General features: G+C 49.1%; 1 protein-coding gene and 1 long non-coding RNA gene across 18 annotated transcripts; one reads left to right on the top strand and one right to left on the bottom strand.

Moving 5' to 3' along the window:
- Positions 1–5,566: 5,566 nt before the first annotated feature.
- Positions 5,567–11,720, bottom strand: LOC140900202 (uncharacterized). Its single transcript, XR_012155593.1, has 3 exons — positions 11,473–11,720; positions 6,723–6,836; positions 5,567–6,010 (listed from the first exon to the last, which is right to left on the bottom strand). It is a non-coding gene; the product is annotated as an uncharacterized LOC140900202 (long non-coding RNA).
- Positions 11,721–22,129: 10,409 nt separating this feature from the next.
- Positions 22,130–104,604, top strand: HP1BP3 (heterochromatin protein 1 binding protein 3). Of its 17 annotated transcripts, XM_073316974.2 has the most exons (16): positions 22,255–22,563; positions 23,617–23,723; positions 31,928–32,034; positions 32,636–32,715; positions 43,560–43,758; positions 44,248–44,350; positions 65,058–65,205; positions 67,297–67,456; positions 70,859–71,002; positions 72,053–72,133; positions 87,566–87,720; positions 88,407–88,497; positions 89,311–89,470; positions 98,158–98,269; positions 100,607–100,741; positions 102,779–104,604. In XM_073316974.2, the coding sequence occupies exons 5-16, from the start codon at positions 43,663–43,665 to the stop codon at positions 103,062–103,064; spliced, it is 1,671 nt and encodes a 556-aa protein (XP_073173075.1). In that variant the 5' UTR covers positions 22,255–22,563; positions 23,617–23,723; positions 31,928–32,034; positions 32,636–32,715; positions 43,560–43,662; the 3' UTR covers positions 103,065–104,604. The 17 variants fall into 17 exon arrangements, 16 of the variants coding, with proteins under 16 accessions (XP_073173088.1, XP_073173076.1, XP_073173079.1 ...); XM_073316975.2 differs by lacking the exons at positions 22,255–22,563; positions 23,617–23,723 and adding an exon at positions 22,138–22,221; XM_073316980.2 differs by lacking the exon at positions 23,617–23,723 and having other exon boundaries at positions 44,251–44,350.
- Positions 104,605–124,193: the final 19,589 nt, after the last annotated feature.

Below are 124,193 nucleotides of genomic sequence, written 5' to 3'. Positions count from 1 at the left end.
TGGAACCCCCTTTCAGGTAGTTGAAAGCAGCTATTAAATCCCCCCTCTTCTCTTCTGCAGACTAAACAATCCCAGTTCCCTCAGCCTCTCCTCATAAGCCATGTATTCCAGTCCCCTAATCATTTTTGTTGCCCTCTGCTGGATGCTTTCCAGTTTTTCCACATTCTCCTTGTAGCATGGGGCCCAAAACTGGACACAGTACTCCAGATGAGGCCTCACCAATGTCGAATAGAGGGGAACGATCACGTCCCTCGATCTACTGGCAATGCCCCTACTTATAAGGCCCAAAATGTCATTAGCCTTGGCAACAAGGGCACACTGTTGACTCATATCCAGCTTCTCACCCACTGTCACCCCTAGGTCCTTTTCTGCAGAACTGCTGCCGAGCCATTCGGTCCCTAGTTTGTAGCGGAGCATGGGATTCTTCCGTCCTAAGTGCAGGACTCTGCACTTGTCCTTGTTGAACCTCATCAGATTTCTTTTGGCCCAATCCTCCAATTTGTCTAGGTCCCTCTGTATCCTATCCCTACCCTCCAGCATATCTACCTCTCCTCCCAGTTTAATGTCATCTGCAAACTTGCTGAGGACGCAATCCACGCCATCCTCCAGATCATTATTGAAGATATTGAACAAAACTGGCCCCAAGACCGACCCCTGGGGCACTCTGCTTGATACCGGCTGCCAAGTAGACATGGAGCCATTGATCACTACCCGTTGAGCCCAATGGTCTAGCCAGCTTTCTATCCACGTTATAGTCCATTCATCCAGCCCATACTTCTTTAACTTGCTGGCATGAATACTGTGGGAGACCGTATCAAAGCTTTGCTAAAGTCAAGGAATAACACGTCCATTGCTTTCCCCTCATCCACAGAGCCAGTTATCTCGTCATAGAAGGCAATTAGATTAGTCAGGCATGACTTGCCCTTGGTGAATCCATGCTGACTGTTCCTGATCACTTTCCTCTACTCTAAGTGCTTCAGAATTGATTCCTTGAGGACTTGCTCCATGATTTTTCCAGGGATTGAGGTGAGGCTGACTGGCCTGTAGTTCCCCGGATCCTCCTCCTTCACTTTTTTAAAGATGGGCACTACATTAGCCTTTTTCCCGTCTTCCGGAACCTCCCCTGATCGCCATGAGTTTTCAAAGATAAAGTATGCCTGTTGGTGTTGAAAAACTGCCAAATTTAGGCCAAGTTATCCTCCTCTGAAAAAAAATCTGAGTTCACATATGCTCAGTAAAGGCTTGTTAGCGTTTGGGTGTTAAATTCTTCAATGACACCATTTGTGGTGTGCATGCTCCAACTCAGGACTGCAGGGGCTGACCAGGACTTTTCCTGCAATTGTTGCTCCCAGCTGCTGCAGACCGCCGTAGCTCTGGGCATGGGACCTCAGAGCAAGGACGCTCTGCCCCATTTTCTCAGTGCGCCCCTGATGGTGCCCAGGCAGCATGGAGGAAGTGCTTGACTCAAGCAGAAGTGACAGCATCCAGACCACGGGGTTTGGTGTGGGGTACAGAGGGAGTAAATTGGGACATCATATGATGATCTGTGAGGGGAAACTGGAACTATCTAGGTGAGGAGGCTAGGACTGAGAGAAGAAACCAGGATAGGGAAACAGAATGGGATCAGGTTAGGGAGAATAAGGGCATAAGGGTCTGTGACCACCAGAACACATACTCGCCTCCTGAGTCTGGAATACAACTCAGGATTTCTGAGTCTCAGGCTTTGGCTACATGACAGCTTACAGTGGCACCAGTGCATTCTGGAGCTGACACAAGTGCTCTGAAGTGCCATTTCAAAAGATCAGTGTGTGGTTATAATTTGACTTTTGCACTTACAGGGATTTTTTGAGACTGGGGGGAAGTGGGGGAGCAAGAAAATTGTATATTTCATAAGGGAGTTAAAGCAAGTTTTGCTCATTTTCAGAGTACTGAGACACCCACCACCCTGCTGCCCTGTGAGTCCAGCCTGACTGAACAGTGTCTCTAGCCAAAAAGGATCTGCAAATGCATGAATTCTTCACCACCCAGATTATTCCTATAAAGTGTTAACCTAGCAGCCTAGTTGGGAGAGCAAATGCTGACACTGAATAGGAGTAATCTAAGGCCTTCTCTATACAGATAGAACTGGTTGGAAATTGTTCCATGCTAAGAGTTTGCCTGGTCAGTGTGGATGGGACATTTCAGAGCTGGGGAGTAGAAGGCTTGATGTCAGAGTTTAACTTCTGTCCTGCTGTGCTGCCAGATGTAACTGCTGAGACTCCTAGTCCTGCTTATCTACCTCATGTCATTTTCATGAGACCACAGTGACTTGGTTTAGGCATAGTTTATAACTAGTTAGTGTGAATGTGACTAGGACAGTTTGCTTACAGAAGTTTTATTAAATCCCTGCAACTTTCTGGGAAAATTCGCTGCCATTTTCTACATTTTCTCCCACATCCCCCCAGGGCTGTAGTTACCATCTGTGCTAACAATAACATCATAGCAGTTTGTTGAAATAACTTCCTCATGGTTATTCTCTGCTGCAGAGGTGCCCAGGCTATGATCCATGGAAATCTGCTGGTGATACCATGTTGGCTACTCTTTCTTGTTTCCAGCTGCTAAATTGCATTTTAAAAAAAGCTAACACTACTACATTCAATAAAATCAGTACTTTCCTAATGGAACTTTTCCATGTAAGCAATTGCTGTAGCTGCTGCTGTGGGGTGTTATATAATTGCAAGCTCCACAAACAGTGTGGTTTGCACACAACTTGGCTGTCTCACCCTACTGCTCAGCAACGGTGTAATGGTAGAGTCTGTAATTAAATCTCATGTTACTAAGATTTATGCACTACAGAATATTAACTAGTATATAACTGAATGTTAAAAAGTACTACACTAACCTTGTCAAAGTGGGTGACTATGTTTAGGGCTTTCTACAGAGGGAAATTGACTACTATTCCTTTGTGGACACTATTCCAGAATAAAGGTAGCAATTATTGTGGAATAAAGTGATTTTTATTCTGGAATAGAGTATCCCTACTGAGAGCTTTTCTGGAATAGTAATGGTGGAATAGTTTCTTCTGCAATAGCTATTACAGTCAATTTCTCCTGTAGACAAGTCTGGAGTGATACATTATTGTTTACTCTGTTTGCTTATTCCTTGCCTTGCAGATTTTAGCATTTGCAATGGGTCTCTGTAGTGTGTTGGCAGTTATCCCTCCCAGTCTGGCTCAGCGGGAGGCCACTCTGCTTCACTAGTCACAGCAATCAAAGTTAAGCAGCAAGAGAATTAGCAAATCAACAGTCTCTGGCCCTGGCCCTTGTGGCAGGGCAGAGTAATAAGCAGTTTAAAGGCTCTAGCTGGCCGGGCAGGACAGAGCAATAAGCAGTCTAATGGCTCTGGCCTTCTGGCATGGCAAAGCAATAAGCCATTTTAAGGCTCTGGCTCTCAGGTAAGGCAGAACAATAAGCAAACACAGGCCGTCCAGCCTAAGGTAGGGAGGTTGCCATCCCCTGGGGTGGGGCTGGCAGCAGCGGGTAGGGGGACCCAGGCCCAACCTGTTCCTCTGGTCCCTGTCCAGGGCCCTGACAGTAGCGGAGGGCTCCACCACTGGGTCAGCAGGGATCCCACCAAAACACACTGGCTCATGGTCTGACAGCAAAACCTGACTAAAGTCTGGTTCTTCTTAGAGTACTTGCTCATGTTGCTTCCATTCTAGATGTGTGCATGCCCATTTGCACTGGTGTCAAAAGTTTTTGCCTGAGTGGTCTCAGGCAAGTATCCATAGGACTGGCTCTGGTACCCTTTGGAGTCCCATGTTCACATGCCAGTATATGAGGTGCTGCCAGCCCTACACCCTCTTAGTTTCTTCTTACCCATGACGGTTGGTCTGAGCACCTTCCTCTTGCTTTGCAACTGTGATAGCAGTTCTATTTGCCTACTGGCTATTTCTCTTTGTATATAGTTGATAGTGTTAGATGTTAGGTTAGAGTCCCAACAGGGACTTTGCCCTGGGTCAGGGCATGCCCCATTCCTCAAGCTTCAAACCCTGCTCAGCTTGTTGTAAGCCTATGCTGGTTAGTGACCCTCACAGCAGTTGCTTAGTGTCTGTGGGAGTTGCACGTGAAAGAAAAGTGAAGACACTGGAATAATTTCAGGCCAAGGACCCAGAAGGAAAGTGACATTCCCCTAAGAGCCCTTCTCATGCAGGGCCCTTCACACCTCCCATGGCGTCAGAGCTGTGCTGCTCCGACTCAGCCCCAAGCACGTCTGCATCGTTGTGGAGTACCCCTCTGGCACCGAGCTCTTCTCGATGCCATTTCCCCCTCACTGGTGGCAGCAAAGTATCAGAATTGGGGTAGTCCCCCAATGTTGAGTAAAGAGGGGAAAAGAGTGGCTTGCAAAGGATCATGTTTGAGCCATCTGCCCACCCCGGAACATCAAGGGGAGGTCTCACCATCAAGACTGTTTAGCCCTCTTAGGCATCCACCTCTGACTGCATGGAGTGGTAGGGGACCCCAGCACCTAACAGTGCCTTCAGCATCCCAGGTCAGCCAGTCTGCTAGGCACCTTATGGCCCTACCACCTCTGCTTGTGCCACGGCCAACGGGAGAGACCATGAAGGCTCTCGCACCCAGTGGCAAGTCAGCCAGAGATCCGCCTGTAGCGGATGGAGTAGTGGTGGAGCGTCGCGGGTCCCCGGGGGAGACACTTAGATCCATCCATTGCAGCCGCAGTCTCTGGCTAGGCGATCCAGGTCTCTGGCACCATGTTCATGGCCCCACCGTGGTCCCCAGGAGCTGATTCCTCTGGGGATTTGGGATGGGAATTTAGCCCCTCCCCATGTGAACAGCAGTCGCCGTGGATGCCAGATGCTACTGCAGAGCCCTCCACAAGTGCCTGGGCTCCCGATGATGCTAGTGCTGTACTCGCACTATTCATTTGCAGCTGCTTCAGAGAAATGACTGACAATGCTGGCACCAGGTTCAGACACTGGTGCGGGCTCCATAGTGGGGGCCGAGGAACAAGCACTGACACCACAGGGAACCTCCCCAGTAGGCGAGTCTGACCCAGTCCCAGTCCGCTGTGGTGCCTTTATTGTCCTAATCTCTGGATGAAGCTGTGGGGGGGGGGGTCATCTCATTCTGCCCCTCCTGATGACTTTAGAGCACATCAGGATCTATTAAAGAGAGTGGCTGCTAACTTGGGCCTGCAGGCGGAGGAGCTTGCAGAGCCCAGGGACACATTATTTAATGTTTCGGCCAGAGCAGCCCTGGGTAAAGTGGCACTTTCAGTGCATGAGAGGGTCTTGAAAATAGCCAAGGTCTTTTGGCAAACCCCATCTTCCATACCGCCGACATCCAAAAGGGCAGAAAGGAAATATTTTGTCCCTACCAAGGGTTTTGAATATACACCTACCCTAATCTATACACCTACCTACCCACCCGCCCTGGATCATTAGTAGTGTCCACAGCTAATGAAAGGAACAGGCAGAGTCAGGCAAGTACCACGCCTAAAAATAAGGATGAAACGAAACAGGATCTGTTCAGAAGAAAAATTTATTTGACAGCCAGTCTCCAACTGCAGGTGTCAAACCACCAGGCCCTCTTGCGCAGATATAATTTTAATTTGTGGGACTCCCTTAATAAATTTAAGGTCTCCTTCCCTCAGGACCTCGGTTCTGAGTTCGTGGCTAGCTAGGAGGAGGGCAAGGTGGTGTCAAGGGGCTCCCTCCAGATGGCTTGGGATGCAGCGGACATAGCAGCCAGGGTCATAGCCTCTGCGGTGGTCATGAGGCGCAGTTCATGGCTGCAGTCCTCGGAGTTCTCTCAAGAGATGCAACTGTCCATCCAGGACCTCCTGTTTGAGGAAAATGCTCTCTTCTCAGAGCAGACCGATGTAAGTTGCATGGACTAAAGGACAGATGGGCCATGCTACACTTGCTAGGCCTTTACACCCGGCAAGCTGCTAGGAAGCAGTTCTGGCTGCCCCTGCTGCCCAGGTCCTGGGGACTATCATGGCAGAGTGCCTATAGAAATAAGAATCAGGGCAGAGGTTTTAAACACCATCACGCTGCCTCCTCCCCCTCTCCATTTCAGTTGGGCCCTGCACGACATCTAGGGGGCCCTTGGCAGCCATTTTGAGGGTGTGCTCCAGGACAGCGCCCCAGTCAAACTGTTGGATCCATCCCCCCGTTTGTTCTCAAACCATTTATGTCCCTTCCTAGTTGTATCAAACCACTGGGTGCTGAACACTGTAGCACTGGGCAATACCCTGCAGTTCTCCAGCATCCCCCCCCCCCACCCCTTTCCTGTCCTTCTTCAGGGACCCTTCTCTCGAGCAATTCCTCGTGCAGGAGGTGGGAACCCTCTTGCGCCGGGGGGGGGGGGGGGAGTGGTAGAGGAGGTCCCTCAAGACATGAGGGGGAAAGGGTTCTATTCTTGATATTTCCTAATCCCAAAGGCAAAAGGGGGCCTAAGAACCATTCTTGACCTGTGTCACCTCAACAAGTATCTTAAGAAACTGAAATTTTGCATGGTGTCTCTAGCCACCATCATTCTCTATTTAGATCCAGGACACTGGTACATCACCCTCGACTTTCATATTTCCATTTTCCAGAGCACAGACGTTGTCTCCGCTTTGTGGTGGGCCAGCACCATTTCCAATTCATGGTGTTACCCTTCGGCTTCTCATCTGCCCCGAGAGTATTCACAAACTGCATGGCACCTGTGGCCACTTACCTGAGGCATTGAGGTGTACAGGTTTATCCATATCTTGATGCCTGGCTCATCAGAGGAAGGTCTTAAGCCCAGGTGCAAAGCAGCCTCAATCTGGTGCACTCCACCTGTCATAATCTGCGTTATTAATAAATGAAAATAAATCAACTCTGACCCCTGGGCAGCATATAGAGTTCATAGGAGTAATACTCTACTCTACGCAGGTCAGAGTCTTTCTCCCAAAGGCCCATTTCCAATCTATGTCCTACCTGATCTCTCACGTGAGGGCCTACCCTCTTACTACCAACTGCATGTGCCTCAAGTTATTAGGCCACATAGCAGCTTGTACTCATGTGGTACAGCACATACGGCTTCATCTCAGATCCCTGCAAACATGCCTGACATCGGTCTACATCCCCAACAGACATGATCTGGTCCGGGTAGTCACGGTATCAGATCACATCCGGTCATCCCTGGAGTGGTGGTCGGAATGATGGGAGTTCCCTTCGCAGCCTCGTCCCCATCAGTGAATCTGGTCTCCATCTCTTTGGATCTGGGTTCTGGAGCTCGACGATCTCAGCACGTAGGGTCTCTGGTCACAAGATGATCGCGCTCACCACATAAATGTCAGAGACTTCAGAGCAATGTGCTTGGCATGCCAGGCATTCCTGCCTCACCTGAGAGGCAAGGTGGTCCAAATCCTGATGGACCATACTGCCGCAATATTTTATATCAGCAAGCAAGGTGGATCCCACTTGTCAGCCCTTTGCCAATAAGCTCTTTGGTTGTGGGACTTTTGTGTGTAGCATGCCATTCATCTCGTAGCCTTGCACCTTCCAAGGGCTAGGACTGTGTTAGCAGATTGCCTCAGAAGGACCTTCTCATCTTGCCACAAGTGGTTGCTCCATCCAGAAGTAGTCAGCATGATCTTCCAGAGGGGTGGGACTCCACAGGTGGACTTATTTGCATCCAGGCAAAACAGGAAGCGCCATGTTTTCTGCTCGATTCACAGGATTGATGGAGGCTCCCTGTTCGATACCTTCTTGTTCCAATGGTCAGGAGCTCTGCTGTAGGCCTTTATGCCAGTACCATTAATTCACAGTGTCCTCATGAAGATCAAGCAGGACAAGGCGAAGGTGATCCTGATAGCTCCGGCTTGGCCTCGCCAGCACTGGTTTGGCGTGCTGCTGGAGCTCTCAGTAGTGGCTCCACTACAGCTACTGCTCTGGCCAGACTTGCCTTCCCAGAATCACGGCCAGCTATTGAACCTGAATCTAGCAGGTCTGCACCTGATGGCTTGGGTGCTGAATGGTTGAATGTGGAAGAGCAGGCATGCTCGGCCTGCGTTCAACAGATCCTGATGGTTAGCAGGAAGCCCTCCACCAGGGTGACCTACCTAGCCAGGTGGAAGTGGTTCGCATGTTGGACCTCGGACCAAAATCTTCAACCCAAACAGGCCTCATTCCAGTTGATTACTGCATTACCTTTCAGAGTAACAGCCGTGTTAGTCTGCATTCGCAAAAAGAAAACCAGTACTTGTGGCACCTTAGAGACTAACCAATTTATTTGAGCATAAGCTTTCGTGAGCTACAGCTCACTTCATCAGATGCATCCGATGAAGTGAGCTGTAGCTCACGAAAGCTCATGCTCAAATAAATTGGTTAGTCTCTAAGGTGCCACAAGTACTGCATTACCTTCTGCACCTCAAGCTTCAGGGCCTGTCTCTTTTGACAAACTACGCTTGGCAGCTATTTCAGCCTTCCACCCTTCAGTTCAGGGCAGATCAGTCTTTGCTCATAACATGACAGTCTGGTTTCTAAAAGGTCTGGAGCGGCTCTATCCTCAAGTCCTTGACCCTGTCCCACCTTGCAACCTGAACCTCATGCTGTCCAGGCTCACAGGTCCCCTCTTTGAGCCGTTAGCTTCTTGCTCCCTTCTGCTGCTCTCGTGGAAGGTCTCCTTTCTGGTGGCGATAACATTAGTGCATAGGATCTCTGAAATTAGAGCACTAACCTTGGAGCCGCCCTACACAGTGTTCTATGTGGACAAGATTCAACAGCGGCCACATCTGGCTTTTCTGCCCAAGGTAGTTTTGCAGTTTCACGCTAACCAGGACATATTCTTACCGGTCTTCTTTCCAAAACCCCATAAGTCAGACTAGGAGCATAGACTATACTCTCTGGATGTCAGGAGAGTGCTAGCCTTTTTATATTGAAAGGACTAAGCCGTACCATAAGTAGATGCAGTTCTTCGTCGTGGTGGTGGACAGAATGAATGGCCTTCCTGTGCCTGCTCAGAGAATCCGTGGATCACCACCAGCATCAGGTTTTGCTATGAACAGGCAAAGGTGCCACCACCGGTGATTGTAATTGCCCATTCAACCAAAGCGCAAGCCTCGTCAGCAGCCTTCCTGGCCCAGGTGCCAATTCAAGATATCTGCAGGGCTTCTACCTGGTCATTCATCCATCCATATGTTCATATCCATTACGTGATCACCACGCAGGCCCCGGACAATGCTGGCTTCGGTAAAGCAATATTGCAAACCGCACAACCGTGAACTCTGAGCCCATCTCCAGGGATACTGCTTGTGAGTCACCTAAAATGGAATCAACATGAATGAGCACTTGAAGAATAAAAAATGTGTTGCTCATGTCCATTCCATTACCCCTTCTCCTACCCCTCGGTGGGATTTACCAGCAAGAAGGAACTTAGAGGACATAGGGCCGGTTGCACCTCATATATTGGCATGTGAGCACAGAGGTACCGAGGGTGCCAGAGCTGGCTCTATGGCTAAAAAAATTCCAGTAACAGTGAACATGGGCGCGCACACAGCTAGAATGGAATGGACATCTCAAAGAACAATAGTTACAAAAGGTAGGTAAGTGTTTTTGTTTTCCCCTGAGCTACTTCCTACCACAGTCTGGTTGGGCTTGGTAGTCAAAGATTCCTCTATCTCGCAGGGGTACTCAGAAGCCAGCAATCCTAACAGCTCCTCAGGATACTTGTCTGATGGCAGTCCCAGCAACTCCTCAGGGTCCTCCTCCAGGGGAATGGATTGACGTCACTCAGTCCCTGGGCCAGGGGCCAGTGGCAAGGCAGAGGTGACTGACTCCTCTGGCTCTGCCCCACCTGAGCTAGAGGCCCTGCCTCTTATACTTCCTGTCCTGCCTCTCAGCTTACGGCACGAGGGGTGGGCTTGGCCTGACTATACCCCACAAAGGGCAGAGAGTGGTCCCTCTCTGGCTCAGAGGGAGGTCATTCCACCTCACTAGTCTCGCTGCCATCACAATGAATTCATGAGGTTCCACTAGACTGAGTTTAAGCCAGCCACACCATTGGCTTGGATGGTGGTAGCGTGTGTATTTTCAACAGTGTGTTCTTATGGAGTGGGAGGTTGAAGGACAAACTGCTGAATTACAGTTGTGTTATCTTACTTGGCAGAGTTTTACCTTTCAGAGATGGCTTCCTTGTTTACCTTTGTTGGCACCATCACATGCTGGCAATAATGCACTCTACAGGCTGTCACGCTGCCCAGACTCCCAGTGAGACAATCCAAGCTAATTCCAATAGAGGTAGCCCTAGGGCAGCCACCTCCGGACTGGATGTGTAGCAAAACCTCCCAGGCATGATTATTCAGGGAAGAGGAAGGAAAAAGTGTGACAGCCCTGCTATCCCTGCGTTAAACATTTGAAGATACCCAGTGTCAGCCTCCCAACTGCCATCCTGTCACTATGTGAAACACTCCCCTTGGCTTGGTCCTCTGTGTTCATGCTTCTCAGCACTGCATCCTACTCATACAAAGCAGCAGCAATTGTGCACGAGGCACAGAGTTTTCAACTCCTCCTGTCCTCTTGTCCTTCGTCATCTGTGATTGATACCAGTCATGTCCAGATCAAATTGTGATATCACAAAGAGTTATGAGGGCAAGCTCAGAGCAAATCACTTATGCAGTAGTTCGTCATTGGGAGCTGCTGAAATCTCCCTTCAAACTATGCACCTGCTGAACGCTTGTGCTGTCTCGGCTGATCCCTGGTATACCTCCTAATCCACAAATAATAAACTCTTCCCATTATGCTTTTCCTCTGTAGATGACACACAAACCTTCCATTCAAGAAGTCAAAGCACGAAGGAAGAAGGATCTGATGGTACCAATTCAGGCTCCATTCCACAAGCCAAAAGACTGGCACTTGCAGTTCCCATATGGGAGCTCCATTCTGGACCCCCAGTTGATGGTTGTTACATACTCCTTGTGGAATCCTCTGCATACTATACCATCAGACACCCTGGATCCACCAGTCTCCACCAGTAACTCCTCAGTAACTCAGGAAGGACCAAACGCTTTACCCTGCCAGAGGATATTTTCACTCTGTATTATCCACAGTCTCCTCTTTTGCCAGGCCTGGCTCTCCTTAGAGACATCCTTACACCCAAAGAAACCACCTTGAGAGGAAGAGAATGCTCTCCTACTGCATCGACAACTGAGAACATCCTCACACTGGTACTGACAGCGCTGCCGCTAGAGCAGGAACCTATTATTTCATGGAGAGAATCAGATGATCCAGATGTACTTACCCCTTGAGGGAAACAAGCCCAGACAGAACCACAGGAGGCAGTGGAACTGTCCACCTCCTTCAGAATATGGTTACCCAGTGGACCATTGGTACCCTATGTCTTGGGGCCCTCTCCCACCAGCCAATCCTTACTGGGCCCCATCAGATTGTACAGCAGACATCCCAGATCTGTACAAGAAGCACCTCTCCCAGTCAATACCAACCAGATTCATTGGCGTTTGAGGAGGAAGTAGTTGACCTTGACACAGTTCCACTGGTTCTGACAGCTGTATCATCCTCTTCACCAGATGAGGTGGTTGCTCCATCATCCCCCTCCCCAGCCGATGACCACAAGCAGTACCAGGAGCTATTACAGAAGGCAGCAACCGAGTGTCAGTTACAGAACACACAACACAGTTTATTGGACATCCTCCAGCCCTCTGGCTCTTCTAGGGTAGCTCTTATAGTCAATCATTTTGGAACCTGCCAGATCTGTGTGGCATACCCCCTGCCTTTTGTGCCCCTCCCTCAAAGAGAACTGAAAAACTATATTTTGTGCCAGCTAAAGGGACAGAGTTTTTGGGGCCGGTTTTGTTCATTTGGGGCCGGTTTTGTTCAATATCTTCATAAATGATCTGGAGGATGGTGTGGTTTGCACTCTCAGCAAATTTGCGGATGATACTAAACTGGGAGGAGTGGTAGATATGCTGGAGGGCAGGGACAGGATACAGAGGGACCTAGGCAAATTGGAGGATTGGGCCAAAAGAAATCTGATGAGGTTCAATAAGGATAAGTGCAGGGTCCTGCACTTAGGACGGAAGAACCCAATGCACCGCCACAGACTAGGGACCGAATGGCTAGGCAGCAGTTCTGCGGAAAAGGACCTGGGGTGACAGTGGACGAGAAGCTGGATATGAGTCAGCAGTGTGCCCTTGTTGCCAAGAAGGCCAATGGCATTTTGGGATGTATAAGTAGGGGCATAGCGAGCAGATCGAGGGACGTGATCGTCCCCCTCTATTTGACATTGGTGAGGCCTCATCTGGAGTACTGTGTCCAGTTTTGGGCCCCACACTACAAGAAGGATGTGGATAAATTGGAGAGAGTCCAGCGAAGGGCAACAAAAATTATTAGGGGTCTGGAACACATGACTTATGAGGAGAGGCTGAGGGAGCTGGGATTGTTTAGCCTGCAGAAGAGAAGAATGAGGGGGGATTTGATAGCTGCTTTCAACTACCTGAGAGGTGGTTCCAGAGAGGATGGTTCTAGACTATTCTCAGTGGTAGAAGAGGACAGGACAAGGAGTAATGGTCTCAAGTTGCAGAGGGGGAGGAGGGTGGTGAAACACTGGAATGCGCTTCCTAGGGAGGTGGTGGAATCTCCTTCCTTAGAAGTTTTTAAGGTCAGGCTTGACAAAGCCCTGGCTGGGATGATTTAATTGGGGATTGGTCCTGCTTTTGAGCAGGGGGTTGGACTAGATGACCTCGTGAGGTCCCTTCCAACCCTGATATTCTATGATTCTATGAGTTTTTATTCACTCATCCATTGCCCAATTCTTGAGTGGTGCAAGCAGTTTCAGAAAGGTCCAGGACACAGCATCTTAAGACTACTCCCACAGACATGGGTGCTAGACACCTCAACCTTTCGGGGAGGAAAATATTTTCATTGGCTAGTCTCCAATTCAGACTTGCTAACTACCGGACACTGTTAGCAAAATAAGATTCCCTGAATTTTTCTAAATTTTTACACTTTAAAGACAAACTTCCTCAGGAAGACAGGGCCCAGTTCCAACTCCTCATTGATGAAGGCAGGATGGTGGCCAAGACATCACTCCAAGAAACAGTAGAGACAGTGGAGCCTTCACCACACTGGTAATCATGAGGCATGAGTCATGGTTGCAATCTTCTGGACCACCCTGGAGAACCCTGAATACCATCAAGGACCTTCTCTTTGATGAGTCTAACCTTTTTCAAGAAAAGACCGATGAGTCTCTACGCTCCCTTAAAGACTCTAGGACAGCCTTCTTCCCCCTGGACATTTACACCCCTGCCCTGAAGAGGAGACACCATAAGCAAATCTATAGACCCAGGCCTCCCACTCAGGCATTCTATCATCAGCGCCCTGTGAACCCCAACCGCCTCTGCAAAAGCCTAAGGGTTCAAAAACCCAGATATGTGACTTCTTCTACCTCTCAGATCAATGTCTGGCCTCACCCACGGTCCGAGGCATCCTTCTGATGGTATGCTTGAGGACTGCATACCGATATTGATGCCATACCTTATTGCCCCCCCAAAAACCTTTGGTGGCTGCCTTACTCACTTTGCCATAACTGGAGGACAGTAACAACAGACAAGTGGGTACTAGACATCATGCACCAAGGCTACACCATTGAATTTCTTACCTCCCTGCCCCAAACCCCCTTCCCAGGCCCTTTCCAGTGACCAATCTCACACAAAGATTCTTCATCTAGAGGTAAGTTCTCTACTCCAGAAAGGGGCCAGAGAACTGATGTCCCCTCAGCACTAAGGGAAAGGGTTCTACTCCCCATATTTCTTAGTCCCCAAAATATCCTGTGTATGGAGAACAAGTCTCGACCAAAGCCAACTAAACATATTTACCCAAAAATTAAAATTCCACATGGTCACGTTGGCACTAAAAATTCCCTTTCTGGAAAAGTGCATATGGTTCTCAGCTCTCAATAGGAAAGACACTTTCATCTACAATCACCCATCCCACAGAAATTTCCTAATTGGGCAAGACCACTTCCAATTCAGAGCCCTTCCATTCAGACTAGCTATGGCACCTTGGGTCATCACAAAAGTCCTTTCAGTGGTGGTAGCTTGATGAGAAGAAACAGCTTTATTGTCTTTCTATATCTTGATAACTAGCAGATCCAGCAGGGAAGTCCAACTGGCAACTCAATTCCTAGTCTGTCTTCTGTCTTCCCTGGGAATTTGTCTTAACCACAAAAAGTCCACTTGGACTACCATGAGGTCCATAGATTTCATAGGAGTGACTTTGGACTCAACCACAGCAAGAATCTATCTTCCCACTGACAGATTCCACACCGTGGACAATCTGATAAAACGGGTCAACCTCAGACATGAGACTACAGTCAGGAGCTGTCTTTTCCTCCTTGTTTGCATGGCCTCATGCACCCATGTCTCACCATTCTCCAGGTTTCAGCTCCACTGCCTACAAACCTGGCTTCAGTCCATCTACTCACCAAACAAAAAGATACCATTGATACCAAAGTAACAATTCCAGCACAGGGTATGGTTTCTCTCACCTGGTGGACAAATCTGGAGAAAGTTTGTGTGGGAGTTCTTTTCCTCACACCTACACCTGAGAAGACAAAAATCACAGGTGCATCTTTCTTAGGGTGAGGAGCCCATATGTAGCACAAGTATACGTAGCAGGGTAGCCCTGGTAGCACAGGTAGTAGGGGCAGGGCTCAGCGGTGCTAAATACATATCCACCAGTTTCGGGGGGATTGTACTTGGTACTGCCACTGGTACTGCCTATGCTACTGTGACTACACTGCTATTTATACTAGCCCTAGCTCCATGAGCGGTATGGACACACATGAGTAGAGGAATCACATCCTTGCTTGTAGTGTAGACATAACAGTCTAATGTTTCATTGGCTACTGAGTGTCTAACAAATGAAATTCAAGGTCTTACTGTTAGTATTAGAAGCCTGAAATGAAGATCCAATCTACTCAAGGGACAAACATCCCATTATGGTGGTAGAGATTGGCAGGGTTGGAGCATCTGATGGTTCTACCATGTAATCTCAAAGGACACGAGCCCATGACGCAATTTAATCTAACCTATCATTTATAAAATTGGCATCAGTTTTGTATTTAAACACTAAACAAAATTATGACAACATGTGGGAGTCCAGAATAGGGGGTACTTTTTCTCTGTTCCCCAGATTATGGGCATATGTAAATTATATGCTCAGGGAGAGTGAGAAACTGTGACACAGAGGCACAGATGCACAAGGATGTTTAAAGAAAAGGAGTACTTGTGGCACCTTAGAGACTAACCAATTTATTTGAGCATAAGCTTTCGTGAGCTGTATGCAGACTAACACGGCTGTTACTCTGAAACCTGTCAAGGATGTTTAGGCACTTAATTCCCATTGATTTCTATGGAATTTAGGAGTCTTAAATACCGAGAGCCACTAGAGGACCTGGGCGTCCGCCTGGCCCTGACTTCCGTCCCTCCCTTTCTTCCCAATGCCGCCCTGTTACCCGTCCTCTCCACCCTGGGGAAACCCATCTCTGTCATCAGCTCTCTCCCGTTGGGCTGCGAAGACCCCACCCTCCGTCACGTCCTCTCGTTCCGCCGGCAAGTGCAGCTTCAACTGCCACCGCCGGCGTGTGACGGAGAGGCGCTTGAGGGGTCCTTCCTGGTCCCCTACCAGGGGGCCCATTACCGGGTGCATTATTCAACGGGGGAGGCCTGGTGCTACCTCTGCCGGGTGATGGGGCACGTCTGGAGGAACTGCACCTTGGCCCAGCAAGGAGGGGCACCCGGGACCCCCGAGCCCCGGCGGGGCACCGGCGCCCCTAGCTGCCCAGCTCCCGAAGCCACCCCTCCTCCTTCCCAGTCTACCACTGCTCCCGCTTGGGCCCAAGGGGCACCTCCCCCACTATGCCCAGACGAGCGGGAGAGCTGCACCCCCGCTGCTTGCAATCTGGCGGGGCCTGTGGAGGAGGGTGCGGCAGGGACACCGCCGGACATGGGAGAGGGCCCACCCCAGGGGGAATCCTCCCTCCCTCATGCTGCCCCACCGTTGCCCCCCGTGAGTCCCTGAGCCATCGCCTCTGCCCCCTGACACGATCCCTGCTAGACAGCCCCCGGATGATGCCATGGAGGGCTGGGCCCTAGTCCAGGGGAAGCGAGGCAAGCGGACGGCTCGAACTCCACTCCTCACATCTGATGCGGAGGCCCCCTAGAAGACCAGGAAGGGGGGCACCGATGCCGAGCCTTCCGCTTTGCCCACGGGTGTATTCCATCCACCAGTGCCGGCTGGGGAAGACGTGGCAGCACCAGAAGACAGTATCTCCCCTCCACGGGAGTCCCTCCCCTCCGAGGCCCCCGAGGGAGCCCCTTCTGCCCTGGTACCATCTGAAGCCTCTATAAGCTCCGAGGCGACTGTCACGTTCGGTGCCAGCGGGGAGAACCCCAGGATGGCAGAAAATGATCTCCCCTCCATATACGAGGAGATCGAGGCCCTGGGTCTGACCCTGGTCACCCAGGGGTAGGACAACCCTTTGCCAGTGGGCCTCGATCTGGGTGACCTCACTCCAGCCTCCCTTTTCCCGTGCTCCCTCCCCGTAACCGTTGCTTCCGCTCCCACCTCCGAGGAGCCCCTGGACTCAACCCGGCCCCAGAAGGCACCCCGCTGATGACCACCGAGCCTGTTCAGGCGACAGCCTGTGCCACGCGGCCAGGACCCGAGCCACAAGGGGCACCCCTCGTTGGTGTGGAGCAATCGACTTCCTTCCCGGGTGGGGACCCTATAGAAGATGGTCCAACTCCTGATGCTGTGGCTGCCAAACCCACCATAGAGCCTGCGCCCGGCATTGCTGAGAGCCCCCTCTCCACCGCCTCAACCCTTGAGCCTGATCAGGAGGTGCTACCATCCAGCTGCTTGGCTCCCTAAGCCCAGAATCTCGCCCCTGCCCCTGATTCCAGCCCTCCCCTTGTTACTGACCCTGTCCCTATCCCATCCACCTCCCGCAACATTACTGCCGCCCCTGGGGCTGTCTCCTTCCCTTTTCCAGCAGATGACCTCCCAGGGAGCGGCATTTGTGTTTCCCTGTCCCGACCCACTAGGGGCTCCTATCGTCCCTCCGCCGCCCCCTATTGCCCCAGGATTCGAGGTGGGCCTAGTGGTGCCAGCCCATCAGGCGCCCCGTCGGGGGTCTGCACCCTGTCTGCTCTTCTCGGTGGGCCACGGGGCTGTACCAAGAGCCCCATCAGGGAATAACCAGGAGACCGTCACCCCACCCCCCCATGCGCTGTGAGAAGAGTTGTGGGAGTTTTTAGAAGACGTCCGTGGCTCCCGCAACAAGGTACAGCTTGCTCTCCAGCGATGGAGGCACTTTCATCAAATCCTCCGAGCTGCGAGGGCCCCCAGGGGGGAGGGTAAAAGGACCGGGAAGCAGGCCGCCACGGCCTACCAGCGGGTCCGCCTCTTCCGTGACTCCTTACTCACCTACAGGGTAGATCATGGACTGTTGCGCGGCCCGTTGGGAGCCGCGAGCGTCCCTGCCGGCGAGAATCCACCCCAGTCCTCCTCATGGCACCTCTTACCATTGCAACATTGAACACCCAGGGCTGTAGGATGGGTCTCTGCAGGTCCCAGGTGCTCTCCTTCCTTCGGGATGGGGGGTATTCTGTGGTTTTCCTGCAGGAGACCCATACAGATCCGACCACCGAAGACAGCTGGCGGCTGGATTAGGGGGACAGGGTCTACTTTAGCCATCTCACAGTTCGTACGGCTGGAGTGGCAACCCTGTTCTCCCCCGACCTACAGCCCGAGGTGCTGGGGGTCGCCAAGGCTGTGCCAGGCCGCCTGCTGCACCTCCGGGTCTGTATGGAAGGACTCGTGGTCAACCTCATTAATGTCTATGCCCCGACATCAAGCCCGGAGCGGCTGCCATTCTATCAGCAGGCATCTGCCTTCCTCAGCACCTTAGATCCTCATGAGTGCCTGGTCCTGGGAGGGGACTTTAACATCACCCTCGAGGAGTGGGACCGCTCGGGGACCAAGTTGAGCCCGGCCGCAGCAGACGTCCTCTGGGAGATAGTCGAACACCACTCCCTGGTGGACGTCTGGTGTGACCACCACCCGGATGACATTTCCATGTTCACCTTTGTCTGGGTGGAGGACCATCAGTCGTGCCACTCCCAGTTGGACCGTATTTATTTATCACGCTTCCATCTTTCACGAGCCCACTCCTCCAGCATCCGGCCGGCCCCATTTTCTGACCATCATTTAGCCACCGTGACGGCCTCCCTCTGCATGGAAAGGCCGGGGCCGGCCTATTGGCATTTCAACAACAGCTTGTTGGAGGAGAAGGGCTTCATGACGTCCTTCTGGGAGGTCTGGCTGGCCTGGCGAGGGCAGCGGCGTGCCTTTCCCTCGGTGCGGCGGTGGTGGGACCTGGGGAAGGTGCGCGCCCGGCTCTTCTGCCGTGACTACACCCAGGGCGCCAACAGCAGTTGCAATAGAGCAGTTGGAACGGGAGGTCTTAGAGCTGGAGAGGCGTCCAGCCGCCAGCCCCGAGGATCCGCCCCTCTGCGGAGCGTGCTGGGAGAAGTGGGAGGAGCTCCGAGCCCTCGAGGACCATCGGGCCTGGGGTGACTTTGTTCGATCCTGCATCCGTCTCCTTCGATCCTGCATCCGTCACTTCTTCTATGCCCTGGAGAAAAGGAGGGGGGCCAAGAAACACGTCACCTGCCTTCTGGCAGAAAACGGCACCCCCCTCACGGATCCGGTGGAGATGTGCGGGAGGGCGAGAGCCTTCTACGCAAGCCTTTTCTCCCCAGATCTGACCGATCCTAACACTTGCAGAGTGCTCTGGGAGGAGCTCCCTACAGTCAGCGTGGGCAACCGAGACCGGCTAGAGCTGCCTCTCACTCTGGCCGAGTTCTCGGAAGCCCTCCGTTGCATGCCCACCAATAAATCTCCGGGTATGGACGGGCTGACCGTGGAGTTCTACCGTGTGTTCTGGGACGTCCTCGGTTCAGACCTAGTCACCGTCTGGGCCGAGTCTTTGCAGAGCGGGGTCCTCCCTCTTTCGTGCAGGTGAGCCATGCTTGCCTTATTGCCGAAGAAGGGGGACCTCTGCAATTTACGAAATTGGCGTCCTGTCTCGCTCCTCAGCATGGACTACCAAGTCGTGGCAAAAGCAATCTCACTGCGGCTAGGGTCCGTGTTGGCGGACGTGGTCCACCCAGACCAGACCTACACCGTCTCAGGCCGCAGAATCTTTGACAACCTATATCTGGTCTGGGACCTTTTGGAACTCGGGTGTAGGGATGGTCTGTCATTTGCCCTCCTGTCTTTGGATCAGGAGAAGGCATTCGACAGGGTGGATCACGGGTATCTCCTGAACACTCTGCAAGCGTTTGGCTTCGGACCCCAGTTTGTGGGTTTTCTCCGGGCGCTGTACGCCTCCGCAGAGTGTCTGGTCATGCTCAACTGGACCCTGACTGAACCAGTCAGCTTCGGGCGAGGAGTACGGCGGTGTGCCCCCTCTTGGGCCAGCTGTACACTCTGGCGATCGAGCCCTTCCTCTGTCTCCTCTGAAGGAGGTTGACAGAGTTGGTGCTGCGGGAGCTGGAGCTGCGGCTGGTCCTGTTGGCGTACACTGATGACGTGCTCCTCGTGGTCCAGGACCCAGGCGATTTGGCGCGGGTGGAGGCTTGCCAGGCCATCAATTCGGCAGCCTCCTCCGCCTGGGTCAACTGGGTCAAGAGCTCTGACCTGGTGGTCGGGGACGGCTGGCAGGCGAGCTCCCTCCCACCCGCGCTTCAGGCAATCCGGTGGAAGCGCGGGTCCACTGCTCTATCTCAGCGTTTACCTTTCTGCCACGCATCCCTCTCCGCCGGAGAACTGGCAAAATTTAGAATGCGGGGTGATAGAGTAGCTCCGGAAATGGACAGGACTACTCCGGTGCCTCTCCCTTCAAGGGAGAGCGCTGGTGCTTAATCAACTAGTCCTGTCCATGCTCTGGTACCGGCTCAACACCCTGGTCCCGGCCCCGGGTTTCCTGGCCAACCTCTGGACATTGATTCTGGAGTTCTTTTGGTCAGGACTGCACTGGGTCCTTGCAGGGGTTCTCCATCTATCCCTGGAGGAGGGAGGGCAGGGCCTGAAATGTCTGCACACTCAGATCCACGTCTTCTGCCTCCAGGCTCTGCAGAGGCTCCTTTATGGGTGCAGGTAGTCCGGCGTGGAGCATTCTGGCACACGCCTTCTTGCGCCACTTCCGAGGGCTCCGATACGACTGGCAGCTTCTTTATCTCCATCCGAGAGGTCTTCCGCGAGACCTCTCCGGGCTGCCGGTCTTCTACCAAGACCTCCTCCGGACCTGGAAACTGTTTTCAAGGACCAGGTCCGGGGCAGCCACCGAGGGGACAGATCTCCTCGCAGAGCCCCTGCTACACAACCCCCAGCTCCACATGCAGGTGGCGGAGTCCCGCTCGGTGCGCCAGAGGTTGGTCCTGGCAGAAGTCACAAGAGTCGGAGACCTCCTGGACTACGACTGGGGAGACTGGCTGGATCCCCTGACGCTCGCTCAGCGCATGGGGTTCTCCAGACCTGGTACTCCCCGGCGCGTACTTCAAGAGGTGAAGGCAGCTTTGCCACCCGCTGCTCGGGTTTATCTCGACCGGGTCCTGCACGAGGGCGCGCCCCACCCACCCTCTACCGCAGGCCTGCCGGATCTTTTAATTGGACCCCTGCCCCGTGGACCCAACTGACCCCCTCAGCCCTTCACCGTGAGCTGGCTGCACGAGATGCAGCCGGTCTGCTTCCAAACCGCCCCAAGGAAACATCTATACACGTTCGTGCTCCACACCCTTCACACCCTCACCCTCGTGTCCCGCCCCGATACAAAATGGCAGGACCTCCTGCCACCTTTGGAGGGTGAGGAGCCCCGGTGGGCCAGCCTATATTCCACCTTGGTCCTGCCGCGGATATCAGTTGACGGCTCCTTCACGGAGCCGTGAGCATGGGCGTATTCTTGGCGCGGTTCACCTCCATCCCAGACACCTGCCCCTTTTGCGGCGTGAGGGAAATCCTGGCACACATATATCTGGAGTGTGCCAGGCTGCAGCCCCTATTCCGGCTCCTCACCAATATTTTATTACGTTTTTGGTTGCACTTTTCCCCTCACTTTCTTATTTATACACTCCCTATCCGTGGCTCCACAAAGTCACGGGATCTCCTGGTCAACCTCCTCCTGGCCCTAGCTAAAATGGCCAGCTATAAAACCAGAGTGAGGAGGTTGGCGGATGGAGTCTCCTGTGACTATGGGGCCTATTTCAGATCCTCGGTCCATTCACGTATCTGGGCAAAGTTCCTCTGGGCGACATCCACTGATGCCTTTGAGGAGCAGTGGGCGCTGTCTGGGGTTCTCTGCTCGGTGTCCCCGTCCGGTTCCCTTCGTTTGACCCTTTGACCGCACTCCTGTCCCTGTTATTTCATTAGTTGTCCCCCGGATTTATTTGGTATCCAGGTCCTGTGGATCCCCCTCTTAGGCTGGGGGTGGGGAAAGAAATGTTACCCCCACTTTCTAAAGCGGTAAATTAGAGGTGTTTCAAGCCTAGTAAATGCCCAATCAGTGCATGTTACACTACTTAGCTATTTGTCCCAGTTTTTGGGCTGGGAGAGTCATTCAGCATGAATCTGGAATTGCTCCACTCCACTCTAGATTGACACAGAGGTGAGAACAAGGCCCTGCCATGTGCCTTACAGCAGTTTATGACCAGTGTGCTGCTCTGGAGCCTGCTCGCTTTCCTGCCTAGTTTCAGGGCAACTGATCCCTGCCCCCCCCGTTCTGCCCCTTAAACTCTCTCTGCAAGTTGGACAGGGCCGTTTCCAGGCCACCCAGCACAGGGCTGCTGTGATGCGGGTGAGCATGGGCCTGGCTGTCACTCGACTCCGAAGTTAACCCGAGGTACTTGCTGAGCCTCGCCTCCTGCCTCTTCCCCGCTGTGGGCGGCTGGGGCCTCTCCGCCTCCTTCCTGGGGCTCGGCTGCCCCGTCACTGTCTCTTTAAAAACGGCTGCAAGGAGCGCGCGCTACAGGAGGTGTGTCCCCGCTCGGGAGCGCGCGCTACAGGAGGTGTGTCCCCGCTCGGGAGCGCGCGCGCGCGGGCGACGGCTGTGCAGGATTGTGACTGTGCTCGTGAGCGCGGCCGAAGTGTCAGGCCCCGCCAGCAGCACTGAGGTAACTGAGGCAGGGGGCGCGGCCGGCCGCCTTCCGGCCGCCACTGGGGACACCCCCCGCCCCGCACCTTCGCCTTACGCCGCGCGCTCCCGCTTCTGTTTTGTAGTGGGGGGCTGCCCTACGCTCTGATTCCCGCCTAGTTCTGCGCCTGCGCGTCGCGCGGGAGCGCTGATTGGCCCTCAACTCGGGGCCCTCCTGACTGAAGGGCCGAGCTGGCGTGCGAGAGGTGTTCGGGGGCTGCGATTGGCTGCGAGGCGGCTGTGTCCGCCCCCCTCCCCTGTCTTCCCCGGTTTCTCCGCCGCCGCCATTAGAGGGGCTGCTTTGTGTCTCCTGAGTCTGCCGGTGAGTAACCCCCCCCCCCTCCCTGCGGAGGGGTCGGGCCCGGGGTGGAGCCGAGGAAGGCCGCTGTTGGTGGAAGGGCTGCACGACCCCGCACCGACTGCGTGGGGGGAGGGGCAGGCAGCGGCCCCGATTCCTCGCGCCGCTGGCCCCGTGTCCGGAGTGGCTGGGCGGGAGCGAGGACGGGAGGGGGTGGACCTGGAGCTGAGCAGGCTCCATCTTCAGACGGCGTAGGGCGTCCTGGCTCGGGCAGCAGCGTTCAGCTGTCACCGGGGCGACCGGCCTTCCGCACCCCGGGGGCGCCGGGCATTGGAGGAGGGTGTGGATAGCGACTGGAGCGCCCTGCTGCCGCCCGAGCTGCGCGGGGCCATCCGAGACCGCACCAAGGAACACGCTTTACAGTAGAGTAGCCTGCAGTGCCCGCTAGAGCTGTGGCAGCGGCGAGAAGATGTGGTAGTCTTTTGGCTTGGTATGGCATGGAGGGCCGTTGCTACCTACATATCCAGCAGTGCTGAGGGATTTGATGTGGCTCTAAGGCTGGGCTGGACTGAGAGGGGCAGCCATGCACTCGGAAAATGAGAGAGCCCCATTCCGCTCCTCGGGATAAACTCCCTTACCGAGCAGCATTATTTCTGGTCTTGTCTTGGTTCAGTCACACCCAGAGACAAGCACAAAAGCAGCAGAGTTGAGTGAAACGAGATGTAGAGTGGAGGTTCAACTGAATGCCACCGACACTGCCGTTTGTAACCCCTCACTATCTCATCAGTAGCATTTACGTATTGGGAGGCATAAAAGACTGAACCTTATGGTATCCAGTATTTGAGAGAAAGTGATACATGACACCACCTGCTTGATAGCAGTTTTGTTGATGCTAGACACTAAAAATCATGGACTCAGTAAAGACACTGGATTTATGGCTCACTACAACAAACTGTAACCTACCAACCCTCCTTTGTCCTGCAATTACAGAGATGTTAACTGCCCACTTCACCTTGAGCAGCCTCTCAAAACATGTATCAACTCGTTAAACTGAATGCTATTCCACTTTCTCTTTAGCTGACTCTCCCAGGTCTCAGCATGAATCTGAGACTCTCAGCATGAATCTGAGACTCTGAAGAAGAGTTCTGTGTAAGCTTGAAAGCTTGTGTCCCTCACTAGTAGAGGTTGGTCCAATAATATTTCATCCACTTTCTCTCTAAGACTGATGCTATCCGATGTTGCTGACAGATCTAACAAAATCAGCAATGACTCCGTGAAAGTGTAATCGCTTGGGTTAGCACAACCACCAGAAATATCAGTAGCTTCTCTGTCATAAGTCCTGAATAGAACTGATGAGGGCTTAGGAAGTTTCTTAACACCAGCTGCTTTAACACCATTTTCACCACAATCTTTTCCAATAAAAGGAGGTTTTAAATCAGATGGTAGGTGTCTTGATTGCCACTGTTGAAATGGTTTCTTGAGCAGTGGCCCAAATCTGCACCTGGGTGGTAGGGGTCATCTAGTGCATTGTGTTTCCAAAAGAAAAGCCTTCATCCATGTCAGAATGTGTTTAGAGACTGTTAGGAGCTATGATTCAAATCCTAGAATACAAGGCACCATTCGTCTGTGTTTTGGGAAAAAAGCTTTTCTTTGGTGAGGTTTCAAAATCTAAGCCTTTATCTTCTCTCCTCTCCCACCTAAAATGTAGTGGATGGAGGCTGTAAATTCTATAGCCAGAAAAAAATGGACTGTTCCAAAGTGGAAGCATTCTGGATTTATTAGCCTGTCCACCCCTCTGGACTGTGTTCCTGGCTGAAATCTTGTGTATGCTATTGTAGAAAAGAGAACAGAATAGTGAACGCATTCTTAGCTAGTGCAAATGGGCATAGCTCCATTTAAATTAACAGAGCAATGCCAGTTTACATCAGCTGGGAATCTATTGACTGTTCTTGGCCTTCTCCACAGCTGCAGCTTGGGAACACCAAACTCTGTCACAGTTGACCCTGCTCAGAACAAATTTTCTATGTGATAACTGCCCATTGGCGACAAATCTATAAATCATGGAGACCAGCTTATCGTATAGTGAGGGAGGTGATGTTTAGATAAATGTGATGCTTTTGGTTGGGTATTATCTCTGCTCTGTGACTCTCAGCTCACTTATATCAGCATTTCACGTGCAAGTTTGTGTATTCAGGCATCTGACTTAGCTGCTAAAATTCGCTCCAGGTTAACAAGCATGTGAGTTATCGGTCATAGCAGACTTCTTAAACATACTCAATTTGTGACACTCTAGGTAGGCATCTAGTGTTTCAGTTATTTTTACTAAAAATAACTATTTTCATCATTGTTTTCCCAACAAAAAAAATCTGTTGGCAAGCAGATATATTTACTGTATGGAAAAAGATACTTACTTAAATATTGATGTTTTATATATAGGGCCCTACCAATTTCCTGGCCACGAAAAACACGTCATGGACCATGAAATCTGGTCTTTTGTGTGTTTTTTACCCTATACAATGCAGGTGTCATGAAGGAGACTAGCGTTTCTCAAATTGGGGGTCTTCAGAGCGGGGTGGCTAGGGAGTGACGGCTGAGCTCTGTGGGCAGCAGCACAGAAGTAAGGGTGGCACTACCATATCATGCCATCCTTACTTCCTCAGCTGCCCAGCTCTGAAGGCAGCGCCACTGCCAGCAGCAGTGAAGAACTAAGGGTAGCAGTACTGCAACCCCCCCACAATAACTTTGCGACACCCCCCAACCCTCCCCAACTCCTTTTTGAGTCAGGACCCCTAGGATTACAACACATGAAATTTCGGCTTTAAATAGCTGAAATCATGAAATTTACAATTTCAAAAATCCTATAACTGTGAAATTGACCAAAATGGACCGTGAATTTGGTAGCAATTGGATAGCACCATAGTGATACTGTTATTCCCTAACATCTAGGGTTTAACAATCTCTTGCTACCCAAGTTTTCCCTGTGTATGCAGGGAACCATGACTCTGAGTTGCAGTTGGGTATTGCCATCACAGCACCTATCTGATCTGTTTAACTTCTCTCCACTCACTAATGAACTGTAAAGGGAGATCCATTCATAGAATATCAGGGTTGGAAGGGACCCCAGAAGGTCATCTAGTCCAACCCCCTGCTCGAAGCAGGACCAATTCCCAGTTAAATCATCCCAGCCAGGGCTTTGTCAAGCCTGACCTTAAAAACCTCTAAGGAAGGAGATTCTACCACCTCCCTAGGTAACGCATTCCAGTGTTTCACCACCCTCTTAGTGAAAAAGTTTTTCCTAATATCCAACCTAAACCTCCCCCACTGCAACTTGAGACCATTACTCCTCGTTCTGTCATCTGCTACCATTGAGAACAGTCTAGAGCCATCCTCTTTGGAACCCCCTTTCAGGTAGTTGAAAGCAGCTATCAAATCCCCCCTCATTCTTCTCTTCTGCAGGCTAAACAATCCCAGCTCCCTCAGCCTCTCCTCATGAGTCATGTGTTCTAGACCCCTAATCATTTTTGTTGCCCTTCGCTGGACTCTCTCCAATTTATCCACATCCTTCTTGTAGTGTGGGGCCCAAAACTGGACACGGTACTCCAGATGAGGCCTCACCAATGTCGAATAGAGGGGAACGATCACGTCCCTCGATCTGCTCGCTATGCCCCTACTTATACATCCCAAAATGCCATTGGCCTTCTTGGCAACAAGGGCACACTGCTGACTCATATCCAGCTTCTCGTCCACTGTCACCCCAAGGTCCTTTTCTGCAGAACTGCTGCCTAGCCATTCGGTCCCTAGTCTGTAGCGGTGCATTGGATTCTTCCATCCTAAGTGCAGGACCCTGCACTTATCCTTATTGAACCTCATCAGATTTCTTTTGGCCCAATCCTCCAATTTGTCTAGGTCCTTCTGTATCCTATCCCTCCCCTCCAGCGTATCTACCACTCCTCCCAGTTTAGTATCATCCGCAAATTTGCTGAGAGTGCAATCCACACCATCCTCCAGATCATTGATGAAGATATTGAACAAAACCGGCCCCAGGACCGACCCTTGGGGCACTCCACTTGATACCAGCTGCCAACTAGACATGGAGCCATTGATCACTACCCATTGAGCCCGACAATCTAGCCAGCTTTCTACCCACCTTATAGTGCATTCATCCAGCCCATACTTCCTTAACTTGCTGACAAGAATACTGTGGGAGACCGTGTCAAAATCTTTGCTAAAGTCAAGAAACAATACATCCACTGCATTCCCTTCATCCACAGAACCAGTAATCTCATCATAAAAGGCAATTAGATTAGTCAGGCATGACCTTCCCTTGGTGAATCCATGCTGGCTGTTCCTGATCACTTTCTTCTCATACAAGTGCTTCAGGATTGATTCTTTGAGGACCTGCTCCATGATTTTTCCAGGGACTGAGGTGAGGCTGACTGGCCTGTAGTTCCCAGGATCCTCCTTCTTCCCTTTTTTAAAGATTGGCACTACATTAGCCTTTTTCCAGTCATCCGGGACTTCCCCAGAACATTCAGTTCTCTTCTACCAGAAGGATGGCTATTACAAGATATGGTCCAAGGGTATTGGTGAATAAAGTGGAAGGTCTCAGTAAATCAAGAATGCATAAGACATAAAACTCTTTTCCAACCGCACATTCTGTCTTTCCATGGAAAGAACCCAGTGAGAGTACACTGTAAATGTATACTCTGGCTTTTACAGTTTCTTGTAATTATTCTTAACAGTTATTCCTAAGTATAAAGAAAGAGTACTTGTGGCACCTTAGAGACTAACCGATGAAGTGAGCTGTAGCTCACGAAAGCTTATGCTCAAATAAATTGGTTAGTCTCTAAGGTGCCACAATTACTCCTTTTCTTTTGCGAATACAGACTAACACGGCTGCTACTCTGATTCTTAAGTATTTAACCACTGAGTGCAACTCAGGAAAATGCACAGTTAGTTTGTTTTGTTTTTTTTCCCACAATTTAGACAAAGGTGGGAGCTGCTTCAGTCTTTAGGGTGTCATTTTTTTCACATTTTCCTTTTTGATTAAAACTATAACATTTGGGTCTGTTGCTGATGTCTTTTATTGTCTGTTTACAAGTGACCTAAGATGTCCTCTTATAACCTTTTGAGAGAGAGAATATAAGTAAAAAAGAGTTTCTTTACATAAAAAACCAAATATGAGCGGTTAGTGGATTATGTCCAGAACACACACTTTTTTAATATTAAAAAAACCCTCTAAAAATGTTATGCAGTTAGCATGAATTTAAACAGTCATATTTATCACTTGTAAACCTCTCTCCCTGATACATAATATTAGTGATATAAACCTCCCTTCAAGTGTCAGGTTAGCGGTATATCAAAATTTTGAGTGATATCTGAATTTCAGTATCCATATTTTGCCCATAACTTCTCTAAGTGTTTTCCATAATGAATTTTCTGTTATAATAGCTTTAAGCTTCCAACCCAAACCTACAGTAAACTTCAAGTTGACACGCTGACTTTTGAACTTGGGATATTGTGCCCTCCAAAAGTCTTCTGCGGTAGCAGAAATGAGGAATCTAGGCTGTGAACCATAGCTAAAACTGTTTGAAAACAGTTTCCTAACAGGTTTCAGAGTAACAGCCGTGTTAGTCTGCATTCGCAAAAAGAAAAGGAGTACTTGTGGCACCTTAGAGACTAACCAATTTATTTGAGCATAAGCTTTCGTGAGCTACAGCTCGCTTCATCGGATGCATACTAACATGGGTTGTAGGTATCATGGTTTTGTGCTCCAATGCAGAGGACAAAAAATAACAATGCTGTTGTTTTTAAACAGCCATGCACGCAGAAACTTCTGCTCTATGCTAATCTTTTAGAGTTCTAGCACAGTTCCTCAGCATAGTTATAATATTACCTGTAACAGAATTGTATATAATGTATTGTATAAGCATGTTTGGAAATTATTTTAGTCACTGGCATTCCCTAGCATGGAAAGGGCCAAAAAGGTTAAATGCTGCAGTACCTGGCTCTGGTCATCAAATTAGAAATAATGGGTAACACCAGTTAGGTTCTGACGAGTTATCTTCTCGTCCTATAGAAGTGATCTGTAGAGCCCCACAAATCTGTGGATATCGACTTTGTATTCATGGAGATCTGCACCACAGATGCAGATATCTGTGGACCATGTTTGTGGATCAGATGTGGATACAAATTTTGTATCCATGCAGGGCTCTAGTGATCTGTTGCTGAGCTGCTTCTATAGAATTCAGAAGATTAGAGGGTGAACGGAAAGAGAGAGACTGGAGTTTATGGTGGTTGGGGGGGGAGTTAACACTGAGAGAGCTATCTTGGACTCAGTGATCCAGGGAGGTCCTTTCTAGTCCTATGTTCTTATGATGTAAAAGCTTAGTAGAGACAAGGCGTGGATAGTTTTTTAGCTTCATAAAGCTAGTTGAGGTTATCTGTGCCTTGTCTCCACTGTGACCTTACATCGAGAGAGCTTCCATGAGTTATTGATCTCCATGTCCACAAACAGCTTTTTTGCAGGAAGATGTGTAATCACAAATGTAGCATTTAACCTTTATGTCCTGATTTTAGTTATTACTGCTGTTAATGCTATTGGGAGTCAGATGTCCAATTCTGTAGTATTTTTGTATCCTCCTTCGAGTGCTTGCTCATGTCAATTCCATTCTAGGTGTGTGCGTGCGCTCAAGTGTGGCCGTCGGAGATTTTTGCCTGAGCAGTACCCGCAGGGCCAGCTGTGGCGCCCTCTGGAGTGCCGAGCTCATGCCATGGTGTGTCAGGCACCACTGGCCCTACGCCCTCTCAGTTCCTTCTTACTGACCACGGTGGTCAGTTGGAGCACCCCTCTTGCTTAGCAAGAGCTAATGGTTGTCTATCATTTTGAACTTTGGGCCTTAAGGCTGTTGTATATAGTTCACTTTGTTGGCCTTAAGTAGTTAGGGTTCCAGTGGGATTTTGCCCCAGGAGGGGCATGCCCCGGTTTCCCGGGTTCAAGCCCTGCTCTGACTGCAGCAGGCCTATGCCTGTGAGTGACCCCCACAGCTGCTGCCTTAAGTGCCTAGGGGAGTCACGCATTCAGGAGCAGTGCCAGATCTGCAAAAACTTTTGGCCCTGCACCTAGAAGGAACAGGACATCCACCTCAGGGCTCTCCTGATGGAGTCCACCCTCCGGCTTCCAAGCTGTCCGAGCAGGTCACACCAAGTGCTTCAGCCTCCATGCATAGCACACTACCAGCAGCCAAATCCTGGCCCCATTCGCCATCGCTGGTGTTGAAAAAGAAAGCCAGGAAGCGCTCCCCGTCATCGAGCAAGAAGGCCCAGGCATCATCTACCAAGAAACCCGGGCCTGCCCACTAGACTGCCCTGGAGCCACGTGATTGTGCCACCCTGCCTGGGGCACCCAGCACCCTGAAAGGTCCACCACTGACTCTTGGGAGCAGTTTGGGACCTGCATGCCTGCCTACACCTTTTTCAGCCCAGGTTCCCACGGTGCAGAGAGAACACAGGTCTCCACCAGCTCCCATGATGACCCTGGCTAAGGCTCCCTAAGAGGGTAAGCCTGCCGTTAAGACCCTTCAGGGAAGAGGGGACCAACGTCAGTCGCCAGATAGAAGGCATCTGTCTTCTCTGCCACGTCAGGAATCATGGAGCAGGTCCCAATCACGTCGCCCAGGCAAGCTTCCAGATTCCCATGGTGCTACTCTCCGCTCCCCTTACTATTCCCAGCACCGCTTGCTGAATCAACAGTCGTCCTCTAGGCGTCGGTGCCAATCACCAGCATGGTGGGAACATTTCCCATTCCAGTATCGGTCCCCCCAGCACCGGCACCACTCTCCACGCTACAGTTACCATTCAGTTATGCCTGAGCAACGGTCACCGGTAGCTATGACCAGCAAACAAACTCAGGCGTTGACAGCTCCTCCCTGGTCGCCAGATGGTGGCTCCTCTGGTATGGAGGTCCAGTTCAGCCCGTCGCCACGGTCTCGTCAACCTGGCTGGGCACCGGAGCCCGCTCCTTCGTCGGCAGCACCACAATGGGCAGCATGGCCAATGGCAAGCACAGTGGCTGTATTGGAGCGTGTGGGGTGTACCGATCGTGGCGATGCCTCCTTCATAGCACTCCTTGGTGGCCGTGATGGGGCAGCAGCCCTACCGGCACCGGACCCGGTACTGGAAGTCTGTTCTGAAGTTGGGGCAGAGGAACCTGTGCCCACCCCAAGGCCTCTTTCTCCGACGGTGATCAAGACCCCAGCACCCCCACCGGTCTTCCTTGTTGTGCCCAGATGAGGTGGTCGCGGGACCTAGAGCTAGCCCAGTGGATGATTTTCAGTAGCAGCAAGCCCTTCTCCGGTGTGGCCAAGAACTGGGGCTTGAGGTGCAAGAGGTGGTAGAGCAGGAGGACACCCTCTTCAATGTTCTCTTGGCTTCTACGCCCGCCCACGTCGCCCTGCCTGTGCGTGAGGGGGTCCTCAAGATATTCAAGGCTTTGTGGCAGATCCCCATCTCCATCTCATCCACCTCGAAACAGACAGAGAAAAAATACTTTGTGCTGGCCAAAGATTTCAAATACTTCTATACCCACCCGTCCCTGGCTTGGTAGTTGTATCTGTGGCCGACGAAAAGGACAAGTGGGTCCCCACCTCCTCGAGTCCCAAAAATAATTTATTCTACCGCCAGCCTATCATTTTGTGTGGCGAATCATCAGGCCCTGCTGACGATTTTAATCTGTGGGACGGTCTCAAAAAGTTTCAGGAATCCCTCCCTCAGGAATTGGCCCAAGAGTTTGGCACGCTGGTGGAGGAGGGCATGGCAGCTGCCAGGTGCTCTCTGCAAATGGCATGGGAAGCGGCAGATTTGGCGGCATTGGCAGTGGTCATGCAACATAGTTCTTGGCTCCAGACTTCAGGCCTCTCTCAGGAGATGCAGGCCTCTATCTAGGACCTCCCCTTTGATGGACTTGGTCTGGTTTTGGATCAAATGAACACCAGGCTGCACAGGTTGAAGGACACCAGAGCTACCCTTTGCTCGTTGGGTATGCACACGCCTCAGTCATCCAGGAAGCTCTTCAGACCTCTGCAACCACCAAGATACTGGCAGCCTCGTCTCTCCCTATGAGGAGAAGGGACGCTAGTTTTGGTCATCGTTGCCCTTCGTCTTCCTGGTCGCCAGCCCAGCCTGGGGCAGCCAAACACCCAGGGGCTGGTGGCGCCTGATATACCGTGGCATGAGTGTGGCACTCCAGAGGGCACCACAGCTGGCCCTCCGGGTGCCACACACATGGGCACCCACACACTTAGAATGGAATGGACATGAGCAACACATCTTGAAGAACAACACTTACGAAAGGCAGGTAACTTTTTTTTTTTCCTTCTTTCTCTTTCAGAATCTATACAACACATCCATCCACTCCTCCAAAAAAAGCCTGTGATGTTGTATAACTTAGGGATTAGTACTTAGAAAAATTTACTGGGACTGGAAGAATTTATATAGGTAAGACCAAAGAATTTCTAGCCTGGCAGGTTGTGAGTTATTAGATCTTCAATATTGGACCTGTTTCAGAGTAGCAGCTGTGTTAGTCTGTATCCGCAAAAAGAAAAGGAGGACTTGTGGCACCTTTTCCTCCTTTTCCTATTGGACCATTATTCTTTTTTAATTGAAACAGGAACTGCTTATGATGTGTGCAGTAGCATGGGCTTGAATAGCCTGTAACAGATTTCTGGGAGGGGGGGACCTCCCAAGGGAGTTACAGATACAGTCTAAGAAATCAGGAGCTACTTAACTAGAAAGTCTCCTTAACTAGGACACCTCCCAGGAAACCTGTGCCATTCACTATCCTTATGCTTTAAAGTCTGTTGCTTAGTTGGGACAAAATTAGCACAAAAGTTGCTTTATGGAGATGACTGTGGTGGAGGCGCCCATGATGAAGTGGTGCTTAACCAGCTGTTAAAACTAACTCAGAATTTCACTCCTATTTAATATAGAAACTACCAAATAAAGACTTGAAAGAACACACAAAGATAAAACACAGTGAATAAACTTGCGTTCTTCCTCTTTATTTAGTAAGGTATTTTAGTCTCCTAATTTTTTTTAGGCTGACTTGAATGGCTTTATTCTACTGGACCAGCTTCCTTATCAGGACAACAGGCTGTGCACCAGGTTCTCCAATTAAAGGTGAGCTGCAAAACAAAAATGAAAGTGGAGTGAAGATCAGTAATGAGTACTGTGCCTCCCAGAACCTAGTTAGAAAGGCCTATTCAGCAAAGAAGTGACTTTTAACTGTTCCCTTTATGGAATTTTTTTTTTTTTTTTTTTTTTTGATACTAAAGGTATCACAGGATGCAGCATTCTGTGATGTGGCAGATATCCTGGGTTGCAGTCAGAAGTTGCATTTTGACAGGTTTCAGAGGAACAGCCGTGTTAGTCTGTATTCGCAAAAAGAAAAGGAGTACTTGTGGCACCTTAGAGACTAACCAATTTATTTGAGCATGAGCTTTCGTGAGCTACAGCTCACTTCATCAGATGTTTACCGTGGAAACTGCAGCAGACTTTATATACACACAGAAATCATGAAACAATACCTCCTCCCACCCCACTGTCCTGCTGGTAATAGCTTATCTAAAGTGATCAACAGGTGGGCCATTTCCAGCACAAATCCAGGTTTTCTCACCCTCCACCCCCCCACACAAATTCACTCTCCTGCTGGTGCTAGCCCATCCAAAGTGACAACTCTTTACATAATCAAGTCGGGCTATTTCCTGCATAGATCAAGGTTTTCTCACATCCCCCCCACCCCCATACACACACAAACTCACTCTCCTGCTGGTAATAGCTCATCTAAACTGACCATTCTCCAGGTTTAAATCCAAGTTAAACCAGAACATCTGGGGGGGGGGGGGGGTAGGAAAAAACAAGAGGAAACAGGCTACCTTGCATAATGACTTAGCCACTCCCAGTCTCTATTTAAGCCTAAATTAATAGTATCCAATTTGCAAATGAATTCCAATTCAGCAGTTTCTCGCTGGAGTCTGGATTTGAAGTTTTTTTGTTTTAAGATAGCGACCTTCATGTCTGTGATTGCGTGACCAGAGAGATTGAAGTGTTCTCCGACTGGTTTATGAATGTTATAATTCTTGACATCTGATTTGTGTCCATTTATTCTTTTACGTAGAGACTGTCCAGTTTGACCAATGTACATGGCAGAGGGGCATTGCTGGCACATGATGGCATAGATCACATTGGTGGATGTGCAGGTGAACGAGCCTCTGATAGTGTGGCTGATGTTATTAGGCCCTGTGATGGTGTCCCCTGAATAGATATGTGGGCACAATTGGCAACGGGCTTTGTTGCAAGGATAAGTTCCTGGGTTAGTGGTTCTGTTGTGTGGTATGTGGTTGTTGGTGAGTATTTGCTTCAGGTTGCGGGGCTGTCTGTAGGCAAGGACTGGCCTGTCTCCCAAGACTTGTGAGAGTGTTGGGTCATCCTTTAGGATAGGTTGTAGATCCTTAATAATGCGTTGGAGGGGTTTTAGTTGGGGGCTGAAGGTGACGGCTAGTGGCGTTCTGTTATTTTCTTTGTTAGGCCTGTCCTGTAGCAGGTAACTTCTGGGAACTCTTCTGGCTCTATCAATCTGTTTCTTTACTTCTGCAGGTGGGTATTGTAGTTGTAAGAAAGCTTGACAGAGATCTTGTAGGTGTTTGTCTCTGTCTGAGGGGTTGGAGCAAATGCGGTTGTATCGCAGAGCTTGGCTGTAGACGATGGATCGTGTGGTGTGGTCAGGGTGAAAGCTGGAGGCATGCAGGTAGGAATAGCGGTCAGTAGGTTTACGGTATAGGGTGGTGTTTATGTGGCCATTGTTTATTAGCACTGTAGTGTCCAGGAAGTGGATCTCTTGTGTGGACTGGACCAGGCTGAGGTTGGTGGTGGGATGGAAAGTTGCCAATTGTGCCCACATATCTATTCAGGGGACACCATCACAGGGCCTAATAACATCAGCCACACTATCAGAGGCTCGTTCACCTGCACATCCACCAATGTGATCTATGCCATCATGTGCCAGCAATGCCCCTCTGCCATGTACATTGGTCAAACTGGACAGTCTCTACGTAAAAGAATAAATGGACACAAATCAGATGTCAAGAATTATAACATTCATAAACCAGTCGGAGAACACTTCAATCTCTCTGGTCACGCAATCACAGACATGAAGGTCGCTATCTTAAAACAAAAAAACTTCAAATCCAGACTCCAGCGAGAAACTGCTGAATTGGAATTCATTTGCAAATTGGATACTATTAATTTAGGCTTAAATAGAGACTGGGAGTGGCTAAGTCATTATGCAAGGTAGCCTGTTTCCTCTTGTTTTTTCCTACCCCCCCCCCCCAGATGTTCTGGTTTAACTTGGATTTAAACCTGGAGAATGGTCAGTTTAGATGAGCTATTACCAGCAGGAGAGTGAGTTTGTGTGTGTATGGGGGTGGGGGGGATGTGAGAAAACCTTGATCTATGCAGGAAATAGCCCGACTTGATTATGTAAAGAGTTGTCACTTTGGATGGGCTAGCACCAGCAGGAGAGTGAATTTGTGTGGGGGGGTGGAGGGTGAGAAAACCTGGATTTGTGCTGGAAATGGCCCACCTGTTGATCACTTTAGATAAGCTATTACCAGCAGGACAGTGGGGTGGGAGGAGGTATTGTTTCATGATTTCTGTGTGTATATAAAGTCTGCTGCAGTTTCCACGGTAAACATCTGATGAAGTGAGCTGTAGCTCACGAAAGCTCATGCTCAAATAAATTGGTTAGTCTCTAAGGTGCCACAAGTACTCCTTTTCAAGTTGCATTTTGTGACTCTTCAGTGAACCAGGCAATGCCTAGAGGATTTCAGAGGGGCAGTCGTCTGTAGAAAACTAGTTAAAACTTCTTTCTGTGCTAGTTTCAAATTACTTCGTGGATAGCATGTAGCATATTTCTGGGCTTAATTCAAATTTTCGCTTTTGCTTTGCTGCTCATCTTGTTTGGAACTCTTGAGAGATTTAAGATAGCTAACATTCAATAACCAAATATTGGGAAATGATTTTAGTAAAATTAGGTGACATCCATGGCTTGAAATCAATTCATTATGATTATCTTGCTTTTTAATGCTTCAGTTCTGATCATAAGCGCGGACTTCCTCCCTACCCGGGAGGTGCTCAACCCCCCCACCCCACCTCTTCCCTCTCTCTCCCTCCCTCCCTCCCAGCATCACCTTCATGCTGCAGAACAGCTGATCATTGTGGGAGGGAGGGGGATGAGTTGATCATCAGGGCCACTGGCTGGCAAGAGGTGCTGCGGGTGGGGGGGAGAGCTTTGCTGCAGGGGGGTGCTAAGCACCCGCTAATTTTTTTCCATGGGTGCTCCAGCGCCTATGGTTCTGATATTTTTAAACAGGCGATACCTCTTGAACTGCTTTTTAGAAATTGGTATTCTTTATATCCTCTAAAGCAGGGCTTCTAATCTTCAGATGTTATAAAACACTAGTGTCTTGCTTTATTGGTTTGAGTCCCCGAACCACTATGAAGATAGAGTGAAAGATATACTGATTAGTGAAGACTTCTACAGTCACTGGTATTGTATGTTACATGATTGTAAGTAGATGTGCCTTTCTTGGCAGGAAAAGACTGAATGCCAAGCCCCCCCCACCCCACCCTGCAGATTTTTTTTTTTCTGTTGCACATTTGTTTGCAGTATAACTTAGCCTGTGTGCTTAAAACTGCTTTTTAAAGTATTTCTTTATGGTATCAAGAGATCTCTAAGCCTGCATCGTTGCTAGCACAACCCTGAAAAGAATTAACTTGTGCTGTAGAATCTGCTGAGGGAAGGTAAATGATACTTAGCTCATCCATGTTGCCCTATTCAGTTGTTATTTGGACTCTTGTCTGAGGCAAACTGCTACCCAGGGCAGTTGCAATTGCACATATACACTAACAGTACTTTTACTGGTAGCAAGGATTCTGTTATCCCTGTTTGAGACTGGTTCTCCTTTTACGCTCCTTACCTTATTATTTTTTCATGCCTTTCTTTTCTCTTTCTCTGCCTCCCTGCAAAATCCACAAGGTCCTGATTCACAGCAGCTATCCTCAGTGGAACTTTGTTTATGGATGTTAAGGGTGGCCCTGGCTGTGGGTTTGAATAGTTTTGGGTGTAGAGGGGAAGCAAGGTGGCTCTAGACAGATTGGCTGGCTGACTAGAAATAAGACTAATGGCAAAGTGGTAGTGATTGTCTTGCCCAAAATTGTCTTCAGAATTGTCTTGCCCAAAAAATTATGTACAATAACTGAGCTTTCTCCCTTCCTTGCCGCTTCTATCTGTCATCTTGCTCACCTTTATTGGCTATCGGTTTGGAGTCACTGCTTGGAACTGAAAGTCTCTTACATGATTGATCAGTCCTTAAAGTCCTCTAATAATGCGTGCTACGTTTTCACCAGTGAAAGGTACTGTTAAACCTGGTTTGGTGAGCTTCTCATTAGGGTTTGTGTAAGAAGAGCATCCTCCATATACGTTTACCCCCTCCTTTCTTTTCTAGCAGAGATGAAAATGTTTTAGTAAGGGGAGACTGGAGATATGGAGAGACTTTACTTAAGGACAGTGAAAAGACTTGCAAACATCTTAGGTTCAAGAGGAATGGAATAAGGGGGCATGATAGATACGTAAAATAAATGGAATAGAAGTAAATTGAGTACTGTTTTACACTTATAAAACAAGCGGATATCAATGACATTGAAAGGCAAGATGTTTTTAAGATATACAATGCATAATTAACCTGTGGAACTTTGGATTCGAAACAGCTATAGGTTTATGGATGAGAACATCCACAACTAAGATACATTTTTTTATTTTTATATGTATATAAAACACACATGCGCACAGGATACAAACCCTCATGTTGCATTCAGGACATAAGCAGACAACTAACTGACAGAAGTTAGGCAGGAACGTCTCTGTAGGTAAAGTTTTCCACAACTTCACTGTGGCTTCTTGCACCTTTCGCTGAACGATCTGGTACTGATCACTCTGAGAGAGGATACTGGACTACATGGGCCACTGGGCTGAGCCATGTGTCATCTCTTATGGATAACCTAAGTGAATAGTAGTTCTGTGTGTGTAAAATTATATGTATTTCCAATGCAATTTTTAGAAATCTAGCTTTTAATATCTGTTCTGTTGAATCATACTGGTATGCCTAGGAGGGATCTTAGATTTTCCTGGTAGTTAATTAGACTAACAAAAATTACCTTGTAACCATTTTGAATGGTGACCTGTGTTTCTTGTCCTAACTTACATCACTGGTTTGTTCTATTCGACGTTGGTGAGGCCTCATCTGGAGTACTGTGTCCAGTTTTGGGCCCCACACTACAGGAAGGATGCGGAGAAATTGGAAAGAGTCCAGCGGAGGGCAACAAAAGTGATTAAGGGACTGGACCACATGACTTATTAGGAGAGGCTGAGGGAACTGGGATTGTTTAGTCTGCGGAAGAGAAGAATGAGGGGGGATTTGATAGCTGCTTTCAACTACCTGAAAGGGGGTTCCAAAGAGGATGGATCTAGACTGTTCTCAGTGGTAGCTGATGACAGAACAAGGAGTAATGGTCTCAAGTTGCAGTGGGGGAGGTTTAGGTTGGATATTAGGAAAAACTTTTTCACTAGGAGGGTGGTGAAACACTGGAATGCGTTACCTAGGGAGGTGGTGGAATCTCCTTCCTTAGATATTTTTAAGGTCAGGCTTGACAAAGCCCTGGCTGGGATGATGTAATTGGGGATTGGTCCTGCTTTGAGCAGGGGGTTGGACTAGATGACCTCCTGAAGTCTCTTCCAGTCCTGATATTCTATGAATATTAGGGTGGAGACAGCAAAGAAACAATCTACCGCCTTAACTAAAGCCTCAGTCCCCGGAAAAATCATGGAGCATGTCCTCAAGGAATCAATTCTGAAGCACTTAGACGAGAGGAAAGTGATCAGGAACAGTCAGCATGGATTCACCAAGGGCAAGTAATGCCTGACTAATCTAATTGTCTTCTATGATGAGATAACTGGCTCTGTGGATGAAGGGAAAGCAGTGGACATGTTGTTCCTCGACTTTAGCAAAGCTTTTGACACAGTCTCCCACAGTATTCTTGTCAGCAAGTTAAAGAAGTATGGGCTGGATGGATGCACTACAAGGTGGGTAGAAAGTTGGCTGGATTGTCGGGCTCAACAGGTAGTGATCAATGGCTCCATGTCTAGTTGGCAGCTGGTATCAAGTGGAGTGCCCCAAGGGTCGGTCCTGGGGCTGGTTTTGTTCAATATCTTCATTAATGATCTGGAGGATGGTGTGGATTGCACCCTCAGCAGGTTTGTGGATGACACTAAACTAGGAGGAGTGGTAGATACGCTGGAGGGTAGGGCTAGGATACGGAGGGTCCTAGACAAATTGGAGGATTGGGCTAAAAGAAATCTGATGAGGTTCAACAAGGATAAATGTGGAGTCCTGCACTTTTAGGATGGAAGAATCCAATGCACCGCTACAGACTAGGGACCGAATGGCTAGGCAGCAGTTCTGCAGAAAAGGACCTTGGGGTGACAGTGGATGAGAAGCTGGATATGAGTCAACAGTGTGCCCTTGTTGCCAAGAAGGCCAGTGGCATTTTGGGATGTATAAGTAGGGGCATTGCCAGCAGATCGAGGGACGTGATCGTTCACCTATATTTGACATCGGTGAGGCCTCATCTGGAGTACTGTATCCAGTTTTGGGCCCCACACTACAAGAAGGTTGTGGAGAAATTGGAGAGAATCCAGCAAAGGGCAACAAAAATGATTAGGGGACTGGAGCACATGACTTATGAGGAGAGGCTGAGGGAACTGGGATTGTTTAGTCTACGGAAGAGAAGAATGAGAGGGGATTTGATAGCTGCTTTTAACTACCTGAAAGGTGGATCCAAAGAGGATGGATCTAGACTATTCTCAGTGATAGCAGATGACAGGAAAAGGAGTAATGGTCTCAAGTTGCAATGGGGGAGGTTTAGGTTGGATATTAGGAAAAACTTTTTCACTAGGAGGGTGGTGAAGCACTGGAATGCGTTACCTAGGGAGGTGGTGGAATCTCCTTCCTTAGTTTTTAAGGTCAGGCTTGACAAAGCCCTGGCTGGGATGATTTAGTTGGGATTGGTCCTGCTTTTGAGCAGGGGGTTGGACTAGATGGCCTCCAGAGGTCCCTTCCAACTCTGTTATTCTGTGATCTGGATTCTTTGAACTTCCTGTTGAGTAATGAATAGTAGCCAAAAGAATGTAGAAATTCTTTGATAGTTTATAGTAATTGGATTAATAATTGAAAGACTCTGAAATAGATTCCAAAATTTCATTAGGTGTTTCTGTCTCTCTCTCCACATTTGATGGGGCCTCCCATCCCAGATAGAAATTAAATTTAAAGTGCTGGACGTTGGGCAAATGGCTAAGAGATGTTTTGAAATTCCAGGAGAAGAGTGGAATGACACAGAAAAGTTCATTTTCCCCCTCATGTTTGTTTGGTGTTTGGAATGCAGCACTTTATGAACTTAGCTTTTTACCACTGGGGGTTTACAAACCTAGTCTACCTCATTCATTTTCATTAATGTACAGACCACAGCACCTTTAAATGATACTTCACTCTTTTTTAATAAAAATTGTCCTAAAGAGCATCAAATGAGGTTTACATTGTAGAGTAAGTGGATAAATTGTATTTAACCATCATAAACACCTGCCTTTTGCAGGCTGCCTGCTAAAGAAATGTCTCAGGGTATGTCTCCTGTTGAAATGCTGCCTGCTTGGTTCATCTGGGAATAGTTCCAGTTCTCTTACTGCCTCCCTTTGGTTGACCTAAGGTTGAACTGAAGATACTCTTAGCCTTGCTCAGCCCTAAATCAGCATTACACCCCTTGTATCAGGGCTGAATTTGGTCCACTAAATTCTAAAGGGAAGGTCATTTCTTGTTAATCTTGAACCTAGTTGACTGTATTCCATTTTCAGGAATCATTTCCTAATATTACATGTTCCTCTCACGTCCTCCCTCCCCCCCAACTGCCACCAGTTTTGTCTGTATGAATGTTGCTCGTATTGCTTTGTGTATCTGTTACTCCTGAGGGAATACTGCGTATGCGTAGAATTCATGTACCCCATAGATTTCTTTGCTTCCCTGCAGAAAAATGACTTTCTGACAGGAAAGCTGCAAGAGTCATGTACTACTCCCTAGCAGTGCAGGTACATCATTTCAGGCAGCTGGCAGAGTAAATCACTGTGGGGCTGGGGACACTCCTGTCAGTGACTCCTACCCTCCTGCCTGGGCTGAGGCAGCAGAGGACAGGACTTCCTTTTCCCTGCAAGGAGTGGCTGGGGCTGTGTCAGACCCTCCCCCAGCTGCAGGAAGCTCAGCATCCTCCCCTACTTACTGCCCCCATCACTCCTCAGCTGTGGGTGGAGGGATCACTGTACGGGGAGCTGTCCCCCCCCACCCCCCATCCACTCAACCCATGTGCATCCAGACCTCCCATACCTAGACACCTCTGCCGAGCCTCAACCAGTACATCCAAACCCTCTAGGCCTCCCCATACCTGAACCCCAACCCACTGAACCTCAACCCTGCCTCTGGACCCCCATCCCTGCACCCCCACTGAGATCCCTGCACTCAAACCCCCACCCTGAGCCCCCACGTCTAGACTCTCCATGCCACTGACCCCCAACTGACTGCACCCAGATCTCTCTGCTGAGCCCCAACCAGCTTCACCTGGAAGCCCCTGCAGAGTCCCATTACCGCTGCACCTGGAAACCCCCCCCCCCCCACACACACAATGAACCTCTGTGCATCCAGATCCCACCTGCATCTAGACCACTGAGCTGCCTGCACCCAGATTTTCCCACGCAGAATCCTCTCACCTCATACCTGGATCCCTCCAGACTGAGCCCCTCCACACTTGGATCCTGCCTGGTTAAGCCTGCCTGTCCCACACCTGGCAGAGAGGGGCAGGGCCCCAGGGTGTTTCTGGGGCAGGCCCAGGCCTTGTGTTGTGTCAAGGTCGGGTGCAACCTCACCGCTGAGTCTGTGTCCTGGGTGTGGGAGGGCTGCAGAGTGATCTCACATTTTCGTGCAGCCAGTGGCCTGTGCTCCCAACTGCCATGCTGGAGCCTCTGCATTTATTTATTGACAAATAAAACTTCCAGAATTTTTAATTTTTTGGTACAGAATACCCTCAGAAGTAACCTGTGTTGTGTTGAAGACCCAGGTTGAGTTGCTTGGGAATGTGATGGAGGCAGAACTCTGCTCTAGTGAAAGAGAGAATCCTTTTAATTGTCTAGGACAGGAGGGCAAACTACAGCCCACGGGCCGGATCCGGCCCATCTGGGCTTTCAGTCTGGCCCGCAGGATTGCTAGCCCTATGGCACAGTGGGGCTAAGGCAGGCTCCCTGCCTGGCCTGGCCCTGTGCCGCTCCCGGAAGCAGCCAGCACTATGTCCCTGCGGGGGACGGGGGGGGCAGAGGTCTCCATGTGCTGCCTTTGCCTGCAGGCACCACCCTCCGCAGCTCCCATTGACTGGGAACAGGGAACCGCAGTCAATGGGAACTTCGGGGGTAGTACTTACAGGCAAGGGCAGCGCGTGGCAGAGCCACCTGCCCCACTCCATCCCCAGGAGCCACTGCTGGACATGCTGGCCGCTTCTGGGAGCAGCGAGGGGCCACGGCAGGCACACTCCAACCCCCTTCCCCAGCCCTACATTCATGGCCCTGCATACAATTTCCCCCACCCAGATGTGGCCCTCGGGCCAAAAAGTTTTCCCACCCCTGGTCTATGATATTCATTGTTGATTGCATTATGCGGCCTTGAGTGGTAATGAGAAGTTAGTAGAAAAGGGTGAGAGCATAGTCGGGGTGGTACAAAACTCTTGGGCGGGGGAAGTGTCTTTTAAGCAGTTACTGCACTTAGCCTTTTATCCTCTACTCAGGATGTGGAGAAACCTACTTGCTAGCATAAATAGAAAATGGGCAAAGTGCGGCTAGGCTATTTCTCTGGACGTGAAGGGAGGACAGAGGCCTAAGTGTTACTGCTCCTTTAACAGTATATGAGGAAAGTGGAAGTGAGGTTCAGCCCTGGTTTTGTTGATTGTTGGTTTGAGTATTCTTAAAGGAGATGGTGGGGAAGGGAAGGGAATGGAGAAGTTAAAACAATTCCCTCTTTTAGTGGTGGGAGGGGAATGAGGCTATCCATAGTACAGAGGGAGAATGGGATCCTGTGATGGAGGGGAATTGATAGTGAATGTGAGATATGAAATGAAGGAGATAATGAGTAAATATAAATCTGGAAAAGATGAAGGGTGTGGGAGAGACTATGGTCACTGGCTCTTAAACTTGAGCTTGGACAGATATTCAGTACACTTGAACGTTAGAGGGAATGCTGCTGCCAAGTATTAATTTATAGTGGGTGATAGCCACCAATAAATCAGTGTATATTATCTTCCTAGTAAATTGAGTTGTTTGAAAGCCTGTTTTATTCCTTCTAAATGTTAAGGAGTGTGGCTTAGGAAGGGTATAGCTTGGGTCACTGGTATATTTTTTCCTGTCTAATAGACTTCATTCTTGGGTTAGTAGGTAGGTGGGTAATTTTTTCAAGTCCTGCTCTAGCCCAAGTGAATGGCATCCCTGTTACCTTGAAGCTTTACCTTTTGCCAACTGGTGCTTTAGGCATAGTGTATTGTGGGGATTCTATTTTAGAATGTTTCTTGTTCCTTTGTGGTCTCCTTTTTCCCTTAGAACGTGCATTAACATAACAGACTGCTGCTATGGCTTCCGCCTTTGTCCTAGCTTTGTAGAATAGTTTGTGTGTGATGTTGTGGTATCTTTATTGAACATGAAGTATATACTGTCAGTCGTGTTGATATAAACTGTAATTTATTTTTTTTTTATTTTTTAAAAATCTTTAGTTTAATAGAAGTGGTTGTTTTTTGTTTTTTGTTAATCATACCAGATCTTTTCTGTACTTTAGGTTGACTCCTCACTGCACTGTGAAAGCCATTAGGAAAAATCTTTGTGGTTAAAACCTGGGGCTCCACAGTGTTACCTGCACTTGGGGCTAGAAATTAATTTAAATGGCGACTGATCTGTCTGAAGCTGAACCCTTACATCATAAGGCGCTTCCATTGTTAACGGGAGCTCAGCTGACCCACACGGACAAGTTAAGTGAGGTAGGGTCTGACCCATTCTCCAAGCTCGCCCTTGGATCAGTCCTTGACTTCCAGCCCTGCTGAGGGTTACTTTATACTCTTCCTCCCCTGCTTGTAGGAAACTTGGTTGAGAGCCTGATTAAAATCCTGTAGGCATGCTTCCTCCCCTCCCCTCCTCTCTCCTCCCCTGATTTCCCTGAGATGTGTCCAGTTTGCCAGAATCCTCAAATGCTCTCCTCATTTAACTGAATTGGAATGAAAAGATTCTCTCTAGTAAATTGTAAACTGGGATTAAAAAATGTGAAACTATTTTGTCTCCTAATGTGCTTCAGAGAAGCTGGTTTGGGTTTTACCTGTAAGTTTAGAAAGCTGATTGCATCAGATCTTGCCTGTAAAATTTCTCCACACACTTCTTCCAGTAGCTTCTAATACTCTGCTTTAGACCCATTTCAGGAACTTTCTTAGGCTCTTTCTCATATATGCTTGACTTTCTTATTCTGTTTCTTAAAGAAGGTTGAAGACGACACCATGCCGATCCGTCGTGCTGTGAATTCTTCTGCTCGGGAAACTCCTCCCAAAAGCAAACCTGCTGAAGGTGAGGAGGCCAAGCCAGGTAAAATGAAATGATAATTGTATGCTGAGTTACCAATGTGTACACCAACACAGACTTCAGTTCTGTAACTCCTACATAGATATTAGTACCAAGTTTAGAGCAGTCACTAACAAAGAACTCCTATTCATTTGCCTTTTTTTTTTTTTTTTTTGTAGTTTAAAAGTTTTATGTCTTGCAGCTATCATTTGCAATCTGAAACCATACCTCACTTACTTACATGCACCAGTACGAAACCACTGTGACAAAGTTCCTGCTCCACCTTGGTGGGTCTTGCGCTTATTGGTGGATTTGTTCTCCTTGGAGCTTCATGACAGCCCTCAGATTTGCAGTTTTTCTGAACCCACCGTCCAGGTCGACGACTCCTGTGTCTAACCAGGAGGTGGGAGGATTTGGGGGGAACCCGGGCCCGCCCTCTACTCCAGGTTCCAGCCCAGGGCCCTGTGGAATGCAGCTGTCTAGAATGCCTCCTGGAACAGTTCTGCAACAGCTACAACTCCCTGGGCTACTTCCCCATGGCCTCCTCCCAACACCTGCTTTGTCCTCACCATAGGACCTTCCTCCTGGTGTCTGATAATGCTTGTACACCTCAGTCCTCCAACAGGACTCCCCGTTCTCACTCTCAGCTCCTCACACATACGCCACAAACTGAAGTGAGCTCTTTTTTTAAAACCCAGGTGCCCTGATTAGCCTGCCTTAATTGATTCTAGCAGCTTCTTGATTGGCTGCAGATGTTCTAATCAGCCTGTCTTAATTGTCTCCAGAAGGTTCCTGATTGTTCTGGAACCTTCCCTGCTCCCTTACCCAGAGAAAAGGGACCTAGTTAGCCTGGGGCTAATATATCTGCCTTCTGTTACTCTCCTAAAGCCCCCTGGCCTGAGCTTTTCTTACTTTTTGCCCCGTCTCAGCTTCCCACCCAGACCGGGCCAGACGCTTTTCCTTCGTTTTGTTTTTTTTTGCTGTTTTTCTGCTGCTGTTCGAGTGCTGGGGCTAGCTGCCAGCCCCCCCACGCCTGCCCTCGGACGCTGCTACTGCTCCAGCTGAAACCCCCGGAGGGGTGGGGGGAGGACTGCTGACCCGCTCCCCGGAGGAGGATAGTGGAATCCCCCAGACCCAGCCGTTTGCTGTTTTTGTGGACCCGTAATTGGCCGACAGGTTATTTTTTTCTTCTTATCCGCTTGGCATTTCTCGAGTGTTCCACAAAGCCCGGGAGAGAAGACAGTCGACAGAGAGAGTGCCCAGGGAAGCTGCGAACCATCGTGGAGGGGGCCGTAAGACTGGGTAACTTTTGAACTGTACTCTCGTTTGGGGGGAGTTTGTGTCTTAACTGCGTTTGTAGGGGCGCAGGGGGGTGGCACGGAGCTGCCCCCTGATCCATCATTGCCCCCCCCAACACTACTACAACCGTCATGGCCCCCCCGCCGTCCGTCCCTGATGGCAACTTGCCATATGCTTCTGGATTCAGCTGCTTCCCTGATCTCACCGTCCGGGCCAGAAATGACAGCCAACCAAACGAGACTTTTTGGACAAATGCGCGTGGGTCCACGTCCCCCTCCCCCACCCCCACCCCCCCCGAACTGTCCACCCCACAGTTTGCCCCTACTACCTGACCCCAACTCCTGTTTCCTTCCCCTGTCCAGTCCGACCCATTTGCCCCCCACCCCACCCCCCCACCTGCAGCCCAACAGGGAGAAGTGGTTAATCTGCTTCCCCCTCCCCCTCTTCCTTCTGATGTCGCCCTGTCTCTCCCCGCTCACGATGGCGGGGAATGAGAGGGGTGAGGTCCCTCTAACAACCTCAGCTGCCCCTCCCCCACCTACCCCCCTGCCCAACCCCCAAGCTTCCCCCCCAACCGCTGCTGCCAAAACACCTGCCACCGCCCCCGCTGGAGCATTGGCAGCAGGAGGCACCGGGGCGACTACTGCCGCTGATATGCCCACCGCCCCCCCAAGATTCTAGGAAAGCCCCCCCCCCCCAGTTAGCCAGAAAGGCCAGGGTGTGAAGAAGGGAAAGGGCCCCGCTACAACCACCAGGCCCTCCATGGCAGGGGCTGCCCCCACCACTGTGGCCTCGTCATCGACTATGGCGTCCCTCCCCGCTGTTCCCTCCACTAGCTCTGCGAGCGTCCCTCCCCTGGCCCCCAGGGCATATGCCCGGGCGGTGGCAGCCCCCGCCCCCCCCCACCTGCCACCTCATCATCTTGCCCACCCACCGCCTCCGCTACCATCAATACCGGCCGGGGCCCCTTTCCCACCATGACCAGGAAGCACAGCATCCGTTGCCTCCTGTGCCCGCCTTGCCCCATGTGGAGACATACGTGCAGGTGTTGGTGAGGGTGGTAGGACCCACGGCTATTGTGGCGGCCTCCAAAATGTACGGGAAGGTCCTCTTTTTCTTAGCATCTGAGGCTGCCACCCAGGAGGCGGTAGAGAAGGGCCTGGGTGTGGGGGGAGTGTTCGTCCCCCTGGAGCCACTAGAGGACTTGGGTGTCCGCCTAGTCCTGACCTCCGTCCCTCCTTTTCTACCCAGTGCAGCCCTGTTACCTGCTCTCTCCACCCTGGGGAAACCTGTCTCTGTCATCAGCCCTCTCCCATTGGGCTGCAAGGACCCCACCCTCCGTCACGTCCTCTCATTCTGCCGGCAAGTGCAGCTTCTACCGCCACCGGTGGCGCATGATGGGAGAGGCACTCGAGGGGTCTTTTCTAGTCCCCTACCAGGGAGCCCGCTATCGGGTCTACTACTCCACGGGAGAGGCCCGGTGCTACCTCTGCCGATCAGTGGGGCATGTCCGAAGAGACTGCCCCTTGGCCCGGCGGGGAGGGGCACCCGAGACCCGGCAGGACATCGGCTCCATCGTTGCCGACGCCCCTGGCTGCCCAGCACCTGAAACCACCTTTCCTCCTGCTCGATCCACCGCTGCTCCCGCCCGGACCCAAGAGACACCTCTCCTACAATGCCCAGACGAGCGAGGGAACCCCGCCCTTGCTATTAACAATCTTGCAGAGCCTATGGAGGAGGGTGCAGCAAAGATATTACTGGGCATAAGAGAGGGCCCGCCCCAAGGAGAACCCCCCCCCCCCCCCCGAGTCCCTGAATCATTGCCTCTGCCCTGCCCCCGACACAACCCCTGCTAAACAGCCTCCAGACGATGCTATGGAGGGCTGGACCCTAGTCCAGGGGAAGCGAGGCAAGCGGAAGGTTTGAGCTCCACTGCACCCATCCGATGCGGAGGCCCCCCAGAAGACCAGGAAGGGAGGCACTGATACTGAGCCTTCCGCTATGCCGAGTGAGATCCATCCACCAGTGTCCGGGGGTGGGGGACAGGACAAAATAACATTGGAAGGTAGGATCTCCCCTCCGAGACCCCTGAGGAAGCCCCTTCTGCCCGAATATCACCCGAACCCCCCACGAACCCCAAAGCGACTGTCATAGTGGGTGCCAGAGGGGAGCCCCCCGGGATGGCAGAAGATGACCTGTTCTCCATGTTTGAGGAGATGGAGGCCCTAGGCTTGACCCCAGTCACCCAGGGAAAGGATCGCCTTCTACCAGCTGGCCTTGATCTGGGCAACCTCACCCCAGTCCCCCTTGCCCATGCTCCCTCTCCCTAACCGCCTTCCCAGGTGGGCACCCTACAGAAGGTAGTCCACCACCTGTTGCTGTGGCTGCCAAATCCACCATGGAGCCTGCGCCTAGCATCACTGGGAGCCCCCTCCCCACCCCCTTAACCCTCAAATCTGTTCGGGAGGCGCCACCTCTTAGCTGCTTGCCTCCCGAAGCCCAGAGCCTCGCCTCTGCCCCCACCCCCGTCCCTGTCCCTGCCCAATCCACCTCCTCCTGCAATGCTATTGCCGCCCTTGGGGTTATTTCTTTCCCTTTTTTTGCGGATCCCCCCGCAAGGGGCAGCCTTTGCATTTTCCTGCCGCAACCCATTAGGAGCTGCAATTTTTCCTCCGCCGTCTCCTTCTACCCCAAGGCTTGAGATGGACCTAATAACTTTAGCCTGTCAGACCTGTCTGCACCCTGCCTGCCCACCTCAGTGGACCACGAGGCTGCACCAAGAGCCCCACCAGGGAATAACCAGGATATCGCACCCCCTTCACCCCCCCCCCCCCGCCACCTTAAGCTGCGAAAAGCGTTAAGGGAGTTTTTAGAAGACATCCGTGGCTCCCGCAACAGGGTACAGCTAGCTCTCCAGCTATGGGGGGACTTTGATCAAATCCTCCAGGCCACAAGGGCCCTTATAAAGGAGGGTAGAGGGATTCTATGAAAGGAAGGCACGGTGCCGCTGCCTACGGGTGGGCCACAACTTCCGTGATGATTTACTCACTTACGGGATGGGTCACGGATTGTTGCGCGACCCGCCGGGGGGCCGCAAACACCCCCGCCAACAAGGAACCCCCAGCCCTCCGCATGACGCCTCTCATTATTGCAACTTTGAACACAAGGGGCTGTAGGATGGCTCTCCGCAGGTCCCAGGTGCTCTCTTACCTTCAGGAAGGGGGTACTCTGTGGTTTTCCCGCAGGAGACCCATACGGATCCGACCGCCGAGGGCAGCTGGAGCGGGCGGACGGGGTCTACTTTAGCCACTTCATGATTCAACAAGCTGGAGTGGTGACCCTGTTCTCCCCCAACCTACGGCCCGAGATGCTAGGGGTCACTGAGGCTGTGCCAGGCCACCTGCTGCATTTCCGAGTCCGTATGGAGGGGCTTGTGGTCAACCTCGTTAACATCTATGCCCCGACAATGAGCCCGAAGCGGCCGCAATTCTATCAGCGGGTGTCCGACTTCCTCAGCACCCTAGATTCTCACGAGTGCCTAGTCCTGGGAGGGGACTTTAACACCACCCTCAAGGAGCAGGACCGCTCAGGGGCCGAGCTGAGCCCGGCCGCCACAAACATTCTCAGAGAAATAGTCGAACATCACTCCCTAGTGGACGTCTGGCGTGACCACCACCCAGATGACACTTCCACGTTCACCTTTGTCCGGGTGGAGGCCCATCGGTCACACCACTCTTGGTTGGACCGTATTTATTTATCCCGTTTCCGTCTTTCACAAGCCCACTCCTCCAACATTCGGCCAGACCCATTTTCCGACCATCATCTAGCCACCATAACAGCCTCCCTCCGTGCAGAGAGGCCGGGGCTGGCCTATTGGCATTTTAACAGCCTGTTGAAGGATGAGGACTTTGTGATGTCCTTCCGGGAGTTTTGGCTGGCCTGGCGAGAGCAGCGACGTGCCTTTCCCTCGGCGCGGCGATGGTGGAATCTAGGGAAGGTGCGTGCCAAGCTCTTCTGCCGTGACTACACCCGGGGCACCAGCCGATGGAGAAATGCAGCGATAGAGCAGTTGGAACAGGAGGTCTTAGAGATGGCGAGGCGTCTGGCCGCTAGCCCCGAGGACCCGTTCCTCTGCGGAGCGTGCCGGAAGAAGCGGGCGGAGCTCCGGGTCCTCGAGGACCATCGCGCCCAAGGTGCCTTTGTTCAATCTCGCATCCACCTCCTTTGGGAGATAGATTGCGGCTCCCGTTTCTTCTACGCCCTGGAGAAAACGAGGGGGGGCCAAGAAACACATCACCTGCCTTCTAGCAGAAGAAGGCACCCCCCTCATGGATCCGGTGGAGATGGGTGGGAGGGCCCGTGACTTCTACACAAGCCTTTTCTCCCCGGATCCGACCGATCCTGGAGCTTGCAGGGTGCTCTGGGAGGAACTCTCCACGGTCAGCGTGGGAGACCGAGATCGACTAGAGCTGCCTCTCACCCTGGCCGAGTTCTCGGAAGTCCTCTGTCACATGCCCACCAATAAATCTCTGGGCATGGACGGGCTGACCGTGGAGTTCTACTGCGCGTTCTGGGACATCCTTGGCCCAGACCTAGCCACTGTCTGGGCCGAGTCTTTGCACGGCGGGGTCCTCCCTCTTTCGTGCAGGCGAGCAGTTGCTGACGAAGGGGGACCTCCGTGATTTACGAAATTGGCTTCCCATCTTAGCACGGACTACAAAATTGTAGCGAAAGCAATCTCGCTGTGGCTAGGGTCCGTGATCCACCCACACCAGACCTATACTATCCTAGGCCGCAGCATTTTTGACAACCTATTTCTAGTCAGAGACCTTTTGGAACTCGGGCGTAGAGACTGTCTGTCTTTCGCCGTCCTGTCTCTTGATCAGGAGAAGGCTTTCGATAGAGTGGACCATGGGTACCTCCTGGGCACTGCAGGCGTTTGGATTCGGACCTCAGTTTGTGAGTTTTCTCCGAGTGCTGTACGCTTCCGCGGAGTGTCTGGTTAGGCTCAACTGGACCCTGACCGAACCGGTCAGATTCGGGTGAGGAGTATGGCAGGGGTGCCCCCTCTCGGGCCAGCTGTACGCTATGGCAATCGAGCCCTTCCTCTGTCTCCTCCGAAGGAGGTTGACAGGATTGGTGCTGCGGGAGCCGGAGCTGCGGCTGGTCCTGTAGGCGTACGCCAATGACGTGCTCCTCGTGGTCCAGGACCCGGGCAACTTGGCACGGGTGGAGGCTTGCCAGGCCATCTATTCGGCAGCCTCCTCCACCCAAGTCAATGGGGCCAAGAGCTCTGGCTTGGCGGTGCGGGACTGGCGGCGGGTGAGCTCCCTCCCACCTGCGCTTCAGACCATCCGGTGGAGCATGGGTCCACTGCTCTATCTAGGCGTTTACCTTTCTGCCACGCACCCTTCTCCGCCGGAGAAGTGGCAAAATTTAGAATGCGGGGTGATAGAGCGGCTCCGGAAATGGACGAGGCTACTCCGATGTCTCTCTCTCCGAGGGAGAGCACTGGTGCTTAATCAGCTAGTCCTGTCCATCCTCTGCTACTGGCTCAACACCCTGGTCCCGGCCCCGGGTTTCCTGACCAACCTCCGGTCATCGATTCTGGCGTTCTTTTGGTCAGGAATGCACTGGGCCCCTGCAGGGGTTCTCCATCTACCCCTGGAGGAGGGAGGGCAGGGCCTGAAATGTCTGCACACTCAGGTCCATGTCTTCTGCCTCCAGGCCCTGCAGAGGCTCCTTTATAGTGCTCCACGTCAAACTACGGGCATACTAGCGCCCGCCTTCCTGTGCCGCTTCCAAGGACTCCAATACGACTGGCAGCTCTTCTATCTCTGTCCAAGAGGTTTTCCGTGAGACCTCTCTGGGCTGCCGGTCTTCTACCAAGACCTCCTCCAGACCTGGAAAATGTTTTCAACGACCAGGTCCGTGGCGGCCACTGTGGGAGCAGATCTCCTCGCGGAGCCCCTGCTACACAACCCCCAGCTTCGTCTGCAGGTGGCGGAGTCCCGCTCAGTGCGCCAGAGTTTGGTCCTGGCGGAAGTCACGAGAGTCGGAGACCTCCTGGACTATGACCGGGGAGACTGGCTGGATCCCCTGACGCTCACTCGGCGCATGGGGCTCTCCAGGCCTTGTACCCCCCGGCTCGTACTTCAGGAGGTGAAGGCCACCTTGACTCCCGCTGCTCAGGCTTATCTCACCCGAGCCCTGCATGAGGGCGCACCCCGCCCACCCTCTACCCCAGGCCCTTTAAATTGGGCCTCTACCCCGTAGATCCCAACAAACCCCCTCACCCTCTCACTGCGAGCCGGCTGCATGAACTGCAGCCGGTCAGCTTCCAAATCACTCCACGGAAACATCTATACACGCTCACGCTTCACACCCTTCACGCCCACACCCTGGTGTCGCACCCGGATACAAAGTGGCGGGACCTCCTGCCACCTTTGGAGGGTGAGCAGCCCCGCTGGGCCAGCATGTATTCCACCTTGGTCCCGAAGCCCGTCGGGGACATTAGTTGGCGGCTCCTTCATGGAGCTGTGAACACAGCCGTGTTTTTGACCCGGTTCACCCCCATCCTGGATACTTGCCCTTTTTGTAACGTGAGGGAAACCCTGGCACGCGTATGTTTAGATTGTGCCAGGCTGCAGCCCCTTTTCCGGCTCCTCACGAATATTTTATTATACTTTTGGCTACACTTTTCTCCTCACATTTTTATCTACACACTTCCCATCCGTGGCCCCACAAAGTCGCGGGATCTCCTGGTTAACCTCCTCCTAGCCCTAGCTAAAACAGCCATCTATAAAACCAGAGAGGGGAGGCTGGCCAATGAAGCGGCCTGCGACTGTAGGGCCGTTTTCCGATCCTCAGTACATTCTCGTATCCGGGAGGAGTTCCTCTGGGCGGCGTCCACCAACTCCCTTGACGCCTTCGAGGAGCGGTGGGCGCTGTCAGAGGTTCTCTGCTCGGTGACCCCGTCCGGTTCCCTCCATCTGACCGTTTCATTGAGGGGAAGAGCGAGAGGCCCCAGCCGTTGCCTCTGTGGATACCATCATTACTGTCACCTAGGAGGGGTCCTATCACACGTGGGTGTACGTCTGCCCACCCCGCAGCCGTGCCCATCTTGTCGGGCACTCTCAGGAGAGGAATAATCGGTGACGCTGGGTGTGGCACTAGGTAACCCCCCCCCCCCCCGCTCTAGGCCACCAGGTAACTCAGGAGGGTGGAAGACCGCGAGTGTCGAGGAAGCCCCCCGCTCTGGGCCCAGGCTAGCCTGAACACTTCTCCCTCCTGAAGGCTGCTGTGTTATACCTTGCGTTTGCTTTTGTTTTGTTGCATAGTTTTGCTTTATCCTTTTTGGTGATCTTTGTAAGTGTTACACAAATAAAATTTTTTTCTGCTTCAAAAAAAAAAATTTACTCTCCTATAGCCATGTGGTCTGACCCTGTCACATATCTCTTCCTCATCACCCTCCCCCCCCACCACCACTCAACACTGCGGGGTTGGGCAACTTGGCAGTGTACTTGTGACAAGCTATCTGCATTGCCATGGTGGCTTCCAGCCCGGTGGTGTATGGTGAATTGGAAAGGTTGTAGGGACAGGAACCATCTGGTCACCCTTGCGTTCTTCTCTTTATTTCGCTGCATCCACTGGAGGGGTGCAAGTTTGGTCACAAGGGTAAACCGTTGTCCCAGAAAGTAATAATGTAGTGTTTCCATGGCCCATTTCACAGCTAGGCACTCTCTTTCAACCACGGCATACTTCTGCTCTCTCAGGATTTCCTGCTGCAGTAGAGGATTGGGTGTTCTTCATCTCCGACCAGCTGCAATAGGACAGCTTCCAATCCTACTTCAGATGCCTCTGTTTGTAAAATGAATTCTTTGTTGAAGTCTGAGGCTATAAGCATGGGGTTACTGCAGAGGGCTGTCTGTAAATCCATTAATGCTTTCTCTGTGGCATCTGTCCACTTCACCATGTCTGGACCCCGGGCTTTTATCAGGTCCATCAGGGGGCTCACTCTGGTAGCAAAATGGGGAATAAATCGTCGGTAGTACCCCACTACACCCAGGAATGCCCAGACTTGCTTTTTCCAATTTGGCCGGGGCCAATTTTGGATAGCCTCTAGTTTGTTTAGTTGGGGCTTGACCATGCCCCTTCCTCCAATGTAGCTAAGGTATTTAGCCTCGGCTAGTCCTATAGGACACTTGGCTGGGTTGGCTGTGAGGCCAGCCTGTCTTAGCGTGTCCAGAACCGCTTCCACTTTTCCTAAGTGGGTATCCCAGTCGGGGGTGTGAATAATCACATCATCCAGGTATGCCACTGCATAACTGGTATGGGGCCGTAGGAGCTTGTCCATAAGACGCTGGAAGGTGGCAGGTGCCCATGCAGTCCAAAAGGAAGAACAGTATATTGAAACAGACCGTCTGGTGTAGAGAATGCAGTCTGTTCTTTCGCATCTTTGGCAAGGGGAATCTGCCAGTATCCCTTTGTTAAATCAAGGGTGGTCAAAAATCAGGCATTGCCGAGGCGGTCAACTAACTCATCGATATGGGGTATGCATCCAATTTGGTTCTCTCATTCAGCCGGCGAAAGTCATTACAAAACCTAGGGGTACCATCGAGTTTGGGCACCAACACAGTCGGGCTTGATCACGGACTATGGGACTCTTCGATGACTCCCAGTTCCAACATCCTTTTTACCTCTGCCTTGATCACCTCCCTTTTTTTTTTTTTTTTTCTTTTTCCTTCCTTCCAAAAGCCCTCCTCCTTCCGCTGCGCTGTGGACACCAGATCCCACTTCCAACACCAGTTGTGACAAAGTTCCTGCTCTACCTTGGTGGGTCTTGCACTTATTGGTGGATTTGCTCGCCTTGGAGCTTCACAGCAGCCCTCAGATTGGCCATTTTTCTGAACCCACAGTCCAGGTCGACGACTCCTGTGTCTGACCAGGAGTTGGGAGGATTTGGGGGGAACCCGGGCTCGCCCTCTACTCCGGGTTCCAGCCCAGGGCCCTGTGGAATGCAGCTGTCTAGAGTGCCTCCTGGAACAGCTCTGTGACAGTTACAACTCCCTGCGCTACTTCCCCATGGCCTCCTCCCAACAACTTCTTTATCCTCACTATGGGACCTTCCTCCTGGTGTCTGATAATGCTTGTACACTTCAGTCCTCCAACAGTCCGCATTCTCACTCTCCGCTCCTAGTGCCTCTTGCTCCCAGCTCCTCACACGCACACCACAAACTGAAGTGGGCTCCTTTTTAAAACCCAGGTGCCCTGATAAGCCTGCCTTAATAGATTTTGACACTGTCTCCCACAGTATTCTTGCCAGCAAGTTAAAGAAGTATGGGCTGGATGAATGGACTATAAGGTGGATAGAAAACTTGCTAGATTATCGGGCTCAATGGGTAGTGATCAATGGCTCCATGTCTAGTTGGCAGCCGGTATCAAGAGGAGTGCCCCAAGGGTCAGTCCTGGGGCCGGTTTTGCTCAATATCTTCATAAATGATCTGGAGGATTGGTGTGGATTGCACCCTCAGCAAGTTTGCAGATGACACTAAACTGGGAGGAGAGGTAGATACACTGGAGGGTAGGGATAGGATACAGAGGGACCTAGACAAATTGGAGGATTGGACCAAAAGAAATCTGATGAGGTTCAACAAGGTCAAGTGCAGAGTCCTGCACTTAGGACGGAAGAATCCAATGCACTGCTACAGACTAGGGACCGAATGGCTAGGCAGCAGTTCTGCAGAAAAGGACCTGGGGGTTACAGTGGATGAGAAGCTGGATATGAGTCAACAGTGTGCCCTTGTTGCCAAGAAGGCCAATGGCATTTTGGGATGTATAAGTAGGGGCATAGCCAGCAGATCGAGGGACGTGATCGTTCCCCTCTATTCAACACTGGTGAGGCCTCATCTGGAGTACTGTGTCCAGTTTTGGGCCCCATACTACAAGAACGATGTGGAAAAATTGGAAAGAGTCCAGCGGAGGGCAACAAAAATGATTAGGGAACTGGAACATATGACTTATGAGGAGAGGCTGAGGGAACTGGGGATGTTTAGTCTACGGAAGAGAAGAATGAGGGGGGATTTGATAGCTGCTTTCAACTACCTGAAAGGGGGTTCCAAAGAGGATGGCTCTAGACTGTTCTTAGTGGTAGCAGATGACAGAACAAGGAGTAATGGTCTCAAGTTGCAGTGTGGGAGATTTAGGTTGGATATTAAGAAAAAGTTTTTCACTAGGAGGGTGGTGAAACACTGGAATGCATTACCTAGGGAGGTGGTGGAATCTCCTTCCTTAGAAGTTTTTAAGGTCAGGCTTGACAAAGCCCTGACTGGGATGATTTAATTGGGGATCGGTCCTGCTTTGAGCAGGGGGTTGGACTAGATGACCTCCTGAAGTCCCTTCCAACCCTGATATTCTATGATTCTAGCAGCTTCTTGATTGGCTGCAGGTGTTCTAATCAGCCTGTCTTAATTGTCTCCAGAAGGTTTCTGATTGTTCTGGAACCATCCCTGTTACTTTACCCAGGGAAAAGGGACCTACTGACCCTGGGGCTAATATATCTGCCTTCTATTACTCTCCTATAGCCATCTGGCTCGACCCTGTCACACCACATACAAACTAAATGTGTTTTATAATTAGTATAGACTTGTGGCTTTACTGCATTGAATGAACATATAACCAATAAGCATGATCTGTTATGATTGCCTGTTGGTTGTTCAGGGTGAAAGTAGAGATATGTGGCTTTCATTGGTGGAAGGAAGGCAGTTTGAGATTGAGAAGGGGAACTGATGAACTGTGTGTAGACAGGGTGCTGAATGACTTAACTGGACATTCTTCTTCGAGTAGTGTCCCTATGGGTGCTCCGCTTCAGGTGTCTGTGTGCCCCTGCACCTCTAATCGGAGATTTTTGGCAGCAGTGTCCTGTTGAGCCCGTGCGTGTGCTCTCCCTCCCTCGTGGTCTCCCTAAAAGTACTCAGGCAAGTGTTTTTATTTTGTTTTATTTTATTTTATTCCTTTGGTTTAAAAAGAAAAGAGAAAATTCCTCCCTATAGAGAAAACACTTCAGTCTGCAGGGGACTCTGGTGGGTGTTGACCCCGCAGCCTTCACTTCAAAAGGGGTCAAGTGGTGAAGAGGAGAAGAGAGAGAAGTCACCAGCAGACTCCCCCTGGAAAGGCTTCTCCGAGCAACTAGCCAGCCTGAGGGGTGTTCCCCAGTGCGGCCACCTCGTAGGACAATACCAGCAGAGGAACCTTCTGCTGTGAGCTCTGCCCTGGTCTGAGCTCTGCTCTCCCACTGACAAGGGACTTCTGTAAGCTTTGTGCTGCTCTGAGCTCTACTCTGGGCAACTACTGCACTGGTTACCATACCATCTCTAAAAGAGCAACACAGAGAAGCGGAGGGACAGTTACCGTACCATCCCTAAAAGAGCAGCATAGAGAAACCCTTTGGTACCAGATGCAACAAAACTCCCATCTAGGAAGTGTTTTGCACCTTCCCAACCATTGATACCGACTACAGACACTCCTCTGGAGTTCCGGATGAGCCCATGGTAACACAGGTACTCTGATACTCTGGAGACCTGTGGCCTCAGTACCCAGGGAGAGACAATTACCATGCTGTCTCTAAAAAAGTGGCACCAACAAACTTTTTGTACTGGGCAAAACTCTCATTTAGGGAGTGCTCTGCCCAACTATCAATACTGACAATGTACCACGGACCCTTCTCTGGTACCAAATGAACCCATGGTACTGCGTGAGCTCTGGTACCCTGGAGACCTGATGATTGGGGAAGAACCACAATCCCCATTACTTGGTACCAGGATCCCACTATCTAGCACATCCCGGCACCCAGAATCGCTCTTAGAACTGGGCTGTATACTGCCAATACCCCAGTCAGCGGCACCCTTAACCATTGACTAATCTGACACTGGCCAGGAGGAGGTCATTCCCTAGCCCCTCAAGGTGGCCCACCACCACACTACAAGGGTCATCCCCAATTCCATCACGCCCATGCCTGCCTTCCTGCCTCTCCCTCCCAAGGCCATATTGTAACTCTTCAGGCATATACACACATGATGCGACCGTCTCTGGTGTCCCTCAGGGAGAGTCCACCTGATGGTTTGCTACAGCCTGGCACCTGAGCCAGGGCAGGAGAGAGCTTTTTCAGAACAGGAAGGAAGGGGGGAACCCACACCTGAAGAGGTAGCTTCCTCTTCAGCACAATTCTCCTCATCTCTCCCAGATGAGACTGTGCTGCCCACCCTTCATCACTAGGTGAAGATTTAAGAACTTTCTGGATCTTACCAAGAAGGTGGCAGACGAGCTGCAGATTCCCTTACAGGAGGTGGCAGATACACATCACAAGTTGGTGGAAATTCTGCACACTACCTTCTCCTCTAGAACTGTCCTCCCAATTAATGAGCTGATTCTAGATCCTACCAAAATCATCTGGCAGAGCCAGCTTCCATCGCACCAACCAGCAACAGAGTGTAAATAAAAACAACCCTACATCTCTATCCAAAGAGGCAGACTTAGTTTTCAACATCTGCAACCCAACTGCATCATAGTGGATGTGGTTAATGCATGAAGCAAGCAACATAATGCCAAGTCAACTCCATATGATCAGGTTTCGCAAGATGGCGTGTTCATCAACAACATTACTGTTTAGAATCATAAATTACCAAACTGTCATGGCGAAAACAATTTTGTTAATCTTGGGTAACCTAGGATGTTTCTGAAACATTACTGGAAACACAAAAAGAACAGGTTTCAGAGTAGCAGCCGTGTTAGTCTGTATTCGCAAAAAGAAAAGGAGTATTTGTGGCACCTTAGAGACTAACCAATTTGAGCATAAGCTTTCGTGAGCTACAGCTCACTTCATCGGATCCAGTGAGCTCACGAAAGCTTATGCTCAAATAAATTGGTGAGTCTCTAAGGTGCCACAATTACTCCTTTTCTTTTTACAAACAGAATAGATTCAGACCATTCTTAGAGAAGGTCAGTTGATAGCCAGACGGGTCCTAGAGACACCACTGGATGTAGCTGTTACAGCTGCCCGCCCAGTCTCCATGACAGTGGTACTGAGGTGGGTTGTGGGGTTTTTTTTTGTTTGTTCGCTACACCTCTCTAGATTGCCCAAAGAGCTACAGACTTCCAATATGAAGGGCCAAACTCTTTGCGGAGAAGACAGATTTTCTCTCCACATCCTGAAGGATTCTCAGACTGCACTACGCTCCTTAGGAATCTACACTGTGAACAGAAGAGAAGATATACCTCTCAACCACACCACAGATCACAATCTTCTCAATATTCACCATCTCTGTGCTGTTATGAGCCACAGTGTAAGAGGCTCAGGGCTCAAAAGTGAGAACAGTCTGCACCCCAGTCCATGATTTCTCAAACTGCCTCTTATAAGCACTTTGAGGAGCTGGTCAGGGGCCTGAACAATGATACCTTACAGCATCAGCTGCCATCTATATACCTGTCATGCCACTCAGAAGTCACCTTACCTTACTTCACAGTAGATAGGACCAGCTCTAGAGCAAAGAGATTAAGTTCGGGGCTAGAAATCACAGGGTGCCTACTTCCATATCTCAATACAACCATCGTACAGGAGATTTCCTACTGCTTACCTTTGGGGCAGGATCATTATAGGTACAGACTGCTCCACACAGGGTAGTCTCCAAGGTTCACTTCATTGTAGTGGCATACTGACCCCGGTACAGTGACTGGACTTTATCAGCATCAACCTGATGCAGTACAAGCGAGAACGCTCCTCTCACTAGCCACTTTCACCACCCTGGGACCCATGTCTCCCTAATATGCTGTGGAGCTCAGCTACACAACAGCAAGGTTCAAGACAAATGGCCTTCCACAGAAATGACTTTCCATATCACTCTTTTGGGGCTCGGGACTGTCAGGAGTGCCTGTGCACAAACTCTGCCTTTCATCATAAAACAACACACAAAGGTTATGATGGACTTAATGTGACCTGTATGTTTTGTATAAACTGCCAAGGAGCTGCCAGATCTCCCTCCCTTTGCAAGACAGCATTTAAACTTTGGAACTGATACACCCCTCACAATGTGCTCCTCTCAGCTGTCTGTCTATGAGGGATACAGAAGGGGATAACCAACAGTCTCAGTTGGAATTTTCTCACGACAATGAGTGTATATTGAATTCACAGGTGCTGCAAGATATAGCCACCCTTCGGGGAAACATTCACTGACAGTTGCCCTCGTCTTCCCAGCGGACAGGGCCCACTTGTATGTCTTTCCCCAGTTTCCTACCCTATTGAAGATTCTGTTGAAAATGCAACGAGTTATTGTGATTGCCCCTCTTGACTATGACAAGTCTGGCTCCCTTACCTGACACAGATGGCAATATGCCCTCCTGTTCCTCTGACGTCAGCCTGTTCCTCACCCGGTCTCTGAAAACAATGGGCTGACCCTTCACCCCAACCCATGGGTCCTCCACCTCCAGGCTTGGATCTTTCTTTGTTCCAAGGCTTAGAAGCAGAATGCTCTGATAAGCTGAAACACATGTTGCAATACAACCACAAGTTGACCACTCCACATAGCCATCTACAAAATGGAAACGACTCCAAGTTTGTACCATTCCAAATGGACAGACCCAACCTCCTCTTTTCTCCCTCTTATTTTGCACTACATTTTAAACTCTCACTCAGCTCCCTTAAGGTACGTCTCAAGGTGAAAATGGCTTCCCACTTGGAGTTTGCTCAACCACTAATGTGTAGACTCTTTAAGGGTATTGGGACTCTCTTCCCCCATGTGACACCACCCTCTGCAGCCTGGGACTTTAATCTACTTCTCAGGGCTTGGATTAGACCTCCCTCCGAGTCCAAGGCAACTTGTTCTCTCTTTATACCTGTCCATGATGACAGCATTTCTAATTGCCATCACCTCAGCTAGGCACATAGGAGAAATAGTCGCCCTGATGGCACACCCATCATTCATAACCTTTGTCTTTACAAAAATAAATAAATAAAATAAAATAAAAAACTCTAAGGCCATATCCCAAGTTTCTCCCTACTTTTTCTGCATTTTCCATGTGAATCAACAGATCCATCTCCCTGTTTTTTCCCAAAACCACATTTGTGACAACTGGGAGACCAATTGTGCATATGCTAGATATTAGAAGGACATTAGCATTCTACTTGGACAGGACTAAGGACTTAAGGAAATCCCCTAAATTCTTCCTTTCATCCACTGAAAGATCCAAAAGCTCTGTGATATCTCGTCAAAGACTATCCAAATGGGTCTCTAGTTGCATTAATCACTTAGCAAGGACGCAACTTGCTTCCATCCATACGCACTCCATGAGATCAGTTCCTACCTCAATCACATTCCATAGGGATACCCCTTTCTCCCCAATCTATAGAGCAATGATTGGGGCCTCTGTCCATACTTTCGCAGAACATTTATGCAATCACTGAAGATTTGGCCGCTGACACCATCTTCAACTCCACAGTACTCTCTGTAGTAAAAGACTCCACTCCGAAGTCCCAGCCTCCAGTGGTGGGTACTGCTCCAGAGTCACCTAAAGTGGAGCACCCATAGGGACACTACTCGAAGAAGAGGAGTTACTCACCTTGTGCAGTAACTATGGTTCTTCGAGTTGTGTGTCCCTGTGGGTGCTCCACAACCCGCCTTCCTCCCCTCTACTTTGGAGTTCTCTATAGGGCTCTGTGGTAGAGAAGGAAGTGAGGGGGGTTCGCCTGTGCAGTGCTAAATAGCCTCAAGGCAGACCACGAGAGAGGGAGAGCACATGCGCGGGCTCAGCGGGACACTGCTACCAAAAATTTCCAATGAGAGATGCATGGGCACACAGACACCTAAAGTGGAGCACCCATAGGGGGACACATCTTGAAGAACCATCATTACTGCACAAGGTGAGTAACTTCCTCTTTGTCTGCTTTTTTCTGTTGATGGTCTGTGCAGTTTAGCAAGGTGTAACACGTTGTACTCTGGGGACCCACGTCACTCCCGGACCACGGCATCCTCTTCAGGGCACGGCCCTCCAGCTGTGCCCCAACTCCGTTGTCTCCCTGCCTCTGGGGGGAACCAGCAGTCCTTTGCCTAGCCTCTCATTGCAATGGCAAACTGCAGCCCCTAGTCCAGCCTCTCGCTCAGGGACAAACTGCAGTCCTTTGGCTGACCACCTCCTTCAGCAGCCAGTGGGGCAAAAGAGGGGGTGGGGGCAAGGCCTGCCCACTACTCTGGCCCCCAATGCAGGGACCCTATAGCTGGCAGCCGCTCACTGCCTCTCCTTCCCCTCTGTCGCTACCTGCTTTACCTGGGCCACTTCCCCATAGTCCCAGCACCTACTTGGCCCCTGTATCAAGGCCTCCGTCTGGGAGCCAGCCAGGCTGGAGCTGCGCTTACACCCCTGACCCTGCCCAGCACTGCTCTGTCTCAGGCACTTCTCTCTCTGCAGGCAGGCAGGCAGCCAGCTCTTCTCCCTCAGTCTCCAGAGAGAGACTAAGTTACTCTCTGCCCTGCAGCCCTTCTTATAGGGCCCAGCCTGGCCCTGATTAGCTGCTTCTAAGCCTTCCTCTGGTTGGCTGGGTTCTGCACAGCCACTCAAGGGCTGCTATTAACCCTTGGTTAGCCAGTGAGGGGCAGCTGCCCCATCACACAACCTCTTTGTAAGATTGATTTACGTTGCATCTCTGATCATACCACCTCTGCTGAATTTCTTGGCAATGTTATTCTTGGATATCATATTCAATTAATCCCACTGATTCCTTTTACCCTCTTTCTTATGGCAGAAAGGAAATTAAAGCAAAAATAGTTGTTAATGCAGCATTAGAATTGATATTTTTAATTCACAAAATTTAAAAGAAAAATATGCCCAGCAGAAAGTCACTTGAGCACACTTCTTAAAGGGAGAGGGAAGATGGCTTTCCATAGCACATAGAGTAACTAGAGTAGGTTAGGGGCTTTCCATCAACGAATGGACAGTTGAAATAATGGATTAATTTCACCCTCAGCAAATTCGCAGATGCCACTAAACTGGGGGAGAGTTAGATATGCTGGAGAGTAGGGATAGGGTCCAGAGTGACCTAGACAAGTTGGAGGATTGGGCCAAAAGAAATCTGATGAGGTTCAACAAGGACAAGTGTAGAGTTCTGTACTTCAGAAGGAAGAATCCCATGCACCGCTACAGGCTGGGAACCGGCTGGCTAAGCAGTAGTTCTGCAGAAAAGGACCTAGGGATTACAGTGGATGAGAAAACGGATATGAGTCAGCAGTGTACTCTTGTTGCTAAGAAGGCCAATGGCATATTGGGCTGTATTAGTGTGAGCATTGCCAGCAGATGGAGGAAAGTGATTATTCGTCTTTGTTCGGCACTAGTGAGGCTACACCTGGAGTATTGTGTCCAGTTTTGGTCCCCTCCACTACAGAAGGGATGTGGACAAATTGGAGAGAGTCCAGCAGAGGGCAATGAAAATAATTAGGGGTCTGGGGCACATGACTTACAAGGAGAGGCTGAGGGAACTGGGGTTATTTAGTCTGCAGAAGAGAAGAGTGAGGGGGGATTTGATAGCAGCTTTCAATTACCTGAAGAGGGGTACCAAAGAGGATGGAGCTAGGCTGTTCTCAGTGGTGGCAGATGACGGAACAAGAAGCAATGGTCTCAAGTTGCAGTGGGAGAGGTCTAGGTTGGATATTAGGAAACACTATTTCACTAGGAGGGTGGTGAAGCACTGGAATGGGTTACCTAGGGAGGTGGTGGAATCTCCATCCTTAGAGGTTTTTAAGGCCCGTCTTGACAAAGCCTTGGCTGATATGGTTTAGTTGGTGTTGGTCCTGCTTTGAGCAGGGGGTTGGACTAGATGACCTCCTGAGGTCTCTTCCAACCCTAATATTCTATATTTAGCTTATGACCCCCCGATACTCTTTCCGCAGTACTCTTTGCTGGGCAGTCATTTCCCATTTTGTTTGTGTGCAACTGATTTGTTCCTTCCTAAATGGAGTACTTTGCATATGTCCTTATTGAATTTTATCTTATTTACTTCAGATCATTTCTCCAGTTTGTTCAGATCATTTTGAATTTTAATCCTATCTTCCAAAGCACTTGCAACCCCTCCCAGCTTGGTATTGTGTGCAAACTTTATAAGTGTACTCTCTAAGCCATTATCTAAATCGTTGATGAAGATATTGAGCAGAACCGGACCCAGAACTGATCCCTGCAGGACCCCATTTGTTATGCCCTTCCAGCATGACTGTGAACCACTAATAACTACTCTTTGGGAAAGGTTTTCCAACCAGTTTTTCACTCACCTTATAGTAGCTCTATCTAGGTTGCATTTTCCTAGTTTGTTTATGAGAAGGTCATGCAAGATAATATCAAAAGCTTTACTAAAGTCAAGATATCATTAATTTGGAGTTTTATTTGATGGGTTGTCTAGCCTATAAGGCATGCACTCAACTATTTGCGTTCATTTTCTTAGAATGTTGGTTTCTGACATTGGTTTTCATCCCTATGTGTTAGACAAAGGCAGTTGCCAACACTTCTGTAAACTCTCGGGCCCTGTCTAGAATCATGCATGACTAGTTTAAAAAGAAAAAGAAAAGGAGTACTTGTGGCACCTTAGAGACTAACCAATTTATTTGAGCATGAGCTTTCGTGAGCTACAGCTCACTTCATCGGATGCATACCGTAGAAACTGCAGCAGACATTATATCCTTTTCTTTTTGCGAATACGGACTAACACGGCTGTTACTCTGAAACCTAGTTTAAAAATGTTAACATGTTACCTAAATGTTCAGTGCCACTGTTTAGTATAAACAAAGATTGATGTTTTTGAAACATTAGTTGGTCATGATCAAACCTATTCTTGAAAACAAAAGAACTGATGGGTACGTTTATATTGATTTCAAGTTTTCCAAAAACTTGTTTTGATGTATCTAAATGTTGTCAAATTTTAACTGACAGTGTCTCTTCAGTATTAAAAGGTGTGCAAGGATGCCAGAGATCATCTCAGTCTAGGCAAAAACTTTTCCACTTCATCTAGTGTTAGCACTGAACAAAAATGATAGTGGCTTCTTCTGTGGCATCTCACTTGAGTGACCACAATGGTAGTAAACTTCCATAGTCTAGGAAAAGGAGATGTTCAGGGGGGTTGAAATGAGAAAATTGACTTAATCCAGTTTGAGAATTTTATGTAATGTCTGTTTTGAAGTTTACTCTGGCATTTGACTGCTAATCACGACATACTGAAGAGCTTTAAAAACTTAATAGAACTGTTTTTAAGGTTTAATTTAAATGGATAATTTGAGTTTTTCACAGAGATTATCTGGGGAAACGGCTGCTTTTGGGTGTGTTTATAAACTCTCCCTGTGCCTTTTTTTAAAGAATAGAGTTTTGTTTTGGATACAGACTTTTGTATTTCCAAATTTTTCATTAGACGTGGAAGTCAGCTCTGAGGAATCTGCTTCTACTGGAGAGGAGCAAGAAAATGAAACTCCACCTGCTACATCCAGTGAGACAGAGCAGCCAAAAGAACCAGAGAGTGAGAAGGGAGAAGCAAAGTCTTCTGAAGAAACCAAAAAGGAGTAAGACCTATCCTTTCTGAATGCCTGGAATTGGGGTGGGATTGCAGGGGAAGTTAGGAAAAATTCTTCTAAAGGATCTTAGTGACAAAAGACTAAAATTTTCTTGAAAACTAAGGATGGGAGCCAAAATGCCACTGCTGTTTTTGAAGTAAATTAATAAAAAATTGAGTATTTTGTTTTGGGGTGGAACACATTCCTTGGGTTCATCTAGTAGCAGATTACATTTCCCAGGAAATTATTTGTGTGGAATTTTTTTCCCCTGCAAACCAGATTTGCCGGAAAATACATGTTTTCTGCAAACCGGTTTGCTAGTCTGAATATATTGAACATATTGTCCATCTTTTTGTTTTCCATTAGTACAGGGAGAGGGATATACTTATGTCACTTGACTGCCGACCTGAAATGAGCAATTCATCTTTGAGGTGGTTCTGCATATTCCTGTTTGTGGGATGTACGTACACACAAACTCCTGTCCGTACCCAGAGAATCTACAGCTAGTTGTGAAAAGGAAAGCACTGAAGAGGATGGGAACTGTGTGTACTCTCGGGGCACAGAATGCTTACTTGTGGTCCCAACAGGCACTGCTTTTCTAGAAGATTCCAAAGCTCAGCTGGGCTGTGGGCAAATCCCACAAATGTAAATAAGTAGGAGTAATATTCAGGCAACCTGTCTTTCGTGTCCTAATCACAGAGATTCTGTGTAAGGCGCTCCACTGTTAGCACCTTGTTCTATTACTGAATTCCCAGGATGTGAATTAAGTGTTTTGTTCTACTTGATACTGTTTCCCAAGAAGAGAAGCCTTGAGGTTGCTCCAAACTGGTGTCCCACCCCCACTTGTGGTTGCAAATAATTCTTCCTGTTCTACCACTTTCCAATGAACTGAAATAAATCCTTGCTGCAATTCAAAATCAGTTTTGCTAGACTGCTAAGTTAGTGATTTAAATGTGCTATACGGTAATATTCCTGTAACCTTCTTATGACAGTTACTTTGCCTCTTCCCTGGTAAGGCAGAGCCCTTACAGAAGTTTAACTGAACAACCCATATGCCATGTTAGTATACTGTAAGGGTGTTATCCGGAGTGCAAAGCTTTCTGCATTGTCTTTTTGACTAACTCTGACTGTCCATCACGGGGGGCTAGGTATAGACTAGGAGCCCTATGACAGTGTAGGTATAGTACTATACTCTGCTGGCAAAGTGCTCCCAGTGTGGACACAGCTTATTCTAATAAAACTGTACTTTTGCTGACATAGTTCATTCTAGGTATCGTGTCTCTTCTCTCTCTCTCTCTCTCACAATCTCCCACTCCAAAAGCTAACCAAGCATCACTGGCAGAAGTGCAGGTTTGCCAATATAACTATCTACATTAGGGACTTTTGCTGGTACAACTGTGTTGGTCACACGTCACACCCCTGCTGACATAGCTATGTCCGCAAAGGTTTGTAGGGTAGACCTGGCCTGGATATGGGTCTCCATTCTGTCTTGGAACCCTGTGTTGTCCAAAGGAGAGTTAAAGTTGTGGTATACTGTGTGAATCCTTTTGTCTGAAGGGACAAGGGCAGATCTCTAGTTCCTTGTGTCCTTGTTGGTCTTGAACACGTGTGTTAGTTATGTAGTAAATGAATTGGTCTTTTGAGGGGTTTTGGATTTATCCTCTGGCACTGAACTACCACAGTCTATGCTTCAAAATTATATTACTTTAAATATAAAGTCGTCAGTGCTGTATCCACTTAGCCTCCTCCTATATTTTTTTTAAAAGCCCTTCCTTTTCAAGACAACCTTTTGAGATTTTTGTTTTGGTTTGTATTTTTTTGGGGGGGGAGGGAGGGTTGAGTTTTGCCTCTTTGCTCCATGGGCTGCCTTGGTGCAATATCTGTTGTCTTTGTAGTGATAAACACCCATTTTTTCATGATTTGTGTGTATAAAAACAAACATCTTCTGTATTTTCCACAGTATGCATCCGATGAAGGGAGCTGTAGCTCACGAAAGCTTATGCTCAAATAAATTGATTAGTCTCTAGGGTGCCACAAGTACTCCTTTTCTTTTTGTTGTCTTACTGTCACTGTTTTTTTTTTTCCCCCTCTCCCCTAAAGTGAGAAGGATCAGTCTAAAGAAAAGGAGAAGAAAGTGAAAAAGACCATTCCCTCATGGGCAACCCTTTCTGCTAGCCAACTAGCTAGAGCACAGAAGCAAACACAGATGGCTGCTTCCTCACGCCCAAAGATGGATGCTATCTTAACTGAGGCCATCAAGGCAAGTGGAAGACTTCATTCCCTTTGTTTGTAGGTCAGATATAAAATATATTATGAATCTGAGGATTCTTAGGCTTCACAGTGGTATCCTCAGTTTCTTTTCTTGGGACTAATATATACTTAATTCTGACTGTGGGTAAGCAAAATCACTTTCAGCATGTGTTAAGGCATGGAGAAGTCGCTCCTCAGATACTACAAGGAGTATGTTATAAGTCCATAGATAAGGCAAGAGATCGTGTATCTGTATTAACATAACCGTGCTGCTGCAATGGTGGGGCAGGGAAAAATAATCATAATAGGAGGTCCAGAAATCCTGCTGTGGTGATGTGCCCTTGTGTTCAGGTCAGCTTTCTGTATAGACATGAATAATACTGTACTTTTAAAAGAAACTTCCTTTTGTAGTATAGTCGTGCAATTAGCTATAATACATTGTATACTGTTGGACTTCGGTGACAGAAATTCCATGTGGTCAGATGGGTGTGTGTGTGTGTGTGTGTGTGTCTGTGCGCATGTTCGTTCTCTCTCTCTCTTCTTCTCCCCCCCGCCCCCATCCCAGCTCTGCGGAGATAGCAGAATTTGATTGAGCTGCCCATTAAATCCACAGACTCGGTTTTCAGCAAAGGAACTTGGTCAGGTTTATTGCCGATGAACGGTGCTAATGCCCTGGCTCAATGGTACACTAACACATGTGCTCGTGACAATGTACTGGCTCAGTGAATGGCTGGACTTTCCATTCTCCCCTTGGCCAGACAAAGACACTCCCTCTGAGATACATCTTTATACACAGATACAAACAAGTTCCTTGTTGCCCCCGTGATGTGACTAGTTACTGCCCTCTGACGTGCCTAGATACCACCCTGTAATGTAGCTAACCACCACCAATTACCGTGTACCTGTTGGTTCAATCAGAACATCTCTATCCATCATGCTGTTATACTGACCTTATCTTCAAGATGGGTTAGCATATTCCTGTTATCTTTTGAGGAATGTGTTGGTGTCGAGGTGTTCTGGTACCACCCTTCTGGAATGTGTTTGCATGCATGGCCTGTGCCTAGCACCACTTAGGAATGTGTGTTTCTGCAATATCAGCCCTATTCTTGCCAATATCCACCTGACTTTGCTTTATATCCGCAAAGCTTTGACCACTATTTAGCTCAGGCCTCATACTAGGTCTCTGATACGAGGGCTTATGTTTCAGGTCCTCTTCCTACTACATTCTTGACTCCTGGCACTTGAGTTTTATTTCTCAGTCAGTGATGTAACTGAGGGGGGCTCTTGACAAACTTTTCTCTGTCTAGATTTTGTACCTCTTCGTGCTTAACACATTAGAAACTGTTGCATTGACTTTGGTTGACTGCTGACATCAGTTAACCAGTCTGCTGTGCTTCTGCTTCTAGCTGTGTTCTTCCGGATTTATTTTGATTGGCACAGCAGTTTGCTATGTGTCTCTTTCAAAGCTTTTTCAAAGCTCAAAATGGATTGAAATACTGCAGATTAAGTCCAAAAATGGCAGTGGTCTTAAGTCTACTGCATCCCCACTTCTGGCTGTGGCCCAAGATGCTTTTTGTAGCAGTAACAGTGCCACCTTCCCCTTAGAACTCACTCAATGCACACTCCCTTCACAGGGAGTCTGGGCTCCACCAGCCTTGGTTGCAAAAGACTCTACCTCTCCCGCCACTGCAGTCTTCCGAAGTTTCGTCCAAATCCATTGGAGGAAGAGAGAAGAAATGATCTAAACTCTAGGTTGCTATAAATCCTAGATTGCTGGCTGTTATTTAGAAGAGGCAGGTAATGGTGTAGATTCTAAGGCTCATAACTCTGCTCTGTGTGGGTTAAATTCATTCCGTGCTACATGGCTATACATGTGGGCAGTCAGCCTAAATCTATCTAGACCTGCAAATTGACTTTATACCCAGAGTTTCATCAAGTTAAACCCTTGGAACTACCGATTAATTGATTTTAAAATAAGATTTTTTTTTTTTTAAGTAATTGATTTAGGATAACAACTGGGCTACAAAACAAGCAGAATTATAGTATTGTTATAATCTTAAGAGCTCTTATACTTAAGAATATTTTAAAGTAACACTTGGTATCCTAAACATGAATCTCTGAAAGAAGCAACTTTAAAATATGAATTTGTAGCTTAGTTTCTGTTTTTAGCCTGCTAGTTTCACTCTCAAAATTCAAGGCAAAAAATTGGGAGTGGAAATTTGGCAATTACCGTATATACTTGTTCATAAGCCGAAATTGTTTTAGTAAAAAAGGGAAGCACCAGAGAAGGGAGTTGGCTTATCAACGGGTATAGAGAGGGAGAGATGGGACGCAGCCCCTCTCCCCAACAGAGGGAGCAAGGAGAGGCAGCAGAGCCAGAATGGAAAAGGCGGGGCCAGAGTCTCTCCGCTGCTCTTCCCCCCAGTCTCCGAAGCAGCCGTAGCTCCGGGGCTGGCAGGCTGCAGCCATGTTGCTCGACCCCACCCTGCAGAGCAGGCTGCGGCCGCACCGCCCGGCCCAGCCTGCTGGAACATGCTGTGGCCGTGCCACCCGGTCTGGCCTGCCAGAGCAGGCTGCGACCGCGCTGCTCAGCCTTTCAGAGCAGCTCCAGCCAGGCCAGATGCATCCTCCCCAGATAAGATGGGATGGGATGGGGAGAGTGTGGGGGTCCCGGGCTAGGAGTGGAGTCATGTGGGGGGTGGTCACAGGGGTTACTCCCCTGACCCCCAGCTTCTCTTCCGCCCCCCTCCCCCGCCCCCCGAAAAAAATTTCCCCACTAGTTACTGTCCCGACCTGTCAGGGTAAGCAGCTGGCGCGCCAGGACGCTTTGTTTACGTAGGTTTGCCTCTGTCTGCCGACTCTCAAGGTAAACAAACCATCTCGACCCACCAGCAGCTTATCCTGATGGCCGGGGAGCCCAAGTTTGCTGATCCTGAATTATAGGGTCGGCTTATGAATGGGTCATAAAAATTTTCTATTTTTACTTATCCACCTGGGGGGGAGGGGGTCGGCTTATAAACGAACCAGCTTATGATCAAGTATATGTATGGTACTTCAGTAACCAATGATTAACTCGCTCTGATGTTGGTGGAACATATTAACAGTTGTGCAGTTGTTGCTTTGCTGTAAGGAGTGATTATCTCTGTTACAACATAAATTGCTACTTTGTAACACAGGACAGGAGAGTGTTCCACTACTTTCATGTTTGCTGTTCAGTCAATCTGTAAGGGTAGAAAGATATGGTATCGTTAGTGCTATTCTTTGCTTCTGAAACCAATGTGGGACCAAGGCTAGCCCTGGCATGTTGGGCCACTGTGCTGTCATATATGCAACAGTTAATCTCTACCCCTCTGGTCCCATAGAGAGGTAGGTCTATTGCACTTGGTTTGCTAACTTGTTGGTTCTGTTTCAGGCATGCTTTCAAAAGAGTGGTGCATCCGTGGTTGCCATACGTAAATACATTATACACAAGTACCCTTCCCTGGAACTTGAGAGGAGAGGCTATCTTCTAAAGCAAGCATTGAAAAGGGAACTGGAGAGGGGAGTCATCAGACAGGTAAGAGCCACTCTGAGCAGCACTGCAGAGGTGGGTGAAAATACCCATATTAACCTAATAGTGAGGCACTCAATAGTCATGTCATTTGGGTGATCATCTTCTCCCTCTTGAAGGTTACTATACCTTTGTCTCTGCTTCTTTGATCATTGACAGGATGTCAGCATTGTTCTAGGAACCACATACTTTGTAAGTTTCTGTACAAGATACAAGTGTTTGTATTTTGATGGTGAACTGTGGTTTATGGCATTGCAACAACTCATGTCTTCACAGTATGTTTAGCTACCTCACCTTTTTGCATCAGCATGTCTAATTTAAAAGTATGTTTTGTCCTGGCAACATCAGATTTCCAGCATCACAGAATCATCTGCTCAAGGCAAACAGATTATGCCAGTGGCTCTCAAACTTTTTTACTGGTGACCCCTTTCACACAGCAAGCCTCTGACTGCGACCCCCCACCCCTTATAAGTTAAAAACACCTTTAAATATATTTAACAACGTTATAAATGCTGGCAGCAAAATGGGGTTTGGGGTGGAGGTTGACAGCTCGTGACTCCCACATGTAATAACCTCGCGACCCCCTGAGGGGTCCCAATCCCCCATTTGAGAACCCCTGGATTATGCTATTATAATTGCCTTTTGTTACCAACTAGCTCCTTAATCTTACAGAAAGGTCAGTCCTTCTTGTTTAAAATCACCATAGCTCTCTGTGGCTAAGATAGAGGGCTCCAATCTAAGACCATGTCTACACTGCGCTTTCATCGGTAAAACTTTTGTCTGGGGGGGGGGGGGGAAATCCCTGACTGACAAAAGTTTTACTGACGAAAAGCGCCGGTGTGGACAGACACTCTCCTACCGACAAAGCTACCGCCCCTCATTGGGGGTGATATTGTTTTGTTTGCAGAAGAGCTCTCCTGTGTCGCTGTAAGGTGCACAATCGAGAGGTAGTCTAAATCTTTGGCACAATATACTACAGCCTTTCTCAATTGGTCATTATTGAAAGTTAATTTATTGCTTACTGGGGACTGAAATGGAAATTATTCTTTAAAATAGGTGAAAGGAAAAGGAGCCTCTGGGAGTTTTGTGGTGGTCTCTAATGCAGGGAAAACTGTTCCGAAATCCAGAGACAGAAAGGTAAGATATATCAGTTTTAATAATAAATATTGTCTCAAAGGCCTTTGAGGTGCCCTGCAGAATACAAGAAAAAACATATTATACAAAATGCAGTATGGCCCAAAACCAGGTACCCAACAGCTGCTCCTTCCCCTTCTTTCCCAAATATATTCAGTAAAACATGTTTTATTATAGGAAAAAATTAGCTGTGAGAAATCATTTAGTTGGTCTGTCTAGTTCTTAATGAGACAAGGTGGATGACATAATATCTCTTATTAGATCAACTTCTGTTGATGGAAGGTACAAGTTCTCGGGCATCGTAGAGCTCTTCTTCAGCTCCGGAAAAATTAATCAGTGTCACAGCTAAATACCAAGTGGGGCAGATTGTTAAGCATAAGGGAAACCATTTAAAATGATTTTAGCAATAGTACCTCTACAGTCATAGGAAAAGAGGGTTAGTGGGTTACAAATTGTTGTAATTAGCCATAAAACCAGTGTCTTTGCGTCCATAATGTTTTTAGTGTCTAACAGAGTTATGAATTTATGTTCCCAGGGCCTTCTTTTGAAGGTGGAGTGCAAGTTTCCTTTGAGGATGAGGACTGAAAAGTCAGATATGGATATTTGCAAAAAAAGTTCACCCACAAATGGGTAGTGTTTTGTTTTTTTGTTTTTTTTTCCCTTGAGAGCTCATTCGAGAACGTAGTGGTTGTCTCTCTTCACCCACATAGTTCTAGTAGGGGCAGTTGGATGCATTGGCTGAGGTACCTCACACATTATGCAAGGCACATTTAGGATACATGGATCTTGAAAGGTGTGTTTGGGGGGGTGTTGATGTCTGCAGTTTTGTATTTGTTGTGATGGCAGAGTCTGGTGCTACTTCGACTTGGTGTGACCTGGGCTGATGATGAGCTTGGTGAGTCTGGGAGGCTATTTAAAGGTCGCAAAAGGGAGGTTGGGGGGTTTTTGGTCCATGTTGAAGCAAGTTTCCTCGGTATTTGGGTACCCTGTTCCATGATGCTTTCGACTTCTCTGGTGTAGTGTCTGTTGAAGGTGTTTTAAAGTGGTTTAGAGTGTGTTTCCTGGACTTTCTCCTCAGAGAATATTCTATGGTATCTGAGTCCTGGCTGTAGATAGCAGATTTCTTGGTGTGTCTGAGGTGGAGGTAAGTGTGTAGTGATCTGTGGCTTTCTTGTGTATGGTTGGCTGTAGGCTTCCATTACTGAAGCTGATCGTGGTGTCCAGGAAGTTGATGCTGGTGTGGGAGTGTTCTAAAGAGAGTTTGATGTGTGGGTGGCAGTGTTGAAGTTGTGGTGGAAATCTGTCGAGGGAGTTTAGGTTGTCTGTCCAGAGGATGAAAATATAATTGATGAATCTCAGGTATAGCATAGGTTTTGTGGTGCATTTGTTGAGAAATTCTTCCTCAAGGTGGCCCAGGAAGAAATTAGCATATTGAGGAGCTGTCATAGTACCCATGGCTGTTCCCATGGTTTGGACAGAGTGTTAAATGTAAAATTGGTATGGATAAGGATAAAATGGATGAGATTGTTAAAGTTTTTGGTGTGGCTATGTAAGTGTTGTCTATTGTCTTATAGATATTGGAGGGAGGCAATGATACCATCATGATGAGGGATGTTGATGTATAGGGATATGACATCTGGTGGCAAGGACAGTATTCTGAGGGAGGTAGTTAATGTTAGATTTTCTGGAGTAAGTCAATTATGTCCTTTAGGAAACTGGCCCTTTCTGTGATGAGTGGCTTGAGCATGGGTTTCTGAGAATCTTCATATTCCTTCAGTAAGAGCGCTGTGGGCAGATATGATGGGTCTTTCTGGGTTCCCTTGTTTATGTATCTTGGGATGTATGTATAAGATCACTGGGTTATGTTTGTGGGGGATGAGGTTGTAGAGTTTTTCTTGGAGCTGTTTGTGGAAGGATTTGATGATCTCCTTTAATTCCTGTGTGAATTGTAATACAGGGTGGTCTTTGAATTCTCTATAGTAGGTGGTGTTGGAGAGTTGTTGGCTGGTCTTATAGTCATCACAGTTGTTAGTGGACAGATGTCTACCTAAAATCACCACAGAGAGGCTGAAGAGTGAATGGCTATGAGAATTGGGCTTCTCTCCTTACTCCTAGAGGTGGATCCCTCCCAAGTCAGTGTGAGGGAACCTTGCTTCTTTGGGATAAATGGAGGATTTTCAGTCTCCGGGGCTGACAGATTGGACCTCTTACATCAGCAGTGAGGAAGAAAGGGAATACAAATGTCTTAATTCTCCTGAGAGGAGACCAGAGATGCGATGTGATGTATATTGTATCATGTCCAAAAATCAGGTATGGTTCTTGAGCTTAGATGCCCTTGCTAAAAGTAGCTTTCCCTCTCCCTACTTCCTGTGGTAATGGCTGTGCAGCATTTATGCTTTAGCTGCCAACTAAGTGATATCCAATCCACAAAAATGGGATATCCATTGATGTCCCAGACTTGAGTCCTGATGTTTTAAAGGTGGTGTTGGACTGAGTATTTGAACATATTGGAGCTTACTTCCTGGCTACAAAACAAACCGAGAGGTCTAGAAAGGATAATGATGGTGATATGTGTGGGTACTTAAGGTGTGAGAAGGAACCTACTGTAGAATTGTTTCTTTTTTAAAATAAAGCTGTGTTGCTGCATTAAAGACTACTGCAGCTGATCCGTACTAATGTGTCACTTCATGTCCTTACAAAGCATTGAAGCAAATCAGTATTCCTCTTTGCTGTTTGCTTTCTTCATGTAGGCAGCAGCAGTTAATAATCTAACTAAAAACAAGTAGCTAGCAACCTGGCCTGTTGTGAAAACTGTCTGGATGTGCAGTTTCCACACTTGAATAACTATTCACAAATCTACTGCATTTTCTGCATTTTCTTCCCTTTTGATTCTTCACTGGGATATTTTTGTGTAAAGAGCAGAGCTCCCCTTTCTAATCATCCATCTCCTACCACTGTGGAACGGATAGGGAAACCAATGTGAAGGCTTGATTTAAAAGGAACACCGACTTAAAAATCACACTCCTGTCTTTTTTGTTTCTACAGTTTAATAGAACTGATGCAGAATGCATGGGGGAACCTTTCCTTTTCAGTTTTGCTTTTGTGCATTTGCTGATAGTGTAAAGTCGGATTCACATAAACAAATTAAAACTTTTACACAGCAATTGGGAATGGGCGAAGAGACATTAAAACGATAAAAAGGAAGATGTGACTAAACCCACGTGTGGTCAAGGGCATTCAGGGCACGCGTATTAACTCCATTATTTAAGGCTGGGATTGTAAGTGCCCAGCTCCATTAGGCTCCTTCGAAAATCCCAGACGAATTGACTTGATGTCATGTAGACAATACCCCTTTAACTTGTTGATGCAACATTACGTTTGAAAAGCTGCCTTATTGTAACTTTGTTTTATTAAATATGTAGTCAGGTTCTTCTTCAGGTGCTGATCCCTATGGGTATTCATTGTGGGTGTGCATGCTCTTTGTGCACTGGGTACTGGAAATTCTTCAATACCAGTGTCTGTTGGTCCATGCTTGCACTCTGCACCTCTTTGTGCTCCCAACCAAGGACATAAGGGGTGGTGCTGATCAACAGCCTCTCCAGTTCCTTTTCTGTGGTCTGGGATGGAACCCTCCTATGTCCGATTCTGCTCCTCAGTGCTCTGCTTTGTCAAACCTGTAAATATTGTAAATAATTGTTCAAAGTTGTAAATAGCTTGAGTTTTAGTGCTAAAATTAGTTATGTGGGGATTGTGGGGATTCCCTCAGCTCCCCCACCATTTTGTATACCTTTTATGCTCAAAGTTCCAGGCTTCAAGCCTTGCCTGGCTAGCCCCCAGGTCTTCTTACTGAGCAACCCACATGAGAGCTGCCTGTATTACCTCGGGGAAACACACATCCCTGCAAAGTGTGGCATCTGCCATGCTTCTCCCTGTGTACTAGGCAATCCCACTAATTCAAGTGCTGGAGCTCTCCATGAGGCTCTGTTCGGAACCTGGGCCCTCCTACTCCCCAACTACCTATTCAGAGCCTCCGGGCAACACCCTTCCTGTGTCTCATCCCAACAGATGGGAATCCTCAAGAAATGGACTATGAAGCAGGAGCATGAGGAAGGCAAGGGCCAACAACCCCACAAAAAGAGGGACAAATCTCCCCATAAATTCTCTAAAAATGGGTCTCCTTTGTCTCTTCGTCCTGTCAGACTCTGTGCTCCAGAACAGGTGCACCTGGAGCTACAGGAAGATTACATTGACTGTATCGGGAGCTTCCAGGGCACTGAAACCTTGCAGTGAAAGAACAGTAACAACTCGTGCACTGCATAAAAACAGAAGGGATCATTCTCCCTCTGCACTGGTGGTACTGGCCCTGCACACGTCCTCCACTTCCAAGGTGAGATGGACAGTTCAGGCCAAGCCCAAGACACTTCGCAGACTGGACCTCAATATGACCTCCTCTAGGACCTAGCTATCTATACAGATCTGGAATCCCGAGTCCTTCTCAGATCCAATCCTGTTATAGGATGTCCTGACTCAGTCAGGCCAGCATTGCCAGTAGCTTGCCCCAGCTGTGAATTGGAAGCTCCAGTGCAGTCACGTACTCTGCATCTACTCCTGTTCCTGATAGGCCAGGGTAGGATCCTGTGGTACCTTTGGCTCTAGTATTGGAGCATGATAAGAACATAAGAATGGCCATACTGGGTCAGACCAATGGTCCGTCTAGCCCAGTATCCTGTCTCACAATAGTGGCCAGTGCCAGATGATTCAGAGGGAATTAATAAAACAGAGCATTTATCAAGTGGTCCATCTCCTGTCATCCAGTCCCAGCTTCTAGCAGTCAGAGGTTTAGGGACATCCAGAGAATGGGGTTTTCCCTGACCATCATGGCTAATAGTCATTGATGGTCCTTGTTAGGAGACTGTGAAATAAAAAGGGTAAAGACCAAACAATAATAATCTTGCTTCTGGCCTTGCTTTTAGTTTAAACAGGCTGAATAAGCGAGCAAAAGAATGTAAGTGAAAGCACAAGGCTGCATTCCCCTCCTTCTCTTATATCCCCACCCCAAGCTGGTAGCCTTGCCTTTCAGTAACAAGAGAAGATAAGGGGCTAATCAGTTGCTATGGTAACCAAGCAGCTGGAGGAGTGGGAAGGTGTAAGGAGGAGACACATAAAGTGACCATGGCCAAAAGTAACCTTGCTCCTTACCCCTCCCGTCAGGTACATAAGAGGTGGGCTCATTCTCATTGAGTGGGCTCATTGCCGCCAGACACGAGACACCCCCACCCCCAGAATGGAACACGACCATATATTGGAAGGGGTGGTACCAGGGAAGGGGCACTACAAGTATAATTAAGTTTGCCAAGGGGGGAAGCAAATTCCATTCCCCCTTTACACTCTCCCTTAATCCGTATGGTTAGAATTCGTTCTCATTCCTTTTCCCCCTTCATTAAATCACTGGGGGGTATTTGGTGAGTGGTTACACCTCTGTTCTGGATTATTAAACATCATCCCATTCACATCCACAGGTACTATTTACCTTTCCACGTTGGATTGTTGTTGATTTCTCTCCATTCCACCGTTCCACCATCCTTTGCATTTTGTTTCTGTAAAGCAAATAACATCGTTTCCTGTTTCTCATCTTCTGTGTGCTTTTACCTCTTTATTTTTGTACAGTGAACCAACTCCTGTCCCCCATTTTCTGTTGCCAGTAATAGCAAATTGGGCCCTAATTGGTTAAGGACCCGTTAAGGGCCCTTCCATTTAGGAGCTTGGAATGGATGCGTTTCCTGGAATCATAGAATCATAGAAGATCAGGGTTAGAAGAGAACTAAGGAGATCAACTAGTCCAACCCCCTGCTCAAAGCAGAACCAGCCCTGTCTAAATCATCCCAGCCAGGGTTTTGTCAAGCTGGGAATCTGGTACATCACTCAATCACCCACTGCAGTATATTGTGTTCTCCTGGTAGATTATACCATGTTTTGACTTTTGCTGCTCCTTGCTCTTTTTGCCAGGCCACTGCCTGCTGAGGTCAATTAGGGTTAAAACCCATTCTTGTGTTAATCCTGTGTAGAAACCTCTCCAGGTACTGGAGAAAGCAAATTTTCCCACCGTTACACTGGCCTTCCCATAAGAGCTTCATGGTGGGGAGAATCCTGTACCTTTTGATTCTTTGGGCCCTTATTCTCATTAGAACAAAGGGTAACAATTGTGACCAATTTTTCCCTCCTTTTTCTACCCCCCTTCTCAATTTACTTTTAATAGTGCAGTTCATGCGTTCCACCTGTCCCACAGCTTGCGGGTGATAAGCAATATGGAATTGGCGGATGTGATTGCAGAGCCATTGGCCATTATCTTTGAAAACTCATGGCGATCAGGGGAAGTCCTGGAAGACTGGAAAAAGGCTAATGTAGTGCCAATCTTTAAAAAAGGGAAGGAGGAGGATCCTGGGAACTACAGGCCAGTCAGCCTCACCTCAGTCCCCGGAAAAATCATGGAGCAGGTCCTCAAGGAATCAATTCTGAAGCACTTAGACGAGAGGAAAGTGATCAGGAACAGTCAGCATGGATTCACCAAGGGCAAGTCATGCCTGACTAATCTAATTGCCTTCTATGATGAGATAACTGGTTCTGTGGATGAAGGGAAAGCAGTGGACGTGTTATTCCTTGACTTTAGCAAAGCTTTTGACACGGTCTCCCACATATTCTTGTCAGCAAGTTAAAGAAGTATGGGCTGGATGGATGCACTACAAGGTGGGTAGGAAGTTGGCTAGATTGTCGGGCTCAACGGGTAGTGATCAATGGCTCCATGTCTAGTTGGCAGCCGGTATCTAGCGGAGTGCCCCAAGGGTCAGTCCTGGGGCTGGTTTTGTTCAGTATCTTCATTAATGATCTGGAGGATGGTGTGGATTGCACCCTCAGCAAGTTTGCGGATTACACTAAACTGGGAGGAGTGGTAGATACGGTGGCAGGTAGGGATAGGATACAGAGGGACCTAGACAAATTGGAGGATTGGGCCAAAAGAAATCTGATGAGGTTCAACAAGGACAAGTGCAGAGTCCTGCACTTTTAGGACGGAAGAATCAAACGCAGCGCTACAGACTAGGGACTGAATGGCTAGGCAGCAGTTCTGCAGAGAAGGACCTAGGGGTGACAGTGGACGAGAAGCTGGATATGAGTCAACAGTGTGCCCTTGTTGCCAAGAAGGCCAATGGCATTTTGGGGTGTATAGGTAGGGGCATTGCCAGCAGATCGAGGGACGTGATCGTTCACCTCTATTTGACATTGGTGAGGCCTCATCTGGAGTACTGTGTCCAGTTTTGGGCCCCACACTACAAGAAGGATGTGGAGAAATTGGAGAGAGTCCAGCGAAGGGCAACAAAAATGATTAGGGGACTGGAACACATGACCTATGAGGAGAGGCTGAGGGAACTGGGATTGTTTAGTCTACGGAAGAGAAGAATGAGAGGGGATTTGATAGCTGCTTTTAACTACCTGAAAAGTGGTTCCAAAGAGGATGAATCTAGACTATTCTCAGTGATAGCAGATGACAGGACTAGGAGTAATGGTCTCAAGTTGCAGTGGGGGAGATTTAAGTTGGATATTAGGAAAAACTTTTTCACTAGGAGGGTGGTGAAACACTGGAATGTGTTACCTAGGGAGGTGGTGGAATCCCCTTCCTTAGAAGTTTTTAAGGTCAGGCTTGACAAAGCCCTGGCTGGGATGATTTAGTTGGGGATTGGTCCTGTTCTGGGCAGGGGGTTGGACTAGATGACCTCCAGAGGTCCCTTCCAACTCTGATATTCTATGATTCTATGAACAGCTGTATGATTCCGGTGAGTGCTGTGAGCTCCCCAATCAGATGGGATCGGAAAGCGGCTCCTTGGTCAGAGTCTATTATTTTTGGAACCCCCCGCGAACGAGTAAATACCTTATTGACCAACTTTTTAGCTGTCACCTTGGCAGTTTGGTATCCCATGGGGAACGTCTCCATCCACTTACTAAAAGCATCTAACGCCACCAGCATAATAAATTGATTCTCCCTCCTCCTCCCCCCCATAATTTAATGGTAGGGGTCCTACATAATCCATCTGTATCCTTTCCCAAGGTCCCCATGGGACTTGTCTCATTAAGCTCCCCTCCAACCATCCTGTGAACCCTCTCCCTCCCCCAAGGAATTGTCCAGCATGGCTAGCATCCCACATCATCGCACTCCACTCCACGGCCTTAGCTGCCTCCAGAAAGTATTTTGATGCGATACATGAGGGATCTGCCAGTCTCTGTGCCGCTCACTATCACCACTTTTGGTGGCTGCCTGGCCCGTTCTCTCCCAGTTCTTTCACATTATCACAGGGGACAAGTGCATCCTGGATGCTATCAAACAGCTACACACTAGAGTTGCTCTCTTCCAGTCCCTTTTCAGGGACCTGTCTCATTAGATGATTCTCAAAATAGAGCCCATACCATCCCCTCATGTAGGGAAGGTGTTTTACTCAAGGTACTTCCTCACCCCTAAAAGAGGGGGGCCTGGAGGCCAATGCTGGACCTCAGGCAGTTGAATGTCTTCATACAACACTCAAAGTTTAGGATGATCACCCTGGCCTCTGATACCCTCCCTCAACTCAGGCGACTGGTTTATGGCCCTCGATTTGAAAGAGGTATTCTTTCATTTGGACATTTCCCACTTTTCTCTCCCCTCCCCCCTGGACCTCCTGAAACCCTCCTGCATTTCATGGTGGGCCCAGACCACTTTCAGTACAGAAAGTGGCCTTTTGATGGCCCTTAGGGTCTTTACAAAAGTGCTTGTAGTGATAGCCAAGGCAGACCAACATTTTCCTACCTGGATGGTCATGTCAGAGAATGTAAACAGCAGCCCCTGCTGCACTTCAATTCTTTCATTGCTGGGATTCCAGTGAAATTTAGACAAGTCCACTTTAACACCCACGCAAATCATAGAATTAATCGGGGTGGATCTGCAGCAACAGCCTATTTGCCTCAAGACTGATTCCTTCATAGAATCATAGAATATCAGGGTTGGAAGGGACCCCAGAAGGTCATCTAGTCCAACCCCCTGCTCAAAGCAGGACCAATTCCCAGTTAAATCATCCCAGCCAGGGCTTTGTCAAGCCTGACCTTAAAAACCTCTAAGGAAGGAGATTCTACCACCTCCCTAGGTAACTCATTCCAGTGTTTCACCACCCTCTTAGTGAAAAAGTTTTTCCTAATATCCAATCTAAACCTCCCCCACTGCAACTTGAGACCATTACTCCTCGTTCTGTCATCTGCTACCATTGAGAACAGTCTAGAGCCATCCTCTTTGGAACCCCCTTTCAGGTAGTTGAAAGCAGCTATCAAATCCCCCCTCATTCTTCTCTTCTGCAGGCTAAACAATCCCAGCTCCCTCAGCCTCTCCTCATAACTCATGTGTTCCAGTCCCCTAATCATTTTTGTTGCCCTTCGCTGGACTCTCTCCAATTTATCCACATCCTTCTTGAAGTGTGGGGCCCAAAACTGGACACAGTACTCCAGATGAGGCCTCACCAACGTCGAATAGAGGGGAACGATCACGTCCCTCGATCTGCTCGCTATGCCCCTACTTATACATCCCAAAATGCCATTGGCCTTCTTGGCAACAAGGGCACGCTGCTGACTCAGATCCAGCTTCTCGTCCACTGTCACCCCTAGGTCCTTTTCCGCAGAACTGCTGCCTAGCCATTCGGTCCCTAGTCTGTAGCTGTGCATTGGGTTCTTCCGTCCTAAGTGCAGGACCCTGCACTTATCCTTATTGAACCTCATCAGATTCCTTTTGGCCCAATCTTCCAATTGGTCTAGGTCCTTCTGTATCCTATCCCTCCCCTCCAGCGTATCTACCACTCCTCCCAGTTTAGTATCATCCGCAAATTTGCTGAGAGTGCAATCCACACCATCCTCCAGATCATTTATGAAGATATTGAATAAAACCGACCCTTGGGGCACTCCACTTGATACCGGCTGCCAACTAGACATGGAGCCATTGATCACTACCCGTTGAGCCCGACAATCTAGCCAGCTTTCTACCCACCTTATAGTGCATTCATCCAGCCCATACTTCCTTAACTTGGTGACAAGAATACTATGGGATCTCATTGTCCAGCTTTGTCTCAGTCCTCAGACTAGAGTATGATCCTGCTTGGTCCTATTAGCTGCCCGCTGCTATGTGGCTTATGTCACCCTGTTTGCACGGCTGCACCTGCAGTGTCTCCAAACATGGTTAAGGATACTCTGTGTCCCAGTCAGGTACTCACTGGACAAAGTTTCTTTTCTATGGAATGTGCTGATGTCACTGACCTGGTGGGAGAGCAGAGACATGGTTTATGTGGGAGTCCCCTTTGTTCCCGTGCCACTTACAAAGAGCACATCTCTATGACCAGACCTCCCACAAATCCTTGTCCCCGAAAGAATCCAGGCTGCATATCAATCTACTTGAGCTTCAGCCAATTCACAAAGCCTGCAAGATGTTTCTATCCATTATCCAGTCTCCACAAATCCAGGTCAGGTCAGACAATATAAACACAGTCTAACAGATAAACAGGGAAAAGCAAGATCCACCCCACTCTGCAGAGAGGCAATCCAACTTTGGAATTGGTGCCTCAGGCCACCAGATCACCCTCTCAGCAGTACACGTTCCAGCGATAATCTGCTCCCTAGCAGAGAGCCTCTACAGACATTTCTATGTGGATCACGAGTAGGAAGTTCTACCTGTTGATAGTGTAGCGCATTTTTCAGCAATGGGAAGGTCCTATCTTAGGATCTCTTCTCAACCCAACGGAACAAGAAGTGCCTATCATACTGTTCCCAGGCTGCCCAGGACCTCAACTCCAGAGGGGATGCCTTCCTGGTACAGTGATCAGACCCATTGATGTATGCCTTCACTCCATCCCCCTGGTAGCTCATGTACTTGGGGAAAATCAAACTTGTTGGAGTGACAGTGATCCTGACAGCCCCCTAGTGACTGAGGCAGTTCTGGTTCACCACCATCCTAAAGCTAGCTGCCCATCCATGTGTCCACCTACAACCATTCCTGTGCGTGATAGCCCAGAACATGGGCAGGGCAAACCACACCAACCCAGCTTCCCTGCATCTGGCAGCGTGGTTTCTGAATGGACGACAAGCATAGAGAGGGCATGCTCTCAGAATGTTCTACCCATCCTAAACAACAGCAGCACGAGACCCTCTCAGTGGAATAGCATTTACACTTAAGTGGATACGATTCTCCCTTTGGTTCTGGAGTACCACTTACATTCTGAGGCATCGGGAATACCCCTCATACTGGAATATCTTCTCTCACTGAAGAAGTCAGGCTTGTCTGTCTACTCCCTACGTGTGGTAGCTGTCCCGCCCTCCCAGTTACAAAACCTGTCCCTGCCAGGGCTCTGAAGCTTGTCCTTTCTGCTCTTATGAGACCACCATTTGAACCCTTGATCTTCTGCTGTCTCCTCTGTCTCTCTTTGAAAAGTTGTCTCCTTGACAGTAATTACCTTGGCTAGAAGGGAAGAGAAGGTTGCGGCCCTTATGGCACACCTGTGCCCAAATAAATTTGGTAGCCTTTAAGGTGCCACAAGGACTCCTCGTTGTTTTTGCTGATACAGACTAACACGGCTACCACTCTGAAACCTGCTACATTATACAGTTTTTCAAAAAGACAAAGTTCTTCTTCGAGTGCTTGCTCATGTTCATTCCACTGTAGGTGTGTGTGCTTGCCATGTACACCAGTGCCAGAAGTTTTTCCCTCAGTAGTATCCGTAGGCGTCAAGGGTATTTACGAAGTGCATGGCAGTAGTCTCAGGGCATCCAGAGCTACCCATACCTTGACAACTGGCTCATCAAGGGCCACTCCAGGCACCAGGTCCAACACAGTTTCATAACACTGCAAGCCACCTGTCAAGAACTGGGCCTGTTGATAAATGAACATAATTGAACATTGGTACCGCTGCAGAGGATAGAGTTTATCGCTATCTAATGCCTTCCTCCTTTCGTGGTCAGGCGACCTGATATATGCCATCCCACTGATCAAAAAGCCCTCTTGAAGATCAAGAGGGACAAGGCATGAATCACTATGATCACCCTGGCTTGGCCACGCCAGCATTGGTTCAGCATGCTCATAAACACTTCCTGGCTGCTCAGACCTGCTCTCTCAGAATCACTGACGATTACTGCACCCACACCTCACCTTTCTCCACCTCACTGCATGGTTGCTGAGTGACTGAATCCCAAGAAGCAAGCCTGCTCTAGTCAGGAGTAGCAGGTCCTCTTGGAAAGCAGAAAACCCTCTACCAGGGCGACATACCTGGCAAAGTGGAAGCGCTTCTCCTAGTGGGTGTTGGAATGGAATATCTCTCTACAATCCATCCTAGATTATCTGCTTCACTTAAAGCACCAGGGCCTGCCTTGTTCATCGATGAAGGTACGCTTCGTGGCCATACCAGCCTTCCACCCTCATGTCCAGGGTAGATCAGTATTCTCACATGAGGAGATCAGGTTCCTGAAAGGCCTGTTCGGGACCCAATTCCCCAGTGGGATCTCAACCCAGTCCTCTGTAGACTCACTGGCTCTCCCTTTGAACCTCTGGCTTCCTGCTCCTTTTCACACTTGTCATGGAAGGTTGTGTTCCTTATAGCTATTACTTCCACCAAGTGAGTCTCCAAGTTTAAAGCTCTTGTGTCAGAACCCCGTACACAGTGTTCTACAAGGACAAGGTCCAACTGCATCCCCATCCAGTCTTCCTTCGAGTGGTGTCGCAATTCTATGTCAACCAGGATATCTTCCTCCCGGTATTCTGTTCAAAGCCTCACACATCCAACGAGAGTCATCAGCACACCCTAGATGTCAGACATGCCTTGACTTTCTACCTGGAGCTCACCAAGCCCTTCTGCAGATCTACTCAACTCCTCATCACGGTGGCTGACAGGATGAAGGGCCTCCTGGTATCTTCTCAGAGGATTTTGGCCTGGATCACCACCTGCATCCATATTTGCTACGAGATAGCACAGGCTGTGCCTCCACCGATAGTGATGGCTCATTCCACAAGGGCTCAAGTGTCATCAGCCGCCTTCCTGGCGCATGTCCCTATCCAGAACATCTGCAGAGTCAGGACGTGACTATCACTACACCCTTTAACAGTGCACTATGCCATCACCCAGCAGGCCAGAGATAACGCTGGCTTTGGCAGAGCAGTGTTGCAATTGGCACGTCCATGAACTCCTGCCCATCTCCAGAGGTACTGCTTGGGAGTCCCCTACAATGGAATGGACGTGAGCAAGCACTCGAAGAAAAAAAACTGGTTACTATCGTTTCATAACTGTTGTTCTTAGAGATGGTGGTCATGCCCATTACATGACCCACCCTCCTTCATCTCTGTTAGACTTCCGGCAAGAAGGAACTGAAGGTGGGGGAAGCTGGCAACGCCTCTTATACTGGTGCATACACATGCCACTCCAGAGGGTGCCAGACCGGTCCCCTACAGATACTACTGAGGGGAAAACTTCTAGCACCGGTGCATATGGCGAGCACACACACCTAGAATGGGATGTACATGAACAACATATCTCAAAGAACAACAGTTACAAAAGGTTAGTAACCATTTTTTCTTTGCAACTACATCCAAAATTCGTTCCTGGAGTTTCACCTTCAACTCCACTGTTTACCTTCTGGCATTTTACCCTGAGTCTCACCACAGCATGGAAGAGACAAGGCTCCCCTCTCTAGGCATGCGCAGAGATCTAGCCTTCTACCTGCACACAACACCCTTTTGAAAGTCTTCAAGACTGTTGTTGTTGCAGAAAAAAATAAGTCAAAAGCTCTCTTCCCAAAGGCTTTTTTAGTGGATTTTCTCCTGTTTCACCCTTTTATGTTATGATCTTATGAACACCCCTTCATCTCGAACTGTTAGGGCCCACTTGATGAAAGCCCAAGCAGCATCAGCAGCTTCCATACAAGGAATCCCTCTGAGCTGTACAGAGCAGCTCCTTAGAGTTCTGTACACACCTGCACCATGCGTGCTGATTCATGCTTCAGCTTGAGGATGCCTCATATGGCTCAGTGGTCCTCCACTCTGTGATACAGCATACTTCCTTGCTCTGCACCTTCTTCCTTAATGAGAACCTCTTGCGAGTCACCCACAGTGAATACCCATAGGGACCAGCACTCAAAGAAGAAAGGAAAGTTAAGTGCCTTATAGTAACTCGAGTCATTTGAGATGTATGGTCCCTGTGGGTATTCTCAACCCGCTCTCCTTCCCTTCTGTTCAGTCCCTCATGGGATTCACATTAGATCAGGAACTGGAGAGGTAGATGAACTGTGCCACCCCTTATGCCCTCAGTTTGAGGCACAGGTGCTGGCATGGACCAATGGACACTGCTATTAAAGAATTTCCAGTCCCGGGTGCACATTGCACATACACGCCCACAGTGAATACCCATAGAGCAGTGGTCACCACCAGTCAATCTTGGAGACTCTCTCCCAGTTGATCGCAATCTGGTGGTGCATCAGGGCTGCTTCTAAGGCAGGCTCCCTTCCTGCCTCTGCCCCACGCCACTCCCTGAAGCGGCCAGCAGCCCAACATGCCTCCATGGCCCTGGGGGAAGGGGAGGGACAGGGGGCTCCGCGCTGCTCCTGCCTGCATGCACAGCCCCCGCAGCTCCCATTGGTCCTCAATGGCCAATGGGAGCTGTGGGGGCGGTCCCTGCAGAGAGGGACAGTGTGCGGAGCAGGGGTGCGTTGGCCCATTCCAGGAGCGGCGTGGGGCCAGGACCACCTGAGGTAAGTGCCACCCCCTTCAATGGGCAGGTTCTGAATGGCTCTGCAGCATTAAGACCAAGAGGAGTGTAAGTACAGCAGGACCAGCATTTCTCTTCCACCACCCAACCTGCAGCCTCCCAGAGCCAGCCCCCCATGTCTCCTCCTGCACCCCAAACCCCTGCCCCAGCCCTGAGCCCCCTCCCAGAGCCAGCACCCCATACCCCCTGCCTGCACCCCAACACTCTGCCCTAGCCCAGAGTCCCCTCCTGCACCCAAACTCCTTCCCAGAGCTTGCACCTCTCCCGCCTTCCTTCACTCCTGCCCCAGGCTCAGCCCGCACTCCTTCCCGAACCGCACCCCACTGCCCCAGCCCACTGAAAGTGAGTGAGGGTGGGGGATAGCGAGCGACTGGGGGGTTGTGGGGATGACGTGAGTGGGGTGGGGCTTTGGGGAATGGGCGTAGTAGATCCTCTGTTCTTAAATTCAAAAAGTGATCTTGGGCGTATAAATGTTGGAAACCACTGCCATAGAGATTACACATCTTGCAGAACTCCAGTTACTATAAGTAACCATTCTTTCAACAGCTCTTCCTATATGAGTATAGCTGAGAATACATGGAGCCCTAGTCCTTGTTCTGACTTCAGATATATTTTGTAAAATGTATTTCAGAGAAGTACCTCCACATCCACTCCAGAGCAGCAAGTCAAGCTGGAAGACATCCTTCCGCTGGCATTCACCCGCCTTTGTGAACCTAAGGAAGCTTCATACAGCCTGATCAAAAAATATGTGTCTCAGTATTACCCCAAACTCAAGGTGGATGTAAGGTAGGTGTAGGTGGTACATATTGGTAACAGGTGTCTCTGTCACTGTTTTGAAACACTAATTTCTGTAGATTTGCCCTCTTGTGCTCCTTTAAGGAGACTGTAGATGACATTTTTAGCTCGGCATTGTAATACCCTCCTAGAAGCTGAGAATAAAATGCTTTTTCCTGTGACTTTTTTTTCTTTCTGTAACCCATATGAAACTTCTGATACCTAAGGTAGCATTGTTCTATTGCACATCCACCAGTAACCTAAATGGAATCCCTTTAGTTGTTGGGATATGAATATTTACAGGTTTCCTCTTGGCATCCACTTCCTTTTTTATGCTGTAAAGGGCACACAGCCTGCCAGCTAGTTCACCCATGTGGATGGTTTAAAAAAGTGATGTTATGTACGATCTTTTAATTGGTAAATGTAAAGAGCCTTCTGTCCACTGACTGATTGGTGGGTAAGTCACCCACCTTGTCCTGTCTACAAATTTGCTTTACAATTAAGTCAAACTTTTAAATTGAAACATGAAGCTTGATCTTTTCTGGATAAACTGTAGAACAAGAAGACAATGTCAGTTCACTTTTAAATAATATCCATTACTCCTTGCTCATGTCACTTGCTGATAGTTACTCTCATGCCCTGGGTAAAGTGTCATCTCTCCACCTCCCCTTTAAAGCTCTATTGCCTGTCTTTTTCAGACCTCAGCTGTTGAAGAATGCCCTGCAGAGAGCAGTAGAGAAGGGCCAGTTAGAGCAGATCACAGGCAAAGGAGCTTCTGGAACATTCCAGGTCAGAGGCCAGAGTTAGTCTTACTTCACCTTCTGTTGTTGTTTATACCATACATAATCCTTCTATTTTCTCCCACTCTGATTTTATTGGGCTACAACCTTCTCTAGCAGCCTATCAAATAGGATTCACATGCAACAGTTCTCAGATTGTGGAATATTAGGATTCTTAGGTTGGTCTCCACTTTTGGAGCGGGACACCCAGCTATTCTTGCTGAGATCTATAGCCTGTTTATTGTCAGTAGTGCTCCACATGCTGTTTCATCTCTGACTCACTAGAGTGATGAGGCAGGATGGTGGGGTAAGTGTTTGGTTTGGGTTTTTTAACATTCTGTCAGTGTAACTATAAATACTTTTGCTAGGTGTGTGTGAGTCCCACCTATGGCAGAGACGTATGGAAGTCTAAAGCCAATGGCTGTCTGGTCTGTGAGATGGAGGAAGGTCATGGCATGTTAATTAACCAGTGGTGTTACTTTCTTCAGCTCAATATAAATCGTAGGACTGGAAGGGACTTCGAGAGGTCATCAAGTCCTGAATGCAGGGGACTGGACAGTACTAAGTATATTAAAAATATATCTACTGTGTATCTTGGAGATGGGACAGTGGCTCCAATCAAAGGCATTTCTGGTCAATTGACTAAAAGACCTGTCTTCTCCTTGTGGGGTGGGAATGAGGTATTCCCTGTGCAACGTTTTAATGTAAAACGTATCTCTGCTAATGCAGGAGCCCTGACTCACCTGATGCAGAAGAGTCTTGTCCTGAGCTGGTTTCGGAGAATTTTGTCTTGATTGCTTTTCTCTTCCTCCTTGGAAAATAGCTGAAAAAATCAGGGGAGAAGCCCCTACTTGGTGGGAGTCTGATGGAAGATGCCATCCTGTCTGCTATTGCTGCCATGAATGAACCGAAGACTTGCTCCACCACAGCTCTGAAGAAGTATGTTCTGGAGAACCACCCAGGGACCAACTCCAACTTCCAGGGTATGACTCCAAATCTACATAGCTGTCAGTTTCACAGAGACTAAGCGGGGAGTCCCAAAAGCCACAGAATTCTCTATATTCCCTGTTAAAAATGTACTGTTTGATTTGCCAGGGGCCAGGCAGCTGCTTAGCACTATCCTTTGTGAAAGAAGCACACTACAGAGATTCCCAGGATTTTAAAGTCCCATTATTTCAGTTGAGTCCCAAGGCTTATGGCCACCTGGTCCCTCTCTGAACCATAATGGATTTTTGTGTCATCTTGCTCTAAAGCCCTCAGCCCCGGAGTCGGTGCCTATACAAGGAGCCACATATTAACTTCTCAAGAGCTGCTTGTGGCTCCGGAGCCATAGGTTGGCCACCCCGGTCTAGATAGTACCATTCTTATTTGTCTTAAGCCAGTTGAATTGATTTTTTTTTTTTGTTACGTCTGGAAAAATTCTAGGAGACTGTAGCTCGAAAAAAAATAAATGCAGTTCCAGATTTACTTCCTATCCTGAGATGTTGCACAATCCTAACCAATGAAGCACCCATGCACCACCTTGACCAGTTTGCTTGTTTGTGCTGCCTCCACTTCTCCATATTTTATAATCTTAAGACAGATAACTGCTTGGGGCAGAGACTGTGTTAGTTGTATTTGAAAGAGGCGTAGCACATCTTGGTTGCCAGAAAAGAAAAAAAAAATCTTTCTGTGGGATATTATAATTTGATTGTGACTTGTAAACCATTCTTTATTAAGAGTAGTGGTGATGTCTTAGGGACTCAAAGGTAGATTTTTTTTTCCTAACTGTTCACTTGCAAAGGAACTACAGTATGTGGTAAAAAGAAAAGGAGTACTTGTGGCACCTTAGAGACTAACCAATTTATTAGAGCATGAGCTTTCGTGAGCTACAGCTCATGCTCTAATAAATTGGTTAGTCTCTAAGGTGCCACAAGTACTCCTTTTCTTTTTGCGAATACAGACTAACACGGCTGTTACTCTGAAACCTACAGTATGTGGTGTTGATCTCAGCACTTCTGGACACTGTGATTGTTTGACCTGTGCTGGTAGTCATATGAGGCAGATGTCAACTCACTGTAATGTACCCCTACTGCCAGACTCAGAAGCAAATCTCCAGACACATTAGCATTTTTGGTTCTTTGTTTCCAAATTTTTGTGTTGCTTGGTGCCTTCCTGTAATGCTTACATGAGCCAGAGATAGCACAGCCAATCTTGCACTCCCCATCTGCATCAGCATAATCAAATTTTTGATTTAGGGCTCTCTGATCCATAAAGGGGCCTAGCAATGAGGGCAAAAGGGGATTGGCTGAGACTAGTGTTCTTGTCATTCAGAGATCATGATGTCAGGTTCTTTTTCCAGTAGTGTCCTATGGGTGTTCCACTGTAGGTATGTATGACGTTAGCGATATGAACTGTGACCATATAGATTATTGTTGCAACCAGGGTCCTATGGTTGCATCAGGTCTTGTACAGAGGAGGTCAAGTGGGGTGTCTATGGAAAGGTTGTAGTTTGCTGGTTATGATTATGCTGTCTGTATGTGTGTAGCATTTTTGTATTTGAAGTTTTGAATATTGGCTATGTACTTGTATCTCAATGTGTTTGATTCTAAGTAGCCTCAGTGAAGCATTTGGTCAGCTTCTTGAGAAAGGACTATTCTCAGTAAGTGCCCAATCAATAAACACTTAACTGACAATGAACTTTGGGAGAAACCAATCCACATCTGAGCTTTCTTGGGGATGTTCAAACTAACATATAAACAATGGCGTCAGCCTGCAAAAAGCTGAATCATTCATGAACATGTGACTTGCCCAGGTGCCTACAAACTCCATCTTGTTGCTGTGATTTTGCACAGGAGAATAAAGGGGTTTCCTCCCACAAAAGAGAGAATATAAAAGGCCCTGGAAACCCCTCCATTTTGTCTTCAGCTGGCTTAAGAGATGGCCTCTCCACCCCCAAGAGATGGCTGAAAGAAACTGGAACAAAGGACAGTAACTACGGGGGTGGGAGTGATTGCTGGACCCAGACTGGGAAGGAGTCCAGTCTGTGAAAGAAGCTTATTGGAACATCTCTAAGGGTGAGATTTACCTGTACGCAGTTTCTTAATGTATTAGGTTTAGAGTTGTGTGTTTTGTTTAATTTTGCTTGGTAACTTACTTTGTTCTGTCTGTTATTACTTACAACCACTTAAGTCCTACTTTTTATATTTAATAAAAGCACTTTTGCTTATAAATTAACCCAGAGTAAGCTGTGCATATCTCTCTATCAGTGTTATAAAGGGCAGACAATTTATGCGTTTACCCTGTATAAGCTGTATACAGAGTAAAACGGATTCATTTGGGGTTTGGATCCCATTGGGAGCTGGGTGTCTGGGTGCTAGAGACAGGAGCACTTCTTAAGCTGTTTTCAGTTAAGTCTGCAGCTTTGGGGGAATGTGGTTCAGAACTGGGTCTGTGTTTGCAGCGTGTCTGGCTCAACAAGACAGGGTTCTGAAGTCCCAAGCTGGCAGGGAAAACGGGCTCAGAGGTAGTCTCAGTACATCAGGTGACAGTCCCAAGGGGGTCTCTGTGACCCAACCTGTTACAGTGGCATAGTCGGCAGGATCTGTGCACAGCTGATTGCTTTGAGATAGTGGTAGTGATTTTAAGTGAGTTTTGGGTGTGGTGGCTGGAGAACAGACAAAGTGGTTACTGGTTTGTTGTTTTCTGTTTATTTCGGATGAGGGAAACAAGCACAAGAAAGCAGGAAAATGACTACCAGTGAGGCAGCTACAAAACTAGAGCTGGCCAGACTGGAAGCAAAAGAGAAGGCAAAGGACCGTGAGTTTCAAATGAAGCTCAAAGAAGCAGAGGTAGCCAGGGAGGAAGCTGCTTACAAAAGAGCCATGAAAACCCAGAGGCTAACCCTGGAGTTAAGACAGAGAAATACAAGCTCAGATTGAGACTCAGAAGCATGAACTGTCCGTAATGGAGTGGCAGAGACAGAACCCTTCAGCAGCTGGCTCCGCTTCCCCAAAAATCCACAAATGGGAACGGTTATGTCCGCAGTATAATGGAATTCAGTGATATTGCCTAATATTTCATCACCTTTGAGAGACACTGCACTCTCCATGCAATGCTTGAAGGTCAAAAAATGACTTACTTCAGTTGCAAAATTGAGGTGAGAGCACTGGACATATTCAATAAGATGCCTATTGATGATTCTTCAGACTATGGTAAATTTTAAGGAACTGATTTTAAAACCGTTTCAGATTATACCTGAAACCTACAGGGTTAAATTCAGGAGTCTTAAGAGGGGATCTGGATTGAGTAATGTGGTTTATGTAAATGAAATGAGAGAGTTGTTAGACAAGTGGGTGAGGGGAAAAGACATTACAAGCTTTGAAGGAATGTGTGATTTGGTTACTCAGGAACAATTCCTGAGATGGATTAGGGTTAGGGTTAGACTCTGTCTAACCCCCTACCATGGTACACAAAGGACTTGGGAAATGCTGTAGACACTAAACAAGCTAAATTGTGTGAACCGAGCCTGTCCACCATAGATTTCCTGTTAATCTTGTGTCTTTTGCTATTTCATATATGGGTCAAGACAAAGGAGTTAATACTAATGGTAAACCCTTTAAAGATGTGTGACATACCTGATTTGTGGAAAAAACTTTTGTACATGCTAGGGATGGTGACAAAACAGTATCACAAGCATGTTGCTTTTCAGCTTATACCTGTAAACAGACTGGAAGCTTGGCACAGCAGCAAAAGCATAACTGGTCTACACTGCTGTGTAGAAGGAGAAACTGAGGCACACTGCCTCATGGCATTGGTGGCTGAAAGCCAAGGCACCTACACTTTAATAGATATTGCTATCTGCATTCTGTTTGCAATACTGTACCCCAACATGTTTTCAGGCACCCAGAGAGAATATAAAAGGCCCTGGAAAACCCCTCCATTTTGTCTTCAGCTGGCTTAAGAGATGGTGTCTCCACCCCCAAGAGATGCCTGAAAGAAATTGGAACAAAGGACAGTAACTATGGGGGCGTGAGTGATTGGTGGACCCAGACTAGGAAGGAATCCAGTCTGCGAAAGAAGCTTCTTCTTCGACTGCTTGCTCATGTGTATTCCACAGTAGGCATGCATGCGCGCCACGTGCACCGGTGCCGGAAGTTTTTCCCTTAGCAGTACCCGTAGGGGGAGTGCTGCTGCAACCCCTGGAGTAGCGCCTCTATAGTGCGCTATAAGGGGAGCTGAATGCTTCCCCCACCCTCAGTTCCTTCTTGCCGCCAGTGAGGGTGCGTCAGAACTACATGCTCCAGCTTCGCTTCGCTGCAGCTCATCCCAGAACTCGTTCGTTTTGTGTGTGTGTGTGTGTGTTCAACAAGTTTCGGTTCAGTTAGTTAGCGTTCAGGCCGGGGCATGCCCCGTGCCCCAGGGTTTAAATCATGCGATTCTTGCAGGCATTCGATGCCCAGAAGTGACCCGCACACCGACTGTCTCCGCTGCCTGGGTCAATTCCACATTAGTGACCACTGTAAAATCTGCAGATCCTTCAAACCTAGAAGCAAAAACAAAAGAGTCATTAGACTTCGGGCCCTTCTCATGGAGTCGGCACTGGACCCAACGCCGGTGCGCCGAGCGGATTCGACACCGGGCACCTCGTCTTTGGTGCGCAGTGATCCCCTGGCACCTTCAGGTGGCCGGCACCTCTCCACGTCTAAGAAACAGAGAAAGGCCCCATCTTCTCAGCGGTGTCGAGAGAAAGCAAGGGGTGAGGCTAGACCTGAGTGAGGTAGCCCCAGTTCCCCCCTGGGCTCCAGAGCTCCGACTCATGTCGAGCGGAACAGCCCGGTTGTGTCAACTCAGGCCCCTCCAGATGTCGGGATGCCTTCGCCGCCGGAGGAGCTACAGACTGCTCAAGACATTATGACTCTGCAGGTACCCGGGGCATCAAGTTGCAGTGGGGGAGGTTTAGATTGGATATTAGGAAAAACTTTTTCACTAAGAGGGTGGTGAAACACTGGAATGCGTTACCTAGGGAGGTGGTAGAATCTCCTTCCTTAGAGGTTTTTAAGGTCAGGCTTGACAAAGCCCTGGCTGGGATGATTTAACTGGGAATTGGTCCTGCTTTGAGCAGGGGGTTGGACTAGATGACCTTCTGGGGTCCCTTCCAACCCTGATATTCTATGATTCTATGATCATCGGCACCCGGGCCCCGCTCAGGAGGCAAGCCGCCGCTGGCTCCAGGCAGTCGACCCTGACCCGACGCAGATCCCGGTCAGGGGACCGCTCTCAGGCCTGCTTGCCGCTCAGCGTCCTGTCAGGGCACAGTCTCCAGCCTCTGCTTTCGTCACCCACTAGGCTGTCTGGTTGGGTGCCATCGGATAGGAGTTCCAGGCACCGCTCCACGCCGAGCAGAGAGTATCGACGGGACAGGCACAGGCGCCGTGTGCGCTCCCCTTCTCATCAGAGCTACCATAGCCACTCCTGACGCGGGCACCATGGCCATTCACGCTCCAGCTCTCTCTCCTTCCTTTCCCCTACTGTCAAAAGTCCTGCTGAAAATAAAAAGAGATGGAGTGATCAATATGATGTGCTCCCACTTGGCCGAGACAGACCTGGCACCCTTACCTGGCACAGCTTGGGCTGTGCCTGCCGATTCCTCTCCCAGCCACTCCATACCGCCTCTCGCAAAACAGAGGCTGTACCCTACATCCCAACCTGGGGATTCTCTGGCTCAAGGCATGGCTCCTACTTGGTTCCAACACCTAGAAAGCTCCTATTCAAAGGAAGTGCAAGATGTATTACACAATAGAAAGTCCTCAATATGACGTACTTACCTGCAAAAGTGGTCTAGGTTTTGGATTTGGTGTACTTCCCAACAAATTTCCCTGACATTCGCAACTCTTCCACATATCTTAGACTATGCATTAACCCTAAAAAGATCAGGGCTCTCTGAGTCCACCCAGTAGCTATAGCAGCCTTCCACCAACCAGTAGAGGGATATTCGCTGCTGTTGCATCTAATTACTTCCTCAATTTCTTACTCCCATGTGGGTCCTAAACCTGGTATTGAAAAGACTGACTAGGCTTCCCTTCATACCCAGGACCACCTGTTTGCTTGCGTACCTCTCAGTGAAAACAGTCTTCCTGATAGTGATTACCTTGGCTAGGAGAAATAGCAGCTGTGATGGCAGATCCATCTTACACTGTATTGTTTTGGGAGAAGGTTACACTCAGACCGCACCTGAAATTCATTGCCGTGGTAACCTCCCCATTTCACGTGAATCTGTTGATTCATCTTCCAACCTTTTACCCCAAGCCTCACCAGAACAACAGGGAGACTATACAACACACTCAAGAGCCCTAGCCTTCTACCTGGACAGGACGAAGATTTTCAGGAAGCCCCCCTAGATTTTTTTTTTCTCCATTGACTCAGCAATATCAGCCCAAAGACTTTCCAAGTGGATCTCGAACTGCAGCAGACAATGATATCAAGTTCACAGTATAACCCCTCTAGATGGTACTAGTACACACTTCACAAGGTCAATCTTCATCTCTTTTTCTTCAAGAATGTCCCTATCTCAGATCTGTAGAGCAGCAACATGAGCGTCAGTCCACGCTTTCAGAGAACATTATGCAATCGCTGGGGACTCCGCCGCCAATGTCATCTTCGACTCCACAGTACTGTCATCTGTAACTGATCTTGCTCTGAAGTCTCAGCCCTCCCGTCGGGATACTGCTTGGGAGTCACCTACCGTAGAGTACCCATAGGGACACTAGTAGAAGAAGAAATAGTAGTTACTCACCTTGTGCAGTAACAGTGGTTCTTTGACATGTGTCCCCTTATGGGTGCTCCACAACCCACCCTACTCCCCTTTACTTGGAGTTCTTGTCAATGACTCTGCCATAGAGAAGGAACTGAGAGGGTTAGCCCCTAAACACTGACTAGCCTCGTGGTAGGTCACAAGGGAGATCAGCGTATGTGCGGGCCTAATAGACACTTCTACTGAAGTTCTCCAATCTGCAGCACATGGACGCAAGCACACCTACAATGGAATACTCATCGGGACGCACATCTGCACATTGCACATGGTGAGTAACTGTCTTTTGACCTATGACTCAGCTTGAATCTCTGGTGTAGGAAGAATATCCAGGCTAGTCTAATACGAATTTAGCACTGGCATTATTTGGTTTTAGAGCATTGCTATAGGAAATTGCAACTCTGGTTGTTAAAGGCATACATAATTCAACCTATCCCCAGTGCCTGAGAACATTGATCATTGCTTGGAGATATGACATCTATTTACCGCTGGTCGTATGTGGAAACGTTTCAGCATGCCATCTGTTAATTTACATCCCCTCCACTAGATAGAAATATCTGTAATGATCTCAATCTCTTTCTGGACTATCTAGAGCGGGAGACCTGAGGAGATGTAGAAGCAGACAGGGAGTTATGTTAGGAGTTCTGTGCTCTGCCATGGTTGTCATTTTATGCCTTGCATTTCTTTTGCTGCCCAGGTTTAAAAATAGCCTTATGATGCATATTCTAAAACTTGGTGTTTTTTCTTTAAATAAGTTTTTTTTGTGTGGTGTTTTTTTTGGGGGGTGGGGGGGGTTGGACTCTTGTGCATCTAATATGGGCAAAGGTAATAGTTTAATGGAAATGAGCCATTCAGTTAATAAAGCAAGCTCTTTAAGTGCTATTTTTAATTAAAACTTTATTCACTGGGAATGGCTGAGGGCTGATAAAACAATGGCTTAGTCCCAGATGATTTTGTTACAGTGAAATGTTCTCCCTTTAAAAGTCCCACTTCAGCAATATTGTGGAAGCTGGCTGGAGTGAGTACCTTTCCATTTATTATGCTTAATAAATCAAGTAATTTAAACAGTATATTCCTTTTGATTCTGTTTTTTCTTTCCCTTCTCCACCTGAGTCTCTTCTGAATCTGGTAGATGAAAAGGCTCTTTCCTGTCTCTCAGTGGTTTGGAGAGAAGTTAACTTATGTAAATGTTCCATCCTAATTGAAACTGAAAACTGTCTCATGACAAACTGTTGAACGAGCAGTGTTCATCTCCTATCTGCCAGAGAGGCAAGTTCCCTTCAATGCACACAAGTACCAAGGAAAAGACTGGAGCAAAAACATGTCTTATTTTTTTTCTTCTGGTACTTGACCCCTCAAATCTTGCCCTAGCAATTCACTGTAACAAGGTGGAGCTAAGAAGGTGCCAGATCACAATTAAGGACCTGAAAACAAAAGGGAGGAAAGGATGGGAAATGAAGTGTTCAAACTAAGGCAAAAATACTTCAAAGAACAATTGGAACAGAACAGAGACAAAAGGTCAGTGTAACTAAAATGAATTATGTTGTATTAGAAACATTTATAAAAGAACTGTCTCTGGTCTTAATATTTCCACCAAGAAGTCTTGACTGTTTAAATCTTTCCAAAAGGCGATTAAACTAACATTTGTTAACAATTCAGGCCCAACACGTGAATCTACCTAAATATTATCTGTGGGGAGGATTGCACTGTAAGTTCTACATACAGTACAAATGTAGTAAACCTCTTCTAAAGCCACTCTTTAGCTGGGTCCTACACAGAAGCTGACTGCATCAGAAAGGGGAAGGGGACTGTATAGAACAGTGAGGTCAGGGCTTGTGGCTGGATAAAGGTACTGACGCACCCTTACTTCACTTCCTGCAGTACATCTACTGAAGAGAACCCTGCAGAAATGTGAGAAGAATGGCTGGATGGAGCAGATCTCTGGGAAGGGTTTCAGTGGCACCTTCCAGCTCTGCTTCCCTTATTACCCCAGGTAAAGAGCCCTCCGTTGACAGGTGGTCATGCACAGCATTTCATAAACCATTAGTCCAGCCATGTTTAACGTGTTGATGTTCACAGGACCAATATTTTTGCCTTGGAAGATTTTTTTTTTTTTTTTAATAGGGTTTAACAACCGTGATTATGGCCAACATTGTATAACCCGTATCATTCTAGGTTCTGATGATAACAAATCTGATTAAACATTACGATGGCTTTACCAACCAAGAAACTCTTCAGGAAAATAACTTCCAACTTATCTGTATGTGTGTCTATATATGTTCCATTCTATGCATCCGATGAAGTGGGCTGTAGCCCATGAAAGCTTATGCTTTAATAAATTTGTTAGTCTCTAAGGTGCCACAAGTACTCCTGTTCTTTTATTAATCTTCAAGTCCATCATGGCTTCAGCACAGCTGCCTGGGATCATAGAAGATTAGAATCCTAGAATATCAGGGTTGGAAGGGACCTCAGGAGGTCATCTAGTCCAACCCCCTGCTCAAAGCAGAACTAATCTCCAACTAAATCATCCCATCAAGGGCTTTGTCAAGCCTGACCTTAAAAACCTCTAAGGAAGGAGATTCCACCACTTCCCTAGGTAACCCTTTCCAGTGCATCACTCCTAGTGAAAATGTTTTTCCTAATATCCAACCTAAACCTCCCCCACTGCAACTTGAGACCATTACTCCTTGTTCTGTCATCTGGTACGACTGAGAACAGTCTAGCTCCATCCTCTTTGGAACCCCCTTTCAGGTAGTTGAAAGCAGCTATCGAATCATAGAATATCAGGGTTGGCTTGGACCTCAGGAGGTCATCTAGTCCAACCCCCTGCTTAAAGCAGGACCAATCCCCAATTTTTGCCCCAGATCCCTAAATGGCCCCCTCAAGGATTGAACTCACAACCGTGGGTTTAACAGGCCAATGCTCAAACCACTGAGCTATCCCTCCCGCAAGCGTTGCTCTGCACTGCTCCTGGGAGACTGCTTAAGAAAACCCCTCTAATTACCAACCTGCCCTGGCTCGTGTAGCTTAGCAGAACTGATACGATCTCCCCTCATTCTTCTCTTCTGCAGACTAAACAATCCCAGTTTCCTCAGTCTTTCCTCATAAGTCATGTGCTCCAGCCCCCTAATCATTTTTGTAGCCCTCTGCTGGACTCTAGAACTTTTTCACATCCTTCTTGTAGTGTGGGGCCCAAAACTGGACACAGTACTCCAGATGAGGCTTCACCAATGCCAAATAGAGGGGAATACTCACTTCCCTCAATCTGCCGGCAGTGCTCCTACTAATGCAGCCTGATATGCCATTAGCCTTCTTGGCAACAAGGGCACACTGTTGACTTATATCCAGCTTCTCGTCCACTGAAGTTCCCAGGTCCTTTTCTGCAGAACTGCCACTTAGCCAGTCAGTTCCCAGCCTGTAGCAGTGCATGGGATTCTTCCTTCTGAAGTGCAGAAGTCTGCACTTGTCCGTGTTGAACCTCATCAGCATATCTACCTCTCCCCCCAGCTTAGTGTCATCCGCGAACTTGCTGAGTGTGCAATCCATCCCATCATCCAGATCATTAATGAAGATGTTGAACAAAACCAGCCCCAGGAACAACCCCTGGGGCACTTCACTTGATACTGGCTGCCAGCTAGACATCCAGCTGTTGATCATTACCTGTTGAGCCCAACGATCTAGCCAGCTTTCTATCCACCTTATAGTCCATTCATCCAATCCATACTACTTTAACTTGCTGGCAAGAAGACTGTATCAAAAGCTTTGCTAAAGTCAAGGTAAATCATGTCCACCGCTTTCTCCGTATTCATAGTGCAAATTATCTCCTCATAGAAGACAATCAGGTTGGTCAGGAATGACTTGCCCTTGGCGAATCCATGTTGACTGTTCCTGATCACCTTCCTCTCCTCCAAGTGCTTCAAAATGAATTCCTTTAGGACCTGCTCCATGATCAGTGAGAACCTGGACTTAAACTGCCATCCCCCTGCTATGTCTGCAATGGGAGGGAGCAATGTGTAAGAGAGCTTGAGGCAGGACTGCTTAGGGGAGAGATGGGGCTGTGGCATGTCCATTAATTTGCAGCCAGCTTGACTTCATCCACCTTGGCCCTTCCGTAGCAGCACTTCATTGATTTCTACATATTTAGCCGCATGCATGGAAATCAGCATCATGTGTAAGTCCACAGTGTGTGGAAGCTCAAACTAGCTAGGTTTTACTTTAACAAAATGGGCAACTAGTCCTGGCAATGCAGGGTCAATCAGTGGCTCCCTTTCAGCCATCTGACACTGAACTTTGTATTCTTTGACATGAGTTAACAAGATTACTTTTGTAGCCCAGGTGTGCTGTTCCCAGAGAAGCAGCAGCAGGAGGAGGATTCTGAGGAATCTGAAGAGGAGGAAGAGGAGGCAGAAGAGGAGTCTGAGGAGGAAGAAGAGTCAGAGGAGGAAGAACCACCTCCAAAGAAAAGGTATAGAGCTGAAAATTAATGGGCTTGTAAGCCTGCGTGGCCGTCCCTACTGGTCCATCTTTGAGGGAGGCCATGCCTCCTCACTGTCACATACCTGTAAAGTTGATCTCAAAAACAGGGAATTAGCTTGCATCTAGTATTCAGGCCCTCAGGCTGGGCAGAGCGATAAGGCTGAGCCCTGGACCCTCAGTCAGGGCAGGGCAGCAAAGCAGTCTAGGGCTCAGTGCACGGTAGACCAACACAGGCCTCTTGGCCTACGGTGGGGAGGCTTCCACCCCAGGGGTAGGGTGGCATGGGATGTGGGCCCAACTGACTCCACCACATCCCGGCCTAGGGCCCTAACAGTGGCAGAGTGGTCCGCCCGCAACACGCTGACCTAGGATCAGGCCAGCACTTAACCAGATGGTCGTCTAGTTCCCCTGGGCTACTTCCTACATCCCTGGGGTTTGGTATCTCTGTAATGTGGGGATCCTTTGTCTCCTTGGGGAGCTCTGGCCAGTCATCAGGTGGCAGCCCCAGCAGCTCCTTGGTGTCTCGGTTGGCCGGTGGCCCTGGGAACTCTGGCCAGTTCTCAGGCGGCAGCCCCCACAGCTACTCAGCATCTTGGTCAGCTAGCAGCCCAGGGAGATCTGGCCAGTCCTCAGCACGGTGGGGTTCCTCTAAAGGTTCCAGCAGCAGGCGGGATGCATCTGTCTCCCTTGGCGTCTCCAGCCCAACTGAGCTGCAGGGCCTGCCTTTTGTACTTCCTCTTCCTGTCCTGCCTGGGGCAGGCTTGGCCTTCCTGGTTCTGCACACCAGCGGGCATGTTGTGGTCCTCCCTGTCCTTCCCTCTGAGGGAAGCCACACCTCCTCATTACAGGGCTCCTCCGGTATGACATACTAAAAAGTATGACTGACTTGCAGTTACAGACTTCATGGGAATCATGGCTCTTCAGCAGCAGGCTCCAGCAAAACGTCATAGTGCAGGGGCGACTCAAACATTGGATCGGCCATGAAAGAACTGAGGTCATGATTAACCAGAGTTTGGGGCAATTGATTGGAACTTTATCATGGCTGTGGTAAAGTTCTTTAGGACTAGGGCTACTTGCTGAGAATTGGTTAGTCACCATTAGTACTAAATATATGCTACAGAAGACTCTAGTGAGGCTGTGGGTTGGTGTGCCAACATTTCACCTTTGGAGGCTAGAGGTCAAATTCTATAGTGTTCAATCTCTGGCAGTGGATAATTATCCACAGATAGTCATTACTGCTGCAGAGAGGCCCAGGACTGGAATAGCAGTGGATGATGCAGGTATTTGCAAGGTGGTGTATAGTTTTTTTTGTGGTTGGAGGCTATGGGCACTGTCGGGATTAGGACTCTATCATGGTAGGTGCTGTACACACGTGGTCAGTGTGCACCTTGCCAGACTCTAGTGATAGTCTTTTACTCAATTTCATAAAAGCTGAGATGGGCCTGTTCTTATTCTTTGTGCCATATTTAGTGTCCATTTCCTTTTTCCATTTAGCTTCTCCATGTTTCTTCTGTGCTTTAGGAAAGGTTGTGGTCTCACTTTAAAAGCTGGGGACGTTTTAATGATATCTGATAAATACAGGATAAGTTTACTTTTCTCTCTTTTGGCTGGTGTATTTACTGTTCTAAAGCCAAATGAAACTGTTCTTACTTCAAATGTACATTTACGCTGAGTGGCTATATTAGTAACAAACCCAACACAAAGGAAAGCTCTAAGATGCTTGGGTTGTGTGACTCAGACTCCTGAATGACAGGCACTATTCACAGGGTTATATGCTAACAAAGGAGATACAAAGTTAGATCATCATGGGGACTGTTAAGAGCTTTACATTGTGATCTTGCTTAAAAGATTTTCTTGCTCTTGGGAGTCTGGCTACTCAAATTGAGGTGGATCATTGCAAGCTGGGTCCTCCATGTTAAAGATGAAGGAGGCTGAAATCTGCTCCATTTTATATCCATTAACCCGTGGTCTCTAGGCAAGTTTTGGTGCCTTAGTACTAAATTCTCTTGTCCTTTCTTCCTGACAGGATGCAGATGCGATCTCCCCCAAAATCCCGGAGCAGGGCCCCCCCAGTGAAACGAAGAGAATCCAAACCCAAGCCAAGAAAGGCCCCTGCAGCCCGCCGGGGGAAAGCAAAGCCCGCACCCAAGGTCAAAACCCCTGCCAAAAAAGCCAGACCAGCAGCCCCATCAATCAAGAGGCCCTCTGGTAGCAGCTCTTCCAAGAAACCAGCAGCGAGCGGGAGGAGAGAAGCGAAATCCCCTACCAAGGGCAAATCCACCATGAGGAAGTCTCTCCGGGCAAAAAAGTAAACTTTTCCAATGTGTCAGGGAATCCCATGGTCAAATCCACAATCTTGTTTTATAACGTCAACGTGCATTTGTATTTTAGTTCTAATGCTTAAACACTTCTTAATTTTTTTTTTTTTTTTTCTTGAATGATGGGGAAAAGCTGAAAACTAAGTCAAACCAACCCGAGTTAGATCTAGATGCCCTGTGCCTGCCCTCCTCCTGGAACAAGTCGTCTTTAGTTTTTGCAATAATTTTAGGGCTTTTCTAGAGTGTGTAATCTGTACATTTTATGGTGTTTGTTTTGGGTTTTTGCTTTCAGAACTTGTTCAAAAAAGAGTTTTATATCTTTACACAGGAGGAACAGGATCAGTGGGGAAATGTAACTCTGAAGTGAAAAGACCAAAACTGCAGGAGTTTTCTCCTTAGATTTCCTGCATGGTAACTAACACAAAGGGTTCCTAATGCTTCTGTGGAGAAGCAAAATATATACAATGCTCGCACTGAATTCTGAAGGTGCTTCTCTCTGCATGGCCATTGTAGTGATTTGCTAAGGAGATGTTTTGTTTGGCCTCTTCAGACCAACAGGTTCCCCTTGAAAATGAGTCTGATCTCAGAGTGAATGCAAAACATTCTGACCCATCTGATGTCAAAGGGGTCCCAGAATGGGCAATCTCCTGAGTTTCAGTTAGCCAGGTTGTCGTGATTTGAGTAAGCGATTCCACACATCCTCCATCTGTTACCTAATACCAAAATATATACAAGTCATCTTTAATCCAACTTTGAAATCTTTTTTAAAAGATGAAGAACCTGAGTTTTCACTTCTTGTTTGCGCTTTTTAAAAAAAAAAAAAAGTGAGAGTTCTTTAACTCCTAGTGTAGAGTTGTTGATAAGTGATGAACATGCAGTTTGCTAAAATAAAATGAAACTAGATTCCAGCCCTGTTTTGTGTGCTGCTTCCTCTCCGAAGTTTTCTCAGATTCTTTAGGTGAGATCTAGAAGGAGAGTGGGATTACCATAGAGATCAATGTAGAGGCCCATTTTATTTAACATTTTGTTAAAGGGATACCATCAGCTCGAAATCTGGTCCTTGTTAATGAGTTTTGGATATCCTCCCCGCCCCCGCTTCCCAACTCCCCTACCAAACTCTGTAATTTTACACTCACTCTTTAAAACTCTTCTCCCCCTCCTTCTCTGTGAAGACCATTGTGAACTGGGGAAATTGGTATAGTCAGTTTCCCCTGTATAGTCAGTATTGAGTGAAATGAACTCCCGCAGGAACTAAGGACCATCACAAAACCTCATCACCTTCCACTCCAAATGCATGGTGCATTTTCTTCCATCCGCCTTCTCTAACATAAACTCAGAACATACACAGCCATGTACATTTGAAAAACCAAAACTCTTGCCAAAACACTGCACGTGCAATCCTCTCCTAGAATGAGGATGAGAATATGGATGAACCTCATGTGACACATAATGATAGATAGGAAAGTGCTTGAGTGTATGATGGTGTTGTGTGGTATAAAACCTGAGAACAATACAAAATAAACTGAAAAAAGTGGTATTTTCCTCCATTCCTTTACAAGTAACCAAAGATAACTAAAAGCAACAAGAGTGGATTTAAAAAATAGACAAAAGTGACTTACATTGTTGGCGCCCCTTTAATTGTCCGAAAGAGGCTGTAAACAGCAGCTAATGAAATTCAGATGATACTAGACTGGGAGAAGTTGAAAGTATCTGTGAAAACCAAAACAGTCTACAGGTGCATAGAACAATTTAAATCATGGTTAGTAAATTACGAAGTGAGGAGGGAAAGTAGAAACTACTGTATCTGGGGACAAACCCCAAAAGGCAGAAACTCAGTGGGAGGGAGAAACTAGAGAAGCTTAATGCTAAGAGAACAGCCTTTTAGAGGTGTGTGCATTCCTTGAAAGGAGCTTGAGAGAGGTGAAGGAACTCTTCTTTTCAAGCAGATATTCACACCTGTGTTATTGCTTGAAGTAGTTACTCAGACTCTGTGCCTGCATTACGCTCTTGATGTGGGGGAGCCTACCCACTGTCAGTACTGCTTCTGCAGGAAAGGGGGACAAAAGGAAAGTACTGTCAATCCCACTGCCTCTTCCCAACCAGTTGCTGGGCTGCAGTCTCCCTTGGCTTTCTCTGTGGGATGGTACAACTTGACCACTAGCAAAGTTTTGATATCCTTGCTCTCGCCCATATATGTTGCAGACACTGAACTGTGCCATCACTAAGCAAATCTAGTAGAAGTCTGCTGATAATGGAGATCACCTCTGTTTACACACTGATTATTTGTAATGATCCTTGCCAGGAAAGGAAAGACGCAAAATGGCATGTGTCTGATGTATTTCATTTCAAATTTTACCTACTGCCGACTTAACCTTTTGAGCTGTGTCTCAAGGAGATGGCAAAGTGATGTTAATGACACTCAATTAGAACATAATATGGGATACCTGTAAAATAGCACAGTGCAGTTGGCCTTTACTTTCCATCACCGCATCAGTATAAAAAATGAAAACTCTCTAAAACTCAGATCATGTTCGTGTAGGTTTTAATGGGACAGGAATGTTATTCCATCTGTGGGGCTGCAGACAAAAAATCTTGCTGCTCCGAGGAATAACTTCCTCACAATAACTTCCCCACATTAACAGCCCTGCAGGTAACTAATATAAGATCCATATACACCAACATAGCTGAATAGAGAGAGAGAGGGTGAAGAATGCAGCCTGCCACAGGTAGGTGTGTCAAAGGTTGCTGCTGCTCAGAGAATAGTGTTGGGCATGCTAGCCTTAAAAACAGCCTGAGTCAAACTAAGGCCATTTCAGTCTATAGTGTTCAGAAGTATGTGTAATATGCTGGTGCCAGGGATTTGAACTCTTACAACAATGCTATAGAATATTTTGCTGTGGGGCTCCTGCAGTCTCTCCTATTGAAGTAGTGCCACTTTAATTAAACAATAGAATATCTGGCTATTAATTGGGCTAGAGAAAGCATTAAGATGACTCGCTACCCTAGTGGTTAAGGCACTCAGATGGGAGGTGGCAAATCCCTGTTCAGATCCCTTCTCCCAGTCTCGTGGGGGAGGACTTGAATGGAGGGTCTCCCACATTCTGGGGTGAGTACCCTGGCCACTAGGCTAAAGACTGTAAGGGAGCTTCTCTGCCCTTGGCAGTTTAGTGTGAATTCACCTGAGGACCTGATCTTGTAGGTGTGCTCAGAGGCTGCCTTCCAGATCTGTCTCCTTGGGCAGCCGGATGCCTGTCTCTCCCAGTTTGTGAATCACTCTGGGGCTTAGCTGGACACCTAGCTCTTTCTACCTCGAGGGAGGTAGCCCTGAGGAAAAAACAGGTGCTAAGTGAGTTTAGGGACCTACAGGATTTGGCACCAGTAGAGTGGGTATTTTGTGGATTGCAACAGTCCCTAAAAAGGGGACTTAGGTGCTTATATACCTTCATGGATCCCACCTTCCAAACTCCTGGGAAAAGCATGGAGCAAGCCTTACACTCAGCCACAAGTTCATTCGCTCCTCTGACAATTTGCCAAAAACAGAAAATGGGACTTAGCTAAAATTTTCCATCCATGGAAGGTTAAAATATGCATATTCTACTGCACTGTAGTAGAAAACAGAATTTGAGTCACTGATATTGAATACATCCTCTAAATAACTGACTCCAAAGCTGCTATTTTGTTGGTATTTGCATAGGCTCTTCACTTGGCTAGGCAGTCTTTCCAGAACACATCAGTGCTAGCTTTTGCTGATAGATGCTAAAGTGAAAAGTTCAGGTTTGTTTTGTGAGAGCATATGGGCATTTGTGATTTCCATTTCTGGTATGTTGTTTTTATCTTGGGTGAGATGCACTGTGTTTTATGTGCTATGGAACTTTTGGGGTTGTTTGTAAGGTTACAGTCTTCTGTCTCAAAACTCACACAGAAATGACATGAAAATCCTAGGAGTCTATCTTCCCAGATGCCTTTCCCGTAGCAGCTTTCCTGAACATTAACTTCCAGCTTCCACTAGCTGCAGATCCAGAAGCACAGTGATAAGTTCTTCTTCAAGTGCTTGTTCACATCCATACCACATTAGGTGTGCGCACGTTGTGTGCACGAGCGTCGGAAACTTTTTCCCTTAGCGGCTCGCTTCGGGCTGGCGGGGTCCCGTGTGGCGCCACTGCACTGTGCATATATACCTCTGCCGCCCGACCCCTCCAGTTCCTCCTTACCATCCGTGGCGGTGTTGGAACAACCTCTCTTTCTTGGATGTGAGCAGTCCCTTAGCCTTTCTCATAGATAGCTGTTATCAGTTAGCATACTTCCTCATCCCCAAGGCTAAAGGGGGACTTCGTCCCATTTTAGACCTGCGCGGGCTCAACAAGTTCCTGGTCAAGGACCAGTTCCGCATGATCTCTCTGGACACCATCATCCCTTCCCTAGATCCGGGAGGCTGGTACACTGCCCTCAACATGAAGGAAGCGTTTGTTTATATCACCATCCACCCAGCACATTGGCTGTTCCTGCACTTCACCGTAGGCCAAGATCATTTGCGGTTCTCCTGTTCAGTCTAGCCGCGGCCCCACAAAATGCATGGTGGTGGTGGCGGCCTTCTTACGGAGGCAGAGGGTCCTGGTTTACCCGTACCTCAACGACTGGCTCCTGGCTGGTCGATCCGAAGCAGAAGTGCGGGGCCACATGGAGGTGGCCCTGAGATTGTTCCGCGAGCTGGGGCTCCTGGTCAACGTCCCCAAGTCCACTCTCATGCCCACACAGAAAGTGGAATTCATAGGGGCGGTCCTGGACGCGGTGCAGGCCAGGGCAAGCCTTCCAGTATCCTGATTCCGGGCTATCCAGCAAGCGGTGGTCTCCCTGCGCCAGTTTCCAACTACAATGGCCAGATGCTGCCTGCAATTGCTGGGCCACATGGCAGCATGCACACACGTGGTCAGGCATGCCAGACTGAGACTCAGGACTCTGCAGGCATGGCTCGCTCGGGTGTACCACACAGGCAAGGACCCCCTTGACTTGGTAGTGACAGCCCCAAGGGACGTGCTGGACTCCCTGCTGTGGTGGCAGTCCCAGCCTGTGGTTTGCGAAGGCATCCCCTTTGCCGCCGCACAACCAGACCTGATGCTGGTGACAGACGTGTCAGACCACGGATGCGGGGCTCACCTCGGGGACCTCAGGACTCAGGGCTTGTGGTCGGGAGCAGAGTGGTTGCTCCATATCAATGTGAAGGAGCTCAGGGCCTGCAAGACTTTTCACGCCACTCTGGTCACAGCGTGACAGTTCTGATAGACAACACTACAGCCATGTTCTATATAAACAAGCACGGCGGTACCCGTTCCTCGCCTCTCTGTCACGAGGCTCTCCTCCTTTGGGACTTTTGTACAGCCCACGCCATTCACCTCGCGGCGTCGTATCTCCCGGGGGTGCGAAACGAGCTGGCAGACTACCTCAGCAGGTCGTATCACATGGATGGATGTCGTGTGTGGATGTCGTGCTTTTGCTCTTCCGCAGGTGGGGGTTTCCCCAGGTAGACCTGTTTGCCACTAGGGCTAACTCCTAGTGCCCTCAGTTCTGCTCGTTTCAGGGCCACAGCCCGGGCTCAGTCGCAGATGCGTTTGCGATCCCGTGGGGAGGGGGCTTGATGTATGCTTTTCCCCTGCTGCCCTTGATACACAAGGTCCTCCTCAAGGAACGCAAGGACAGGGCGGCAGTGGTCCTCATTGCCCCGTCGTGGCCCCGCCAGCACTGATACACAACACTCCTAGAGCTGTCAGTGGAGGCCCGGTAGTCCTGCCCCTACACTGGGACGTCATCACGCAGGACGGCGGGTGGCTTCTCCACCCTGACCTGCAATCACTACACCTGACGGCGTGGAAGCTCTGTGACTAAATGCCTTGGAGAGCCGGTGCTCCCTTCCTGTACAGCAGATTCTGCTTGGCAGTAGAAAGCCCTCCAGCAATGTGGCCAAGTGGAAAAGGTTCTCGTGTGGGTGTGAGCCCCAACAGGTGCGGCCATGCCAGGCCCCGGTGCAAGCCATCCTCGAGTACCTCCTGCACCTCAAACAGCAGGGGCTGGCCCCGTCCTCACTCAGAGTGCATCTGGTGACCATCTCCGCCTTCCAGCCGGGGTTTTTGGGGGGCTCGGTGTTAGAATCATAGAATCATAGAATATCAGGGTTGGAAGGGACCCCAGAAGGTCATCTAGTCCAACCCCCTGCTCGAAGCAGGACCAATTCCCAGTTAAATCATCCCAGCCAGGGCTTTGTCAAGCCTGACCTTAAAAACCTCTAAGGAAGGAGATTCTACCACCTCCCTAGGTAACGCATTCCAGTGTTTCACCACCCTCTTAGTGAAAAAGTTTTTCCTAATATCCAATCTAAACCTCCCCCACTGCAACTTGTTTTCCCACCCAGTGGTGGGACAGTTCCTTAAAGGATTGGAGAGGATGTTTCCATACTCAGGCCCTCCCCAGTCCCTCCTTGGAACCTTAACTTGGTCCTCCCTAAGCTCATGGGACCCCCGTTTGAGCCCCTCGCTACCTGCTCCCTCCTCCACTTTTCCTGGAAGGTGGCATTTCTAGTGGCCATTACCTTGGCCAGAAGGGTGTCTGAGCTGAGGGCTCTCACCTCTGAGCTACCGTATACAGTGTTTCACAAGGATAAGGTGCAGCTTCGACCGCACCCCAAGTTCCTCCCTAAAGTGGTCTCGCAATTCCATTTGGGCCAAGACATTTGTCTGCCGGTGTTTTTTCCAAAACCCCATACGGACCCAACCGCAACCTACACACCCTGGATGTCCGTCGAGCACCTGTGTTCTATTTGGAGCATACCAAGCCCTTTTGTAAATCAGCACAGCTGTTCGTGGATGTAGCCGAGAGAATGAAAGTGGAATGAGTGGCTCTCATCTTGGATTACAAGCTGCATCCGGGCATGCTATGAGCTCGCAGGTGTTCCGGCCCTGGCAGTCACGGCCCACTCGACCAGGGTGCAAGCAACTTCCACGGCTTTCCTGACACAGGTCCCAATCCAGGAGATCTGCAAAGCAGCCACCTGGTCCTTGGTGCACACCTTGAAGACCCACTATGTGGTCAACCAGCAGGCCAGAAAGGACGCAGCAGTTGGCAGAGCGGTCCTCCAATCAGTTGTTCTGTGACTCCTACCCTCCTCCAGAGGTAAGCTTGTTATTCACCTATTGTGGAATGGACGTGAACAAGCACTCAAAGATGAAAGAACGGTTACTTACCTTCTTATAACTGTTGTTCTTCGATATGTGGTGTTCATGTCCATTCCACCACCCACCCTCCTACTCCTCTGTCGGAGTCACCAGCAAGAAGAAACTGGAGGGGGTCGGGCCGGCAGGGGTATATATGCACAGCGCAGTGGTGCCACTCAGGGGCCCCACCTGCCCAACAGGAGCCGCTAAAGGGAAAAGTTTCCGACGCTCGTGCACGCAACACGTGCACACCTAATGTGGAATGGACGTGAACTACACATCTCAAAGAACAACAGTTACGAGAAGGTAAGTAATCATTCTTTTTGAATCATGCTGGAATTTCATTATTATGAAGATTGAGTGTGACTTTGCAACACGTCCAGATCTCTTGCCTTACAAAATGTCTCGTTGCCACAAATATGCTGTCTCCAAGCTTATTGCTTAAGAACCGTCTGTTGTCTCTGCCTTGATTACACACTCGTAACCTGAATCTGTTGCATAAATCTTCCAATGATATGTCATCTTTCTTGACTCTGGATCCAAATGACCTTTTATTTCATCATCTTACATGAGGATTTGCTTTCATTGCCACTGCCAGAAAACTCAGTAATGCTGACAGCCCAAGATTTTCCTGTTCTACTTTAGTTCACTGTTTCTGGCAAACTGAATAACAAAGTTATGGCCCCATTTGGTCTGTGAGAGCCAGACTTCCTTGTAAAGTTTCATTTGGCTAATGCTTTGAGTGCAGTGTTACTAAGGGGTTAGTCTTTCCAAACAGTGGATGTAAAATTTAGTCTGGGAAGTGGCATGCACTTAGATAATAGCTGTGCAACTATTTACTATAGTAGGAGGAGAGCCTGAGACATAATCCCTTGTATCAGAGGCCTGCTATGAGGCAGGACCTGCTCACAGAATCTGGCAAGAACAGGGTTGATATTGCAGAAATACACATTCCTAAGAAGTGCTAGTCACAGAGTACTCACGCAAACACATCCCGATATCAAGGCTGGTACAAAAACATTGCCCAAGGATAACAGGAACACACTGAACCCTCCCTAAGGTCAGGATGGCAGTATGTAACGGAGATGTTTTGACTGAACCAATATATACAAAATGATGGGTACTAACTAGCGACGTTGGGGGGCAGTAGTACTAACTTGTTGGTATTACGGTATAAAGATGTATCGCAGAGGGAGTATCTTTGTCCAGCCGAGGTGGGAATGGAAAGTCCCACCATTCGCTGAGCTGTGTCCATTATCACGGGCATACATGTCGTCGTCGTCGAGTCATTGCTTATGTGTATTCCACAATAGGTGTGCGTGCTTGGTGCCAGAAGTTTTTCCCCTAGCAGTACCTGTAGGGGGGGAGCATGCCCCCGCAACCCCTGGAGGGGCGCCTGCCTGGTGTGGTATAAGGGGAGCTGCACGCTCCCCCCACCCTCAGTACCTTCTTGCCACCAGTGAAGTGCGTCGGAACTGCTCTGCTCCAGCTTTGCTGTAGCTCGTCCCCAGAACTGTTTGTTCGTTCAGTGTTAGTACCTGTAGTTAGTTAGCTGTTTAGTTAGTTTAGTCAGTGAGCCCAGGCCAGGACATGCCCCGCACCCTGGGGTTTAAGTTGTGTGGCTCTTGTAGGCATTCTATGCCAAGAAGTGACCCACACGCAGACTGTTTGCGCTGTTTGGGAGAAACCCATATCAGTGAAAGGTGCAAGATTTGCAAGTCGTTTAAGCCTTGGACCAAAAGCAAAAGGGACATTAGGCTCCAGGCCATCCTGATGAAGTCGGCGCTGACCCCAACTCTAGCATGCCACTCCAAATCGGTACCCGGCACCATGGCATTGGTATGCAGTGATCCTCCGGTGCCATCCACCAGTTGGCACCACTCCCCATCCACGGGGCACACCAAGAGGGCCAGGAAGACTCCCTCTTCGCAGCAGCACCGAGGGAAGCCTCAGACAGAGGCTAGGCCCATGTCGAGCAGTCCTCAATCCCCACTGGGCCCCAGGCCTCTCCGGATGTCCAGATGCCATCCACGCGTGAAGCCCTCCAGGCGGCCCAGGACGTTATGTACATGCCAGTGCCTGGAGCACCGCCGATGTTGGCCCCATGCTCCAGAGGCAAGCTGCCTCTGGGATCTCCACAGTCGCCTCTGGCCTGGTTCCAGTCTCAGTCGAGGGAACGTTCCCGATGCTGTTCACCGCCTAGCAACTGCTCGGGGCAGAGTTCATGTGGATCGCCCTTGACACCAACCAGAATGTCTGGCTGGGTGCCATCCAGCTGGAACTCTCAGCACCACTTGTCCTCAAGGAGCGAATATTGACAGGACTGCTGCGGGCATCGCCAACGGTCCTCATCTCGGAGAGGGTACTGCAGTCGGTCACAGCATGGTCAGCAACGCCATTCCCGCTTGGACTCCTGCTCCAAGTCTACACCAAGACATCGCAGCTCTGGGCATCATGGGTCCGCCCATCAAGGCCATTCGTGGAGCAGCTGTTACCTTTGGTACCGGTCCTCCACATTGAGATCGTGGTCCCGTGGCTTTCGTAGATCCCAGCACTGCCGCTGCTTCTGGTCCAGAGACAGCAGCAGATCTTACGCCAGTCCGGTCTCCATTCGTAGCTGTAACTTCAATGGGGCAGGCCAGCCAACCCGAACAGCTGGTCCCGCTGGTGCCACAGCGGGTGCAGTGGCACCGAGCATCGTGGCCGGCCCAATGGTACCAGTGGGCACTGTGGCCTCCGGCACAGCCCCCAGTAGGAGCTCGCTTGGTGGCCAGAACTTTGGAAGCACCGTCAGCCTCCCTCTCCAGACCCCCAAGAAAGGAGTTGGTGGGACGTACGTCCTTGGTGCCATGTCTGGAGTCCGACCAGGTGGTGGACCCTCTGGTGCCGGCCGACACCCAGAGCACTGCACTGGCCTCCTCACCCCGCCTGGAGGAGGCGATTGCAGCCCCGTCCCCCTCTGCCCTGCAGGAGGACTTCAGGGCCCACCAAGAACTCCTAAAGAGGGTGGCAGCAAACCTCCACCTCCAAGCAGAGGAGATGGAGGAGCCATCAGACTCCCTGTTTAATGTGTTGTCCCCATCAGCACTGGGTAGGGTGGCATTGCCTGTCCATGAAGGGGTGGCTAAGATTTCAAATGCCCTGTGGCAAACACCGGCCTCATTGGCCTCCATCTCTAAAACGGTGGAACACAAGTACTTTGTACTCACTAAAGGGCATGAGTACCTGTATACCCACCCAGCGCCCAAGTCCCTGGTGGTCGAGTCCATCAACCACAGGGAACGGCAAGGTCAGCCAGACCTGACCCCAAAGAACAAAGACTCTCGGAGACTGGACTCTTTTGAAAGGAAAATTTATTCATCTTCGAGCTTCCAGTTACAAGTGGCAAACCATCAGGCTCTCCTGGGCCGGAACTAATTCAATCTGTGGGGCTCCCTGCCCAAGTTTGAGGACTCCCTCCAAGAGCATGATAGGAAGGAGTTCAAAGTGCTAGCAGAGAAAGGGGCAGCAGCTCCTGCAGGCAGCCTCTGATGCTGCAGACACGGACCCACAATCAATAGCCTCCGCAGGGTATCCATGAGACAGGAATCATGGCTCCTGCTCTCTGGGCTGTCCAGCGAGGCGCAGTCTTCCATCTAGGATCTCCCATTTGACGGGAAAGCTCTATTTGCAGAGGAAACAGATATAAGGCTGCATGGCATGAAAGACTCCCGCACGACCCTCCAGACTCTGGGGCTCTATGTCCCGGCTTTGGCAAACCCTAAGTTCAAGCCACAGCAGACTCCCGCCCAGGCCGCTCTCCTGAAGTATGAGGCCGCCCATAAGAAGCAGCAGGACTATAAGAGACACCCTCAGAGGCAGTCTTGGCCTGTCCTTCCCCCCCCTCCCCCCCGGCTAGATCCTCCAAGAGCAAGCAGGCAGGGAAAAGGCTTTTTTGACAGGATGCAGGGATCCACCTCCAATAAAGCTACCTTTCTCCAACCGCTTGTGTGCTTTCCTCCCGGAATGGTCACAGCTAACCTTGGATCAATGGGTCCTCAACACCAACTCCTGAGGTTACACCCTCCAGTTTACTTCCTCCCTGCCTTACCACCGCTCACCCCCGTCCCTCTTGAAGGACTCCTCCCACAAAGCTCTGCTCAAGCAGGAGGTGGGGCGGCTCCTAGGACTAGGAGCGCAAGAGGGGGTGCCCAAGGAGTTCATGTGCAAGGGGTATTACTCCCATTATTTCCTTATCCCAAAGGCGGGCTCAGGCCCATCCTGGACCTGTGAGGTCTGAACCAGTCCATGGTGAAACTCAATTCCGCATAGTCTCCCTGGCCTCCATCATCTCCTCCCTGGATCCTGGGGACTGGTACACTGTCCTCTATCTACAGGACGCTTATTTCCACATATTCAAGGGGCATAGGTGCTTCCTCTGTTTCGTGTTGGGACAGAATCATTACCAATTCACAGTCCTCCCGTTTCATCTGTCCACTGCCCCCAGGGTGTTTACAAAATGCATGTCGGTGGTAGTGGCCTACCTCAGATGGTGGGGGGGTCCAGATATTTCCCTATCTGGATGATTGGCTTGTCAAGGGTACCTCCCGGTCGCAGGTGAGGGATCACATGGAGCTCCTCCTGTTGGTAAACAACACAGTCCACGTTAGTCCCAGTCCAACACATAGAGTTTTTCGGGGTGCTCCTAAACGCAGTGTGTGCCAGGACCTCTCTCCCACCAGGCAGATTACAGACCCTGAAAGGTCTCAGCGACTCGGTCACAAGGTTCTTGGTGACAACAGCCAGGGTTTGCCTGCAACTTTTGGGTCACATGTCAGCATGCGCATATGTGGTTTATCTTGCCAGACTCAGGATGAAGCCCCTCCAGCTCCAGTTGGCCTCAAAGTTCTCCCAGGCCACGGACAGGATGGACAAGGTCGTCCCCGTGCCACGCTCTGTGATCACCTCCCTACAGTGGTGGTTCACCCCAAGCAACATGCTTCAAGGGTCCCCTTCAGGGACAGGGCCCCATCATTGGAGTTGGTGTCCGATGCATCAGACCTGGGTTGGGGGGCCCATGTGGGGAACTTTCAGACCCAAGGCCTGTGGTCGGCTCAAGACCTGACCCTACATATAAACATCAAGGAGCTCAGGGCAGTGCGGCTGGTGTGCATGGCCTTCGGCTCACACCTGGAGGGCAAGGTAGTCAGGGTCCTCATGGGCAACACGGCCGCGATGCTCTATATCAACAGGCAAGGTGGGACCCCATCCTCTGCCCTCTGCCATGAAGCCCTCAGGCTGTGGGACTTCTGACATCCCATAACATCCACCTGAAGGCCTTCCACCTACCAGGTGCCTGGAATGAGAGGGTGGATCACTTGAGCAGGGACTTTTTCTCACAACATGAGTGGTCCCTCCACCCGGAAGTGGCCCACCAGCTCTTATGAAGGTGGCGAACTCCCCAAGTGCACCTATTCGTGACTTGGCAGAACTGGCGATGCCCCTGGTTCTGCTCCGGGGGGGCCTGGGGAGGCGCACTATCTCCATTGCCTTTCTCCTGTCCTGGTCAGGCCGGCTTCTCTACTCCTTTCCTCCATTCCCTGTAATCAGCAGGGGCCTAGAGAGGATAAAGACGGACAAGGCCCTGGGTCCTCCTGGGCGTGGACCAAGCAGTATTGATAAAGGACCCTCAGGGCCTGGTGGTAGCTCCGCCGTGGCCATTGCCACTTTAGGCATTTCAGCTGCCACCTGAGCTAAGGGTCACTGAGCTGCGGCCTCAGCTCTACCATGTATTGGTCGATAGAGATGCTGTACCGAAGGCATGCCCTTTCAAAATTTTCTAAGAAGGCCTCAATATCATCGCCTGCCTCATAGGTGGGGAACTTTCTGGAATGGGAAGTGGTACCTGGAGAAGGATTGCTAGGGTTTGTTGGTATATTCTGCTGAGCCTTTACCTTCTCCATCTCCAGTTCATGCTTCCTCTCTTTTTCCTTCTCCTCCTCCACATGCTTCCTTGCCTCCATTTCCCTCCTGTGGGCAGCCTCCTGTACCTCCTCCTCCAGCCGCATGAGTTCTTTTTATTTTTCCGTAGCCTGAAATTTGGCTAATTCCAGCTTTTGTTGAGCCATGGATTCTGTCATCCTAACCTCTCTGTTTTTAACTAACTTTACACTCGAGGTTTAGAAATAAACAAACAAAACTTGGCTGTAAAATTTTGCTGTTCTGGAATAGGATACCTATTCTCTGATAGTGATTGTCAGCCTACAAAGAAAGACAATTCCCTTTGTCTCTGCTCTGTTCCACAAATCAAAGCAAAAAACCTCCAACTACTTGGAAACCTGCTTACCAGTAGCCCTCCCCGCCCTCCAAAAAATTCCTTTTTAAACCTGTGCACCTTGTAAAAAAAAAAAAAAATCAAAATCCTAAAAAAAAACCCTACCACTTTTGTCTCCAGGCAAATAGATAGAACTTATTTACTTTTAGGGGGAAAAGAATAACTCCAGTTTGCGAAGACTGTGCATTTCCATGCAGGAGATTAAATACTCTGCCTTGAGGCAAAGAAAACCTGCAATTCACAAAGATAATCCCGTTTTGTCTCTGCTCTGTTCCCAAAGCAGAGAAAAAACTAGCTGCTTTCAGTTGGACCTCCTTTCTAGCAGCCCCAAAGGAAAAAAAATATTTCCTTTTTTAAAATATTTTTTTCTGGTTCAAAAAATCTCAAATTGATCTCAAAAGGATTTCAGGTTAATCCCACCACTCTGCCACCATGTCAAGGTTCCTTCCCCGCTCTGAACTCTAGGGTACCAATGTGGGGACCTGCATGAAAACCTCCTAAGCTTACTTTTACTAGCTTAGGTTAAAACTTCCCCAAGGTACAAATTAATTTTACCCTTTGCCCTTGGAATTTCCACTGCCACCACCAAACTTTAACTGTGTTTATTGGGAACGTAGTTTGGACACGTCTTTCCCCCAAAATCCTCCCAACCCTTGCACCCCACTTCCTGGGGAAGGTTTGGTAAAAATCCTCACCAATTTGCATAGGTGACCACAGACCCAAACCCTTGGATTTTAGAGCAATGAAAAAGCATTCAGTTTTCTTACATGAAGACTTTTAATAGAAGTAAAGGAATCACCTCTCTAAAATCAGGATGGTAGACACCTTACAGGGTAATTAGATTAAAAACATAGAGCAAAACCTAGGCAAAACTTTAAGTTACAAAAAAGACACACAGACAGGGATAGTCATTCTATTCAGCACAGTTCTTTTCTCAGCCTTTTAAAGAAATCATAATCTAACACATACCTAGCTAGATTACTTACTAAAAGTTCTAAGACTCCATTCCTGTTCTGTCCCTGGCAAAAGCAGCATACAGACAGACCCAGACCCTTTGTTTTTCTCCCTCCTCCCAGCTTTTGAAAGTCTCTTGTCTCCTCATTGGTCATTTTGGTCCGGTGCCAGTGAGATTACCTTTAGCTTCTTAACCCTTTACAGGTGAGAGGATTTTTCCTCTGGCCAGGAGGGATTTTAAAGGGGTTTTACCCTTCCCTTTATTTTTATGACATCCCCTATTTGGGAAGTGACTGCTGGTGTCTAAGTGAGGCAAGGGTCTTTGATTTCCTCTTCTCGCCCCGCACTCCCACATCTGAAGTAGTGCCCACTGTTGGCTAGTTGAGGCACTGCCTGATATGTGTATCTACTAATTGGAGCTGTGACCTCCCCGTGGTGGCCTGGTGTGGCAGTGCCCTCTTGGTATCTCCCTCCCACAACAGACAGACACACACCGTTGTGGTAATAGCCACTTCAGGCCGTGGCCTGTTTATCATTCCCCCACCACCACCGTTGTAGCAGTGACTCCTGGTGGCCACGTGAGGCAGTGCCCTGCATGTGTCCCCCCAGCCAGTGCTGCAGTGACCCCTGGTGCCCAGTTTGAGAACAGGTTTTGTGTACCTCATGTGTAGCCTGCGTGTACCGCACGTCTTGGGGCAGTGAAGTGTGGTAGCCAGCTAAAACAGGGCACAGTCTGGTGGCCACGTGGGGCAGTGGCCTGTGTGTACCATCTCCACTGGCGCCGTGACCCCTGGTGTCTTGGTACTAAGATGCAGCCACATCTGGGTTACACAGTGGGGCTGTATATAGGCCAATGAGGATAGGCCCCCACTGTTCTAGGAAGTAGACAAGGTCTAAGATACCAGAGCAACTGCTGCTGCTATTTCAACAGGAAGAGAAGAAGGAGGCTGCAGGATGGTGAAGGAGAGAAAATTAACACTGCAGGAGCAGGAGACGGTAAAGACCAGGAGAATCCAGAAGCCAAGTCACCAGAGAGGCACAGGGAACCTCTCTGCAACCTCCCCAAAACTCTCATTTGAAGAGGGGTGTGGACTGTGGAATATGTAGCTTTCTCCCAAAAAACATAAAGAAATAGCTTTGAGCTCTGATGCGCTATGTAAGGTCAGTTCTTTGATGGGGTTAGTGAGGGGTTCAATGCCATTTAACTAATCCATTTTCAAGTCACACCTTCTACTAATCAAAATTCATTTTGCTGAGTGTCCCCCTGTTGGCAAGCCCTGAATTCTCCACGCTGACCCGTCCCTTCAAGGCCCTGGGTTTGTGGTACAGGAAGGGCTTGATCACTTCTTATAGTGGGGGAGCTGAAAGCCGGCTAGCTGGACACCTGTGTGTTCACAAGCAATGTGAAAAAGCACAATTCCTGCTCACACTACTCAGGGGCAGCACAGCTCCGGGGTTCTCAAGGATCACACAATAATGCTAGCTTCAGAGGCGTGCGCACGGGGTGGGCCCAGGCACACCCGAATCAGGGTCGCCCCAAGCGCAAAAAAAAAAGGGGGGTGGCCGGACTGCTGGAGATGGGGGGCGGGGGAGTCTGGGGTAGGGGCACCCTGGCCCATCCACTCTTCTCCGCCCCCGCTCTCCCCTGCGGGGGAGAAGCTTGGTGGGGCTGCGCCCCGGGCTCAGTCCTGCTGCTCCGAGGCTGCTGGCAGCCAAGCTTCCGCCTTGCCCCACCTCCACCCCCTGCCCCCGGTCTGCAGTGTGCCGGGTAGAGAGAGGGGGACGTGGAGAAGAGGCGGGGACAGGGCCTTGAGGTAGGGGGTGGAATCGGGGTATACCCCCTCCTGTGAACTGCTCAGGGCAGGGGCCTAGGAGCACCCCCACGACTCCAGTGCACCTCCCCAGCCCTGACCCCTGCAGCCCTCTCCCACACACGCAGCCCTCTGCCCTGACTCCTGCACTCCCTCACACACCCTGCCCTGACTCCTGAACCCCCCTCACACACACCCAGTCCCCAGTTCAGACTCCTGCACCCCCCACACATCCCCACCCCCACCCTGAGCACCAAACTGGAGCTCTTGCACCCTCCCCCCCACATACCAACCTGCACCCCTGGCACCGAATGGGAGCTGCCCCAGGTAAGCGCTCCACACCCCCAACCTCCTGCCCCAACCCTGAGCCCCCTTCCTCATTCTACCTCCTGTTCAGACCCTGCACCCCAACCCCCAGCCTTCTCCTTCAGGGGCTGGGGCTGTAGGGATTGGAGCAAGGCAGGTGGGGGCAGTGTGGTGGGGAGGGCACTGAAGCCATTGGGGGAGGAGGGAGCTGGGTCCGTAGGGAGGGGGGTAAAGGGGTGCGGAGGTTGTAGCAAGTGTGGGCCAGGGGTTCCTTTGGTCAGTAGCGGGGACTGGGGGTGCGTGTGAGACTTGTGCCATCCCCACTGAGAAGCTGACAGGAGGGGACATATAGGAGAGGTAGGGAGGCAGAGCAGCTGCCCCAGGGGAGGTAGCAGAGAGTTTGGGTGGGGTGGGGGAGCAGCCTGGAGGTGAGGTTGGCTCTGGTGCAAACTAGTGTGTTGAGAGGAAGAGAATGCACGTTTAAACACTGATTTAAATTACACAAGTGCCACTTTGTCCTGCAGCCAACCCTAGGGGCCTCAGTGACAAGAAAAGGATTTACAAGTAGGAAAGTGAGATTGAAACGACAAAGGTTAGCAGGGGGATGCTGAGCGTAAGACCTGAAATGTATCCGTGTGGTTCCCAGGATCAAATCTCAAGAAATGCTCTTACAGTCGACAACCAAAGCGCACCCAGCTGAAGCTCTGGGCAGCCCTTCACAAGCTGTTCTAAAAAATACTTCAACAGAAACTCTAGACTGGAGCCTGCCCCCTGATCAGAGCAGGAGCCCCAACGCACCTCTGCTCATTGACCCCCCCCCCCTCCCCCCAGCCCTCGCAGGACAATTTAACTGTCACAGCAGCAGCCGCGTTGAGTTTGCTATGGCCATAAGTTCAACTAAAGCAAAAATGTGTTTGGGAATCACGGGACTGGATGATAACGGCCTAGTGGTATTAAAATCCCTGACTGGTTTAATGCCTTTGACCCCTCTCAAAAGAAGCTGCTCACAGGATAAGAGGCTCCTGTGACACTTGAAAACATGCAGCAGTTCTACTGCTGGAAGGGCAGGGGCCGAGGAGAAGCCCAGCAACCTGCCCCAGGATTTGGCATTTCCTCAGGATTATGGGACCTTCACTGAACACTGTTAGACGCATTAATTGATTTTTTGGGGGGAGGGGAGGACTGTTAGACAGTCATTTACAATTTTTCTCTTTATAGACTTAAACAACCAAATAAAATATTGTAAACTGCAGAATTCTGTAGCTCTGGTCCCTGTTGCTGCTGCCCCATTCTGTAGCCCTTGGTCCCATTTTACTCCTTTCTTGCTGTCTCCATTGGATTGGTCTGTAGGATGAGCTCATGGGCAATACGGAGCCAACTGGGCTTGCCTGAAGAACAAGTGGAGCTCTACAAGGTATCTGCAACCCTAGCTCCCCTCCCAGGGACTACAGCTGGCCAGGACAGCCCATTAACTGCATTGGAGGCTTGCTCCTCCTGCGTATTTCCTCTCCAGGTAGCTTTTCTTGCTAGCAGGGTACCAAGGTCATGCAATGAGTGACATCTGGTCTGTGCTGCCTCTGCCCTCATCAATCTGCCACAATGCTGTCAGTGCAATATTGTAACTGCTCAAGCTGTGGCCACTGTGAAATTGCTATGACTGCTTGGGCAGACAGAGCAAAAATCCACTGGAGAACTGCTCATCTAGGCACTTCTTCAATTCAGGTAATTATGGATCTAAATCCCCATGACTGCTCTGAAAGTCTCAGCCTCCGTATTGCCACAACGTGATTTTATCATGGGTCTCATGGTATTTGGGGTTTCCAAGAGCCCAGCTCCTGGCGTGCAAGGGCTAGATGAGAACTTTGGCTTTCATTTAAGAAAAATGAAGTTTCTAGCCCTAGTGGATGCAGAGAATTGAAAATGTGACCTCATTCCACCCGAAAGGCTCAGGAATCAAACGGCAAAGAGTGCCCCTTACATGAAGGGGGACCCTGGGGAAGAGCAGACCCCCAGCCCAGCATTAAAACACAAGACTATATCTATAGAAGGCTCAGTGGGGTGAGGTGAATCAACTTTCTGGTCTAGATAGGTTCTCATAACATGCTCTGTAACTTTCCTGCCTTTTGTCTCTTCTCACACAGCCCAGTTCTCTTCACCCCAAGCCCCATTTCTGCTGGGTGGAGTGATAGTGATCCTTGCTCTTCTCCCCTCATTCCCTCCACCGATCCCCAATGTCTCTCCTCACTCCCCAGAGTGTTTCTAGGGCCTATCAGATCAAACCCCAGGAGTTTGGCTTTGACACCCAAACAAACCCAGGACTTTGGCATCCAAAATCTGGAGGCCTGTTTGTGATGGGGTGTACCTGGCCCCTTGTGGCCTCCTCCTGGTGGCCCTGCAGTCCTACTCCCTGCGCCAGGAAGGAGCAGCAGAGGGGGCTCCTCTAGGCTTGCCTAGAGAAGCCTCATGGAAGCAGCCAGTCAGAGCCCAGCAGCCTCCTATAAAAAGGAGCTGCAGGACCTCAGCTGCTCAGTTCCTTGCTGGGGGTGGAGGAGCAAAGAAGGGTGCTCAGCTCTGGCCAAAAGGCATTTGATAGGCTGCACGAGCTAAACTGGGGAGTGAGAGGAACTGAAACCGTTACGAGGTAGAGATGGGGCGAGGCCCAGGGAATGTAGCAGGAATTAATTAAAGGAAGCAGTAGGCTGTGAGGTTAGCAACATACATGGGGCACCAGGAGTGGGGGAAAGATTGCAGTACCACACCCAACTACTAGCAGGCACTCAAGAGACAAATACCACTCTGTTCCACTGTGGGTAAGTGCTGAAATAATCATTGGGCCAGAGAACGTGAAGGACTCTCTAGTCCAGTGGTCAGGGCATCCACCTGGGAGGAGACCCTGGGTCTAGTCTGCCTGCTCCGATCACTCTTTCATTATTTATCCACAGGAGAACAGCTTCAACAGGAGAAACGGAGGGAGCCTCAGATCAGAATAACCCAGTGGTTAGAGCACCTCCTGAGACATGGGAGACTCCTGTTCAAATCCTCTCTTTCCCTCTGGCAGACAGGAAAGAACTGAATCTGGGTCTCCCAGGTCCCAGCCGAGTGCTCTGAGCACAGAGCTAAACAGTGTGAAGTGGGGATCACACCATCCTGCAGAGTTGTTGCAAGTTTGTTACCTCGCTTCTGTTCATAGTTCTGGTCATAGTAAAGGGTTTATCTAGACACTGAGCTACTCATCACTAATGCTACATCGACACTAGAAGATGCTCTAAGCTCCTCCCATCAGCTTAATTGTCCCACTCGCCGTGAGAGGCGTAGCTCTGTCAGCGGGAGAAGCTCTCCTGCCGACATAGCGCTCTCCTCAACAGCGCTTTGATCGGGATAACTTACGTCGCTCAGGGGGGTGGATTATTCACCCCCCCTGAGCGCCGTAAGTTATACCGAAGTCAGTTCTAGTGTAGACAAGGTCTAAGATACCAGAGCAACTGCTGCTGCTATTTCAACAGGAAGAGAAGAAGGAGGTTGCAGGATGATGAAGGAGAGAAAATCAACACTGCAGGAGCAGGAGAAGGTAAAGACCAGGAGAATCCAGAAGCCAAGTCACCAGAGGCACAGGGAACCTCTCTGCAACCTCCCCAAAACTCTCATTTGAAGAGGGGTGTGAACTGTGGAATATGTAGCTTTCTCCCAAAAAACATAAAGAAATAGTTTTGAGCTCTGATGCACTATGTAAGGTCAGTTCTTTGATGGGGTTAGTGAAGGGTTCGATGCCATTTAACTAATCCACTTTCAAGTCACACCTTCTACTAATCAAAATTCATTTTGCTGAGTGTCCCCCTGTTGGCAAGCCCTGAATTTTTCGTGCTGACCCGTCCCTTCAAGGCCCTGGGTTTGTGGTACAGGAAGGGCTTGATCACTTTTTATAGTGGGGAAGCTGAAAGCCGGCTAGCTGGACCCCCGTGTGTTCACAAGCAATGAGAAAAAGCACAATTCCCGCTCACACTACTCAGGGGCAGCAGCTCCAGGGTTCTCAAGGATCACACAATAATGCTAGCTTCAGAGGCGTGCACACGGGGTGGGCCCAGGCGCACCCGAATCAGGGTCGCCCCAAGCGCAAAAAAAAAAATCAGGGTCGCCCCAGCCCAGCCATTCTTCTCTGCCCCCCACTCTCTCCTGCGGGGGAGAAGCTTGGTGGGTCTGCGCCCCGGGCTCAGTCCTGCTGCTCCGAGGCTGCCGGCAGCCAGGTTCCCGCCTCGCCCCGCAGCTCGCTGCAGACTCGCCCCACCTCCGCCCCCTGCTCCCAGTCCGCGGTGTGCCAGGCAGAGAGAGGGGGACGTGGAGAAGAGGCGGGGACAGGGCCTTGAGGAAGGGGGTGGAATCGGGGTATACCCCCTCCAGCCCCCTCCTGTGAACCGCTCAGGGCAGGGGCCTGGGAGCACCCCCACGACTGCAGCGCACCTGCCCAGCCCTGACCCTTGCAGCCCTCTCCCACACACACAGCCCTCTGCCTTGACTCCTGCATGCCCCAGCCCTGACTCCT

Source organism: Lepidochelys kempii, chromosome 18 (assembly GCF_965140285.1).
Source record: "Lepidochelys kempii isolate rLepKem1 chromosome 18, rLepKem1.hap1, whole genome shotgun sequence".
Lineage (NCBI taxonomy): Eukaryota > Metazoa > Chordata > Testudines > Cheloniidae > Lepidochelys > Lepidochelys kempii.
The sequence above is the reverse complement of the archived record's forward strand: the minus strand, read 5'-3'. Positions and strand labels throughout refer to the sequence as shown.

Bases quoted from the DNA above. Each gene is read 5' to 3' on its own strand.
- HP1BP3 (XM_073316975.2), top strand. From the start codon at position 43,663: ATGGCGACTGATCTGTCTGAAGCTGAACCCTTACATCATAAGGCGCTT. The intron at 71,003-72,052 runs GTAAGAGCCACT...TCTTTAAAATAG, and splicing joins AGAGGGGAGTCATCAGACAG to GTGAAAGGAAAAGGAGCCTC. The intron at 89,471-98,157 runs GTATGACTCCAA...CACTTCCTGCAG, and splicing joins GACCAACTCCAACTTCCAGG to TACATCTACTGAAGAGAACC.